Source organism: Bombina bombina, chromosome 1 (genome assembly GCF_027579735.1).
Source record: "Bombina bombina isolate aBomBom1 chromosome 1, aBomBom1.pri, whole genome shotgun sequence".
Classification (NCBI taxonomy): Eukaryota; Metazoa; Chordata; class Amphibia; order Anura; family Bombinatoridae; genus Bombina; species Bombina bombina.
The window spans coordinates 795,386,703-795,530,881 of NC_069499.1; the positions used below are offsets into that span (position 1 = coordinate 795,386,703).

At 39.3% G+C, this 144,179-nt stretch overlaps 1 protein-coding gene and 1 long non-coding RNA gene across 2 annotated transcripts; one reads left to right on the plus strand and one right to left on the minus strand.

Moving 5' to 3' along the window:
- Positions 1-2,900: 2,900 nt before the first annotated feature.
- Positions 2,901-60,152, minus strand: UTP14A (UTP14A small subunit processome component). The gene is made up of 15 exons (XM_053699354.1): positions 60,060-60,152; positions 59,139-59,220; positions 56,092-56,162; positions 55,899-55,963; positions 45,192-45,334; positions 43,922-44,077; positions 42,598-42,717; positions 42,049-42,143; positions 38,393-38,516; positions 38,224-38,301; positions 37,676-38,057; positions 35,732-36,162; positions 26,263-26,456; positions 15,899-15,998; positions 2,901-3,463 (listed from the first exon to the last, which is right to left on the minus strand). Exons 1-15 carry the CDS (start codon positions 60,080-60,082, stop codon positions 3,188-3,190), a joined length of 2,340 nt encoding a protein of 779 aa, XP_053555329.1. The 5' UTR covers positions 60,083-60,152; the 3' UTR covers positions 2,901-3,187.
- Positions 60,153-60,277: 125 nt separating this feature from the next.
- On the plus strand, positions 60,278-98,303 carry LOC128639843 (uncharacterized). Its single transcript, XR_008399266.1, has 2 exons — positions 60,278-60,332; positions 97,925-98,303. It is a non-coding gene; the product is annotated as an uncharacterized LOC128639843 (long non-coding RNA).
- The last annotated feature ends 45,876 nt before the right edge of the window (positions 98,304-144,179 follow it).

A 144,179-nucleotide genomic window follows, 5' to 3' on the forward strand; every position in this document is an offset into this window, starting at 1 on the left:
TGCATGATAAAAGACAATGCAATAGCACTTAGTCTGAACTTCAAATGAGAAGATTTTTTTTTTTCTGACAATTTTAAAAGTTATGTCCGTTTCCACTCCCCCTGTACCATGTGACAGCCATTAGCCAATCACAAATGCATATATGTTTCTTCTGTGAATTATTGCACACGCTCAGTAGGAGATGGTGACTGAAAAAGTTTAAATATAAAAAGACTGCACATTTTGTAAATGGAAGTAAATTGAAAAGTCGTTTAAAATTGCATGCTCTATCTGAATAATGAAAGTTTAATTTTGACTTAAGTGTCCATTTAAGAGGTTTAACAACTTTTTTTCACTACCTCCCCATAGTAATATATCATATAAAAATCCTTAATTAAAAATAAAAAAAGTTTGCCATTAATTAAATAAGGGGTTCCATATCCTTATAGCCGTCATGTGTATGGCCATAGATATAATCACCTAGCAGCAACGAGTAGCTGAAAATTGATATAAGGACTTATATATCCATGTTTCTCTGAGCTTATATTTGCAGGTATCCAAATAAATGGGAGAACTGAATCACAGTTAAAATAAATAGCATTTTGTATATGATTCTTTCTTGGTGCCAAAGCATTATATATATATATATATATATATATATATATATCCTATACTATAAAAGGCCAAGTGTGTTTGTCCGAAGCTGTCATGCGCAGTAAAGACAGCACGCGGACAAACACACTGGCCTAAGTCCCTACCTGTTCTGCCGACTGCGCCGAGCAAAAGTGGGCGTGGCCGAGCGTGAAGGGGGCGGGCCTAACGCGAAGGCCCGTGAAGGGGGCGGAGCCTAGCGTGAAGGCCCGTGAAGAGAGCTCAAACAGCTCAAGAGAGGGTGGAGGGATGTGGGGAGAGCGGGGGAGATGTGGAGTGAGGGGGGGGAGATGTGGAGTGAGGGGGGGAGATGTGCAGTGAGGGGGGAGATGTGGAGAGAGGGGGGAGATGTGGAGAGATGTGGAGTGAGGGGGGAGATGTGGAGTGAGGGGGGAGATGTGGAGAGAGGGGAGAGATGTGGGGAGATGTGGAGAGAGGGGGGAGATGTGGAGTGAGGGAGGGGGAGATGTGGAGAGAGGGGGGAGATGTGGAGAAAGGGGGGAGATGTGGAGAGAGGGGGGAGATGGGGGGAGATGTGGGGAGAGGGGGGAGATGTGGGGAGAGAGAGAGGGGGGAGAGAGAGGGGGAGAAAGAGGGGGGAGAGAGAGAGGGGAAAGAGAGAGGGGGGAGAGGGAGAGAGAGAGACAGAGAGAGAGGGGGGAGAGGGAGAGAGAGAATGAGAGAGAGAGGGGGAGAGAGAGAGAGGGAGAGAGAGAGAAGGGGGGAGGGGAGAGAGAGAGGGGAGAGAGATAGAGAGAGAGGAGAGACACAGAGAGAGGGGAGAGAGAGGGGGGAGAGAGAGAGAGGGGGGGAGAGATAGAGGGGCAAGAGAGAGAGAGAGAGGGGAGAGAGAGAGAGGGGGGGAGAGAGAGGGGGAGAGAGAAAGAGAGGGGGAGAGAGAGAGAGAGGGGGGAGAGAGGGGAGAGGGGGGGGGAGAGAGGGGAGGGAGAGAGAGGTGAGAGAGAGAGGGGAGAGAGAGAGGGGAGAGAGAGAGGGGGAGAGAGAGGGGGGGAGAGAGAGAGAGGGGGGAGAGAGAGAGGGGAGAGAGAGAGGGGAGAGAGAGAGGGGAGAGAGAGAGAGGGGAGAGAGAGAGAGAGGGGAGAGAGAGAGAAAGGGGGGAGAGAGAGAGAGAGAGGGGGGAGAGAGAGAGGGGAGAGAGAGAGAGAGAGGGGGGGGAGATGGAGAGAGAGAGAGGGGTAGAGAGCGCAAAAGAGAGGGGGGAGAGAGAGAAAGCAAAAGAGAGTGGGAGGGAGAGAACGCCAGGGGTGGGACCACTGTACTGCAAAAAATGGCCCGTGTGAACGGGCTTTAGGACTAGTATATATATATATTATTATTATTATTATTATTATTATTTTTTTTTTTTTAATGTCACTTAGTTACTGAGTTTGGCCAAGAGTAGGTGTGAAGGCATTGTTGAAATGGAATGTCACTTATCTGTGAAATGAGAATTCTGTTTAGTTTAAAAATGTATGCATTATACTTTACTTCTACTCCTCAATTGCAAGATGGAAAAAAATGCAAATAATGGTTTTCTTACGATTCTCATTTACTAATTGTGAGGTTTTAAGAACTCTAACAAAACCACCCCCAAAAAAAATTCTGAAATTTCATAAAAAAAAAAAAAGGTTTGGTTCTTTTTTTTTTTAACCAACATTAGTGCCCACATCTGTCAGCACAAAAGGCATGTTACCAGCTGATGTGTAGTTATTACATAATTGTATAAGAAAAGTTAGCTGTACCAAATATGATTTGCAAAGTTAATAAAAGCGTGAATACATTTATAACCTCTAATGAAATTGTAACAAGTTATGTGGTCAATATTTTTGTCTGTGTGTGTGTGGAGGAAGGGAATGCATCATCCCTCAAGAAATGATTATTAAATGTGTTTATATTTACATATATAATGGGCAAACTTTATCAAGAAGGCAGGGGGACAGGTTTGCAAGTAGTTAACCTGTTCGCCTGCAATCGTTTGGTGAAAGTTAATATTGCACAAGATATTTCTGGTGCAATTCCGCCCCTTGATCCGGAGCAACCAATTGCGCTACAGCAGAGAATGTCCATCACCCCGAATAAGTTAGTGACTGATCTCCCCACCTCTAAGGTAAAAGAAGCCATTTCCTAAATACGAGGCAGCAGGCTCCATTATGCAAACCTTCTCGACATTGATGAAAAAAGTGCAAATGCAGCTTAATAGATTTACACATATACATACACAAAAAAATAAGACTTGTAGAGTTAGAAATGGAGCCACTGATGTATATAAATTACACTTAAAAATATATTTTTATGAATCCCGATTAACCAGGGTACATAATGTATATACAGTGATTTCCCATTCTCTATCAAATATCCAAGTTTTAGGTGATCATTATCTTCCACAAAAGTTCTTTGCTGAAAATTACAGTCTTAAACTTGTCTTTTGGCCCTGATGGCAATGGGCCTCACTGTGCACATTTCAGTTTTAAGGATGGTATGTTACAAATCTGTTTGCTATATGCCCCAAGTCTACTGTCCCGGAAAACTTTACAAGCACCTCACTCATTAATAAAACTTATGGTGCCTGCTTTTTCCTCTTCTGTCCTTTGTGAGGATGATGCTTAGACTGAGGTTTTGGCTTGAAGAGTTCAACTTCTGGCTTTTTGGTTGTTGTATTCTTCTGGAAAACCTCTTCGGTTATGGGTTTAATGATGTGGCCTTTTTTAGTAATAAGCCGAGGAGCAGTCATTTTCTGGACAGACCTCTGTGTGTTCCATGTATTACCAATAGGTGCGCGGATGGTGCTCTCAAATTGATTTTTAGTGCAGAATGGAAACGGGAGTTCGTTTACCTACAAAGCAAGCAGCCAGACAATAATCTGAAACATGTTATGTAGCAGGCAGTCTCTTAAAGTCCTAAATATTTTACTTTGCAAGATATACAAATATTCATAATTTATCAGCATTAACTTTAAACAATGAAAAATTAAAGAAATTACCCAACGGCACAAATGAAATACTACATATAAAAAAAAAGGCAAAAAGTTTAAAAATATTTGGTTCAAGTTAAATACACAAGTTATTCACAGCTCAAGCTTCTATTACAGTACAGGTTTCTTTTTGCATTAAAAAATTGTTTTGTGTGAATAAACTAAGAACAAAAAATTATGAAAGGATCTGCTCTCAACTTTATTCGCAAATTGCACATAGTTAAAAGGCATTAAATAGGAAGAGCAGTCATTATAAACGGCATGTATACGGAACACCTCTGCCTACAAAGAGGCACTAGGCATAGTTGTCTGCTACCTCCGCTGCTTTTAAATATTTCGTTAGAAACCCTAGCAATTCTTCTACGACAAAATCTATCTAGGGGGAAAGAAGTTTGTACTCTCTCTATATGCAGATGACCTGTTATTACTCTTAAGCACTTTAAAAAAAATGTCTACAAAGACTGTTTGCTTGATATTCATCTCTTTGGTGCCATTTCTGGCTATAAAGTTAACCTGTCAAAATCAAAACGATTATGGATAGTAAAACCAACGCATTGCACGATTAACCATCCCTTTAGAGAAACCAACCAGATTAACTACCTACGTATAATATTAAGTATAATTTACATTTTCCTAAATTTTTAAGGGAATGTAGGGGAAAATTGGATGAATTTACCAATCTCTCTCAGCCGGGTCATATTAATAAAGTCCATTCTGTTCCCCAAAATATTATACTTGTTACAAAATATCCCAGTATTCTTACAATAATCTTACAAGTTAATAAAATTTGTACGAAGTTCATATGGAAAAGGGCAGAAGCACGCATAGCTCTCTATCTGCTGACGAACCCTAGATTAGCTGCAGGGTTGTCCTTTTCGAAAATAATACCATATAATTTAGTGGCCTTACTTAAAATTGTGGTTGATTGGATTAGGGAGAAGGAAAAGGTCTCATTCTTCCAGTGCAAATCTAATATGATAGCGCCATTTGATTTGAAAGCAATTATCCATTGTCCTAGAAAGCATTTGCCATGTAATGTATCCAATTTACTAACTTTCAGTAATATAGTTCAAGCTATTGGTTTAGCGATCCAATGTACCCCGTATGCCACTGAATTTCTTTCAATTGGAGGTAACCCTAATTTTTCACCTGGCTCTACTAACATAGTATTTAGAGACTGGGCATCCAAGGCTTAAAATGGGTCAAACAATTGATAAGGCCTGATTTGGTACTCTAAACTTTCGCTGATATCTCCCTTAAAGATGGATGAGCTAAGAGGGATTTTTATGCTTACCTCCAGTTGAGGCATTATATTTTAGATTTAAAAAACAAATATAGTCTAGATTAGTCACTGGGGGCTCTTCTGAGTAGAAACAAACTATATCAAGAAGGTATATACACTATTTCCCCTTTCTATGCTATTCTGAATTCTTTCCACACCTCTGTAACAGTTAGAATATTTACAAACTAAATGGATTAAGTATTTTCCAAATATTAGCTCTCAAGATATAGAAGATAGTTTAAAAATTACAGATAAACCTTGAGTCATGCCCAAACATTGATAAATATTGATCAATATTGGTCTAAGACAAACTATGAGATGAATACAGTAGTATTGTTAGACTTTGATATCATCCAACAAAATGTTTTCTTTTTGGTTAAACATACGGGTAGACATAAAAATGATAAATTTAATTAATACAATTATGCTTTTAGCTCGGAAACTAATCCTACGAACATGGAGAGAGCGGCAGGCTCCTAAATTTACTGAGTTTAAAAAAAAAAAAATATTGATTTCCCACATCACACTGAAACAAAATAACTTACAAAACCCTAAGTCATCAATTGGATGTGTTCTTTAAAAAATAGATTGGGGTTATTAAAACTCTTCCAGAGGTAGCACAAAGGCAATTAGTTACGCCGCTTGTTAATTCAGACTATGTCCTACAAAACATATATTGCTTGCCACTTCCCAGATAGCGGGCTCGGATAGAGATTTAGAAAATATTAGTTGCTGATTAGATGGGTGTTTCAGGGTTGTATGAGGTGAGAGAGGGTGGTAGAAGAGTTGTTAAGTATGAGCCTTTTCCCCTTCTTGCTTTTTTTTTTGTTTTTTAGATGTGGTTATAGGTCCTAGTGAGCGTTTATTATTATTATAAAATGGTATAATGTATTATTTGAATGGTACACATATGGCCTGTTTGTACAGATTTGGTACAGAGTTGAGGATTCTTTTTTATGCTTTTGCTCAGATTGTGTTGCAGGCCATATGAATGTATGAATGTGTTAAATGTATCAATTATATTATCATAATATTATAATTATATTATCATAAACCAGGTAAAATTGTATGATCCGAATAGCCCACTTTGAACTGTACAGAATCTACAATATCTCTTTGTTTTTTTATGGCCAAGGATGCTATTAGGTTCTTCAAGTGTTATAATTATGACATAATAGAAAGTGGGCGATATTGTATTATTTGAATTGTATGAAAGACTTATTATGACTTGAACTGTACAGAGTCTATTTTATGTTTTTGTCCTTATTTGTTTTCTTTAGTTTCTATCTTTATATTGATTTTTTGAATGTATATGATGGGATATTTTACTTAAGAAAATAATAAAAACTATAAATTAAAAAAAAAAAAAAAATAGGAACGATCAATCAAAATACAGGGATGCAAGAGAAACAGTCTTACACGTTTCAGCATTCCCTGCCGTAATCATATTTTTCTGTGAACTAATGTTTTCCTCCTCTCCTTGTCTCTCTAGTTATTTGCTTTTTTTAAAAGGAACATTAAAGGGACATTAAACCCAAAAAATTTCTTTCATGGTTTAGAAATAACATGCAATTTTAAACAACTTTCTAATTTACTTCTATTATCTAATTTGCTTAATTTTCTTGATATTCTTTGCTGAAAAGCATATATAGATAGGCTCAGTAGCTGCTGATTGGTCACTGCACATAGATGCCTTGTGTGATTGGCTCACCAATGTGCATTTCTATTTATTCAACAAAGGATATCTAAAGAATAAAGCAAATTAGACAATAGAAGTAAATTTGAATGTTGTTTAAAATTGTATTCTCTTTTTGAATCATTAAAGAAAATGTTTGGGCTTAATGTCCCTTTATACACTAAATAAATGCTAGAAAACAAAGAAAAGACTAGTCTGAGAATAACAAAATGTATGCTTACCTGATAAATTTCTTTAGCATTTCAATTACTAATGGGCTACTCAACTCCTGGCCAGCAGGAGGCGGCAAAGAGCACCCAAGCAAAGCTGTTGAGTGTAACTTCCCTTACCCATAATCCCCAGTCATTCAGCCAAAGGAAAATGGAAAAAGAAGAAACACAAGGGTGAAAAGGTGCCTGAGGTTTACTAAAACAAAACTGCCAAATTATAATTAAAGAGAGGGCTGGGTCGTGGACTCTCCATGCCCGGAAAGAAAGGAATTTATCAGGTAAGCATAAATTTTGTTTTCTTTCCTATGGCATGGAGAGTCCACAACGGCATTCCAATTACTAGTGGGAACCAATACCCAAGCTAGAGGACACGGAATGAATAGGGAGGGAGACCAAGGCAGGAGGACCTAAACAGAAGGCACCACCACTTGAAGAACCTTTCTCCCAAAAGAAGCCATAGCCGAGGCAAAAGTATCAAATTTGTAGAATTTGGAAAAAGTATGCAGAGAGAACCATGTAGCCGCCATGCAAATCTGTTCCACAGAAGCTTCATTTTTGAAAGTCCAAGAAGAGGAGACAGTTCTAGTGGAATAAGCCATAATTCTCTAAGGAGGCTGCTGTCCAGCATTCTCATAAGCAAAATGAATCAAACGTCTCAACGAGAGAGAAAGAGTAGCAGAAGTGGCCTTCTGACCCTTATGTTTTCCAGAGAAAACAAACAGGACAAAAGACTGCCAAAAATCTTTAGAAGCTTGTAAGTAAAACTTTAGAGCGTGCACAACATCCAAGTTATGCAAAAGACGTTCCTTATGAAGGAGGAGGATTAGGACAAAAAGAAGGAACAACAATTTCCTGATTAATGTTTCGATCCGACACCACTTTAGGGAGAATCCCCAATTTAGTACGAAGGTCCGCCTTATCTGCATGAAAGATAAGGTACGGGGAATCACACTGCAGAGCTCAAAGCTCAAACTCTGTGAGCGGAAGAAATAGCAAGGAGAAACAATAACAATTTTATATTAACAACATGCATCAGCTCAAACGGAGTCTGCTGCAAAAAAACTTTAAAAACTAGATTAAGGCTCCAAGGAGGAGCAACAGGTTTAAATACAGGCCTGATTCTGACCAGGGCCTGTACACAAGCTTTTACATCTGGTAAGTCTGCCAGACGTTTGTGCAAAAGAAAAGATAATGCAGAAATCTGACTCTTCAAAGTACTGACTGACAAACCTTTCTCCAGGCCATCCCGAAGTAAATATAAAATAATCACCCGGCTCCAGGAGAAACCCTTAGATTCGCAACAATAAAGATTTTTAAGCCATACTTTATGGTAAATCTTGCGAGTAACAGATTTGCGAGCCTGAAGCATAGTATCAATGACTGCTTCCGAAAAACCACGCCTAGACAGAACTAGGCGTTCAATCTCCAAGCAGTCGGCTTCAGAGAATCCAGATTTGGATGGAGGAAAGGGCCCTGAATTAGAAGGCCCTTCCTCAAAGGTAACCTCCAAGGGGTAAGAGATGACATCCTTACTAGATCCGCGAACCATATCCTGCGAGGCCATGCTGGAGCTATTAGGATTACTGATGCTCTCTCCTGATTGATACAAGCAATGACTCGTGGAAGGAGAGTAAACGTAGGAAACCGATATGTCAGAGAGAACATCCAAGGAACAGCTAGAGCATCTATTAGAACAGCCTGAGGATCTCTTGACCTTGAACTGTACTTTGACGTTTTGATGGGACGCCATCAGAGCCAGCTCCGGAACCCCCCACCTGAGGGTTATCTGAGAGAACACTTCCGGATGGAGAGTCCACTCCCCGGGAGGAAAGGTCTGTCTGCTCAGAAAATCTGCCTCTCAATTGTCAACTCCCGGAATGTGGATGGCAGGTAGGAGACAGTGGTGAGCTTCCGCCCACAGCAGAATGCGAGTCACCTCCTTCATGGCTAAGGAACTCAGAGTTCCTCCATGGTGGTTGATATAAGCGACTGAGGTGATGTTGTCCGACTGGAATCTGATAAACCGGACTAAAGATAATTGAGGCCACGCTGACAGGGCATTGAAGATTACTCTCAACTCCAAGATGTTTATGGGAAAAGAAGACTCACAGGCCATGAGCCTTCAGAGAACCCCAAACAGCTCCCCAGCCTGAAAGGCTGGCGTCCGTAGTCACAATCATCCAGGAAGCAAGTGCCCAGAGAAAGATGGTCCTGTGAAATTCAACACGAGAGAGTTTCTCGTTAGAGGGTCCAGATTTATCCTCTGCGATAAATCTGCATGGTCTCCATTCCATTGACAGAGCATGCAAAGCTGCAGCTGTCACAGATGGAACCAAGCGAAAGGAATGATGTCCATCGAAGTCACCATCAAACCAATCACCTCCATGCATTGAGCCACTGATGGACGCAAAGCAGACTAGAGGAAAAGGCAGGAAGCAAGAAGTTTAGATTTTCTGACCTCTGTCAGGAAAATCTTCATGGACAGGGAATCTAGGATTGTCCCTAGGAAACACACCTTTGTAGATGGAACTAGATAACTCTTTTCCAAATTCATCTTCCACCTGTGAGAACGTAGAAAAAACAACATCTCTGTATGAGATTTTGCTAGTTGAAAAGATGATGCCTGAACCAGGATATCGTCTAGATAAGGTGCCACAGCAATCCCCTAGGATCTGATCACTGCCAACAGTGCTCCCAGAACCTTTGTGAATATTCTGGGAGCTGTGGCAAGACCAAACGGAAGGGCAACAAACTGGAAATGTATGTCCAGAAAGGCAAACCTTAGAAACTGGTAATGATCCCTGTGAATGGGAACGTGTACATAAGCGTCCTTCAGGTCTATTGTCATAAATTGACCTTCCTGGACCAATGGAAGAATGGAATGAATAGTTTCCATCTTGAAGGACGGAACCCTAAGGAATTTATTTAGATACTTTAGATCTAGGATGGGATAAAAAGTTCCCTCCTTTTTGGGAACCACAAATAGATTTGAATACAATCCTAGAACTTGAGGGACTGGTACAATAACTCCCAGGGAGGATAGGTCCTTCACCTAATTTAAGAAGGCCTCTCTCTTTACCTGGTTTGTGGATAATCTTGACAGGCAAAATCTGCCCCTTGGAGGGTAACACTTGAATCATATTTTGTATACCCTGGAATACCATGTCCACCGCCATGGATCTGGGACATTGCTTATCCAAGCCTGCCGAAAAAGAGAAAGTCTGCCCCCCACCTGATCCAAAATCGGATCGGGGGGGGCCTTCATGCGGATTTAGAATCAGCGGAAGGTTTTTTTTGTTTTGTTTTCCCTTGATCCAGGGCTGGCTGGATTTCCAATTGGACCTCGATTGGTCTGGAAGAAGAGGACTTTTGTCCCTTAAAGAAATTAGACGTCTGTCGACCCCTAGGTCTATTCTTCTTGTCCTGAGGAAGGAAAGATCGCTTTCCACCTGTAATCTCAGGAATGATTTCAGCCAGACCAGGTCCAAACAGAGTTTTACCCTTATAAGGTAAAGCCAAAAGCTTGGTCTTGGAGACATCAGTTGACCAGGATTTTAACCAGAGCTCTGCGGGCTAGTACAGTGAAGCTAGTCTAAATATCTGCATGTTGGCATCACAGATAAAGTATTGGCCGGTTTGAGAGCATTGATCATATCTTGGATCTCCTCTACAGTAGTTTCCTCTGCAATAAAACCAGACAAGGCATCACACCAATAAGATGCTGCTCCCGCAACCATGGCAAAACTCGCTTAGGTTGCCACTGTAATCCTTGATGGATGTACATCTTTTTTTAAGCAAGACTCTTGCTTCTTATCTATTGGATCCTTAATAGAGCAACTATCCTCTATAGGAATGGTTGTTCTCTTAGCAGGCGTAGAAATAGCTCCTTCTACTTTAGGAACAGTGCGCCATGAGTCACGAATAGAGTCAGCAACCGGAAAATCTTAAAAAAAGGTGAAGGGAAAAAAGGAACCCCTGGCTTATACCATTCCTGAGCTATAATTTCAGACATATTCCTTGGAACAGGAAAAACCTCCTCAGAAGATGGAGAATCATAAACTCTATCCAATTTAGAAGACTTTGTGGGGTTGACAGCAACCGAAGGTTCAGAGTCGTCCAAAGTAGCTAAAACCTCCTTCAGTAGTAACCAGAAGTGTTCAAGCTTAAATCTAAAATTAACCTCTTCAGATTCTGAAGATTTTTCTGCTAAAGTGTCAGAGTCTGAGATTTCATCTTCAGAAGCTACTGAATTATTTTCCTCAGAAATATTGACTAATGCAGACTTAATGTCAGAAGCCTTACTATCAGGAAAATGTTTAGATTTTCTCTTATGCTTACCCAAGGAAGGGAAAGCGGACAGCGCCGCCAATACTGCAAAAGAAATCTGAGCTGCAAAATCCCCAGGTAAATAAACACCCCTAGGTTGATGAGAGGACACAGAAGGCACAGTATGAGAAACAATTAAGGCTTGGGACGTTTGAGGAGAAAGCTGAGGTATGTCACGCACAGCATTATCCTGAGATACAGTTGGTTTAGAAGGGAGTACCTTTTCCTTACATTTTAAAATTTTAGTTAAACAGGAGGAGCAAAATTGCATAGGCAGAACAATTTGGGCCTATAAACATAGTAAACATTTATCCATAGAGATGGACTGATCCTGTTCTAAGTCCATGGCTATAGTATAACAAGTCCCACTAGCAATGACAAAAACAGAATTTATGTTTACCTGATAAATTTCTTTCTCCTACGGTGTATCCGGTCCACGGCTTCATCCTTACTTGTGGGATATTCTCAATCCCTACAGGAAGTGGCAAAGAGAGCACACAGCAGAGCTGTCCATATAGCTCACCTCAGGCTCCGCCCCCCCCAGTCATTCGACCGACGGTTAGGAAAAAAAGGAGAACCATAGGTTGCAGTGGTGACTGTAGTTTACAAAAATAAATTTAAACCTGACTAAAAAGCCAGGGTGGGCCGTGGACCGGATACACCGTAGGAGAAAGAAATTTATCAGGTAAACATAAACTCTGTTTTCTCCTACATTGGTGTATCCGGTCCACGGCTTCCTTACTTGTGGGAACCAATACCAAAGCTTTAGGACACGGATGAAGGGAGGGAACAAGTCAGGTAACCTAAACGGAAGGCACCACTGCTTGTAAAACCTTTCTCCCAAAAATAGCCTCCGAAGAAGCAAAAGTATCGAATTTGTAAAATTTGGCAAATGTATGAAGTGAAGACCAAGTCGCTGCCTTACAGATCTGTTCAACAGACGCTTCATTCTTGAAAGCCCATGTGGAAGCCACAGCTCTAGTAGAGTGAGATGTAATTCGTTCAGGGGGCTGCCTTCCAGCAGTCTCATAAGCCAACCGGATGATGCTTTTCAGCCAGAAGGACAGAGAGGTCGCAGTCGTCTTTTGACCTCTCCTCTTGCCACAATAGACGACAAACAAGGACGATGTTTGTCTGAAGTCTTTAGTTGCTTTTAGATAGAACTTTAAAGCACGAATTACATCAAGATTGTGCAACAGACGTTCCTTGATAGAAACTGGATTAGGACACAGAGAAGGAACAACTATTTCCTGGTTAATATTCTTATTGGAAACCACTTTTGGAAGAAAACCAGGTTTGGTACGTAAAACGACCTTATCTGCATGGAACACCAGGTAAGGTGAATTACACTGCAAAGCAGACAATTCAGAAACTCTTCTAGCAGAAGAAATAGCTACCAAAAACAAAACTTTCCAAGATAGTAACTTGATATCTATGGAATGTAGAGGTTCAAACGGAACCCCTTGAAGAACTGAAAGAACTAAATTTAGACTCCATGGAGGAGCCGCAGGTCTATAGACAGGCTTGATTCTGACTAAAGCCTGTACAAACGCCTGAACATCTAGCATTGCTGCCAGACGCTTGTGTAACAAAACGGACAGAGCAGATATCTGTCCTTTTAAGGAACTAGCTGACAAACCTTTCTCCAATCCTTCTTGGAGAAACTAACACCACATACTCTTTACCACCCCCGTGGAGATGCTACTAGTTAGAGCGGCAAAGAGAATGACTGGGGGGGCGGAGCCTGAGGGGAGCTATATGGACAGCTCTGCTGTGTGCTCTCTTTGCCACTTCCTGTAGGGATTGAGAATATCCCACAAGTAAGGATGAAGCCGTGGACCGGATACACCAATGTAGGAGAAATATATGACAAATAAAACTATTTTAAATATCAAAATTACTCATCAAGGAGGAATATAAAAATAGGTTGTTTATATTGAAAAAAACTCAGATTGCCTGAGGCTCCTACCAGCCAAGAGAGACACCACATTAGTAAGAGGAAAAAATGGAACTCTTTTGCAGAGATCCTCTCCTAATAAACGATCTGGGTAGATGTTAGAAATAAAGCGGACACAAGAAGCCTCCAGCTGCGTAGCAAAGGTTCACTTATCCTACTCAACGGCTCCTCTCCGATAAACCGGAAGTGCGGGCGTCACGTGAGCACGACCAAATAAACCGCCATTTTCTTCAACAGTGAAAAAAATGCGTGAAAGTGGCTTGCAGTTAAAAAAAAAGGCTTTCCCGTTTTAAATACAGAATCAGATAAGCCCCATCAAGCGCAATAAATAAGAATAAACCTCTAAACATAGAAGCAAATAATGATAGGTTATATAAAAAAGGAAATATGTTAACCCCTTGCATCCCCCTTAGCCAAGAGTCCCTAAGTCTCATACTGTATTTGCCAAATATATTGTCCCAAATATGAATCCTTAATTGATAAGGATTATTATGTCCCAAAAAGGATCTGATGTGGATTAACCTCTTATATGCTGCTGTCCTTCTGCACCTATAAGGCAAAGGCACTTACCTTAGATCCAGCTGCATGATAGATGCTAATCCTTAGGGGTGGCAGGTACTTCACTCCCTGTCATGGACCTGTAGGAAAAGAAAGAACAGAGTAACAAACTCTGGCTTTCTACAAAGGTGTAGCAAAGTGTTAAAAGTGAAGCAAAGACTACCTTGCCATCTTTAAACGGCTGAAAGCCACCACTACTCTTACTAAAGAGATTGGTGTTGACACAGCTAGACCCCAATCCTTGCTTGCAGGGAAAAGTACCCATAAAAAGGATTAAATATCTTCAGACACCAACTTCGCACATCCTCCATTGACAGAGGCAAAGAGAATGACTGGGGATTATGGGTAAGGGAAGTTACACTTAACAGCTTTGCTTGGGTTCTCTTTGCCTACTCCTGATGGCCAGGAGTTGAATATCCCATTAGTAATTAGAATGACGTCATGGACTCTCCATGCCATAGGAAAGAAAACATGTTTATGTATTTTTTTTATAGTTTCATTAGTTGTTTAAATAGTAACAAAATAAGTAACGTTTTAGTGTCTATAAAACAATGGGAGCTGCCATGTTATAACTTAGGTTACCTTCTCTGCTATGGCCAATTAGGGACAGTTATAAATAGGTCATTAGAGTGTGCAGCCAATGGCTGTGTAGAATATAACAATGTTCTGCACTTCCATTTCAAACAGGAACTGAAAAGCTCACAATTTTAGAATTGAATTACAGGAAAAGGGGACAAAATAAATAGTGAAGGTATATTGTAGGGTTTTTTTTTTATTTATATACGACTTATCTTTTTATATTACCATCTCAAAATGTTTGTCCCTTTAAGGTAATTATCAGTTTTGCATCAATAATCATATGAAAATCATTCCAAGCAATATCCGTAGGAATACTAAGAAATTTAGGTGTGGATATTAGTGTGTATATTATAAACATATTTCAAATATTAGATGGAAATTAGAAAGGAATATATGTCTGTTTGTTTAAATACTCATTTAATAAATTAATATTACATTTATTAAACTGAATCAGTGCTAAACCACTTTAAAGGGACTGGCTACTCCAATATTTTTCCTTAACTGCACATGTGCAGACAACAGATGCCTCATTTGATTGTCGCACCAATGTGCATTGCTATTTCTTCAGCAAAGATATCTAAAGAAGGAAGCAAATTAGATAATTTTTTTAAATTTACAATTTTTGTTATTTATATTTATATTCTTATTTTTATTTGTATTGTTATATCTGCACATTTGCTATTGACACTATTTACTGACACAAATTGTTATTTGTCACTACATTTTGACTATTTGCTTTAATTGTTTATTCATAGACGCATTCCTTCTTAGCTTTGTCTGTTACCACTAATAATTCCTATTATTGTAGGAGCCTAACTATCTGTTAGGGAACCCAATGTCATTGTGTTTCCTATTTTTTGTATAGCAACTGCCACCACTGTCACACACATTCCAGTGCTGCTTTGTGCTAGTATTGTTATAGATTTTCGACTTTTATAGATTAACCATGGATCCATGTAGGTTTTAACTAAATTGTATTTTATTGATATTTGTTTTTATCGCACTGTTTTAACGAATTTGTACAATAAATTGTAATTTATTATCTAGATACCTTAGCCTTTTAAGCTGTTTAGCGCTCCCTTCTCTTTATGTTTATATGTGCTTTCTGAAGTTTTCTAGGGGACTTCTTGGTAGTGAGTTTAAGGCTTAGATACTAGCGCTTGGTTCACATATACACTTATCCAACAAATGATATATATTAGTTTCTGATTGGTTAAAGGTACATGAAACCCAATTTTTTTCTTTCAGGATTTAGAAAGAGCACGCACTTTTAAACAACTTTCTAATTTACTTCTGTTATCTATTTTGCGTCATTTTCTTGATATCCTTTGCTGAAAAGCATATCTAGATAGGCTCAGTAGTTGCTGATTGGTGGCTACATATAGATGCCTCATTTGATTGTCTCACCAATGTGCACTGCTATTTCTTCAGCAAAGATATCTAAAGAAGGAAGCAAATTAGATAATAGAAGTAAATTGGAATGTTGTTTAAAATTGTATAATCTGAGTCATGAAAGAAAACTTTTGGGTTTTGTGTCCCTTTAACAATGGTTCTTTTGTTCCAGGGACAGGGAAATACAGTGAAAAGAAAATAAATGTAAAAAACATGTACATTTGACAAAGCAGCATGGTTAATTGCAAATTATCATGCAGCTTTGTGCTTAATGCCCCTTTCAGCCATCTCTACCCACCTGATGGGCAGCCACCATAATGTTCTTCTTCTCATTTATAATGACATTTGGAAGTCGCTGGTCTTTCCTAGGAGGAGCGGGAGGAGCTTTGATAATAAACCTGGAAGAAAGATAGTGAATCTTGTCACATACAGCACATAAAACAACCATGAGCACACAAACATCCAATTGATAGTCAGCTAACTTTTTTCCTAATAACTATTTTTGTTTTCAAAGTGGGAATAAGATAGCGAACAATAGGTGGTTTCATATTTGTTTTTTTAAAGGGCCATAAGTTAAAAAAATTACATGCTCTAATAAGCTGCAGCACATAATTTTAAGACTACTGACCTAACACTACTCTGTGTGCTTAACCACTTAAAAGGGTTTAAAAACGCAGTAGAAGTCCTGCTTAAAAGCCACGGAGCACTGCTAGTCCAGAGCAGAAACCGAGTCTGATCTCGTGGCCGGACTGTTATACGTCAGACATTTGTCCAACTGACATTTGTGTGACGGATAATATTCCGACAGTCAAATGGTCATCAGATAACAGTCCTGCAACGTGATAGATTAGACAGATAGATTAGATAGATGCACAGAGAACCACAAGACGTGCGGGGTGGGACCCATTGTTAGGTTCCCAGAGACGGTTGCGGCGCCCGAGGCTCTAAATAGAACAGAGCACTCTGGACCGTACTCTGCCCTCAGCCAAACTGGGAACATAGTCTCTTGGACATATGTCTGACGGACAAATATCCGTCGGCATTATGTCCGAGAACCGTCTGATCCAATCAGCAACGCCCAAAGCACAACTAAGATGTGCAACAAGTGATGCTTGTTCTATCAGTGCTAGTTTCTGCTTGGGAACAACAGAGCTAAATTATTAATAGATTACTAGTACTGCGCTAGCCAGAAAGATATCACACCCCTCTAAAAGACGCAGCTTCCTCTAGGTAGTGTCAAAAATTAGGAGTAGATACAAAGGGCAAGCAGAGCTCCACAAGTCCCGAATGGCATATCTACTGTGTGTTTAACCCATTTGCTGGTGTTAAACACACAGTAGTGTAGGGTCGATGGCCCTTTAACTACAAGGATAGTATATAAAACAAGGCAAATACAGTGTACTGTAGAATTTTCTCCCCTTTAATATGTTTCTAATTATACATTTTACCTGCTGCAGTGTATTAAATTGTTTACAAATTGTTCCTTTACCTTTATTTTAAAACCTCACTCAATGTATTGTAACTCTATGAGCTATGAGGTTCAGCAAGTAACCCAGTTCTAAACTACCCTTTGCAATATTCCGTAGGGAAAAGCATTGCATTATAAAGCCCTAGTGTCTTAAAAGTATTTGATATTTATTGTATTATCCCCAACTTCACCCCTTGCCTGCCAATGGGAGCTACAAAACAAGACAAAGCAATGTTTTGCAGAATTTTCTCATGCCCAAGGGGGTTAATCATTAGAAATCTTTTGAATATAATAAGACCAAATACAAGTCAACTTCTGAAAGCTCACAGCAACTCTTATAACCTAAAGTGCTTCCAATTTTTCTTTTTTTGCTTACTCTAGCAAAAGAGGCTCATTTTGACTTGAAAAGCTGCTGTCAACACAGCCAGGAACATTTTCAATAATAAAAGCAGACTGTTACCACACGCACAATTTCTAGTCGTAATGAAACAGACTTTATAAGCACTTTAATGTAGAATGGTCTGCAAGGAATTAACCACAAATGTAGGGCTGTTAAATAATAATTAGAAAAGCCAAGCAGCACTTACATTTAAACCAGTGGGAGGAATATGACTTTTTTGAGCATGCAATACTGTAAAACCTTCATTGTACTTGCTCGGCGGGATCAACAACATTTAAGCAAAGGGACTTTGCCTTGCAAACCGTCAGCAGAAGAGCAGTTTCAGTCAGGAAACTACTGAGCAATTTGATTCAAACACAAAGTTCTGGAATGAAGTTGTGCATATTATATGAAAGTAGAATATTTTAGTGTATTTGGGGAAGCACACTCTAAAAATATATTTTAAAGGGGCATTATAATCCATGATAAGTTTTGCCCTAGTGCCCCTTGCATAATATGGAAAAACACAGCTAGAGCCCTAGCACAGAAGCCACAATGCATTGCAGCTCCTAAGCAGGATATGACCTGTGATTGATTACCTGTGTATGCCATTCCTAATTGGCTTACTAGAGGTTTCCTCCTCAGGAACTCCAATATATTGTAGCTCATGAGAAGGACTGTAGCTATGTGCAACTTCTCTGCAAAGGTTAAATGCCTAGTAAGCAACGCTAAAGAAAAAAATGACATGAAATAAGTAATTAAAATATTTTGGGCCAGATTACGAGTGGAGGTTTTCGTGTTCATTTACACGCAGGCTAAATTGTGCTTGTATTACAAGTTGAAAGTTAACGCGATTACTTGAACGCAATTCAAGTTAACGCTCGTCAGGTTAGTGCGCCCTCAGAGCTGTGTTGAACTGTTTCGCGATACAAAAAAAGTGTCACAAAACACATCAAAAATGTTATAAGGGCAAAAAAAAAATGTTATAAGGGCTTAAAGATATGAGGTCTCGGGCGTTAGGAAAAATAAGACAGGCAAAGGGCTTTAACATTGAGATACATACATATTAATACATTTATATATACATCCATAGAGATGTATGTGTGTATATATGTATAAAGTCTTCATTTCAAAGCTTTAAAAATAATGTATTAGGTGTTACTTATGTCAGTTTTGAGAGGGGCCTGGAACCTAACTCCCTCACTTCCCATTGAATTACATTATAAACTGTGTTTCAATTTACAACGGTTTCGATTTACAACCATTCCTCCTGGAACCTAACCCGGTGTAAACTGAGGGCTACCTGTGTGTATGTGTATATATATATATATATATATATATATATATACATATATACACACACATACACACACACACACACACACACACACACATATATACATACATATAAATATATTCATATTTTTATGTCAAAATAGTGCACATGGGAATATGTGATCGGGTTTGTGCACGAGTTTGGTGGGTTTTTTCTACTTTTTTGGTCCATTGACTTCTATGGGGGAATAGGTTAACGCACGTGCAATATTGTAAGTTCAGCAATTGCACGCATCAGGTTAGCACAAGAGCGATAACTTTTTTACTTTCAACTCTTAATACCAGCAAAAACCAGACGAGCGCCAAATTTTTTATTTTTAGTGCAATTAGCTCTCTAGAGACACTAAATAGCGATCAACTCGTAATCCGGCCCTAACTGTTGCATTATAATGTTCCTTATAGATTCTACTGAATAAAACAGTTGTGTAAGTATATAACTTGTAATTGTACAAGGTCTATCATTTGAAAATAATTCTTAGTAAATAGCCTATTGATATTTTCTTATGGTCCAATTAATAACGACATAGGAGGATGTTATTGATGTGCTGTCACAGGAGCGAGCTGCACTTAGTCTTATGGCGCGGTCGGGCCGGGCTGTGACTATACAGCTGGCCCGATGCGCTGAGTAAATATAACAGACCCGCTCAGCAGAGAGCGGGTCTGTGAAACAGCGTTTTTTTTTTAAATTAATAGGGGAAATTATGTTTTATAAATGTTTGGCTAATATAATGTTATATAATTCTGCACTATGTGCAGAATTATAACACATTATTTTTAAGGTTTACTGTCCCTTTAAAGTGATATTAAAGTTGGGCTGTGTGGAATAGGTAGTTGGCTTAAAGGGACACTCAAGTCAAAATTAAACTTTCATGATTCAGATACAGCATGCAATTTTAAACAACGTTCAAATTTACTTCCATTAACAAAATGTGCACAGTCTTTTTATATTTACACTTTTTGAGTCACCAACTCCTACTGAGCATGTGCAAGAATTCACAGCATATACGTATATGCATTTGTGATTGGCTGATGACTGTCACATGTTACAAGGGGAGTGGAAATAGACATAACTTTGCCATTTATTTAACAAAAATCTACTACTCATTTGAAGTTCAGACTAAGTGCTATTGCATTGTCTTCTTTTCATGCATTTGTTGATTATGCAAATCTACAGTGTTGACTGGTCCTTTAAATATTTAACCCCTTAACAACACACGTCGTACAGGGTACGTCAGACACAAACTGGTCTTTAAAGACCAGCGACGTACCCTGTACGACGTTAGGGGTTTCAAGCGGCTGGAAACTATCCAAATCGCTTCCAGACGCTTTCAAGGTATTGCCGTGATCCCTCGATATTGAGGCATCACTGCAATACCTTTTTTGGCACACCGATGCAGAGAGGGCCATTCTGTGGCCCTCTCTGTATCGGCCAGCGATGGTGCCGATCGTTGGTGGGTGGGAGCAGCTGCAGGGAAGCGGGAGGGCGGCCCATCGCTGGTAGGCTTCCGGCCAGCAATGTAAAATGCCTGGCGGGTGTGCACGGAGCGCGCGTGGGAGGTGGGGGCGTGTGCGCGTCATCTGGCCGCAATTGAATTGACATTGAAAATTTGTAAGTGGTTGGAGAGAGTGGTGGGTGTGAGATGGCAGAGGGAAAAATAAATTTGACAACGGGATCGGGGAGGGGGGGTATGGTATGGGGGGGGCAGCTATACTACAGAAAAAGTAAAAAAAAAAAAAAACACCACATTTTATTGCAAAGTGGGTACTGGCAGACAGCTGCCAGTACCCAAAATGGTGGTGCATAGTTAGTGGGGGGATCCTACACATTTGAATATTATAATTTTTTTAAAAAAAAACTAAAAACTTATTTTAGTACTGGCAGACTTTCTGCAAGTACTTAAGATGGCAGGGACAATTTTGGGGTGGGGGAGGGGAAGAGCTGCTTGGGAGGGATCAGGAGGTGGTATGTGCCAGGTGAGAGGCTGATCTCTACACTAAAGCTAAAATTAACCCTTCAAGCTCCCTAATTAACCCCGTCACTGCTGGCATAATACAAGTGTGGTGCGCAGCGGCATTTAGCAGCCTTCTAATTACCAAAAAGCAATGCCAAAGCCATATATATCTGCTATTTCTGAACAAAGGGGATCCCAGAGAAGCATTTTCAACCATTTGTGCCATAATTGCACAAGCTGTAAATAATTTCAGTGAGAAACCCAAAGTTAATGAAAAAGTTAAACAATTTTTTTATTTGATCGCATTTGGCGGTGAAATGGTGGCATGAAATATATCAAAATGGGCCTAGATCAATACTTTGGCTTGTCTACTACACTACCCTAAAGCTAAAATTAATCATACAAGCTCCCTAATTAACCCCTTCACTGCTGGGCCTAATACAAATGTGATGCACAGCGGCATTTAGCGGCCTTCTAATTACCAAAAAGTAATGCCACCGCCATAAATATCTGCTATTTCTAAACAAAGGGGATCCCAGAGAAGCATTTATAACCATTTGTGCCATGATTGCACAAACTGTTTGTAAATAATGTCAGTGAGAAACCTAAAGTTTGTGAAAAAGTGAACGATTTTTTTTATTTGATCGCATTTACAGCTAAACACAAACACTGCAGAAATTTAAAAATAGCCCTGGTCCTTAAGGGAAAGAAACTGAAAATTGCCTTGTCCTTAAGGGGTTAAACATATATACATATATACACAAAAAACAGATAAAAATGGTGCACTTGGTTAATACTAATGCGCTTACATAGGTGCCAGCAGTCCCAAGTGCTTTATTACAAAAAGACACAGGATCAGAAGTGGAGGTCCATTCCCCACTCAACAGCTAAAAAATAAACACACAGATAAAATCACACACATGTATGGTCCAGCAAAGACACGAGAGCTACAAAGAAATTGCCTAACAACAAATACCCCCACATGCTAGCAAGTAAAAGAACCGGCCGGCCTTAAAACAGTAACACCGGTGTATCCAGCGTTACTAATGACAGTGTCCAGTTCAAAACTGTGTACTAGAGAGTTCAGTGAAAACTGTGGTTATCATACCGCCCGGGCACTCAAGCGTCAGGTGACACGCACCGGTACAGCAGTTAACTCCTGAAGTACACGTGTTAAGTTCAGGCAATAACAAACTCCAAATAGATATTGCAGTTGGTAGAGCTCCCACTTATGGCTCAAAGAAACCAGGATCCATTAGAGATGTTAAGTTTGCAAGGCTATGGGGATTGCAAGACTAGAAAAGCCGTTCACTGACCTCTTTTGTAAAGTCCAATTACTAGGTGCTTCCAACACGCCTTCTATAAATGGGACTCCAAACGGTAGGTACAGCGGCGTCTTCACTTGACAAAATTAAAATTTCCCCGCCACCACACTCGAGCAGCTCTCAGCTGTGCTGGACGTAGCAACCACGCCATCAGAGTACCAACATAACGCGTTTAACCCCTCCCACAAAGGGCTGGACATGGGGCTTTGTACGATTCTTTTACTCGTTAGCATGTGGGGGTATTTGTTGTTAGGCAATTTCTTTGTGTAGCTCCAGTGTAATTTCTGGGCCATACATGTGTGTGATTTTATCTGTGTGATTATTTTTCAGCTCTTGAGTGGGGAATGGACCTCCCACTTCTGCTCCTGTGTCTTTTTGTAATAAAGCACTGTTTTCACTGTGTGCAGCCTTGTCTCTATAGAGAGAAAGTGAGATAGATAGATTATATATATATATATATATATATATATAGTTGCTATGTTTATTTTTATTTTTTTTAAAATACAACCCTGAATATTTTAAATTTGTATATTAGTTACAGCTCTTTACCACTCCTTCCTCCACCCCTTTTAGTTTCCATGTTTAGAGAATCTGTGACTCTCCCACCCACTCTCTAGGTAGGCATTCAGGCATGCTCTTGAGATGGGCAGTGGTCTGCATGCGCAATTCTCAGCTATATGCTCCTATATAAACTATGAATCATGAGATTCATTGTTTACAGCTGGAGCGGAGAGCAGTGTAGCGCAAAACTTCGCTATCGTGATCCATCTTTACTTAATGAGCAATTAAATAATTGTAAGTAGATTTTTTTTCCCCAATATGTGCACAATTAAAATATTAAACAATATGAATGGGCACATAGAATTGTTATTTATAGGCACCACAGCGCTATTATTGTGGCCCAGGGAATGATCTTCAGTCTGGTGAATGATTGACGTAATCTGCGATTCCCTTAGGTTACAACTGCGCATGAGATATCCATGAACACAAATAAATGATAACAATGAACGTGCACGGAGTCAGGGATCAGGAGAAAAAAGAAGCGCATACGCAATGGATAAAAGGGGCGTTCTGTGTAGGGAGTTGGCCACCTAAAGGCCAGAAAATCAATTGGCTGGACGAAGAAACGTCACAAAAAAAAGAAAAGGAGCAGAAGAAGATTGGTGCTGGGAGAAAATCATAGAGATTAGCTATAATAAAACTTATTTTGAAATAAAAAAACATGAATGAAAGTGTTCGACTTTGATGGTAAACTTGATCGATATGGAACATATCCATGTAAATTGCATTACTTTAAGGTGGACAATTTTCACCTGTCATCAGCCAATGAGCAAGATACCTAAGATGATCTGTGAAAAATGTACCTATGTAAATGCCCCATGTCATAAAAAACAAACATTCTTATAAAATCTCTGCTTCTCAATATAAGAAAACATTCATAGATAAGGCCACTTTAGGGTCTAAAATATAAAACTAACAAAACCTCATAAAACTCTGAACCAATTTTATTCATAAATAATAGTTTATATGATAAATAATCATAAATCTTGCACAACAAAGGCTATAAATTATAAGATTACATGAAAAAGGAGTAAAAACACTAATTTACAATAAAGTATATATATATATAAACCATAACTTGCTCCCACAGTTGCTTCACAGATTATGAGGAAAACATGGCATGAATTAGGTATGATTTGAAGCTACTATAGAATTACTGAGAAACATATACTGGCCACTTAGTAGACTACATTCTTAAAAGGGACAGAAAATCAAAATTGAAATCTGCATGGGTGTATTTAAATAGAAAGAATTTTGTAATATACTTCCATTAGCAGAAATGCTTCCAGTAAAAGTTAATAGTGGTTTTCAGTGGCATACGAATATATCTGTGCCTTGTGCATTACACACCACTGCCAGCTATCTGAGCAGGCAGATATAAATATAATATTTAGTTATGCATAGTAAAACAACTTTGTAATCTACTTTGAAGAATTATTTTGCCACCTTTTCGCGTAATTTAGCTATGAAAATAATGATTTTTTTCCTATTCTCAGACCTGTAAATGCACTCTGCTGACTTTTAAAGGTTTTCCCTGCTGCATATTTCTTTCCCTAATTGGCTTTAACAGATAACCATAAACCAATTAACTTTATATTTAACTTAAAGGTTCATGAAACCCCAAATTTGTATTCTGTGATTCAGATAGAGCATGAGACTTTAAACAACTATCAAATATACTTCTATTATCAAATTGTCTTTGTTGCAAAGCAGGGAAGTAACCTCAGGAACATGCACCTCAGGAGCACTATACAGGGAGTGCAGAATTATTAGGCAAATGAGTATTTTGACCACATCATCCTCTTTATGCATGTTGTCTTACTCCAAGCTGTATAGGCGCGAAAGCCTACTACCAATTAAGCATATTAGGTGATGTGCATCTCTGTAATGAGAAGGGGTGTGGTCTAATGACATCAACACCCTATATCAGGTGTGCATAATTATTAGGCAACTTCCTTTCCTTTGGCAAAATGGGTCAAAAGAAGGACTTGACAGGCTCAGAAAAGTCAAAAATAGTGAGATATCTTGCAGAGGGATGCAGCACTCTTAAAATTGCAAAGCTTCTGAAGCGTGATCATCGAACAATCAAGCGTTTCATTCAAAATAGTCAACAGGGTCGCAAGAAGCGTGTGGAAAAACCAAGGCGCAAAATAACTGCCCATGAACTGAGAAAAGTCAAGCGTGCAGCTGCCAAGATGCCCCCAGTTTGGCCATATTTCAGAGCTGCAACATCACTGGAGTGCCCAAAATCACAAGGTGTGCAATACTCAGAGACATGGCCAAGGTAAGAAAGGCTGAAAGACGACCACCACTGAACAAGACACACAAGCTGAAACGTCAAGACTGGGCCAAGAAATATCTCAAGACTGATTTTTCTAAGGTTTTATGGACTGATGAAATGAGAGTGAGTCTTGATGGGCCAGATGGATGGGCCCGTGGCTGGATTGGTAAAGGGCAGAGAGCTCCAGTCCGACTCAGACGCCAGCAAGGTGGAGGTGGAGTACTGGTTTGGGCTGGTATCATCAAAGATGAGCTTGTGGGGCCTTTTCGGGTTGAGGATGGAGTCAAGCTCAACTCCCAGTCCTACTGCCAGTTTCTGGAAGACACCTTCTTCAAGCAGTGGTACAGGAAGAAGTCTGCATCCTTCAAGAAAAACATGATTTTCATGCAGGACAATGCTCCATCACACGCGTCCAAGTACTCCACAGCGTGGCTGGCAAGAAAGGGTATAAAAGAAGAAAATCTAATGACATGGCCTCCTTGTTCACCTGATCTGAACCCCATTGAGAACCTGTGGTCCATCATCAAATGTGAGATTTACAAGGAGGGAAAACAGTACACCTCTCTGAACAGTGTCTGGGAGGCTGTGGTTGCTGCTGCACGCAATGTTGATGGTGAACAGATCAAAACACTGACAGAATCGATGGATGGCAGGCTTTTGAGTGTCCTTGCAAAGAAAGGTAGCTATATTGGTCACTGATTTGTTTTTGTTTTGTTTTTGAATGTCAGAAATGTATATTTGTGAATGTTGAGATGTTATATTGGTTTCACTGGTAAAAATAAATAATTGAAATGGGTATATATTTGTTTTTTGTTAAGTTGCCTAATAATTATGCACAGTAATAGTCACCTGCACACACAGATATCCCCCTAAAATAGCTATAACTAAAAACAAACTAAAAACTACTTCCAAAACTATTCAGCTTTGATATTAATTAGTTTTTTGGGTTCATTGAGAACATGGTTGTTGTTCAATAATAAAATTAATCCTCAAAAATACAACTTGCCTAATAATTCTGCACTCCCTGTATGTCAGCAGATTTGCAAGAGCACTAGATAGCAGCACTATTATCTATCATGTACTGCTTCAGATACTTATCTACGTATCTCTTCAACAAAGATCAGCATGGGAACAAAGCAAAATGTAATAATTGAAGTAAATTGGAAACTTTAAAAATAGTAACTGTCGGAATCACAAAATAAAATTTTTGTGTTTCATATCCCTTTAATGGTTGGTGTCTAAAAGGTTTTAGCACTAAGTAGGCAGCTTTTTGCATAAAAAGCAATCTCCATATTATATACCAATCCACAAAGCAATATGATAAAACTGAACCACTTAGGATCTATTTCTGCACTACTTACTTTCTACGTTTCTTCTTGCTGACTTTAAGATTAGTTCCACCCCACTCTCCCCAACCAGGCAGCACTAGATTGATGTCCTTCGGTTTCCCAGCATCTTCAGCACTACGCTTCTCTGTCAGGAAGTCCCTGATGACATCATCTCCAGCAAATGCTTCGTGAATAATCATCTTCTGATCAACATCACCGTCCTCCTCCTGCATTAGGGAACAACAAGAAATAAATACCAAAATCTACAACATGAGCAGCACTTCTCATTAAAAAATAGAATTTGACAAAAGATAAAAACCATAGGCCATCAAAGTCTGCCCAAATTTCCAATAAAATGTAAGCTTCATTAGTACGTAGGATAGGATCCTTAAAGGGACATTCTATACTAGAATTTTTATTGTTTTAAAAGATAGATAATTCCTTTATTACCCATTCGCCAGTTTTGCACAACCAACATGGTTATATTAATGCACTTTTTACCTCTGTCATTACCTTGTATCTAAGCCTCTGCAGACTGTCAAACTTCCAATAGTTTGCTTAAGTGACGAGCAACTGCAGATTGCAAAACACGCTGTTGAAAGCTGGAAACCAACCAATTAGGTAAGTATCAGGGCCAACCGCTCTGGATACGTCACTGCCGACACGTGTTTTACCCCCCACGTGAATACAGCATCATTGGGGCTTCCTCAGGGCAAAACGTTTCGGTTGGTTTTCAGCTTTCAACTGTGTGTTTTGAAATCTGCAGTTGCTCGTCACTTAAGCGAACTATTGGAAGTTTGCCATTGAGGATGAATACTTTCAATGCTAACCGGAAATACTATGGATATCTCCTCTATGGAAAATACGTTTTCAGAGCAAGGCTGCAGTGAAGGTGGTAACTATCATATACACCTTTTCACAGAGGAATCCAGTTTGTTATATGAACTGTTCTTTGTTCACATGATGCTGGACTGTTTTGTCCTCACTTATTATGGACATGTTTGTTGCGGATTATGAAATATGCAACTGTATTAATCTAAACTGAACCAAACCCTTACTGGTAGCGCCCGATTTAATTGGGGGTGTACATAGATCCGATGTCTGCATTATATTATATTTCATGAAGATGTGGACTATTGATTTATAGTGGTGTCCTCTGAAACAGGTGTTGTACACACCCCTCATCATGGCACGCTTACCATTGTCTAAACACATGTATAATAGCACATATAACTATATGTCCACAACAGCATAGATCCTCAAGGATCACCAAGGTAGCCTATTTTATTCGCCTGCGTAGCGAAGCTACCCTCTGGTGGAGGTGTTGCTACTTCGTTATTATGTATGCATTGATCAACATTGTATTTCATATGTTTATACTTAGGATATGGTGAGAGCTTGAAGGAGTTTTTATGTTAAGCATAGATCCTCAAGGATCACTAAGGTGGCCATTTTTCGCTTAGGCTGCGAAGCCACCCTCTAGTGAAGGTGTTGCTTTATTTAGCTTTCACCTTTTTGCTAATTTCTATCTTCTTTTTTAGGTAATCTGAACACCTGTATCTTGTGATGTCTATACTATTTAGCTATGGTTCATTTGTCTACATTGTATTTAGAGATTTGACCTCATGATGTATATTCTTGATTAGATAGGCACTGCAGTCACCACCTATATGTTTATGGTGTGACGACACATCCTTTGTCTAATAATTAAAAACAGTGTGCTGAAATCCCTGTCTTGTATGTAGTAACTAATTGAGTTCGTACATTCTCTTCCTTATTTGTAGTCTAAACATATCAACTTAAAGGATCTGCACACTATCCCCTTAATAGGGTGCAATATACCCATCATAACTTTGCTTGGGTTTGTATTAGTATATCTCCCTTAAAAATAAAAAAAGTAAATTTATGCTTACCTGATAAATGTATTTCTTTTTCGATGCGATGAGTCCACGGATTTCATTCTTACTTGTGGGATTACGCCTCCTGGTCAGCAGGAGGAGGAAAAGAGCACCACAGCAGAGCTGTATAAATAGCTCCTCCCTTCCCTCCCAACCCAGTCATTCGACCAAAGTTAGGAAGAGAAAGGAAAAGCCAAGGTGCAGAGGGGTCTGAAGTTTAACAAAAAATATAATAACCTGTCTCATCAAACAGGGTGGGCCGTGGACTCATCGTATCAAAAAAGAAATACATTTATCAGGCAAGCATAAATTTGCTTTTCTTTTTCAAGATACGATGAGTCCACGGATTTCATCCTTACTTGTGGGATACAATACCAAAGCTATAGTACACGGATGAAACGGGAGGGACAAGATAGGGAACCTAAACAAAAGGCACCGCAGCTTGAAAAACTATATTCTCAAAAACAGCCTCAGTTGAGGCAAAAGTATCAAAGTTGTAAAATATGGAAAAAATGTAAAGAGACGACCAAGTCGCAGCCTTGCAAATCTGTGCAACAGAAGCATCATTTTTGAATGTCCATGAGGAAGGCACAGCCCTAACGGAAAAAGCTGCAATCCATTCAGGAGGCTGCTGTTCAGCAGTCTCATATGCAAAGCGGATGATACTCTTCTGCCAAAAAGAAAGAGAGGTAGCTGTAGCTATCTGACCCCTACGAGTTCCGGAAAAAACAACAAACAATTTAAATGAATGGCGAAAATCCTTAGTCGCCCATAAGTAGAACTTCAAAGCACGGACCACGTCCAAAGTATGCAATAGACACTCCTTCTCAGAAGAAGGATTGGGACACAAGAAAGGAACAACAGTTTCCTAATTAATTTCCTCCACAGAAATAACCTTAGGAACAAAACCAAGTATAGGTCATAACAAGACCTTAGCCAAAGAAAAATAAGGCAAGGCAAATTTATATGATAATGCCGAAAACGCAAACACTTCTTTGAGCAGAAGAAAAAACAAAAAATAAAGCTTTCCAAGATAAACTTAATATCAATGGAATGCATAGGTAATTCAAATTCAAACTCCACGGAGGTGCAATTGGAGAAAACACAGGCCGGACTCTAACCATAGCCTGACAAAAAGAATGAACATCTGGGACAGCTGCCAAACACTGTTGTACCAAAGTAGAAAAAACAGAGATCTGACCCTATAGGGAACTCTCTGAAAAAAAGCCTTTAAGGAAAAACAAAATCCTGGGAATCCTGTCTTTCCTCCCTGAGGAACCCTGGATTCACACCAGAAAATGCCCCATCTTATGGAAAATCATTCAAATGACAGGCTTACACGCCTGAATTAAGGTAACTATGACCAAATGAACAGGATCAAGCGTCCAATCTCCAAGCAAATAGCCAGAGTTCCCTCCGCAACAGTAGTATCCAAGAATGTAGAGACACATTCACCAGATCGGAATACCAAATCCTGCGAAACCACGCAGAAGCGAGGAGAAGCACTGATGACTCCTCTAATTTGACCCAGCAAAGAAGCACAAATGGGGGAAATAGACATGCTAGACCGAAGGACTAAAGAGCTGCCAGGGCAGTTATCAGCTCGGACCGGTGGACCCGAACCGAGACCTGCATCCCAAAAGCCAGGCAGTCTGACAAGATGCCATGAGATCCAACTCTGTCCGACCCCAGAAGAAAATCAGGATGGAGAAAACTCCCGTATGGAGTTCCCACTCACCCGGATGAAATTCTGGCCATTCAGAAAATCCGCTTCCCAAAAATCCACCCCAGGGATAAGGAACACTGACAGATAGCGAGAAAGAAACTGGGCCGAAACAAACTGGGGCCAGACCAGAAGAGCCTCTAAGCTCGCTTACAGTAGCATGAAGTCTATAAAAAGAACAGACTCCACATGAGTCCACACACTGCAAAATCACATACCCTGAGATAAGGGGACCTGAGAAGACAAGTTTACATAAGCTACTTTACATTGTCCAAGTATGCTAAACTGCATAGGACTGAATGGAACTAACCAATGAAAATTTAAGTGACACAAGACGCTGCACAGATTAGTGATATATATAAGGATAAAAGGTTGAGTGGACCTCACCGGGGAATGAAGCCTCAGGTTGTTACAGAGCTCAGCCATAGTGCCTTAACATGCTGAGCCAACTGTCCGGTTAATGTCCATTGTCAACGCCACCAGTCCGAATACCTCTACACACTGGGTCACAGAAGGCCGAGAGGTGGACTGAGGGACTAGACCAGAATTACCCTGAGTTCCTGACCTCGGTCAGAAAAATCCTCAGTGACATGGAATTCAGCATGATTCCCAAGAGAGCAACCCTTGTGCTTTGGACCAAGGAACACCTTCCTCCACCCGTGAGCTCACGAGAGGTAGAACACCACGTTCGTGCAAAACTTGCTTGCTGTAAAGATGACCCCTGAACTAGTGACATTAGCCAGATAGGGCGCCATTGCCAAGCCCCGTAACTGAAGCACCGCTAACAGCGATCCCCGAGTCTCCGAAAAAACTTGGGACCAAGGCAAGCCCGAAAGGAAACACGAACAGGAAGTGTTTACCCAAAAAAAGGTAAACCCCAGAACTTGAGACGAGTCTCATGAACGTCACCATGAGAGTACTTGACCCTTTCACAGGTGATATAAGCCGACCTTCAAAGACCAAGGCCTTACAAAATGGTCAGAAAAATTCCCATTGGTTAGGAACAACAATCCAACTGGTAACCCTATACCCAATACCAGAATTAGGACTGGGTCAACCACTCCCAGGTCTGAGAGGACTTCCTACGCAGTGTAAGAACTTCCCTCCCTATGTCTTAGCCTCAGACAATTATGAAAGCAGAAACTGCCCCTGAGAGGAAAACATTTGAGTTCAAAACTAAACATGAGCGAAAACGGAAAATCAACCCCTACAAGATCCATCCCGGACAGGGGCATGTCCCCCATGCCGTCTATGATTCAACAGCAGGGTATGTGTTCACCAAAATCCTAGTCTTAGAACACGTATCCGTAAAACAAGGCTCCAACCAAAAGGTTCCCAGAACTGGAACAGAGCCACCTATGCTCCCCGCTAGAGAACTGGAAGGAAGAAATTGAAAGAAAGGAATTAGTCAATTGAAAACTGTATCCAGTCTTGGATTTGATCCAGAAAATCTACTGACTAATAGCCTTAGACAACGTATCAAACCAAAACGTGACGGTAGCAAAATACACAGTAGGTTGCCATGGTGAGTGTCCAAAGGACTATCTTATAAGGGTATAGAAGTTCTCGTAGTGACCCTAAACATCGTTTGAGTGCATATTCAAGGAGCAGTAGTTGGATTCAAACCACAAACTTTCTGCAAGGTAGATCAGCTAGCCATTATGCTACCAATGCTGGGTCTAAGGAAGGACGTCCAGCCTCTTAGCCGATACGTCTATCTTGTAAATATAGGGAATGCCTAAGGTACCAATTCCATCTGAAACTGAGATTCTCAGGAACGTGGAGAAACCTTTCAGAATAGCAGTGCCTCGAATATGCTTTTATCATATGCAAAAAAATAAAATGCATCATAACCCCTAGTGTAGTGGGAAGGGAAACGCAGGGCACTGCATGTGGTCATACAATTGTTAGGAGAATTTTGTGGTCATTTTAACATACTCCCAAACTGCCAGCGCCGTAGAGAGTAGTTCAACAAGAAAAAATAAATCTTTAACAAAGTTTTCACATAGGAACTATACTGTTTCTTTGAAAAATAACCCAATTCCTGTGTGTGATTGATTCATCCTTAGTCACAAAAGATGAACTAACAGGCAAACAGCTAAAATTAATTTGGCTTTTTTTTTTTTTTTTTTAAATAGCCATTGTGATGTACATAAATCAACCATGTCATGTGTCCACAATTCCATATTTAACCTTGTGCTTGCAAGGTAGTTTAGCTAACCATTATTGCAAGGAACCGCAGAGCACCGCATGGGAGCCAGAAAACATACTGTATGTGTGCACTTATAAGTACAATACATTCAACAGCAGAAAGGCATCAAGGAAAAATGTTACTGTCTCTTAACAGGAAGAGAACGTTATTATATATATATATATATACTACTGTCCCTTTAAAAATAAAACTGAAAGAATTTATCTTCTTGTTTGCAAAAGGGAAATACTGCAGCACCCAAGTAACAGAGCAACTACTGACATTCTATATAAGAAAATGTACACGTAGAGCGTCATGTTATAACAACATGACCTAAGTCCACAACAAAAACAGGAGTGTTTATATAAAATGTGCGATACTGTTTCTTGTCACCAGCCATATGTCGCACATGCCGGAAGAGAAATAACAGATCTCAAAAAGGAACACTGCTATATTTTGTGCGCCGATTTTACTTGCGCAAATAAAAGTCCTCCACTCCCTACTATATGGCTCAATTATCAATCAGGAGGAAGAAGAGACCTCGGCGCCCTTTACTTTGGCGCCTTTATGAACGCCGCCCCTCGTGGGCGTTTTGTCAACTATCTCCCTGTCGCCCTAGTTATTGTAAAGGCACCGGGAGCGTGCAAATAAAATCTGAGCAGCCTGCTGCCTAAGAACAGCCTAATCGGTCATAATACACATCGATGTTACTGTCTAGTATGATATGTCTATCTTGCGAAAACCCCGCCCATCATGGGCGTTAACTACCATCTCCCGGTCGCCATGACAGATTAACCCAGAAAGCGCCGGGAGGGAAAAACCACACACACACACAGATTGTTCCTCATTAAGCCCCCTGGAAAGGATAGCCAGTAGCCATGGTCGACAAGTTAATGACCAATGCTAGACACGTTTGTCACGTAGTGAGCTTAAAATATGCCCCATTACTGAAATAAGACGCCATGTGAGGAGTCCCCTACTGTGAAATGAGACATAGTCCCCCAGAAATGCGGCCCAGTCTGTTAAAGCTGTCAGGGAGAAAAGCTCTTTACTGACAGAGCCCCCGAGTCCCCTAGATGTACATAAGTGCAGAAAAACCTTTCTGAGGTAAAGAAGTCCCTGAGGAACTTTAGCAGAGAAATAAAGGCTGCACTTACCTCATATGCTGTCTGACAGCAGGACAGCCTCAACAGGGTTCAGAGGTCCATTGAGGCTGTAGTCCTGCAAAAGATGAAGCCTGAGTTAAATGCAGCTTAGGCCATCACAGAAAGGGCAGCATCACAGTATGGGAGGCGCAGTGAGAATTATGTCCCACAAGTTCCCATTGCTTTAAAGCCACCAAATGCTTCTCTTTTTACTGAAGAGACTGATCTGGTCTAGGCTACACCCTGGAACAAAGTAGCACACTGTGGCACTACTTTAAAAATAATAAACACTTGATTGAAGAATCTAAAACTAACACCTCACTTTGCCTCTTCCTATCACTAACACAGGCAAAGAGAATGACTGGGTTGGGAGGGAAGGGAGGAGCTATTTATACAGCTCTGCTGTGGTGCTCTTTGCCTCCTCCTGCTGACCAGGAGGCGTAATCCCACAAGGATGAAATCCGTGGACTCATTGTATCTTGAAAAAGAAATACTTTTTATTTATTATCTGTTGACTTGCATTTAATACTGTGTTGTGCCAACTCTTAAATAACTCCACGGGCGTGAGCACAATGTTATCTATATGAGCCACGTGAACTAGCAGTCTCCTGTTGTGAAAAGCTAATAAAAAAGCATGTTATAAGAGGCTGTCTGTAGTGGCTTAGAAACAGGCAGAAATTTAGAGGTTTAAATGTTATAAAGTAAATTAAGATAACAAATGTTGGTTGTGCAAAGCTGGGGAATGGGTAGTAAAGGCGTTATCTATTTTATTTTTATTTTTTTTAAACAATAACAATTTTAGTGTTGACTGTCCCATTAAGCTAATCCCAGGCATTCTTAAAGTCTCCATAGTGCTTGTCTTTACTACCTCTAATGGAAGTTCATTCCTTGACTCAACCACCCATTAATCCTAAACATACTAGCCTTCAACATAAGATTGTGACCCCTCGTTCTGACATTTCTTTTTCTGTGAAAAATATGTTCAGCTTCAGTTTTATTAAGACCATTAATAAACTTAAAGGTTTCATATCACCTCTCCCCATTCTCAAACCTAAACACACACACACATATATATATATATATATATATATATATATATATATATATATATATATATATATTTAAAAGAGACAGTGTACTGTAAAATTGGTTTCCCCTTGATGTACTTCCAATCACTTGTTATACCAGAAACACAGTATAAAATGTATGAGAAATGGCTCCCTTTCGGTTTATTTTTGTATATGAAATAGTTTTTGTTCTTTGACACCACAAACCATAAAAATTGGCTGAGCTAGCAGGGACATTAGATCTCCTTATTTAATTTCTTTACACTCAAAATGTTTCCTTATCTTACATCTGTCTGTGTAACAAAGCACAACACTTGAAAGATTAACATTTGAAAATTAACATTATTACTTATCACCCACTTCGAGAACACCCACTTCGAGAGTAATTTCTTCTGCTGGCTATGTTTACATAGCTTTTTTATAGCCAATGTTTAAAAGGGAAGTCTAGTTAAAATTAAACTTTCATGATTCAGATAAGGGAATGCAATTTTAAATAACTTTACATTTTACTTTTATCCTCAAATTTGCTTCGTTCTCTTGGTATTCTTTGATAAAAGCTAAACCTAGGTTGGCTCATATGCTAGTTTCTCAGTGCATTTTGAAAGTGTTTTACAGCTAGACAGCACTAGTTTGTGTGTGCAATATTAGATAACATTGTGCTCACTCCTGTGGTGTTATTTATGAGTCAGCACTGATTGGCTAAAATGCATGTCTGTCAAAAGAACTGAAATAAGGGGGCCGTCTGCAAAAGCTTGGATACAAGATAATCACAGAGGTAAAAAGTGTAATAATATAAAGGTGTTGGTTATGCAAAACTGGGGAATGGGTAATAAAGGGATTATCTATCTTTTTAAACATTAAAAATTGTGGAGTAGACCGTCCCTTTAAGTATTGACATTTTCAGTATAGGTGGGGATACCACAAGATAAAGCAGCTTTTTCAAATGCCAAAATCAAAGAAAAAGGAGCTATTTGTAAATAATGTAATACACTCAGCAGGTAAAATGGATAATTGCAAACACATTAAAGGGGAGACAAATTAACAGTGCACTCTCTTCAAGTCATCAAGCCTTTGTTCTATTTTTTTAGACGACGTTGCAGTTTTATATCCCCCTTTAAGCAGCATCCAGTTCATTTATATCCTTCTGGAAATATGGCCTCCAGAACTGTACACAAAACTCAAGATGAGGCCTAATTTAATGGCCAATGCTAGTGAACTGTAACGTGGCATTAGATGGAGCACAGACGAGAACCCAGCCAAAGTAAGACATTTCCAAACTGTATGAAATTGTAGTTTTAATTTGCTGATTTTACTGGTGAAACCATATTAGTACATACAAAGTTTATGGGAAATTTACATTTTATTTGTTTTTAAATAGATATTTTTTGGAATTGTTTATTTCATTATTATTGAGAAATTAGGTAACTATTTTTATAAGCTGTTAATTTCAAACTAATTCTCTCTATATATTTTCTTACCTCCTCTTCCTCCACAGTGGTGGGAAGCAAAGGTATTTTGATCCTCTGAGCTTTTACAGGAAGAACCTCACTGTTGTCAATAAGCTTTGGTTTCCCAGCCTGCTCTGACTTGTTAGGTTGTGTTGCTTCTTTTGGTGCCTTCTTTTTACAGGATTGCACCTTCTGTTGAATGGGTTCATCTTCCCATTCTTCTCCTCCAAGAGCACTGACTTCTTCAAGAGTCTGTTTCCTTTCCAGACGCTCAGTTAGCAACGGATCTTCTTCCCCTTCTTCGTTTTCAGATTCAGACGATTCATCATCTCCCCTCTGTGGGCTAGCTGTGCTTTTGGTTTCTTTATTCTGTTCTAAAAGTCTCTGGAAAAGGTGGTTGAACTGAGATACCTGATCCTCTCCAATATCGGCCTCTGCATCACAGAGCTTTTCCGAAGTCACTAAAAGCAGACATATCAATAAAATATGTTTACACCTTTATATTAGAATGACTACCTTAGAAGAACAATTATAGTAAAATCGACCCTGAAAATATGTGCGTTTATTCCTCACCAAGAAGTATAAACATAGGTAAAAGTACTGCTCTAGAAAACTGAAGGTCCCAAATGGAAACTACCACTGAACAAGTCAGCATTTCAAGTTGCACAGCTGAGTTTAAATGGTTTGGTCACAATACAAGGAATGTAAAAACAAATTAGAGTTTAAGTTATTATTAAAGGGAAGACGCTAAGCAAAAATAGTAAAACGTAAAAACTTACAAAAGAGTAGCAAACAAAAGTTAAAATGGCCAGTCTACTTGAAAATGTTTATAGTTTAAAAAGATAAATAACCCCTTTATTACCCATTTCGCATTACCAACACGATTATATTAATACAGTTTTCACCTCAGATTACCTTGTATCTAAGCCTTTGCAGACTGCCCCCTTATCTCAGTGCTTTTAACAGACATGTATTTTAGCCAATCAGTGCTGACTCCAATAACTCCCCAGGAGTGAGCACAATGTTACCTATATGGCACACATGAACTAGCAGTGTTTGTGAAAAACTGTAAAAATGCACAGAGATAAGCGGCGGCCTTCATGGCCCAGAAATTTGCATATTAGACTACCTAGGTTTAGTTTTAAACAAAAAATACCAAGAGAAGAAAGCTAATTTAAGTGAACTGGAAAATTGTTTAAACTTGCATGCCCTATCTGAATCATTTAAGTTAAATTTTGACTTGACTGTCCCTTTAAGCAAAAGCAGTTTATAATTTAAACTAAAAGTAGCAGAAAATCCATATAGGGTACCACAGTATTCATTCTCATTGGATGATAGGGACAAACCCCCACAAACGCTATAGAGATTATATATTAAAGGGACACTGTACCCAAAAATTTCTTTTGATGATTCAGATTGAGCATGAAATTTTAAGCAACTTTCTAATTTACTCCTATTATCAAATTTTCTTCATTCTCTTTGAATCTTTATTTAAAATGCAAGAATGTAAGTTTAGATGCCGGCCCATTTTTGGTGAATAACCTGGGTTGTCCTTGCTGATTGGTGGATAAACTCATCCACCAATAAAAAAAATGCTGTCCAGGGTACTGAACCCAAAAAAAGCATAGATGCCTTCTTTTTCAAATAAAGATAGCAAGAGAACAAAGAAAAATTAATAGGAGTAAATTAGAAAGTTTCTTAAAATTGCATGCTCTTTCTGAATTAAAAAACAAAATTTGTGGGTTCAGTGTCCCTTTAAAGTTATAGAATTATTAGAATTATATAAAAAGATTACAAGCACATTATTTTACTAGATTACATACAAAGTGAGCATTGCATTATTATTTGTACTTTATATTTAATTGCCGTTTTTTGTTTAATTGTTTTACTACGCGACTGGTTAGAAATTCTCAAAGTATGAGATTTTTGGACACTACAGCTTACTTTGTATAACATTTGTTGACCACTACTCACTTGGTTTATTGGAGTCTTCTACTTCTTCTGCTTTTCTCAGTCTTCTTTTTTCCTCAAACTCTTGAAGCAAAACCTCTTCTTCTTCTTCTGATAGATCCTCCTCAGAATCAATTTTCACATCTTGCTCATCAGGATTATCTGTGATTAACTGAGAAGGTTGTGTGTCTGTAACAGCGGCTTCGTTCCCAGAATCCTTTGCTTCACTGCTCAGCTTTCCAGTCATCCATGGGTTTGGACCTTCAAGATTCATTTGGGCATCATTAACAAAGGCAGGAATTATTTCATCTTCTGCATCTTCGTTGTCTTCACTGCTGGACACAATCTCAATCTTTCTAGTAAGCTCCTTGTTCTGCTCTAGTTGCTCTTGCATTGCTTTGCGTGCCTAGAAGAGGAGAAAAAAGATATTAGTGAATTATGTTAATCCATTCTAAGTGCTGGACATATTATCCACCCAAATTCCAAAATTAACAATTATTATTAAAATTACATAGGTTGTAATTATTTTGTGAAAAGATTTTTTTTCCCCCACTGGAGAATCTTCCACTTACACTTTCATCGTATTTTGCCATTATGGCTTTGGACTTCGCCCATTTGCCTTTGTTCTGATGCTTTAGGGTCATTCTCTCCTGTTAAACAAAGAAATGTGATTGATTTTCAGAAGAAAAGCCCAATGTTGAGTCAGTACAAATGGGTGTCTGATTGTATAGTCACAGTCACCTCCATACGGGATCTCTCCAGTTTCTGTAATTCCTCTAGAGCAGCTTCTGGATTTGTTTTTTTCAATTCTTCAAATGCCTTCAGAGCTGCTTTTTGTTTGCTTTTTTTAAGTAGTCTGTGGTACCTATAAAAACAGAAAGTAATCTAAGATTAACAGTTATTTCACACTGTATACATAATGCTGTGGACAAGTCAAGTGAAAGGGACATTAAAATTAAAATAATAATTCTCAAAAACATATTTAACTATATGCAGTAAAATAAAAAAAAACAAATGTAATAGACTTACTTTCTTTATTTTGCCTATGATTCCAGTAATTTAACTGTTTTTGCATGTGTGTTAGATAGGAAAAAGAGCCATTTTTATTTATCGTTTTTAGGGCTGCAACAACTAATCGGTAAGATTGATCATAAAAATAGTTGTCAAAGAATCGCATTATCAATTAGGTGGTCAGCGATTAGTTGGTTAATTGCACAGCACCAGCTGCTTCAATCCGATGAACTCCTGCACATGGTATTGTACAAACATTTTTTTTTTTTTTTTTTTTTTTTCTATCCGATTAATCGGATGATTTTTGTCTGATTAATCGGATAGAAAAAAAGATTAAAAAAATAAATACATTCAATTTTTTTGCACAATCTTAGTTGCAGTAGATCATCAGATTAAAGCAGCTGGTGCTGTGCAACTGACCAACTAATCGCTGACCACCTAATTGATAATGAGATTTGTTGACAACTATTTTTATGATTAAACTTACCGATTAGTTGTTGCAGCCCTAATCGTTTTACTTGTCCCCATTTTATTGCGCTTCGCAGATATTGCCCTTTTTACAAATTGAAGTTTTGGAGCTCCTTTTGTGCAGGGTCACATGAGTGTGCCTGCAGTTAATCATTAACAAGCATCAGTCTTAAATGAATATACAAGTGAAAAAAAAAGAAAAACAATCAAATGTATTAGAGCATTTTATTATTGCACTGTTACTTGTATATAACGATGTGCTTAACCCCGGCAAAGGGATTAAACACATAGTTAAAGTAGACACCAGAGCAGCAATGCACTACTGGGAGCTAGCAATCACCAGGTAACTCCCAGTATTATAGGATATCTGCATATTCTTTTTTTTTTTTTCTCTAAAGATGGCATGATCTATCTGAATCATTACTCTACTATTACGTGTGGACAGGTGTACTTGGAAATGTGTTCACTTGTATATTGATAAATGGATGCAGTGTGTAGTTGTGAGTCCTTATAAACTTTCAGCCACACTGGCCTTTAACCAGTGAAATGGGCATTTTGAATGCTACAGATGACCAGGCACCAGAGCTAGCATACAAAATGACCCATGGAGTTGAAGCAACAGGAAAACAAACAAAACAAAAAAAAAGATAATCACCCAGATTGTTGCCTTCTTTTGACAAAAATGCAAGATCACAAGGGGACTAGGACTATGTAGCACATAAAAGCCATGTGAGCTTTAAAGCAGCTTGTTGTCTGGTACCTAAATTATTGCTCTCACAGTGTAAAAACGCTTCCGTTGCAGGAGAAACAGATGTGAACATCCTGATGTGGAGCCCCAAAATCAAAATGAGCCACCCTGTTAACCATGCTGGTTGGGAAATGCAAACAGGAGCCGTCTCTGCCACAAGAAATGTCAGTAGTGGAATTATGGGGGACGCCCCCGCAGTCCACCTCTTATATCACTGTCTGGCTGTGAATAGTTAAAAAACACGTACTGTTTATTTTTTAATGTGTGCCATATAGATGGTAAGTAAAAGGAATTAACTATCTTTGAAAACAATAACATTTTTGGTGTGGACTGTCCCTTTAAATATAGGAGAAAGCCTAATTTTGTAGTAATTCTCTGGAATAAAAAATATCATTACAGTATTAGAAAAGTTTTGTAAATCAGGATAAGTGTAGGGAGAATTTAGGTAGAATTCATGCTTCTGGGTTCGCTTCCTGTGGACAGGTAGGGACAAAACATTAAAAAAAAAAAAAAAAAAAAAAAAATAAAAATGCACAAATTGCTTTACCAAATTTAACATCATGTTGTAGTCTGGGCAATGAGCTCAATGACCTATCAAAAAAATATTTAACTTATATCCCAAAATGTACACTTTACATTGTACTAGCCTACCAAATGCAGGCATTTTATTAGATTCTGTATACTAGACCACAAAATATATATATTTATTTTTTATTATTATTATTTTATTTTTTTTAAAACGTAAAAGCAAACACTTTAGGAAAGTCTTTACCAGGTATCTGATATTGACAAGTGCTTATCTTTTAGCCTAAACATTGACTATGTGACCTATTTTTAATATATTAACAATAAAAAGATGGATGTTTAAGACTTGTGAGTGCTATCCTTTAAAGTGAAGGTAAAACTTTGATGAATGAAAGCCCGGTTTTTAAAAATACTATTAAAACAGGAGCACTTTCATTCATCAAAGTTTACAAAGCAGCCGTTCTGTTTAAAAAAAAAAACAAAAAAAAAACCTTACCTTTGTTTTTTTCACAGCCAGAGCAGCTTCCCCCACCCGGAGATCCTCTCTTCCCACGTCAGCAATGACTAATCCAGCTTCCTCCAATCACGGCTTTCCCCCCAGGGGAGTCATTGCCTGAGGCCATGCCTTGATTGGAGGAAGCCGGATTAGTTATTGCCGACGTGTGAAGAGAGGATATACACATACACAAAGCATATAAAACATGAAAATGGACTGCAATATCAAACCAGAATGGGTGCACCTCATACGACCCTACAAAACGCACAGCCATGGGTGTTCACTCAGACAGCCGCACAGCTTTTAGGGGACTCAGGCAGTTAACCCCAAACAAGCCTGGGTGCAAAGTCCATAGGGTAAATTACAAAACAAAATAAAAGAACAACACATAGTCTGGCACTTTCTTGCAAGCACAAAGCTAGAATAAAAGCATTATAGTTAGTTACAGCATTTGGCCAACTGGTGATAGGCCAATGACCACGTGAAGGTCTCAGGTAGGATGTTCAGGGTCCTGTATTCATGGAATACATGCTTCTCTAGGGTCAGTGAAAAACTACAACCTTACAGAAAAACAAGGCAATAATAAGCGTACATTACATTTTTTGCACTATGGATAATTAAAGGGATATGAAACCCATAAATATTTTTTTTTTAAAGTTTCCAATCTATGCCTATTATCAAATTTGCTTAATTCCTATGGTATTCTTTGTTAAAGAGATACCTAGGTAGGTGTCTGGAGCAACACATGGCAGAAAACAGTGCTGCCATTTAGTGCTCTTGCAAAACTGCTATCATATAGTTCCCCAGGCACGTACATGCTACTGATCTTACATCCATGCTTTTAAACAAAAGGTTCCATAGGAACAAAGAAAATTTGATAATAGAAGTAAAATTAATAAGTTGTTTAAAATTGCATGTTCTGTCTAAATCCTAAAAAAAATTTTACCCTTAAACTTTTCATGGAAAATGACATTTTAGTGTCCCTTTAACTACACAGCGTACAGAAGTAAGGTGAGTGGCTTATCTCTCTAGCTTAGTAAATGATTCCTTTTTAGTTCATTGAAAGGATACAAGTATAATTTAAAATAGGATCATTTTACACTGATAACATTAGTATATACTGCAAAAAACAAAAAGAACTCTGCTTACTTTTTGCTTTTAATTTTCTTTTCACGTCTTGCTTTCGACTCATAAAAAGACTGCAGGACTCTTGCTTTCTGCAGCTCTGCTCGACGAAGCTTTGCCTAAGCGAAACAAGAAATCTTTAACAGAACTCTGACACCACAGTAAAATATACAGACTTAGCTTGCTATATCCCAACAAACAGTAATAACCACGTAATATTAGAGGGCCACAGGGCAATGAATTTAACAATAACTAGAATACTAGCAATATGAAAACCCTTACAGAAACATAGCACACTTTTTTTTAAATAAAACACCAAAGTAATCCATTAACATAATAACAATTAATACTGTTAATTAAGAAGTATATACATTTAGTATTATAGAGAGTGTGACAAAAAAAATAGTAACAGGTACATTAAACAAGTCTTGCTTCTGTGTATAAAACTCTACTTTGTCCCACAGTTCCAAGGAAGGCCAAAAAGCAAAATCTGTAAGACAGGTTTTCAAAATGCTGCAAACTGCCTATGCTATTAATTTGCAGCATTTGCTTTTTGGGGTACTAAGCACTCACCTCTTCTACACTCATGGCTTTCAAAGCTGCCTCTTCCACAGGAGTCAGTAATGGGTTGGTTATTGGTTGTTTGTTCTTATGAAGGATATTAAATACTTCCAGCTCAAGAGGTGTGCGTGCCTAGCAGAGAATACATATACAAATCTGTTGAACATTAAATGGTTTACATGGGGCATTTAGCGTGTTAACGAACCATTAAACACAGCAGAATTGCATGTTGAACAAATGCATAATAATAAGACAATGAAAAAACAGTCTGAATTTCAAATGAGTAGTGGATGTTCTTCTTAGTACAATTTTCCTTCCTCCCAGCATCATGTGACAGCCATCAGCCAATCACAAAATGCACATACGTATTTAATGTGAACCCTTGAAAATGCTCAGTAGGGACTGGTGCCTAAAAGTGTGCATATAAAAAAGATTATGCACATTTTGATCAAGTAAGTGTATTGGAAAGTTGTTTACAATTGTGAGCTCTACCTGAATCACAAAATCATTTTTTTGCCTTTAGTGCTTCTTTAAAGGGACATGAAACCCAATTTCTTTCTTTCACAATTTAGAAAGAGCATGCAATATTAAACAACTTTCTAATTTACTTCTATTATCTAATTTACTTCATTCTCTTGAGATACTTTGCTGAAAAGCATATCTAGATAGGCTCAGTAGCTGCTGATTGGTGGCTGCACAGAGATGCCTCGTGTGATTGGCTCACCCATGTACATTGCTATTTCTTCAACAAAGGATATCTAAAGAATTAAGCAACTTAGATCATAGAAGTAAATTGAAATGTTTAAAATTGTCTTATCTACCAGAATCATGAAATACATTTTTGGGGTTTAATGTCCCTTTAAATCAACACACCCATGATGTCATGTGTCCTTTAAAGGGACATTGTAGTTAACTTTCATTAACAGCATGATCCATTGTATCCTTGTTGTTTGCAGAGTCAAGCTACTCTAAATAAGGCAAGTGATGGGTGGAGTTTGGCCATTTAAAAACAATCACAGCAAACAAGATGTCTTTTTTTTACTAAAAAAAACAAAAAACACAACTTTAGACTTGGCTGATATGTTTTTACTATAGCAGAAAAACAAAATTTGTCATCTTGTAATTTACGTGTTTGTTGTCCTAATAAAATTAATTTGGGGGATGCAGAAAGCACATTTTTTGAGAGATGAATTACAGGAAACTGGGGGAAAAATAAATAATGTATAATCCCTATTTTTTTACATTGTAAAATATGTATGGGGAATTTATGAGTTAAAACATACCACACACAAAGTATGCTGACAACAATATTGCAGAGACATAAAGAGTCGCTTACGTTCCATCCTGTTACCACCTCTTCAATGGAAGCAGGTTTCTGCTCCTCTTCATTAATAGGAAACACCTGCTGTTTTGCTTTACGGTTCTGCTTCACAATATGGTCCCACTTGGATACTTCCTCAGAGGTCTTTTCATAAGCTACCACTCTTTGTATCTGTAATTAAAAAACATAATCAACAGGCTGGCTTATGGTATTCTGACAAAATATGCTATACATGATAGCTCCCTTAGTATGTGTCAAACCCATGACCTACAGAGTACTGTATAGCAATCATTAGTGGAAACAAAAAAAACTATTTCTGTTGTCTTTATTTCCTTGAATGTAAAACAATGAAGTCTTATCATCCCCATCACTTATAAAATGGGAACAGCAGAATGTTGTTGTCCTGGAGGGACTGTTTTCCTAGGAGTGATGCGGAAACCCCATTTTTAAAAGTTGATCACCAGGCTCCCTTCTGTATGGGTAATAATCACCATACTGTGGATGACAACGCAGCACAATACAGGGGTCTTCAGGGGCAGAGGCCCTTCTCATTGTATGTGGGGAGACCACAGCTAACCCTTACACACCTTAGAATGAGAAACTCTGCTTCATCAAATGAAGGGTCCCATATGCCTATAAAATGCAGGTGATTGGTTCACTGGTCTTATCCTTATCTGGCAATTTAGGAGAGGTATAATAACGTATCCCCTAAACATTGGCTGGTTATTAATCTGGAGTGGCATAAGAGCACAGCTACTTAAAAGCCATAATAGTAAAAAAATAATATGCTCTAATTTGTTAGAGCATGTGATTTTAAGACTATTGACCCTACACTAGTGTGTGTGGGTTAAATACACAGTATTAGTGCTGCACAGTACCCGCAAAGCACTGCTGGCCCTGAGCGGAAACCACCACTCATCCAGTCAGCAGCTCTAGTCGCACATTGCGTTACACACGCAGTAGTGTAGGGTCAATCGTCTTAAAATGACATGCTCTAATTAATTAAACCATATAATTTTTTACTATTATGACCTATTAAGCAGGGTTTAAAATGTGTAATATAGGAAGGATTTCCTTTTAAAAAAAAAATGCTTAAATCGGGGGTCCCTTGTAGCTCTAGATACAGGGGAAGAATGGCAAGAAAATTGAATTTGTTTACAAATTAAGTTGTTCTAATAGTAGTGTGTTCTTTTTACATTATATGTCTTCATTGATTATTAAGTTTTCACTGGTACAAATAATTTTCTCTGGAAATGATATTATTATCCAAATGTAACCCACTTACTCTCTGAGTCTCTTCTTTGCTAAGAGGTAGTTCTTCACTCTTTGTCTGATTGACTTTGTTCAGTTGTCTCTTTACATGGGCAAGTGAGCTGGCTTTCTGTATTGGATCAATGAGATCAGAAAGACTTATCTTCTCTCCAATGCCTGAAAAACACCACATATGTAAATGCTTCAGATTAATGCATATGAGGGAAACTAAGCTTTAAAAAAAAAAAAAGTCAGATGTAAGAAAGAGCACTTTAAAATGTTAAAAATAGTATTGAATGAAAACAATGTTAAATGAAAGGAAAATGTAAAATTAAAAAAAAAAAATCAAAAAGCAAAAAAAAAAAAAAAAAAAAAAAGTTAAAAATATTCTTTAAAAATGCAACATTAAGAAATAAACAAAAAAAGCTCACAATATAGATATACAATATCGTGACAGAGGTGCGCACACAGATATAATCTATAGTGGTTTAAAATTAGGCCAATATAAATGGCCTAATTTTATATAAATAAGCACACAATATCCACTCAAAGTCAGGGTAATTAAACATCATAAGATTGGATGTTCATAATCCACGGTAACAGGTTGCACTCTCCGATAGAATGGAATAATGAAAGTAATGTCCTGGAAGACAAAAATGAAGAGGCGTCTAAAGGTGCTATATCATTGAGTGTAAGGATTCACAAAAAATCGATACGTAGGGTACTCACAAAGGTGGTGCACAAACTGTGCAGTATAGGCTCGGCTGACTCGCGCTCCACGCCAAAGATTCAGGAACACAGTAGACGCCCACCGCTGACGTCACAATTTGCATCACTTGATTTCCATATGTTTTTAACCTTTTAAATAAATCTTTAATTACATGACCTTGCTCTGCACCGTTTTCACTTTTGGGATTATTTGGCCTTTGATACATCAAGTAAGAGCAAGGTCATATAAGATCGAGGTACAATTACCCAGCAAGAGGCTTTCCACTTTACACTTGACTGGAAATCAAGTGACGCAAATCATGACGTCAGTGGTGGACATGTGCGGTGTTTCTGAATCTTTGGCGTGGAGCGCGAGTCAGCCGAGCAACTCAGAATTCTCAGCCTGCCTATACTGCACAGTTTGTGCACCACCTTTGTACCCTACGTATCGATTTTTTGTGAATCCTTACACGCAATAATATTGCACCATTAGGCGCCTCTTCATTTTTTCTTCCAGGAAATTGTTTTCAACATTAACCCCTTAAGGACAAGGCCATTTTTCAATTTCTTTCCCTTAAGGACCAAGGCTATTTTTACATTTCTGCGGTGTTTGTGTTTAGCTTCAATTTCCCTCTTACTCATTTACTGTACACACACATATTATATACCGTTTTTCTCGCCATTAAATGGACTTTCTAAAGACACCATTATTTTCATCATATTTTACAATTTACCATAAAAAAAAAATTATAAAATATGATGAAAAAATGGAAAAAACAGAATTTATGCTTACCTGATAAATTGCTTTCTCTTGCGGTGTATCCAGTCCATGGATTCATCCTTTACTTGTGGGATATTCTCATTCCCTACAGGAAGTAGCAAGCTGTCCATATAGCTCCTCCACTAGCTCCCCCCCCCAGTCATTCGACCAAAGGTTAGGAAGAAAAAGGAGAAACCATAGGGTGCAGTGGTGACTGTAGTTTAAACAAAAACATTTTTTACCTGACTTAAATGCCAGGGCGGGCCGTGGACTGGATACACCGCAAGAGAAAGTAATTTATTAGGTAAACATAAATTCTGTTTTCACTTGCAAGGTGTATCCAGTCCACGGATTCATCCTTTACTTGTGGGATACCAATACCAAAGCTTTAGGACACGGATGAAGGGAGGGAACAAGACAGGTACCTTAAACGGAAGGCACCACTGCTTGCAAAACCTTTCTCCCAAAAATAGCCTCCGAAGAAGCAAAAGTATTGAATTTGTAAAATTTGGCAAAAATATGCAGTGAAGACCAAGTTGCTGCCTTACAAATCTGTTCAACAAAAGCCTCATTTTTGAAAGCCCATGTGGAAGCCACTGCTCTGGTAGAATGAGCAGTAATTCTTTCAGGAGGCTGCTGGTCAGCAGTCTCATAGGCCAAACGGATGATGCTTTTCAGCCAAAAGGAAAGAGAGGTAGCAGTCGCTTTCTGACCTCTCCTCTTACCAGAATAGATAACAAACAAGAAAGATGTTTGTCTGAAATCCTTAGTTGCTTGTAAATAGAACTTTAAAGCACGAACTACATCAAGATTGTGTAATAGACGTTCCTTCTTCGAAGATGGATTAAGGAACAACTATTTCCTGGTTAATATTCTTGTTAGAAACAACTTTAGGAAGAAAACCAGGCTTGGTACGCAAAACTACCTTATCTGCGTGGAACACCAGGTAAGGTGAATCACACTATAAGGCAGATAATTCTGAAACTCTTCGAGCAGAAGAGATAGCTACCAAAAACAAAACTTTCCAAGATAACAACTAAATGTCTATGGAATGTAAAGGTTCAAACGGAATCCCTTGTAGAACTGAAAGAACTAGATTCAAACTCCATGGCGGAGCCACAGGTTTATACACAGGCTTGATTCTGACTAAAGCCTGAGCAAACGCTTGAACGTCTGGTACCTCTGCCAGACGCTTGTGTAACAGGATAGACAAAGCAGATATTTGTCCTTTTAAGGAACTAGCTGACAATCCTTTCTCCAGTCCTTCTTGGAGAAAGGACAATATCCTGGGAATCCTAATCTTACTCCATGAGTAACCCTTGGATTCACACCAACAAAGATATTTCCGCCATATCTTATGGTAGATTTTCCTGGTGACAGGCTTTCTAGCCTGAATCAGAGTATCTATAACTGACTCAGAGAACCCACGCTTTGATAGAATTAAGCGTTCAATCTACAAGCAGTCAGACGTAGAGAAACTAAATTTGGATGCTTGAACGGACCCTGTATTAGAAGATTCTGCCTCATTGGCAGTGTCCATGGTGGGACAGATGACATGTCCACTAGGTCTGCATACCAAGTCCTGCGTGGCCACGCAGGCGCTATCAGAATCACCGAAGCCTTCTCCTGCTTGATTCTGGCAACCAGACGCGGGAGGAGAGGAAACGGTGGAAAAACATAAGCCAGATTGAAGGACCAAGGCGCTGCTAGAGCATCTATCAATTCAGCCTGGGGTTCCCGGGACCTGGACCCGTAGAGAGGAAGTTTGGTGTTCTGACGGGACGCCATCAGATCCAACTCTGGGGTGCCCCATAGCTGAGTCAGCTGGGCAAATACCTCCGGGTGGAGTTCGCACTCCCCCGGATGAAAAGTCTGACGACTTAGAAAATCCACCTCCCAGTTGTCTACTCCTGGGATGTGAATTGCTGAGAGATGGCAGGAGTGATCCTCCGCCCACCTGATATTTTGGTTACTTCCGTCATCGCTAGGGAACTCTTTCTTCCCCCCTGATGATTGACGTAAGCTACAGTCGTGATGTTGTCCGACTGAAATCTGATGAATTTGGCCGCCGCTAGTTGAGGTGTATCCGAGCAAAAGGGACTATGTCCATTGCCGCAACCATTAGTCCGATTGTCTCCATGCACTGAGCCACAGATGGCCGAGGAATGGAATAAAGAGCTCGGCAAGTAGTTAAGAGTTTTAGCTTTCTGACGTCCGTCAGAAATATTTTCATTTCTACCGAGTCTATCAGGGTTCCTAGGAATGGAACTCTTGTGAGGGGGGAGAGAGAACTCTTTGATGTTCACCTTCCACCCGTGAGACCTCAGAAAGGCCAATACAATCTCCGTGTGAGACTTGGTTCTTTGGAAAGTTGACGCCTGAATTAAGATGTCGTCTAGGTAAGGCGCCACTGCTATGCCCTGCGGTCTTAGAACCGCCAGGAGGGACCCTAGCACCTTTGTGAAAATTCTGGGAGCAGTGGCCAACCCGAAAGGAAGAGCCACAAACTGAAAATGCTTGTCCAGAAAGGTGAACCTGAGAAACTGGTGATGATCTTTGTGGATAGGAATGTGCAGATACGCATCCTTTAGATCCACGGTAGTCATATATTGACCCTCCTGGATCATTGGTAAGATTGTCCGAATGGTCTCCATCTTGAAAGATGGGACTCTGAGGAATTTCTTTAGAATTTTGAGATCCAGGATTGGTCTTAAAGTTCCTTCTTTTTTGGGAACCACAAACAGGTTTGAGTAAAACCCCAGTCCTTGTTCTGCAATTGGAACTGGGTGGATCACTGCCATTGTATGTAGATCTACACAGCGTAAAAACGCCTCTTTCTTTGTCTGATCTGTAGACAGACGAGAAATGTGGAACCTTCCCCTTGGAGGAGAGTCCTTGAATTCTAGAAGGTATCCCTGGGCTACAATCTCTAATGCCCAAGGATCGTGTACATCTCTTGTCCAGGCCTGAGTGCAGAGAGAGAGTCTGCCCCCTACTAGATCCGGTCCCGGATCGGGGGCTACCCCTTCATGCTGTCTTGGTGGCAGCTGCAGGCTTTTTGGCCTGTTTACCCTTTGTTCTTTGTTTTAAGGCTTTGTCCTGAGGGAGAGCATGGCCTTTTCCCCCCAGTGATATCTGAAATAATCTCTTTCAATTCAGGCCCGAATAGGGTCTTCCCTTTGAAAGGAATGTTCAAAAGCTTGGATTTAGACAACACATCGGCCGACCAGGACTTTAGCCATAGCGCCCTGCGCGCCAAAATGGTGAAACCTGAAATTTTTGCCGCTAACTTAGCCATTTGGAAAGCGGCATCAGTGATAAAAGAATTAGCTAGCTTTAGAGCCTTAATTCTATCCATAATTTCCTCATATGAGGTCTCCGTCTGAAGCGAGTCTTCCAGCGCCTCAAACCAGAAAGCAGCTGCAGTAGTTACAGGAATAATGCAGGCAATAGGTTGGAGAAGAAAACCTTGTTGAACAAAAATTTTCTTAAGTAAACCCTCTAATTCTTTATCCATAGGGTCTTTAAAATCACAACTGTCTTCAATTGGTATGGTTGTGCGTTTAGCTAGTGTAGAAACAGCCCCCTCCACCTTAGGGACCGTCTGCCACGAGTCCCGCATGGGGTCAGATATGGGGAACATTTTCTTAAAAACAGGAGGGGGGACAAAAGGGACACCTGGCCTATCCCACTCCCTAGTAACGATATCCGCAATCCTCTTAGGGACCGGAAACGCATCCGTGTAAACAGGGACCTCTAGGTACTTGTCCATTTTACACAATTTCTCTGGGATCACCAAAGGGTCACAGTCATCCAGAGTAGCTAATACCTCCCTAAGTAAAACACAGAGATTTGGGGGAATATAGCTTCTTTTAGGCCCTCAAACATCAGCAGGACCCTCCATGTGAAACAGCATGAACTTATCTGCAATTCTAAGTGCGCATCTGAGGCGTGAAATTAGGCCCCTCCCACTCTACTCTGGAGCTGTGAGGCCTAGTAAATCACTCCTGACTAAAAAAAAAAACAGCCATGTGGTAATAACCCCAGAAAAAAACCCAAAAGGGCTTTCAAAGTGTCTTGCAAAAACGATTTTTCCTTAGCCAAACAATCGATTGCCCTGAATAAGTGTCAACCAGTATATTAGCCCTATTATGTAAGCATTCAATTGCTTACTAAGTCTGTGAACATAGCTTACCCTCCCCTCATGGGGATAGTGTCAGTCTCTTCTAGCATTATCTCAGTCTTGTCTAGAAATAAATGACTGAACATACCTTATTGCAGATCACCCTGCAAACTGTTCCCCCCAACTGAAGTTTTCTGGTACTCCTCAGTCCTGTGTGCGAACAGCAGTGGATTTCAGTTACAACATGCTAAAATCATTTTCCTCTAAGCAGAAATCTTCATCACTTTTCTGCTAGAGAGTAAATAGTACGAACCGGTACCATTTATAATAACAAACTTTTGATTGAAGATAATAAAACTACAATTCTAACACCACATTCACTTTACACTCCCGAGAGAGACCCTAGTGCTTAGAGCCAGCAAAGAGAATGACTGGGGGGTGGAGCTAGAGGGGGAGCTATATGGACAGCTTGCTACTTCCTGTAGGGAATGAGAATATCCCACAAGTAAAGGATGAATCCGTGGACTGGATACACCTTGCAAGAGAAAGAGACACGTTTTCTAACTTTGACCCCCAAAATCTGTTGCACATCTACAACCACCAAAAAACACTCATGCTAAACAGTTTCTAAATTTTGTCCTGAGTTTAGAAATACCCAATATTTACATGTTCTTTGCTTTTTTTGTAAGTTATAGGGCAATAAGTACAAATAGCACTTTGCTATTTCCAAACCATTTTTTTTTTCAAAATAAGCGATAGTTATATTGGAACACTGATATCTGTCTGGAATCCCTGAATATCCCTTGACATGTATATTTTTGTTTTAGTAGACAACCCAAAGTATTGATCTAGGCCCATTTTGGTCTATTTCATGCCACCATTTCACCACCAAATGCGATCAAATAAATAAAATTGTTCACTTTTTCACAAATATCAGGTTTCTCACTGAAATTGTTTACAAACAACTTGTGCAATTATGGCACAAATGGTTGTAAATGCTTCTCTGGGATCCCCTTTGTTTAGAAATAGCAGACATATATGGCTTTGGCGTTGCTTTTTGGTAATTAGAAGGCCGCTAAATGCTGCTGTGCACCACATTTGTATTAGGCCCAGCAGTGAAGGGGTTAATTAGGTAGCTTGTATGGAGCTTGTAGGGTTAATTTTAGCTTTAGGGTAGTGTAGTAGGCAACCCAAAGTATTGATCTAGGCCAACTTTGATATATTTCATGCCACCATTTCACCGCCGAATGCGATCAAATAAAAAAAATTGTTCCCTTTTTCACTAACTTTGGGTTTCTCACTGGAATTATTTACAAACAGCTTGTGCAATTATGGCACAAATGGTTGTAAATGCTTCTCTGGGATCCCCTTTGCTCAGAAATAGCAGACATATATGGCTTTGGCATTGCTTTTTGGTAATTAGAAGGCCGCTAAATGCTGCTGCGCACCAAACTTGTATTATGCCCAGCAGAGACAGGGTTAATTAGGTAGCTTGTAGGGAGCTTGAAGGGTTAATTTTAGCTTTAGTGTAGAAATCAGCCTCCCACCTGACACATCCCACCCCCTGATCCCTCCCAAACAGCTCTCTTCCCTTCCCCACCCCACAATTTTCCCCGCCATCTTAAGTACTGGCAGAAAGTCTGCCAGTACTAAAATAAAAGTTTTAATTTGTTTTTTTTATTATTTAAAAAAAATAATAATCATATTCTGCTGTGTAGGATCCCCCCCTTAGCCCCTAACCTGCCTGATCCCCCCCAAAGAGCTCTCTAACCCTCCCCCCACTAACTATTAGTCACCATTTTGGGTACTGGCAGCTGTCTGCCAGTACCCACTTTGCAAAATAACTTTTTTTTTTTTTTTTTTTTTTTTTAAACCTAACATTTTCTGTAGTGTAGCTGCCCCCCTCCATACCCTACACCCTCACCCTCCCAGATCACTCCTTGATCACCCCTCCTCTGTACCCACCACCCTCTTCCAGCAAAAAAAAATTCACATCACAATTGCCTTAGATCGCGATCGCGCGCACGCGCCCCTCACCTCCAGCGCGCGCTCCTGCGCGCACCCGGCATAGTAAACAGCCGGAAGGAAGTTCCCCAGTGATGGGCCACCCACTCACCTCCCTGCAATGGCTCCCACCCACCAACGATCGGCACCATCACTGGCCGATGCAGAGAGGGCCACAGAGTGGCTCTCTCTGCATCGGTGTGCCTAAAAAGGTATTGCAGTGATGACTCAATATTGAGGCATCACTACAATACCTTGAAAGCGTCTGGAAGCGATCAGGATCGCTTCCAGACGCTTGAAACCCTTAACGACGTACAGGGTACGTCGCTGGTCTTTAAAGACCAGCTTGTGTAAGACGTACCCTGTACGACATGCGTCGTTAAGGGGTTAAGAAACTAACAAACAAAAAATGTGGTATATATATAAAAAAAAAAAAATTATACTGTAATCAAAAATTCTAATAGTGTAATCTATACTAAAAACACGCATGTAATAAAAAATCCTTTTGTTTTTAAAAAGGGATAGTCTACACTAAAATGTGTTACTGTTTAAAAAGATAATGCCTTTACTACCCATTCCCCAGCTTTGCACAACCAATATTGATAGCTTAATATAATGTATAACATTTAAACCTTTTAAATTTCTGCCTGTTTCTAAGCCACTATATAGATAACATTGTGCTCATGCCCGGGGAGCTATTTAAGAGTCAGCACAACACAGCACTTATTGGCTAAAATGCAAGTCAATAGATAATAAAAAGTCATGTGTCAGAAGATGCTTAGATACAAGGTCATGCAAAACTGGGGAATGGGTAATAAAGGGATTATCTATCTTTTAAAACAATAAAAATGCTGGTGTAGACTGTCCCTTTAAATTAATAAAGACAGTCAATCTGAAGTTAAAACATACAATTTCTTCCAGCACTTGTGTGTATTTGAAAACAGATGGCGATTCAAGGGCCTAACATTGTATTACCATAATGTGATTAAAAAAATATGTAATTTCCCCATCAGGATTAATAATACAGTACAAAAATATCACTGTAATAATAATCAAATTATAACCATCGTATGAAACAGATGGAAATTGGACCTCGAGACTATTTGTACAGAAGGTGACAGGTTTCCTTGACTTCACTTGCAAAAGAAAAAAGGGGGTACTAATGGCACTACTCAAAGTACACAGTTAGGAATGTCAGTGTTAATGGCTATTGTCTGTTTATCAGTCTTTTTGTACAAAACTACAGACACTTTATATATGCAGACTGGGGTTCTGTGTACTGGTTAGAACAAGCTAAAGAGAATCAGTACTCAACTGATACTGTTGTACACCTGTGCAGCACTCACTTTCCTAATAGGCCATTTAATTAGAGAGCAATATTCAGGTCGGAGTTACACTATATTACAATTTAATATAGTGTATTGACACGCTGCAGATGTTTGTGCGTGGTCATAGCTCTACATAGTTAATTTTTCGGCTAAATCTAATGGCAGTACACATAATTGCTTAGCCAAAACTTATTTAATGGTTGACACGCTGCAGATATAGGCACGTGTAGATAGCACCTGAGAATTAACTCCTCGGCTAAAAATAACAAAGCAGCTAAGCACATTTATAAATGTGTAGGGTATAAAGGATTTAAACGGTGATAGATATAACACCACACGTTGATTAAAGTAACCTGAAATTATTATTTGTCAGCAAAACATTCCAAGCTGACTTTACTTAAACCACGATAATAGTGAAATCAGAAATCCCCCTACTATATTATAGTGATTATACAAGTGTAACAAGTCTGCTTTATGCAATAATAATATATTATAACGTTTTCCTCATAGGATAAAAACAAACAACATTAAGCAAATGGGCCACACAGCACCTTCCATTATATATGTAGGAGGGGAGAATCAATGCGATTATTAGTACCTAGTATACCGTATATAGGTGCCAATATTATCAGGCCTAGACCAACTCAGTATGGAATCCAGGTTTTCTTAGTAAGATTAATACAATTTAATTTCAAGTGTGGTATATATCATTGTCAACCGTGAACACTCTCCTAAGGACATTGTTTCTAATTATTTGCATAACTAAAGACCATGGATTAATACAGACATCCTAGGCCTAGATTGATTTACAAATACATGATAGTATCCTACCCACAATACAAGTGCTAATATATTCGCAGCCAGATAAGTTCCTTTGCGTTTTTAAATTCATGTGTGTGTTTTGTTTAGATGTTAAATATCCTAATAAAGGTTAAATTTTAATATAGTGCAACTCCGACCTGAATATTGCTCTCTAATGGCCCATTAGGAAAGTGAGTGCTGCACAGGTGTACACCAGTATCAGTTGAGTACTGATTTTCTTTAGCTTGTTCCTTGATTTAACTAGATACATGTTTCATGAAAACGTTTCTATGATTACTAGATGTCCACTGAACCCAATTACTAAATGTAAGCATCCCATGTCCACCTAATCTAAGTAAATATACACACAAAAAAGTGTATCACGTTCTAATGATATTAAATCCACATGTTGAGAGCTCTTCAAAAATATATTAGTCAGTACATATTTCACAAACAGAATACATGACCATAAAAAGTCTTGTCCTTTGTTAATGAAGATTGTGTCATGTTAAAACCATATCCCTCCTAGCAAATGAGAATTAAAGGGACAGTCAACAACAGAATTTTTGTTGTTTTAAAAGATAGATAATCTCTGTATTACCCATTCCCCAGTTTTGCATAACCAACACTGTTATATTAATATCCTTTTTACCTCTGTGATTAACCTATATCTAAGCATCTTGTGAAAGCCCCCTGGTCACATGACATTTTATTTAGTGCAGTGTCTGCCACAATCCACGGGAGTGATCACAATGTTTTCTATATGGTTTACATGAACTAGCTCTCCCCTGTTGTGAAAAGCAAAAAAAAAATGCATGTGATAAAAGGCAGTCTTCAAGGGCTTAGAAATTATCATATGAGCCTTCCTAGGTTTAGCTTTCAACTAAGAATACCAAAAGAACAAAGCAAAATTTGTGCTAAAAGTAAATTGGAAAGTTGTTTAAAATTACATGCCCTATTTGAAACATGAAAGTTTTTTTGGACTTGACTGTCCCTTTAAAACACAGTAAGGTTAACCTTCAGCACTGATGCCAAATTCCGACACTTGTAGACCGGCCTCTGTGCGCTCAGTCAGCCTCCTCCTAAAAAAATAAATAAAAAAAATATTAAAAATGACCCCCAAATAGTTGTACACAGTAGAAGCAACAAACTTTAACAAAACAAAGGGTCAAGAAAAAAAAAGTGTTCCGTTTTTATGACATAGACTGACCTTTTCTTGCCATCCAGAGATGAGATGGCATCAAGCAGCCTCCGGTGCTTTCTCTCAATATCGCTGTCTTCCTATAGGTTAAATGAATGAAGCAGTCAGATCACTGAAGATTGTATTATTATAACTGCTAGATGATGTGATGTAGAATATAAACATTAAAGGGGTATAAAAGTGCAATAAGAAAAGTCTCTGTGTTAGCGATCATTATCTTTTTATACTGTTGCTTTTATATTGTGAAGTTCTTAAACACTGTAAAAGGAGTTAAATACATACAGTCAGGTCCAGAGCAGCATTTCTCCAGCAATCCTAAGATGAACACAAAAGGTGAGCCACTCACAGGCAGCATGTGTGTGTTGTGTAGCCTCATCCACCATGTACAGCAGCTTTGATCATGTGCTCCAGAGCGGAATTTAATTATGCATTTAACTACTCTGCATGGTTGTGCATTTTTATGTTCCCTTTCTCCAAAGAATTAATGTGGCATTTATCTTATACTCCCACTCTATACTGACTTAATGTCCCTATAATATACACATATTTGGAAAGAAAGAGGGAGGAAATTAGAAGAGAATGTTAAAGTGATGGTAAATGCTAATTGATTCCATTATGCTATCTATTTTTATTACTTACATTTACATATAATAAATTTGTATGATTGGATACCATACTAATTGTCACAAGAAGAAAAATAGGCTGCTGAGGTGCTCAGGACATAAACTACATATTATAAAATGTACAGGTAGTTTACAAAATGCAGAGAAAGGCTTATACATTTTAATGCAAAAACTATCAATTACAAAAATATGCTCCCTAAGTTTACCATCACTTTAAAGGGATAACGTTGATTATGCTCAACAGAAATCATTGCAATATGTATTGTTCACCATTTTAAAAAGGATTTTACCTTTTATTTATTTTTTAGAACACATTTGTGATGGCTCCACAGCTCTACAAGGGAGCTTGTGTCCCTGCAGGAAATCATATCTAGCTTGATATCATTATTATTGGTTATTTGTAGAGCGCCAACAGATTCTGCAGCGCTATAAACATAGGCGGTATACAAGGTAAAATATATAGGGATCAAATGGGTAGAGGGCCCTGCCAAGAGTCACACTGTTGTAGTCAGCTCTTACAGGACCACTCAATACAGTATAATTGCATAATTAACATGTGCACAATAAAAAGACAATGCAGTAGCACCTACTCTGAATTTGATATAAGCAGTAAAAAATTTTTACTGACAAATGTATTTTTTCTCACATTTTCCACCCCCCCTGTATCATGTGACAGACATCAACCAATCACAGACTAGTATACGTATACCCTGTGAGCTTGTGCACATTCTCAGTAGGATCTTGTTCCCCAGAAAGTGTGAATATAAAAAGATGTGCAAAATTTGATAATCGAAGTAAATTGGAAAGTGTCTTAAAACTGCCTAATCTTTCTGAATCATAAATGTTTTATTTTGACTTGAGTGTCCCTTTAAGAAGGTGATCTTCAAACAGTTGGGCTCTTCGGCTTACATGCTAGAGGGGTTCAAGAGGAACTGGTATAAGGAAAGGTTAGTGTAGATTGTATCCATCCCTAAACAGTATATCATAAATCTTCTAGCGCAGTGCTTGACAAATTTGTTTAAAATCTAGGAGCTAGACATTTTTCTTGAACCTTTGCAAAATTATTTAGTGTCATAACACCAAAACACACTCTGTGAAGGCTGTTTAATGTAAGCGGGCAGGCCCCAGTGCTAGTAATGTTGTAGCCGAGTCTGAAGTGGTGGCTATGGCGGTAATTATTAACTCAGTTAAAGTGACATTAAACCCAAAAAATTTCTTTCATGATTCAGACAGAGAATACAATTTTAAACAAAATTCAATTTACTTCTGTTATCTAATTTGCTTCAATATTTAGATATCCTTTGTTAAAGAAATAGCAATGCGCATGGGTGAGCCAATCACATGAGGCAAATATGTGCAGCCACCAATCAGAATCTACTGAGCCTATCTAGATATGCTTTTCAGGAAGGAATATCAAGAGAATGAAGCAAATAAGATAAAAGAAGTATATTAGAAAGTTTTTTAAAATTGTATTCTCTATCTGAATCATGAAAGGAGAGTCTACTGTACTGTTGTTGCTTTGTATGCACGTGGTGAGAAATATTTATCTTGGCTTCTGGATACCCCATGCACATTTTATCCTTTCTCTGCTCGCTGCTCAGTTAAATCTGCTAGCACAGCACTGAAAGTTGTGTGTGTATGCATTATTGTATATAAAACTCGTTTGAGATCCTGCAGTCTTTACAGTAGGGCTGCATAGCACGGACACTGACAACTGTCATGCAGACTGGCATAAACCAGCCACACCGGGCTACATTTTTGGTGCAGCTGGCAGCATCAAGCACCAGCAGGGGGGGGGGGGGGTCTTGGGGGCTCCAGAACAGTGCGCCAGGGCTTAATTTGAAAGCGATTGTAAAGTTTAATGAATTATTGCCCAGTATCAAAAAAAAACAAAAACTTAAAAACAGGGGCACTTTAACTCATTAAACTTTACAAAGACGCTTCAGTTTTAAAACATTTTACACTGAGCTATGGTAAACATACTGCCGTTCCTCCATCCGCATCTCCTTTATTTAGCAGAGCAATGACAAACCCGGCTTCCTCCAATCGTTGCGTGCCCCATGAGCAAGACACCAGATGGGGCACGCAACAATTGGAGGAAGCCGGTTTTGTCATTGCTCGGCTAAAGAAAGGAGTAGATGCCGGAAGAGGATCGGCAGTGGCTGCAATGAGAAATTCTCATTTTGCAAGAAAACTAGTAAGTTGTTTGCAGTTTTTTTCACAGTCTGTTTTTTTATGTGTACTTTGATTCAACATATTTGTTTTTACTAAAGAAGTACTGTTTCATATCCCTTTAAGAATAAGCAGGAGAATGACCAGGAAATTAGGTGCAATTAATCATTGGTTCAAAAATGAACAAGCAGCATTTCAGGAAAAAGGAGTATGGAGATCACAATTGTAAAGAGAGAAATAGTGGATGGATAATGAATTTACCTCATCCTCACTTGCGCTCACAGGATACTCTGTGACAAACAGATCATCTTCTTCTTTCTCTGCATCTAATGTAAGGACATCACTGTTGAACAAAATCAGAATCAAATCACATTAGTAATTGAAATTAGGACATTTCAAATTTACTATAGATTGTCAGTCTGTACACTCCTTGTGTCATCCAGTATATGATTTTATTTTTTTTAAGCATAACTCTAGGTTAGCAAACAAATGGTGATTGTGTTTAATTTTGTACTATTTATACTATAGTTAATTACAGAACAACCGTGCACCTAATCAAATCAGCATTTATCATTCCGCTTAGTTAATACTGTCCATCCGACAGTCAGCGCACTCTGTTGTTTCTGTACTATGTGTACTTGCTGTCTGAACTATTAGGAGTATGCACTAGAGTTATAGGTTGACCACTTACAAATAGTGGACAACAAGCAGATGACAACAGCATGCAAGTTCACTATTATAATTCAGATAAAATCAAATGGCTATCTATTTGCCCTTATCAGACCAGAGACACAATTGAATATAGCCATTCATATGCCTTTATGGAACCTTAGATCAGACCTGAAGCTCTAAATCCCATATACAGAGCCTTAGGTCTGTTGTGTGTCCACATCATACCAAAGGCTCTGAAACCTCTGTCAGCAAAATGCCATCATCAGAACTCACATCAACCACAGAAAGTAAATTGTTCAGCTTTCACAGCGTATGTTCGGTAAAATATTGGGCAGCTATACTTCAGTCGATACCCTCTATGGTTATAGGTCTTCAGTCAGCTCTCTTTACCTCTATATACACCTTGTGAATCTATATGTTTTGGTCAGTCTGCTGTCAGTCCATATTCTGTGCCAGTCTGTTTAAACTCGTTCCCTCTCAGTCTGTACTCTGTCTCATATACACACTCACCCTCCATTCTTTGCCGGACCCATTCTATCGCCTCAGTTTCTCACAGCTCTCACCCACACGTGGAAGAAACAGATGCCGCAAAGCTACAACTCCTACAGCAATTTGCCAATAATACGTCCGCCGCAGAACGTAACTTTCCAGTAGTTAGCTTTGCGTACGGCAGCCGTATATACCCAAAAGTATAAAGTAGCGCAGTCTTTAGTTCTCTCCTAACCACCAGAGGGCGCATGAGGAATGTGAAATTACGAAGTGTGATCACTGCAATAACGTGAGGTCGGATTTTTTTAAAACTATTATTTTAAAAAAAGAATGGGAGTTTGGTAGGAAAATCTGACAGAACGCCTGTGCTATATTATTAGCTTTATTTGTGTTCCACAATTTATCTATTTTAATTTACAGTGTCTTTGTATTTTGGGGGACACAGAGTAGTCTGGCAATCTACTAGCACCTTTTGCATTAGTTTATTACAGTGGAGAAGGGTTGTGCAGCTCAAATTTCGAAAATTGCCAGGTTGTTGCTAATGATAGGAAACAGCTCAACCTGACCAGCTTTAAAAAACAGTTCAGTTTGCACAGATATGCATATTTAATGATGTTGCATAAAGTGTGTATAAACTAAAAAAAATACACTAAACAATTATTTGTATTGTACCCTTTACTAGCCCATACTTTATAGGGTACACAAAAAAAGCAATGATTACCACTATCACAGATACATTATCGATTTGATCATTGTGTATTTTGGCCTAGGAAAACAAGGCACTTGCCTAGGGCAACAGATTTTTTTGGGGTGCAGCACTTTTTGAGTCTCACCTCACACACCATAAAACAAACACACCTGTGATTAGAGTGGGACGTGACTGAATGGGGGTGTGGCCTATAGCCATTATAGTCTAGGTCGCAGTTACTAAGTCTGATGTGTTGTGCAGTCTCTATATGTTATGATATAACCCTGATATCAAGGGTTAATACCAGATGAAAGATGCCCTGAATACGGGATCAGCATCACACAAACCCAGTTAATTCCCCCCAAACACGAGACCAAGCTCCGTCTTGAGGGTAAAACAGAATCTACTTTATTGAGGGCTATATGGCTGGTATTTATGCTGGTCTCCCACCTGGTGGACACTCCCCTAGGGGACCAGATGGGAGATTGGAAGAGTATAGTACATTAGATAGAGGGAAGACGCCCTTTTACGGGATACAATAGAATTACATTACGTAATCAAATAGTCAATCAAACACAAGAAAACAATGGATTCCTTCCTGGCACCTGGCAGTCTGGAGGTAGTTAAACAAGGTGAACGCTTATCACCTAAACCTAATTACAGTAAACAATAGCTGATGCCAGGAAACCTGTATCAGAAAATACAGTTACTCAAAACTGAACAAGGAGAGAGTTAACCCCTTTAGTACTGTTGGATTCACACCCTGTACCTATAATGGGCACATAATGCCCGAATCCATAATCCGTAGGGAGGTTGACAGAGGGGTCTGTCACACGGCTCCCTCCTGGTGGGACACTCCGGCAGACCCGGCTTGACCCTTTGGCGGGTCAACTTGGGGATGACCAGACTAGGAGGTGGTAGGAATGTCAGTTTGCCGGGACAATCCATCTGCATTCCCATTATGAGAGAGAATTCCTGTCCGTATAAATAAGGGTTCAACTTCAGTTGAAGTGCTTCAGTGCCCAGACCAGGGCTAAACAATCCTTCAAGTTTTTGTTTTCAGAGACGCTTCTTTCCAGTTGGAGACAAATCTCATCGGCTTCTTTACAAGTTTTTTGTACCTGCTCTTTATCCACAAGCCCTTCATACTGATGTAGGGTGCCCTTGAGTTGCTGCATCTCACTATGAGCCAGCGCCAGCTTCTCATCCAGTGTCGCTAAGTTTGTCTTTAATGTTTCATGTTCCACTCTGAAGCTGGTGTTTTCTGCGGTCTGTCTGTGCAGCTTGTCTAGCAGAGATTCCCGTTCTAAACGCGCTTTTTCCTCTGCGCTCCTCTTCTCTCCCGCTAGCACCATTAAGTGATTGTTTAACTTGACCATTTCATCCTCTACTTGACTCTTCTCCATCAGCGCGTTGTAACGGGACTTCCACGTATCAATAGCGGATAGAGATTTACTGAGCTCAGCGTCCTGGGGCTTAGCAGCAGGTGGGTCGGTCTCGGCGGCACGGATCTGGGCACGGGTAGTCACAGGGTTAACATCGGCGGGACCCATGGGAGCGTAGGCAGAAACAAGGGGGGCCAAGTTATTTCCAAGGAGAACATCAGCTGGTAAGTCCTTCATGACCCCCACATTCACATGTCTATCCCCCACTCCCCAATCCAAATGTACCCGGGCAACAGGTAGGCGGAACACAGCGCCCCCTGCTACCCTCACAGCCACAGTGTCTCCGGTGTGCTGGTTCTCAGACACCAAGTTCTTTTGGAGCAAGGTCATAGTAGCACCAGTATCCCATAGACCACTGACCTCCTTCCCATTCACTTTAACCAGTTGCCAGTGCTGTTGCCGGTTATCCCAGTGGGCAGCTTCCATGGGGTCTGCTTGATGTAGGATGCCCCAGCATTCTTCTTCCTCTACACAGTGGGCAGCAGGCTGAGGGTTACATGGGTTTCCACCAGCGGCTCTTCTCCAGGACTGTGCTTGGTTCGCTGTGTTTAGGGGACACTCTGGTCTTTTGTGCCCTAGTTGCTTACATCCGAAGCACCGAATGGGCTGTGAATAGTCCCGTGAGTTGAACCGGGCTGCCTGAGGATAGTTCGTGGCTGGAGGCGGTGTGGTAGAGCGGGGCGCCGGGGGTTGGTAACTGGTAGCTGCTGGGGTGACTGTGGGTCTGTACTCCACTCTGGCAGGTATCTTAGTGGTAGCAGTGTCCAGTTTGCGGGCATCCGTATACTCATCTGCCAGGCGAGCAGCTTCATGCAGGTTGGAGGGTTTACGGACCCGAACCCACTCTCTAACTCCTGCGGATAACTTGTCGAAGCAATGTTCCAACAGGAATAGCTGCAGCACCTCTTCTCCAGATACGGCTTGGCACCCCGCCATCCAGTGAGCTGCTGTGCGGTGCACCCTACATGCCCACTCGATGTAGGAATCTCCAGCTAGTTTAACAGTGTCTCTGAACCGTCTCCTGTATGCCTCCGGTGTTATTGCATACCTGGAGAGCAGAGCCTCTTTTAGAGCATTATAATCCCCGACTTCTTCATCTGGAATGGCCCAAAAAGCCTCGCTGGCCTGGCCGGATAATTTTCCGGATAATATCGTGACCCAGTCCTCTGCGGGTACCTTGTGTAGGGCACATTGCCTCTCAAAATCCGCAAGGTACCCATCAATCTCTCCTTCTGTTTCCATGAAGTTTTTAAAACTGCAAAATGTACTTTTCTCTTTTCCACTGGGGTTGCTGTGACTTGGGCTGCTGCAGCGCCGCTTTGGCGAAGTAGGTTGGTCTCCACAGCTGCTATGACCCGGTCGATAATTTCGGCAGTCGGGTTGGGGCCATAATGTGCCAGTCTTATTTTAACCGCCCGGTCAAAGCTTGCTTCTTCGGGAGTTCTGTCTGATATACTGGGCTCATTGGTTCCTTCGGTCCCTGGTACTCTGTCCATCTCGGTCATTATTGTAATAATCTCCCTCTTCCTGAGGTTACTGGCCAGTCGGCCCGTTGTTCTAGCAGGTCTTTAAGGGTGGCTCTTTTCAGTCTTTCATACGGTATTCCCATTAGGTCCGGATGTGTAGTTGCTCTTCTGGGCGATAAGGACCATCCCGTCGCTTGCCACCAATTGTTATGGTATAACCCTGATATCGAGGGTTAATACCAGATGAAAGATGCCCTGAATACGGGATTAGCAATACACGAACCCAGTTAATTCCCCCCAAACACGAGACCAAGCTCCGTCTTGAGGGTAAAACAGAATCTACTTTATTGAGGGCTATATGCCTGGTATTTATGCTGGTCTCCCACCTGGTGGACACTCCCCTAGGGGACCAGATGGGAGATTGGAAGAGTATAGTACATTAGATAGAGGGAAGACGCCCTTTTACGGGATACAATAGAATTACATTACGTAATCAAATAGACAATCAAACACAAGAAAACAATGGATTCCTTCCTGGCACCTGGCAGTCTGGAGGTGATTAAACAAGGTGAATGCTTATCACCTAAACCTAATTACAGTAAACAATAGCTGATGCCACGAAACCTGTATCAGAAAATACAGTTACTCAAAACTGAACAAGGAGAGAGTTAACCCCTTTAGTACTGTTGGATTCACACCCTGTACCTATAATGGGCACAGGGTGACTTAACATAATACCCGAATCCATAATCCATAGGGAGGTTGACAGAGGGGTCTGTCACAGTATACGTCTATGCTCTGTATTAAAATGGCGTTGTACCTTCTATCCTGCCTGTGTCCTGCATCTCATGACATGGTGTCAGCAGTACTTGCCTGCGCTTCTGTTTCCTGATTAATGGCGATGTTGAAGTTTACCCCACCTGAGCCTTTTGATTTCTATCAGCCTGCAGCTTGGCCCACATGGCGTCAACGATTTCAGTTAATTCTCTTTTATACTCTATGGGGAATGATGTGGAGCCGGTGTTTAATGCCTTTACATTCCAAGAAGGGGAAGAGCTTGACTTTGAAATAGTCATGAACAAACTCAGTGCTGACTTTGTACCCAAACGTAATGTGATTCATAAAAGGGCCTGTTTCCATAAATGCGCTCAGCGTGTGGGAGAATCTGTGGAGTCATTTGTGTGCAGCCTGTATGAACTATTCTGTGAGTTTGGTGTTGCTAAAGAAGAGCAAATCAGAGACAGAATAGTTATAGGAATTGCAGATGCTGAGGTCTCTCTGACGCTACAGTTGGAGGCTGAATTGACGTTAGATGGGGCTATTAGGATGGCCCGCAAGAGTGAACTGGTGAAAAAGCAAAGTGCTGACATAAGGTCTGAGAGTATTGTGGATGAAGTGCATCAGTTCAGAAGAGCTGCAGGTGAAAGGCACAGTGTAAGCGGTAGACCAAGTGCAACAGATAGGCCCAGAAGTGGATAGGTGCAGCAGGCTCACTGCACGCGGTGTAACCATACCCATGATCAGAATGTCATATGCACCGCTAAAGATACAAGATGTAGAAAGTGTAACCGGATGGGCTTTTTTGAAGTGGTGTGTAAAACTGAGTCCATTAAGGAGATGCAGGTGGATAGTGACCAGGAGGCTCAAGATGTGTCCTTTGTAGGGTCTGTTGTTAAACAATTTGGTTCAGATGAAGATTGGCGGGTTACCCTTACTGTAATGGGAGCCAAGTTTGCCTTCTAGATTGACACAGGAGCAGACATCACTGTTATGTCCCTTGCAGTATTCATAAAACTGCCTCAACAGCCTCAGCTGGCGAAAGTTACAACGAAAGTTCATAGTCCTGGTGGCTGCATTGATTGTGCAGGGAAATTTCTTGCCAGCTGCAAGTACAAACAGAGAAAATTCACCATGTGGGTACATGTTATTTTATTATTATTATTATTATTATTATCAGGTATTTGTAGAGCGCCAACAGGTTCCACAGCGCTATGAACATGGGTGGTATATAAAAAAAAAAAAAAGAGAAAGGGCAACTACAGCAGTATGGGGGCCTGGGATCAGAACCGACATTGCAAGCCACGTGTCAAAATGTGCCTTTTGCTGGGAATGCCGGCCTACTCAGAAGAGAGCCCTTAATTTTTACCTGCTGCCTACAGGCCTGTGACAGAAGATAGCCACAGATTTGTGTGAACTCCATGGGAAGAAGTACCTGGTTGTGACCGACTACTATTCCAGGTATTTGGAGATTGCAACCCTGAATGAGACCACCAGCCTGGCTGTTATCACTCGTCTCAAAAGCTTGTTCGCCCAGTGGGGCATACCGATGGAGCTAGTGAGTGCAGTTTGCTTCCATGGACTTCAGATCTTTCAGCAGTGAATTTGATTTCATCCATTCTACGTCAAGTCTGCATTACCCGCAGGCCAATGGAATGGCCGAAATGGCAGTTTAAACAACCAAGTTCATTCTGAAGTAATTTGATCTGTACCTAGCCCTCTTGGCCTATAGGGCGACTCACATCTAAGCCATGGGTTTTTGAATGTGGGTCAAAATGTCAGAGTTAAATTGGATGATGAGAAGAAATGGAAGATGCCTGCTACCGTAATAGGACACTCTCCAGAACCAAGGTCTTATGTAGTCCTTACTGAAGGAGGGACAGTCACACTTTGAAATAGAAGACATCTTCAGCCAGTACCTGATAGTTTGGGAATGGATGCCTCAGAGCCACAGCCAGTGGGATCCCCTGTTTTAAGAGGGGTAACTTCCCCTCAGCAAGACCACAGCGGGGATACTTCTTTGCTTCCAGCAGACCCTCAATTACCTTCTTCAGTATTAGAGGATAGTTAATATAAAATGGCATCAAGTGGAAGAGTGGTGAAACTTCCAGCCTATTACTGGGATTAGCGCTGTAGTTAGAGCAGTGACCAGAAGAATAGGCAGAATAATCCCATGGTCACTGTGGACTAGGGTAGACTACCCCGATGTCCAAGACAGGATTGTATTTCTTGTTGTTCATATATATTCTCTTATAACTTGTTATTTGTTGTACTCTACAAAAATGTATGCTTTATCCTTTGAAAAAGGGGAAGATGTGATGGGAGTGGGATGTCCCTGGATGGGGGCGTGGCCTAAAGCCATTATTGTCTAGGTCGCAGTTACTAAGTCTGATGTGTTGTGAGTTTTTGATGCATTGTGGGTGGAACTATGGCATTCACTCTATCTGATGAGGTTTGGGAGGCAGAGTTAAATGAATCTTTGACACAAAGTAATAACACTGAAATAAGAAGTACAGATGAAGAATGCTTTAATGTGTGTACTGCATTTAAAAAGTACAGACAATGTCTAAATAGACAACTCAAAATTAGAGCAGAGAACAACTACGTGAAAAATAAAATTGTTCCAAGTGGTCTAAGACTGTTCCTAGATCCAGGAGCTAGAAATGAGGAAGATGAAGAAGGGGACTCCTTTGTTGAGGAATGGAATGGTAAACTGTCAGCTGTCTCCAAAGATTTAATGGAAATGATGGTGACTAGAAATGACAAGAGATTGGAGAAAGTTAAAATCGAGGTAGATTTAGCTTTCGCAAATGTAAACAAATTTGAAAAAGATCCGAACTTTAATAAACCAAATGAGGAAGCTAAGAATAGCATTGCTAGATTGCAGGCAGATATAAACGCCATCTGGTTACCCTTTAAGAGATGGAGGAGGAGGGGAGTCAGAGGAAAAATACAACAAAATATTATGTCTACCAGAGAAAGACGGTATCTAATGAGACAGACGAGAGGGAGGAGAGAGTATAACAACCAAGAGAGGCAAGTAGAGAGAGGGAGACCCAGGAGAGGAAGATACAGGGACTTTTAAGTACCCATGATAAAGATGAACTACAGGTTGTAAACCTGTAAAATTTTCCCTTAAACTTAGCACATATCAAACTCCTAAAAAAAAGGTTTGTAATTTAGTCCAGTAGCAAAAATAAATAAGTTTGAATTAATAAAAGATCGTAATCTTTTAATAGTTCTCTCACAGACTCTAAATAGAGGTGAGCTGAAAGATAAAACCCTAGCTACAGTAGATCAGGAAAGTTTAAATTCTCTCCTAGATGAAGGCAATGAAAGTCAGGGTCAGACTGAAGATTTTCTAACTAAGACAGACTTTAGACCTAAATCTAACTAAATGCCCTCCCTAGCAACTATACCAGCTGTTAACTATTTTGTTAAACTAGTTGAAGAAGATTCTTGAAACACTACCTGAAAATCTAATAATTAATGATAGTCTCAGCCCCCCCTGAAAGAAGGGCCCTTCAGGATCTCATGTTGTCCCCTAACATCATAATCAAACCTGCGGACAAAGGCGGGAATCTCGTGATCATGGATGAGACCATGTACACTAAAGAAGTTAAACGTTAACTTGGTGACAGGAGCCAATATGAGAAACTGAAAATAAACCCTATCAAAGAAATGCAATATACCTTATTTAGGATATTGCATGATGTGAAGTTAAAAGGACTCATCTCACAGAAGGAATTAACGTGCATGTACTCTGAGTATCCAATCATTCCCATGTTCTATGTTATACCCAAATTACATAAAAACATGAAATGCTCCCCAGGATGCCCCATAGTGTCGGGGATAGGCAGCATTACAGAAGGCATAGGAAACTATGTGGACCATTTTTTAAGAAACTTTCTCTTGACTATCCCATCATATGTGAAAGACACTGCTGACCTTCTTAGAAAATTAAATGGTATTAGCGTAAAGACGAATACTCTTCTTGTGCCCTTAGATGGATGGTCCACTTCAAGGTCTAAAATAATTTGCTAATGCTCTAAATAATGACAAAAATACTTTTCTGACATGTGAATATGAGAAAAGTCTACCATTCCTGGATGTTTTGATCAGCAAAGAAGAAAACAACATTGTTACCGAGAATTATAGAAAACATTCTATTTTGTATTCGTATGTTGTACGCAACTAGTAGTCATCCAGATCATCTAAAGAAGAGAATTCCATATGGCCAATTTCTTAGGCTAAAAAGAAATTGCTCATCAAAAGCAAAATATGACAAACATGCTGCTTTGGTTAAAACACGTTTTTTAGATCGGGGATATTGAAACAATTGTATAAACAATGCAATGACAAAAGTGGAAAAATTGCAAAGAGATGACATTTTGTATAAAATAAATGAAAGTTCCCCTACCACTGATAAGATAAGATTTATCTATATCTTCAATTGCCAATGGAATGCCATTTGAACAATTATGCAAAGACATTGGCATCTTTTGACATTTGAGGATAAAATAAAAGAGAAGGTAGGGCCATATCCACAAATGGTGGCATGAAAATCCCCAAATTTAAAAGATAAACTGGTGAGAAGCATGTACAATAAAAGTCCATCTATGGCTGACTAGCTTAGAAAGGACAGAGATGTAAATGGTAATTACCCTTGTGGCCAATGTGTGTACTGCCCCTTTATGGAAAAATCCAAGAATGTCTCTGCAGGGAGAGTGAGGGAATATGATGTACAATATTTCTTCAACTGTAATTCCATAGGGGTTGTTTATTTATTACATTGTTCCTGCCCAAAATTATATGTGGGAAAAACAAAAAGAATTCTGAAAGAAAGAATTCAGGAACATAGAGATGATATTTTGTGCAGCAGAGATACAAGTGTTTTGTGAGACATTTTGCTACACACCATGAATCAAATGCATTTTCCCTTAAAATAATGGCTATAGATAAAGGCATTACAAACGGTAGAGGGGGCAATAATGATGTGGTTGTGCTACAAAAAGAAACTCGCTGGATTTTTACCTCGAAAACAAAATATCCAAGAGGTTTAAACGACAAACTAGAGTTTGCTTCCTTTTTGTAACAAAATTATGGTAACAATTTATAACTTTATAAGCAATATTCTCTGTATGGTTTATCCCCTGAAAAACAAAAACAAATCTGAATTCTTTAATCTTTAACTTTATTTCATCTGCATTGAATATCCGTTAGGTAGAGAGAATGCTGATATCAAGTGCACATATTTTCGTATGTCACATTGTGTTTTATAGATTAACTAACGTTTTGTAATTATGTATATACAAATGTAATGTGATTGATGATGTCACAAAAGTAGGAGGGACATATAGGTATAAATAAGAGCACCTGTATAGCATTTTCACTAGCCCTGACGAAGCCCCTGTATGTTGGAGCAAATGGGGAAGAAACGTGAGTTGGCAAGCTCCTTTTAACCAGCTTTTCTGCACTCTTTGCTACCCAGCATTTATTTCGCAAAGCTAATATTCATAAGCTATCCAACCTACTACTATTCCACAGAATGGCAAAGGTTTAAATGCTACTTGACACCTGAGTGGCTTAATCAATTATCAAGGAAAGAAAGAAATTATGGCTAACACCTCATTTTTGCAGCACAAGTAGTAATCATCTCTAACAGATACCAATCTCAGGAGGAGAAAAGTGACACAAGAAGGATCGCATCTACCTGGGAGATCAGATTTGAAAAAGCGTACAGGCAGCTAAGGACAACCTCAGGATTGGGGTCCTTCAGGCAAACAGCTGTCTCTTACCTCAGGAAGTGTGCAACCCGACGTGGGTAAGCGGTGTCGGATAAGGACACCTGTGGGTACAGCTATCCTGTTGAAGCTCTGGTAAGAACACCAAGAAAAACTTGTGCATCGCAATTTGGAGACGGATGGAAGTGGAACCCGGTCTTTGTTTCTATCTGTATTTAACTTGTACAGCTAACTTCCTTGAAAGTACATAGAATTTCAGACTTTGCTGACACACATTGTTGCAAACCATTCCTGGAAATTGGGAACTGTTACATAGTAATTTTTTTCTTAAAGTTACCCCTGAATATGCTAAGTTTATTATACTATTTGGTTTTGAATCTACAAGCTTATGAATTCCTTTGTTCCAATCCCTGCAATTGTTGAAAACTTGGCGGTTTCGCTATGTTATTATGCAGGTTGGATGTTTGTGCACACTTTTTGTAAATTACTGAGCATGCTTTATTACTTGATGTGCTATAAGCAGACTGAGTTTTTTGATACAAACTACTAGTCTTTATTTTGCTGGCCAGCTAATTGTGCAGGGAACTTTTTATGTGTTGTATGGATATGTGCATATGATTTCCACACATAATGCATCTTGCTAAATAAATACATTTTTATAAAGGATTTTCCAAAGTCTTATGGTGTCTTCATTTTTCTATTTTTAAGTATATTACATTTTGAGGGTCTGCACCACTCTTAATAATAATAATAATAATAATAATAATAAACTCTGATTTGAGTATTATAGTGTTGAATCTGATAAGATAAAGTCTTTATCTCTCTCCTTAGTACATTAAATATATATATATAAAACTGCATCTAGTTTTTTGCTTTGCTCAGTAAATAATATTAAAAAAACATTGGTTTCTGATTGACGTGGGGGAATGCTTGCAACTAAAAGGCAAGGGGCATCCACCAGAGTGTGAAGCAAAAGCTCTGGCTGGGTAACTGAGAATGGAGGCAACAGGCATTTTCGCAGATCCTCTCTCGGCAGGATATTTGCCAAGTGCTGATTGGCTGTTACATGCCGGTGAAGGAGTTCCTAAATCTCACAATAACACGCCCAGTGTATGCATTCTTACACATGGAAGCTGAAATTCCCCCATCTCCAGTATCTTTTTTGCCTCCACCTGGGGGGTTCAAGGAGGCGAAGTGCTGGTCAAATATACTGCCGAGTGGGATATGAGAAAATATTATATTTATATAAAGTATTTCTATAAAGTAATCATGTCACCTCTCAAGTGCCTTTTGTCTAGAGAAAACAGACCCAGTTTGGCTAACCTCTTCTCATACCATAAATTCTCCATTGCCCTTATTTATTTTGTGGCCCTTCTCTTAACTTTTTCTAAGTCTGCAATGTATTTTTTTGAGATTGGTCCCAAGAACTACACTCCATACTCAAGGTGAGGTCTGACCAGGGATTTGTATAGTGACAGAATTATGCTTTCCTCCCTTGCATCAATGACTCTTAATACATGCTAGTATCTTATTAGCCTTAGAAACCGCTGCCCTGCATTGTGTACCTATCTTTAGCTTGTTATTTATAAGTTCTCCCAAATCCATTTCCTCCTCTGTTTTAGTCTAGTCCTATTTAAATAATAGATTGCCTGCTTATTTTTACTTCCAAAATGTAGAACCTTGTATTTTCCAGTATAAATCTAATTTTCCATTTACCTTCCCATTCTTCTAATCTTTGTAGATCGCCTTGTAAAGAAGTTTCATCCGGCACTGACCTATGACCTTACACAACATTGTATCATCTGCAAAAATAGAGATGTTGCTATTTACTCCAAGTCATTAATAAAAATATTAAAAAGAACAGAGCCCAGTACTCAGTGGTGGCTGGTGACTTTTGAAGATGGTGGGGCACTAACCCCGCCCCTCAGATGGCTCCGCTAATTTAAATGTGTATGTATGTATGTATGTGTGTGTGTATATATATATATATATATATATATATATATATACAGGGAGTGCAGAATTATTAGGCAAATGAGTATTTTGACCACATCATCCTCTTTATGCATGCTGTCTTACTCCAAGCTGTATAGGCTTGAAAGCCTACTACCAATTAAGCATATTAGGTGATGTGCATCTCTGTAATGAGAAGGGGTGTGGTCTAATGACATCAACACCCTATATCAGGTGTGCATAATTATTAGGCAACTTCCTTTCCTTTGGCAAAATGGGTCAAAAGAAGGACTTGACAGGCTCAGAAATGTCAAAAATAGTGAGATATCTTGCAGAGGGATGCAGCACCCTTAAAATTGCAAAGCTTCTGAAGCGTGATCATCGAACAATCAAGCGTTTCATTCAAAATAGTCAACAGGGTCGCAAGAAGCGTGTGGAAAAACCAAGGCGCAAAATAACTGCCCATGAACTGAGAAAAGTCAAGCGTGCAGCTGCCAAGATGCCACTTGCCACCAGTTTGGCCATATTTCAGAGCTGCAACATCACTGGAGTGCCCAAAAGCACAAGGTGTGCAATACTCAGAGACATGGCCAAGGTAAGAAAGGCTGAAAGACGACCACCACTGAACAAGACACACAAGCTGAAACATCAAGACTGGGCCAAGAAATATCTCAAGACTGATTTTTCTAAGGTTTTATGGACTGATGAAATGAGAGTGAGTCTTGATGGGCCAGATGGATGGGCCCGTGGCTGGATTGGTAAAGGGCAGAGAGCTCCAGTCTGACTCAGACGCCAGCAAGGTGGAGGGGGAGTACTGGTTTGGGCTGGTATCATCAAAGATGAGCTTGTGGGGCCTTTTCGGGTTGAGGATGGAGTCAAGCTCAACTCCCAGTCCTACTGCCAGTTTCTGGAAGACACCTTCAAGCAGTGGTACAGGAAGAAGTCTGCATCCTTCAAGAAAAACATGATTTTCATGCAGGACAATGCTCCATCACACGCGTCCAAGTACTCCACAGCGTGGCTGGCAAGAAAGAGTATAAAAGAAGAAAATCTAATGACATGGCCTCCTTGTTCACCTGATCTGAACCCCATTGAGAACCTGTGGTCCATCATCAAATGTGAGATTTACAAGGAGGGAAAACAGTACACCTCTCTGAACAGTGTCTGGGAGGCTGTGGTTGCTGCTGCACGCAATGTTGATGGTGAACAGATCAAAACACTGACAGAATCCATGGATGGCAGGCGTTTGAGTGTCCTGCAAAGAAAGGTGGCTATATTGGTTACTGATTTGTTTTTGTTTTGTTTTTGAATGTCAGAAATGTATATTTGTGAATGTTGAGATGTTATATTGGTTTCACTGGTAAAAATAAATAATTGAAATGGGTATATATGTGTTTTTTGTTAAGTTGCCTAATAATTATGCACAGTAATAGTCACCTGCACACACAGATATCCCCCTAAAATAGCTATAACTAAAAACAAACTAAAAACTACTTCCAAAACTATTCAGCTTTGATATTAATGAGTTTTTTGGGTTCATTGAGAACATGGTTGTTGTTCAATAATAAAATTAATCCTCAAAAATACAACTTGCCTAATAATTCTGCACTCCCTGTATTGTTCATGTTAACACATCCTTATGTACAAGGTGAGGGTAGTGTGTGATGTGTATCACTGTGTGTTGTTATAGACTGTGTGTGAGGTATGTACATAACTAACCTGTGTATAGTGAGAGACAAGAGCTTTACATACACCCTGCAGTTACACTATACTGTATGACTCACATATTTACACACAATTATTACCTGACATTTGCTCCTATAAGTTATGAGCAAATTTAAGTTTGCTCATAACTTGTAGGAGCAAAATGGGTTGAATAAACTGTGCAACTTTGTAAACTGCAGAGAGGGAGGCTGAAAGCTCTTGCCCAGGCTGATATATCAGAGAAATTGCAAGCTGATAACATAAATCATGTAATTTAGGCTAGCAATGCCCTGGTTCCCCTTACCTCTGTTCTATGTTTTCACTCCCTTCAGTCTGTGTTTCAGGCTGCTAACTCTTTGTCAAGCACTCTACTCGTCTTTCTCGTCTGCTAACAAATTGAGCTCCTCTCAGCTGAAACGACTAGCCCTCAGTGCGTTTTCGTGCCGATGAGGGGGAGGAGCCTCGTCAACCGTCGGCACATGACCTGAGTGATGATGACATCTGCATTTCACTCGCACAGGCTGAACTGTGCTATTAGGGAAGTATAGGGGCTGGGTTGGAGCGCCGCCTGCAGGCTCTTATGAATAAAGTGCAGAGGGGTCTAGACTCTACCACACGTGCAGTTAAAAAAAAAAAAAAGGATTTTATTTTTTTTAACCTTTTTTTGGGTAAGTAAATATAAATTTTCCAATAGGGGGGCTATTGGAAAAATTATATTTTATTCAGCCAAAAAAAAAAAAAATTCTCTGGGGGTTTCATGTGCGCCTATATAGGAGCCTCCACTGTCAGTATTGATCCCTGGGGGACTTTGATTACCTTTGTCAAATCTACGTTACCTTCTATTGATTTTAATTGCAAGCTGCTTCTCTTCCCTGAAACAACACCTTATTTTCTGTGGATCAAACTTAAATGTAAGTCATCACCACTTTATATATCAACAAACTTCAAATTATGCCATGTAGCCTTATCATAGGGTTAGGTAGCCATGTCCTTGAGGATGAACAAGTATGGCATGAGATAACTGGTAAATAGAAAGGGAAATAATTAATTACATGTAGCCCTAAAGGGTCAGAGCATCAGGAAGTGGTGAGAGCAAAATACCTATATCAGACAACCAATTGTCTAATGACAGCTATGAACTCTTTAAATCTTGCTGAGTCGTTAACTATGACAGGGCACCTGTCTCAATTCTATTCTATTAAACTTAAAGGGGCAAATCACAAGGTAAAAAAAAAGTACTATACAGAACTGGGTCTCTGGTAGACTTCTACATTGTGAATCCCACAGTTCCAAAAAAAAAATAAAAAAAAAATGAAGCAAACAAGAATAGTTGTGTTCAGGATTAGGTCCTTGCAAACTGCTACTGTGAGGACAAAGTAACCAGCAGAATGAGAAATATTGTGCAGGATGCCACACCTCCTCTTTCCCTTAGTGGGGAATTTACAGCACAGTACTGTGACCTTTTCTATGTGTGCAGGGTAGTGTCCTGGTGCCTAAGAACTATATTTCCCAGCATGCTTGGGTTTTTAGTCTCAACTCTAACAGAAGAACAGGTGGCATAAAATAATGGGCACCAGTTCAAGGCACTATGGTGATATGTATGTTGGGTGCAACATCAGGGCTCATATTCCCAGATGGCAGGGATGCCCTGGCACGTCGGTTTATTTATCCCTGTGAACTAGATTAAAGGGACAGTCTAGTCAAAATTTAAACTTTCATGGGGGCGTGGCTTCACTGCAGCCATGTTAGGTCGCACAATACTGGAGCTCTGCAAAATTGTTGACTAATCTCTTATTTATTTCACTCACAAAACAGCTTTCTAACTCAATATTGCTCATCTATGCCGAGAAATTGGAATAGTACAAGAAGAGATCGTTATTTGCATGAAATACTAAGCAGAAATCTCCAACTGGACTTACTACACTTATATGCAGAGGCCTAACATCATATCTCCTTTTCGACATCTCACCCCCCCCCCCCGGCTAGCTAGATAGCCGGGTTATGCTACTATACTTGGCGGGACTAGTATATGAAGCAATTCTAGCTAAACTTCTTGACCATTGAAACGTAAGTTGGGCCGAGCTCATAACCGCTACTGAGGATGGAATTAACGGCTACCGCCATACTACATCTGCTTACTCGCAAAATGGATGCACAGTTCGACTCACTTACTAAGCTCCTACGAGGCGCCACCTCTGATAGTGAGACCGATTTCCTGTCTGCAGGTATAGCACAGCCGACCGACATAGAGAGTGCAGCGTGTATGCTCAATACACCGGGTGACTCAGAGGGGCCAGAAACCCAGACGGAAGACACTACTGCTAGACTACAGACGGCTACACTGTCTGAACCGCTCCCCTTGCAGGATACCTACTATCTCTCACCTCAGATTGTGACTCGAAACCCTAGGCCTCTGGTGCGATGGCTGGTAGCTGAGGAATCTAAGCACTTCGGAGGTATAATGTTAATGGAAGACTTAGATAGATCACACCTAGTGGCCTCCACACACCGGATGAAACTGTCAGATGATGGCTGCCCCCGGAGACCTCTCATTCTCCCACATTACATAGGGGCCTTTGTCTCCTTATTGATCAGATATATGAGAGAGAATCAGCGTTCCTGAATATCACCATAGCCGACTAGCTTGCGGCATAGGGTAAATTTACCCTTTTTTTTTTCTTTTATTCACTGAACTGCCCCTAGAACTTACAGGATAACCCCAGAATCTACGAATGCATATATGGGCTGGAGGACTACCATTGACTGCTCCCCACCTGCAGCCTGCATATCTATGGGAACAATTCCCCTAAGTGTCTCTTCTACATGAGAGGCTCTCTTTGTTCTATAAGACGTACATGGAACTGCTGTTGATATACTAAATGACGGTTTATATGTTAACCTGAAACGCATGTATGAAAATGTATCTCTCAACAACCCCTAGTATTAATAGATAGCATAGTTCTCCTTTTGGGTATAACAGAGCCAAATTTATGGGCATGTTTTTGCTCTGCTTGGAAATAACTTCATTTATTCAGTTTTTGTAGTTATTTATGCCCCTCAATTACATATTATTTGCCCTAGTCCAGATCGAAGACTCTATTAGATCCCACTGCAGTTCAGGGTATAAAATCCATGTGTATATACCTAACTCTAGTATTAGCCGGAAACTGTTAATTTATTTGCCACCTTCATCTCTATAAGCTTTAAGCAATGAAACATTTCTGTATATATGATTTTGGGGAGAGAAACTTCACTTTCACACTTTTATACTTATGGACCCCATGTATGACCTAAACCCTCAGCACGCCCCATAGGATAGCTGAATGAGAACTTTATTCCCCCTCCTGAGACTTATAGTGAACCAGTTGACAAACCTTAATACAGAGAGAGGATATAATTATATATTTGCCAGCTAACCTAGAAGGTCTCTGTAGACAATACTCTATATATAGTTAAGACAGATTTGCAGGTCAGAATTACTCTATTATTTTACAAGGCTACCACAGTTCCCCGGGACAGCCATTGTTCTATGCCCATATTCCCATATGAGGGCGATTTCAACCTATTTCAACCCCCCCCTTCCTCAGTGGTGGACCAGATGGGTGACACCTTCGCCCACCCTATACCCACTTAGTTTAACGGCTCAAAAGCACTTACAAGTTTAGCACACTAACTTTATCCCGCCCCCCCCCCTTTTTCTCATTTCCTTTCTTCTTTTTTCTCGCATTTCGAGCGGCTTTTGCCCGCTGAACTTTTCCTCTCTTTTACCTGTCTTTTCTACACATTATAGGAATAAAAAGAGAAACCACTAGTGTAACTTGGGGCCCCTGGGACCACATGAATATCAAGGACTTTTGGAGTCTGCATTATTATCATTCTATATTTATCATTCATGTTGGGCTGGTGATGATTTCACTCGCTCTAAAAAGCGTAATGCATATTTGTATAATTTTGTGTATAAAATGATAACAGCTGTCCTAAGTTACATACTACATGTTACATACCTAAGTCTATAGATATATAGATCCCTGCGTGGATCGATACGTTGCTTTTGTTTGACTTTGACTCTAACTTTCTCAATAAAAACTTGTTTAAAAAAAAAAAAAAAAGATAAATTCAAAATTTAAACTTTCATGATTCAGATAGGGCATGTAATTTTAAGCAACTTTACCATTTTCTTTTATCATCAAATTTGCTTTGGTTTTTTTGGTATTATTTGTTGAGAGCTAAACCTAGATAGGCACATATACTAATTTCTAAGCTCAAACACAAATAGAAGCAGTCTGCCAGGAATGAACAACAGCTCAAATAGCTTGTTCTATGGCCCGGTTGCCACCTGGGAGTAGCTTCTTTTTGACGAGGCCCACAATAAACCGAAACGTACGTCTGGGGTTTTGCTGTTTCTCTCGTTCAGAGTGGAATTGCCTGGTATTTCGGGACTGGACTGCACTATTAAATCAGGATCAGACTGATATACTACAGGAAAGTTCTTCTCTGTGTGAAGCAAAAAGAGGCTGCTTCTTGGGTGGTAACTAGCCAAAGAACAAGCTGTTATGCTATTGTTCGTTCCCAGGTTGAGCGGTTCTCTGTTTTTATTTATACTTATTTCTAAGCCCTTGAAGGCCGCCTCTTATCTCAGTGCATTTTGACAGTTTTTTACAGCTAGACAGAGCAAGTTCATGTATGCCATATAGATAGGCTTACCATACGTCCCGGTTTGATCGGGATTGTCCCTGTTTGGAGGTGCTGTCCCTGTTGTACATTCTGTCCCGGCCATGGCAAAGGGAACTTAGCGTTTGCGCTAAGCAGTGCCTTTCTTTGCCCACCCTCACAGCTCATCATGCTTCAGACCGGTGTAGTGTCATAGAATCCAACGATTTGTGCTTCATAATTTGGCGCTTCCAAGGAGGAAGCATTGCGCTGCTGCACACTGACACAAGTTAAAAATATATTGCACATATATTATCTTGCAGATTGGTACGTTTATATCTTTCTACATATGAATGATATCCATATATTAATGATTAAATAATATATTAGGAGTGAGACCCAAGAATTGTGCATTTAAAATGAATTATCCCAGTCAATTCCCATTAGATTGTCATCAACGCCTTATAACCTCATATGAATGGGATCATTTGTGTGTCACTGTCCTTTTGTACATAGTTTCTAACTAGGAATGCCTATGTATGTGTATGGTCCTGCCTTGTCCTCTGTCTATGGGATCAGTTGATGACATGAAAGGATATTCTGTTTATTAGTACACATAGAATGTGATCTGATAATGATAAGGGAATCCTACCTGTACTAACATCTAGCTGTGCATGTGATCTGATAAGGGAATCTTATCTGTACTTTTATCTAGCTGTGCATGTTATCTGATAAGTGAATCATAATTATTTCTGATAGCATCTAACGGTGATATACACACACACCTGACCACACCCCCACTGGCAGTGCACCAGGTGGTCCCAGTTTCCCCTCTAAAAATTATGGTGAGCCTTCATAAAGATAACATTGTGCTCACTCCCGTGGAGTTAATTATGAGCCATCCCTATTTGTTTAAAATGCAAGTCTGTCAAAAGAACTGAAATAAAGGGGCAGTATGCATAGGCTTAGATACAAGGTAATCATAAAGGTAAAAAGTATATTAATATAACTGTGTTGGTTATGCAAAACTAGCATCTATGTGTGTATGAGATCTGTTAATTTGAACATTAGTTCCGGTCGGCAATTGCCACACCCCCTTGATCATGCCCCCTGACCACACCACCACTGGCAGTGTGCCAGGTGGTCCCAGTTTCACCTCTAAAAATTATATGGTAAGCCTACATATAGATAACATTGTGCTTACTCATGTGGAGTTTATTTATAAATCAGCACTGATTGGTTAAAATGCAAGTCTGTCAAAAGAACTGAAATAAGGGGGCAGTATGCATAGGCTTAGATACAAGGTAATAACAAAGGTAAAACGTATATTAATATAACTGTGTTGGTTATACAAAACTGGGGAATGGGTAATAAATGGATTATCTATCTTTTTAAACAATAGAAATTCTTGGGTAGACTGTCCCTTTAAAGTATGAAGCATTCAAATCTAAAGTAATCTGGGGAATTAAAAAAATCAGCCAATAGAAATGCAAGCGCATTCCTATATAAGGGTGAACCTTGTATTCAATCTTCAGTTTGCTGCGGTGACAGCATGAAGAAGGATTGGGTGGATGATAAGAAGAGGACTACCCAAGAAGATCAATCAGCGGCGCCAGGGTACCGCTGCTGCCCTCAAAGGATCTGGGTTCAAGATGGTGAATCTAAACTTTGGGGTTTAGAGTTATTTTTTTATTTTTTTTATATAAGCAAAGTTCTGCTCTGAGATTGCCATTGTTTGTCAGTAGATTTATGCACAGACTCGCACTATGCAGAATACCCGGCTTACTTGAGGGGGGGGGGGTTTGCAAGCATAATCACAGTCATGCCTCCCTAGGCCTCAACATTCCAGATTGGATCAGCAGTGAAGATTCACAAGAAAATTATATTGATCAAATCGGGGATGCACAATGAGAAAATCTTGATAAGAGCTGAGATTTGTTTCCTCAATAGTAAAATCGATAGCTGGTTTTCTCAGCGTCAGGCATGGTTTGTTGGCTTAGGACTCACTTGCAAGGCAGAGAGACACTTTGGAATGCAAATGGACCTTTTTAACTGGTGATGGCGTTAAAGTTGTAACTAGCTGCTGCAGATGCTGTGACATGGAAACTGCTTGTAAGACCTGAGAGCTGCTGCCAAGCCCACCTTTAATCATGTCAATGGCTGCTGAAAGTTGCTGCCACCCCCCCCCCCCTTTGAAGATGTCACCGGCTCATGCAGTGCACACACCATGTGACAAATTCTGGACAATCCAGGACACCTAAGCTGAAATCTGTCTACCCAATTGCACTTTCAAAAATGTAGGATGGACTTCCCAAGTTTGGGACTGTCACTAAAAAAGCAGGGGCTTCTGATCACCTTACCATTAGCAACACAAAGTATTACTCTTACCTGCAACTGGATCATCCCAGACCTCCCTGTGTGAATTCTAAGTATCTAGTTCTGTAGTTATGTGCATATTTTAAATGTGATTGCTGGGCCTAAAAGTGAAAGAAAAATCTCATATGGCTCTGGTTAGACATCCTCAGGCTATGAAATATAATTTGTTTGCAGACATAGGGAACCCAGCAAGAGTTTCATGTTAAATTAATGATTCTGAAATTATTTTTTCTTACCTTTTTATTGACAATATATACTATTTATTTTATGATTAAGAGAATTTTGTTTTCTACTGTTCTTTTATTTTTCAATTGAGAGCAATGTTAATTTAATCTGCGTGAGCTACCAATGTTATAACTGTAAATTCCACTAGATGGCGAACTTATCATAATATTAGGTTATTAGCTCTCATTCTATCATCTTTTATAAAAAAAAAAAAAAAAAATTGTGTTGTAGATGAATAAAAGACAAAAAAATGAATTACCTGCTGCGGATTTATATTCCTATCTTATTTTTTTACTTATTTATTGTATTTAGAACAGGGATTGGCAACCAACTTCGATCTAACAGTCACATTTTTCAGTCACTACCTCCTAAAGCGTCTGTTTAACTTCTGTATTGAACCTGCTGCAACAATATTAAAATCCAATATGATATGTGCGTGATAAATGAAGTGGGTGACTAGTAACTGACAGTTTGTTCAAGTAAATGAAAGTGTTAAATCAATGTATAATATTATTTTGCAGCTTATTTGCTGATTATATTTCATGAGTAAGGTGGCCACCTGGCTGGGATTTACCCGGACAGTTAGGATTTTAGGGTTGCCAGGTGTCCAGTAGTTAACTGGACAGTGCAGTATTTTAGCAGGCTATCCAGTACAATCTTCACAAAAATGCTTCTAATTACAAGTGTTACTGGGAGCCAAAAAGGTAAAATGATTGATTTGTGTGTTACTGGCTCCCAAGGAGTAAAATGACTGCTTAGTTGTAAAAAAATATACATTGTGTGTTCAAGATTTGAGGCTAAGATAGAGCTTTTGGGGGAATATTGTGTGACCCCCATCCACCTCTGTGCCAAGTCACTGACTGATTTCCAGTATTTTTATGTAGGACAGCTGGCAACCATATCGGTTTTCCATTTGTGTGTCTGGTTTTGAAGCTGAGTCAGGCCCGGATATGCAAATGTCTGAGTTTGGGGGAAACAGCCAAAAGAAGTTGACATTGTGCATTTGCAACATACTGCACATGCCTACAGTTATTTCTCTCTTGCGTGTGTCTTTGTATGGGAGTGTGTCTGAGTGTAACTGTATTTGTGTTTGTTAGTGTCCTTCTGTGTGTGTGAAACTGTGTTTGAGAGTGTTGTGTCTTGGTGTGTGTGTCTTTGTGTGTGTGTGTGAGATAATGAGCATTTGTGAGAGAGTGTGAATATCTATGTGCGAGTTTGTGTTTATGTGCTATTACACATTGTGTGTACTCTGCAAAAAATGTTGAAAAAATTATAGTTGAAAAATGTCATGTTCTAATTTGAGTATGTAATTTTAAAACTAGTGACCTTGTTATACTATGTATTTAACACACAGTTAAAGTAACGCTCGAGAGGCGCAGGGCACTCCTGATTCTGAGTGAAAACTGCCCTTTAATAATTATTATTCTTTATTTATAAAGTGCCAACAGATTCCGCAGCACTTCCCATGGGTACAAAGATAAAAGTACAACAGAAAAACAATACAGTAAAAGACGACATTTTACAGACAAATACAGAGGGAATTGATGGCCCTATTCTAGTGGAAACTTACAATCTAGATGGGTAGGAGGATGGGAAACAGGAGGTGGGGACTGCAAAGGTGAGAATGATATAAGTGAGGAGATAGATGAGAGCAAACGTTAGGTAAGTGGAATTAATTTGTTACTGAATCGGGTGATAAGCTTCCCTGAACCAAAAGGTCTTTAGGGAGCGTTTAAAGGAGGACAGGTTAGGGGAAAGTCTGACAGCTCGAGAAAGTGCGTTCCAGAGGGTTGGTTCCGCACGAGAGAAGTCATGTAGTCTAGTATGGGAGGAGGTGATGGTAGAGGACACAAGGAGCAGGTCGTTGTTGGATCTTAGGGGGTGGGCTGGAGTATATTTGTTGATGAGTGAGGACAGGTAGGGTGGGGCAGCATTGGTGAGGGCTTTGTAGGTCAGGGTGAGAATTTTGAATTTGACTCTGCTGTGAATGAGGAGCCAGTGAAGGGACTCACAGAGAGATGCAGCAGAAGCAAAGTGTCGGGAGAGGGGGATTAGCCTGGCAGATGCATTTAGGATGGATTGAAGGGAAGAGAGGCGGGAGAGAGGCAGGCCAATTAGTAGGTTATTACAGTAGTCAAGTTGGAAATTACCAGTGAGTGGATTAGCTGTTTAGGAGCTTCAGCGCTCAGAAACGCTCAGAAATTTTGGAGATATTGCGTAGGTGGTTGCGGCAGGATGAAGAGAGCAATTGGATGTGGGTAATGAAGAACAGATTTGAATCAAGTGTGACTCCAAGGCACCGGACTTAGGGTGATGGGGAGATAGTGGTGCCGCCAACAGTGATAGAAAAATTAGAAACTGAAGTAGAGTTAGAGGGGGGGATTAGAAGTAGTTCGGTCTTGGACATGTTAATTTTTAGGTGGTGAGAGGCCATCCAGGAGGAAATGCCAGATAAGCAGTCACTGAAGTGAGAGTTGACACAAGGAGAGAGTGCAGGGGTGGATAGGTAGATCTGGGTAACATCACCATAGTGGTGATAGTTGAAGCCATAGCTGTTGAAGTTTACCCAGTGAAGAAGTGTAAACAGAGAAGAGTAGAGGACCCAGAACAGAGCATTGAGGAACTCCAACAGACAGAGGCAATAGATAGGAGGAGTCACCAGCAAAAGAGACTGAGAAGGATCTGTTAGAGAGATAAGAGTGAATCCAGGAGAGGGCAGTGTCACAGAACCCAAGAGAGCTGAGAGTCCGTAGGAGGATAGGATAGTCAACAGTGTCAAAGGCAGCAGAGAGGTCAAGTAAGATGAGTATAGAGCAGTAGCCATTGTTTTTAGCAGAAAGGAGATTATTAGTAACCTTGGTAAGGGCTGTCTCAGTTGAGTGTGCGTGACGGAAGCTAGATTGCAGGGGGTCGAGCAATGAGTTGGTGGACAGGAAGTGGGTTAGGCGATCGAAAACTAGTTTTTCAAAGATTTTTTAAGCTAGCAGGAGCAGTGATATGGAGCGGTAGTTTGCAGGAGAGTTAGGGTCAAGGGAGAGTTTTTTGAGGATGGGGTGACCTTTGCATGTTTGAAGGAGGCAGGTAATGAACCTGTAGAAAGGGATAGGCTGAATATGTGAGTAAGAGCTGGAGTGAGGGTGGGAGACAGAGAAAGTATTAGATGTGAAGGAATAGAGTCAAGTGGGCAGATAGTGAGGTGGGAGGAAGACAATAGTGAACCCACTTCACTCTCAGTGGTTGAAAGGAAGGAGCAAAGAGTGGTAGAGGGTGTGAGTGGGAGCGAAGTTGGAAGATTGCAGGCTTGTGTTGGGATGTTGCTTCAGATGGTAAGTGTTTTATTGAAAAAGTAGTCATACAGGTCTTGAGCACTGAATGCAGATGAAGGGGGTGATGCAGGTGGGTAGAGGAGAGGGAGAAGAGTCTTTTTGTCATGATCCAGCCTAGAATTGAACCTGGGACCTGTCTCTATTTCTGCTGCTGTTCTTCCCAGCCTGTTGTTTTACCACTTTGCCACCAGATGGCTTGATCACAGGCTAAGAATATTGGCTTTTATGTTTGCTGCAACTTTGGCTCTCTGGCTCCACCTGCTTACCAGCTGAAACAAATTATATAATCAGCAGCCTGCTATATTTGGGAGGTTTGTTTGCAGTTCTGGGCCTTGACATTGAGTGTTATACTCTGACAGACCCTCTGGTCCTGTTTCCTGAGTGAAAACAGATTTGTTGGATTTCCTGGTGCCTGATTTCTGCTTCATTTACAGAATGTCAAGGCCCCACATCGGAGCTTGCAGAGGTGATCCATTCTTTGACTGAAGTGCCTGAGAGAATTTTGTCTGTGGACTCTCATCTACTACAACTTAACCAAATTCTAAAATCCCTTCCGGATGCATTGAAGTCACTTATCCAAGATTTCACTGCAGGATTCCAGACTTTACAGGATAGCCTGAAAGACTTTATCAATAAAAAAATTTCTGAGTTGGGCACTCCTACTCCTGTGTCCACTACCCCAAAGACTGTATCCTTACCAATCCAAAGGAGGATATCAACCCCTCTTACCACTCATGAAATGGCAAGAAGGAGAACTAATGGCTTATGTTTCTATTGTGGAGCTACTGGGCATGTAATATCCTTTTGTCCAGTGAGACCCCCTAAGAAGTCTGTTCCTGGGTCTCCACCTCTAAATCCTGATTCATCAAATGGACAGGCTACAGAGAGGAAGTCAAACTTTAATCCCACTTCGGATTCCTCTGGAGATGAGCTCTGCATGGGTTCTATTTTACATCCCCTATTTGATCAGCCTAGGACTGCACCTTCAATAGACTCTGATTTCTGTGAAGTACTAACATGTCATCCACAGAATCCTAGTACTACGAACCCAGAGATTTGCCTACCAAATGCAGCTACATTCTCATCTTTGTGCATTTCAGAAGAAATGTCTAACTATTCAACCATTGAAGATGATACTGATTCTGACATTGAAGGGACGGTACTTCAAACTGCTGTTCGGTCAAAAGGTCCCTTACCTTCTGTTCATCAGACCCACCTCTTCAGAACCTACAAGCCTAGAACTGCGCAGAAACCAAAGATCAGTCCTGTTGGGGGCCTCTATACTAATTCCAGTCCACAGAATCCTCTTCTGGAGAACCCTTCAAAAAAGATAATACACCCTGATTGTACTTATGCCTCTGATGGTACGCTAGTACGCATTAAAGATCTGGAGCTATACGAGAATGCTAAGCCTGCCCAGAGGTCATCCTTGAGGAGGGGGTACTGTCATGATCCAGCCTAGAATTGAACCTGGGACCTATCTCTATTTCTGCTGCTGTCCTTCCCAGTCTGTTGTTTTACCACTTTGCCACCAGATGGCTTGATCACAGGCTAAGAATATTGGGTTTTCTGTTTGCTGCAACTTTGGCTCTCTGGCTCCACCTGCTTACCAGCTGAAACAAATCATATAATCAGCAGCCTGCTATATTTGGGAGGTTTGTTTGCAGTTCTGGGCCTTGACATTGAGTGTTAAACTCTGACAGACCCTCTGGTCCTGTTTCCTGAGTGAATACAGATTTGTTGGATTTCCTGGTGCCTGATTTCTGCTTCATTTACAGACTGCTCTTCTTGATTTTCCCTTGGCACTGTGTTCCATTTCTGGACTGATTTCCTGGCAATTGATCTTGGCTAATTCTCTATTTCCTAAGGACTGACTCAGGTACTTTTGCTTGCTTGTTACCTGTTACTACAGAGTTCCAGTTTGCAGTCTATGCAAGTTTCCTGTTTGTTACTACAGTGTTCCAGTCTACAGCATATGCAAGTATCCTGCTTGTTATTACAAAGAACTGCATTCCTGCCTGTTACTACAGAGTTCCAGTCTACAGCTTGAAGTTCCAGTCTATAACATATAGATCCAGTCTACCGCATATGTAAATATCCTGCCTGTTATTACAAAGATATGCATTCCTGTCTGTTGCTACAGAGTTCCAGTCTACAGCATATGCAAGTATCCTGCCTGTTATTACAAAGATCTGCATTCCTGTCTGTTGCTACAGAGTTCCAGTCTATAGCATATGCAAGTACCCTGCCTGTTATTACATAGAGCTGCATTCCTGCCTGTTACTACAGAGTTCCAGTCTACAGCATATGCAAGTATCTGCCTGTTATTACAAAGAACTGCATTCCTGCCTGTTACTACAGAGTTTCAGTCTACACCATATGGTTCCAGTTTACAGCATATGCAAGTATCCTGCCTTTTATTACAAAGATCTGCATTCCTAATGGTACTACAGAGTTCCAGTCTACAGCGTATAGACTTTGCCTTATATAATTTGCATATCTCTGCATTGCTAATTATCCTATCAATAAAACCATCACCTTTATTTCCTAAAACCTTGTACCTGTTTAATTATGCCAAAAAGGAAAGACTCACGCAGACAAAACACAACTTTAACCCCAGAACCTGACACCTCTGCACAACAGCTCCCAACTCCTGAACCTGCTCCCTTGCAGAGTATGACACTTTTAGGGTTTGAGGAGTGAGTGGATATAAGAGAAGAATAGTAGGTTTGCTTAGCTAAGTAAAGGGCAGAGGTGTAAGAATAAAGAATTAACTTATAGTGGATGAAATCAGGTTCAGAGCGGGATTTCCTCCAGGCATGTTAAGCAGTGCGGAAGCATTTTTGAAGGTGGCGTGTTTGCTGTGAGTGCCAGGGCTGGAGCTGATGACGTGGGGCTTTGCGAAGTTGGGGAGGAGTGAGAGTGTCAAGTGCAGGGGAGAGAGTATTGTTATAGTGTGTTTTAGCAAGGTCAGGGCAGGATATTGTGGAAGTGTGGGGGAGACATTTTTGAATAAGGTTGGGAAGTTGGAGAGGATCCACAGTGTGCAGATTTCTATGTGTGTTGGGGCAAGGTGTAGAAGTAGGTTTAGCCTGTATATTAAGATTAAAGTTGAGCAGATGGTGGGCTGAGATGGGAAATGGGCGACAGGCAGCATCAGAGAGAGAGCAAAGATAGGAGAATACAAGATAAATAGAGTGTCCATCACAGCGGGAAGGGAATAGGGTGGATTGTGAGAGGCCAAAGTCTCTCACATGGCCTAGGTGTGTGGCTAAAGTGGAGACCAGAAAGACAAGAAGAGCAGCGATCCTCTAAAAAAGCACTTCTTTATTTAAGAAAATCAGGAAACCTCAGATGCTGAAAACACCAATAGGTAGGAATGTCAGACAAGGCACCAATCCGTCTTACGCATTTCGGATACTCCTGACTTAGTCATAGACATTATTGGCTATTTCTTACCCTGCCTTATATATTTTATATATTTTATTATTACATACCATTGGTTAAAGGCTGACATACCTTCCTGGAAAACTAAACTTGGAAAACTCCCCCTGAGCAACATGCTATTTACATAATATCTAATTTAGCTATGTTCACATACCATCAATACTGACTTATGAAAAATATAACTGATCTCCCTATACAGTATATTCGATTCATATCATGATAACTATGCATAGTTAATACATATATACATTTCATTTTACATGACATCCGGGAACAAATGATACAGTGGCATAACATCCTGCACCATGTTATGCCACTGTATCAGGGGGAGGTTTCCAAGTTTAGTTTTCCAGGAAGTTGTGTCAGCCTTTAACCAATGGTATATGATTATAGAATATATAAGGCAGGGTAAGAGCTAGCCAAGGCAAGAGTAGCCAAAACACGTAAGACTGATTGGTGCCTTGTCTGACATTCCTACCTATTAGTGTTTCCAGCATATGATGTTTTCTGATTTTGTTAAATAAAGAAGTGCTTTTTAGAGGATTACTGTTCTTCTGGTCTTTCTGTTGTGCAAATAATATTATACAGCTTGAACCTCGGCACTTGAATTTGGCAGCCGCACTGCAATTGAAACGAATCAAGCTCACACCCGATTGGACGACGGGGTGAGCGTGTGACGTCTGCCGCTTGTGTTGGAGTATGACGGCATTGACTATGGAGCAGGTGAACTGATCGTGCTCTCGGCAACTAGGAGAGTGGACAGGGACAGAGGAGACCGAAGGAGCGGGACCCAGACCACACACAGAGGTACAGTGATGGCATCATTCTGGTGAGAGATCCGCAGTCCTTTTTCAAGTTTTCTTGGACTGTTCCATTTCCTACTTGTAGAGCGTTCTTCTTCTTTGAACACTGAGGGGGCATATAAATATCACCTGTGACTTGCTCATTGGCACACTGCTTTTTGGTTTAGCAGTACTAGCCTTGAGTTGTGAGAGGAAGTGACTGTATATATTGCTTGCTAAAGTGGAGACCACCATGTGTGAGAGCAGGAATGGAAGCAGCGTCAGAGGAAGATAGCCAGGTTTCAGTAATTGCTAAAAGGTTAAAAGCATTAGAAACAAACAGGTCGTGAACAGTTGTAAGTTTGTTACAGACACAGCGAGCGTTCCAGAGGGCACAAGAAAAGAGAGGGGATAAGCGCTGTTTGTTAATGGAGATTAGATTGTTAGTATTGCGTGACCTTGAGTTGCATTATGTTTACCATAAAGGGCTACATTACAAGTGGATCCCAAAAAATATTTTTGCTATTGTTCCTTAATATTGCTAGAGTGAAATCAATAGAAATTTAAATTTTGCGCTCATATTCAAAGTGGAGACTATTTTTTATTAACGATCAAAAGTCTATGGCACTCTACAATCTGTATGCTGGATAGTGCAGGTGCACTGAATCCCTCATATATATATATCCTTATAGGGGAGCTGAAAAACTTGTGTCGGCTATCGTTAGAACTCTAACCTGATTGTGTGCTGGTTTTGTATTGAAATGTACTTTACGTTTTTAAAACACTGCACACATTTATACATGCATATGTATACACACACATACATACATGCATACGTATACACGCACATATACATGCATCCATATGTATACACACACATACATACATGCATGCATATGTATACACACACATGCATACATATGTACACGTACATATACATACATCCATATGTATACACACACATGCATACATACATGCATATGTATACACACACACATGCATACATATGTACACGTACATATACATGTATCCATATGTATACACACACATGCATACATACATACATGCATATGTATATACACACATGCATACATATGTACACGTACATATACATGCATCCATATGTATACACACACATACATGCATATGTATACACACACATACATACCTACATACATACATTAATGCATATGTACACACAAACATATATGTATACAAACACATACATACAGTGGGTATTGGAAAGAATCACCCCTTGAAAATAATCACATTTTGTTGCTTTGCAGCCTAAAATAAAGACAGACACAGTTTTTGTTTATCCAGTTGTTATTACTCAGTGCAACTTATAACATCCAAGTGAAAGATATAACACCAACATGTCAGACAAAAATAAAGACAATTCAAAAACAGAATCACTGAGTTGGAAAAAGGATCACCCCCTTGTGCCAGTATTTTGTTGAACCACCTTTTGCTTAAATTACAGCCTTTAGTCTGTTGGGATATATCTGTAATAACTTTGCACATCTAGACTGTGCAATATTTGCCCACTCTTCTTTGCAGAACTGCTCCAGTTCCATTACATTTTATGGTGACTGTGGACTGCAGTCTTCAAGTCATGCCACAGATTTTCAATGGGGTTTGAGTCTAGGCTCTGACTAGGCCATGCAAGGACATTCACCTTTTTCTCCTTTAACCACTGTGTGGTCATTTTTGCTGTGTGCTTTGGGTCATTGGCATGTTGGAAGGTAAACCTCCTTCCCATTGACAACTTCCTGGCAGAGGGCAGCAGATTTTCCTAAGAATTTGACGGTATTTTGCCCCATCCATTATTCCTTCTTTCCTGACAAGTGCTCCAGTGCCTGCTGCAGAGAAACACCCCCATAACAGGATATTACCACCTCCATTCTTTACTGAAGGTATGGTGTTATTTGGATGGTGAGCTGTATTGTATTTCTCTTGTAAGGTGTATCCAGTCCACGGATGATCCATTACTTGTGGGATATTCTCCATCCCAACAGGAAGCTGCAAGAGGATCACCCACAGCAGAGCTGTCTATATAGCTCCTCCCCTAACTGCCACCTACCCGTCATTCTCTTGCAGCTCTCGACAAGATAGGAAGTAGCTAGAGAGATGTGGTGAATTTATGTAGTTTATCTTCAATCAAAAGTTTATTATTTTCAAATGGTACCGGAGTTGTACTGTTTTAGCCTCAGGCAGAAAGTTGAAGAAGAGTCTGCCTGTGGTTTTTGATGATCTTAGCAGGTTGTAACTAAGATCCATTGCTGTTCTCACACATAACTGAAGAGATGAGGTAACTTCAGCTGGGGGAATGGCGTGCAGGGTCTCCTGCTATGAGGTATGTGCAGTTTAAAATTTTCTAGAGAAATGAATATGCTAGAAAATGCTGTTAATACCGGATTTATTTAAGGTAAGCCTGATTACAGTGATTTAATAACGACTAGTATCATGCTTGCTGTAAAATGTAATATTCTTATTACTTTTTCACATTACTGAAAATAAGATAACGTTTGGTGGAAGTGTTTAAACGTTTTTTTCTACATATTGGTGATAAAACTTTATTGGGGCCCAGTTTTTTCCACATGGCTGGCTAGATTTTGCCTAGGGATAGTTTTTTATGGCTCTCTCACTGTGAGTACAGGTTGGGAGGGGCCTAATTTCAGGCCTAAATCGTGCAGTAGTTTTTGCAGCTTGAGACTTCCAGCTTCCCTAGGAGTCCCCTGAACACTTAGGACCTCTACAAAGGGTTTTTGTGCCTTCAAAAGTCGTTGTATGGGCAGGTAGGATCACAGCAGAGCTGTGGCAGTTTGTTGTGACTGTTAAAAAACGTTTATCATTTTTTTGATCCGGTTTTGAAACTAAGGGGTTAATCATCCATTTGCAAGTGGGTGCAATGCTCTGTTAGTCTATTATACACACTGTAAAAATTTCGTAAGATTTACTGCTTTTTATCACTGTTTTTCAATTTCTATTTTTTGCTTGTTTACATTTATCAAAGTGTTTTCCAAGCTTGCTGGTCTCATTGCTAGTCTGTTTAAACATGTCTGACATAGAGGAAACTCCTTGTTCATTATGTTTAGAAGCCATTGTGGAACCCCCTCTTAGAATGTGTACCAAATGTACTGATTTTACTTTAAGTTATAAAGATCATATTCTGTCTTTAAAAGATTTATCACCAGAGGAAATTGACAAGGGGAAGTTATGCCGACTAACTCGCCCCACGTGTCAGAACCTTTGTATTCCGCTCAAGGGACTCCCGCTCAAGTGGCGCCAAGTACATCTAGCGCGCCCATGGCGTTTACTTTACAAGACATGGCGGCAGTTATGGATCATACCCTTACAGCGGTATTGTCCAAACTACCAGGGTTACAAGGAAAGCGAGACAGCTCTGGGACTAGAAAAAATACAGAGCTCTGACGCTTTAGTAGCTATGTCTGATATCCCCTCACAATATGCAGAAGCTGAGGCAGGAGAGCTTCTATCTGTGGGTGATTTTTCTGACTCAGGGAAGATGCTTCAACCTGATTCTGATATGTCTACTTTTAAATTTAAGCTTGAACACCTCCGTGTGTTGCTCAGGGAGGTTTTAGCTACTCTGGATGACTGTGACACCATTATAGTGCCAGAGAAATTGTGTAGATTGGATAAATACTATGCAGTGCCTGTTTACACTTGACGTTTTTCCAATACCTAAAAGGTTTTCAGAAATTATTACTAAGGAATGGGATAGACCAGGTGTACCGTTCTCTCCCCCTCCTATTTTTAAGAAAATGTTTCCAATAGATGCCGCTACACAGGACTTATGGCAAACGGTCCCTAAGGTGGAGGGAGCAGTTTCTACCCTAGCTAAGGGTACAACTATTCCCGTCGAGGACAGTTGTGCTTTCCTAGATCCAATGGATAAAAAGTTAGAGGGTTACCTTAAGAAAATGTTTATTCAACAAGGTTTTATTCTCCAGCCTCTTGCATGCATTGCCCTGGTCACTGCTACTGCGGCCTTCTGGTTTAAGTCTCTGGAAGAGGCCTTACAGGTAGAAACTCCATTGGATGATATACTTGACAAGCTTAAAGCGCTTAAGCTAGCCAATTCATTTGTTTCTGACGCCGTTGTTCATTTAACCAAACTAACGGCTAAGAACTCAGGTTTTGCTATACAGGCGCGTAGGGCGCTATGGCTTAAATCCTGGTCAGCTGACGTTACTTCAAAGTCTAAGCTTCTCAACATTCCCTTCAAGAGGCAGACCCTATTCGGGCCTGGACTGAAGGAGATCATTTCTGATATTACTGGAGGAAAAGGTCATGCCCTTCCTCAGGATAGGTCTAATAAATTAAGGACCAAACAAACTAATTTTCGTGCCTTTCGAAACTTTAAGACGAGCGCGGCATCAACTCCCTCTAATGCAAAACAAGAGGGACATTTTGCCCAGTCCAAGCCGGTCTGGAGACCTAACCAGGCCTGGAACAAAGGTAAGCAGGCCAAGAAGCCTGCTGCTGCCTCTAAGACAGCATGAAAGATCAGCCCCCGATCCGGTAACGGATCTAGTAGGGGGCAGACTTTCTCTCTTCGCCCAGGCTTGGGCAAGAGATGTCCAGGATCCCTGGGCGTTGGAAATTGTGTCCCAGGGATATCTTCTGGACTTCAAAGCTTCTTCCCCAAAAGGAAGATTTCACCTCTCACAATTATCTGCAGACCAGATAAAGAGAGAGGCATTCTTACATTGTGTTCAAGACCTCCTAGTTATGGGAGTGATCCACCCAGTTCCAAAGGAGGAACAGGGGCAAGGCTTCTATTCAAATCTCTTTGTGGTTCCCAAGAAAGAGGGAACCTTCAGACCAATCTTAGATCTCAAGATCCTAAACAAATTTCTCAGGGTCCCATCTTTCAAGATGGAGACTATTCAAACCGTCCTACCTATGATCCAGGAGGGTCAATACATGACTACCGTGGACTTAAAGGATGCTTATCTTCACATTCCGATACACAAAGATCATCATCGGTTTCTCAGGTTCGCCTTCCTAGACAGGCATTACCAGTTTGTGGCTCTTCCCTTTGGGTTAGCTACGGCACCAAGAATCTTTACAAAGGTTCTGGGGGTCACTTCTGGCGGTCCTAAGGCCGCGGGGCATAGCAGTAGCCCCTTACTTAGACGACGTTCTGATACAGGCGTCGAATTTCCAAATTGCCAAGTCCCATACGGACATTGTTCTGGCATTCCTGAGGTCTCATGGGTGGAAAGTGAATGAAAAGAAGAGTTTTCTATCCCCTCTTACAAGAGTTTCCTTCCTGGGAACTCTGATAGATTCTGTAGAAATGAAGATTTACCTGACAGAGGCCAGGTTGTCAAAACCTCTAAATTCCTGCCGTGTTCTTTATTCTACTTCTCGCCCTTCAGTGGCTCAGTGTATGGAAGTAATCGGCTTAATGGTAGTGGCAATGGACATAGTGCCGTTTGCCCGCCTACATCTCAGACCGCTGCAACTCTGCATGCTCAGTCAGTGGAATGGGGATTACACGGATTAGTCCCCTCTACTAAATCTGGATCAAGAGACCAGGGATTCTCTTCTCTGGTGGCTATCTCGGGTCCATCTGTCCAAAGGTATGACCTTCCGCAGGCCAGATTGGACAATAGTAACAACAGATGCCAGCCTTCTGGGCTGGGGTGCAGTCTGGAACTCCCTGAAGGCTCAGGGATCGTGGACTCAGGAGGAAGCACTCCTTCCGATAAACATTCTGGAACTAAGAGCGATATTCAATGCTCTTCAGGCTTGCTTGTCAGGTTCATCAGATTTCAGTCGGACAACATCACGACTGTAGCTTACATCAACCATCAAGGGGGAACAAGGAATTCCCTAGCAACATTAGAGGTTTCAAAGATAATCGATGGGCAGAGATTCACTCTTGCCATCTATCAGCTATCCATATCCCAGGAGTAGAGAACTGGGAGGCGGATTTTCTAAGTTGACAGACTTTTCATCCGGGGGAGTGGGAGCTCCATCCGGAGGTATTTGCACAGTTGATTCAACTTTGGGGCAAACCAGAACTGGATCTCATAGCGTCTCGTCAGAATGCCAAGCTTCCTTGTTACGGTTCCAGGTTCAGGGATACCAAGGCAGCACTGATAGATGCTCTAGCAGTGCCTTGGTCCTTCAACCTGGCTTATGTGTTTCCACTGTTTCCTCTGCTCCCTCGTCTGATTGCCAAGATCAAACAGGAGAGAGCTTCGGTTATTTTGATAGCACCTGCGTGGCCTCGCAGGACTTGGTATGCAGATCTGGTGGACATGTCATCCTCTCCACCATGGACTCTGCCTCTGAGACAGGACCTTCTACTTCAGGGTCCTTTCGACCATCCAAATCTAATTTTTCTGCGTCTGACTGCTTGGAGATTGAACGCTTGATTTTATCAAAGCGTGGTTTCTCCGAGTCGGTCATTCATACCTTAATACAGGCGTGAAAGCCTGTCACCAGGAAAATCTATCATAAGATATGGTCTAAATATCTTCATTGGTGTGAATCCAAGGGTTGCTCATGGAGTAAAGTCTGGATTCCTAGGATATTATCTTTTCTCCAAGAAGGATTGGAGAAGGGTTTATCAGCTAGTTCCTTAAAGGGACAGATTTCTGCTCTGTTTATTCTTTTGCACAAACGTCTGGCTGAGGTTCCAGATGTTCAGGGGTTTTGTCAGGCTCTGGTTAGAATCAAGCCTGTTTTTAAACCTGTTTCTCCGCCATGGAGTTTAAATTTAGTTCTTAAAGTTCTTCAAGGGGTTCCGTTTGAACCTTTGCATTCCATAGATATTAAGCTCTTATCTTGGAAAGTTCTGTTTTTAGTAGCTATTTCCTCGGCTCGAAGAGTTTCGGAGTTATCTGCTTTACAATGTAATTCCCCTTATCTCATTTTCCATGCAGATAAGGTAGTGTTATGTACCAAACCTGGTTTTCTGCCTAAGGTGGTATCTAATAAAAATATCAATCAGGAGATTGTTGTTCCGTCACTGTGTCCTAATCCTTCTTCAAAGAAGGAACGTCTATTACACAATCTTGACGTGGTTCGCGCTTTAAAGTTTTATTTACAAGGTACTTAAGATTTTCGTCAAACATCTGCATTGTTTGTTGTCTACTCTGGACAGAGGAGAGGCCAAAAGGCTTTGGCAACTTCTCTATCTTTTTGGCTAAGAAGTATAATCCACTTAGCTTATGAGACTGCTGGCCAGCAGCCTCCTGAAATAATTACAGCTCATTCTACTAGAGCGGTAGCTTCCACATGGGCTTTTAAGAATGAGGCTTCTGTTGAACAGATTTGTAAGGCGGCGACTTGGTCTTCGCTTCATACTTTTTCTAAATTCTATAAATTTGATACTTTTGCTTCTTCGGAGGCTATTTTTGGGAGAAAGGTCTTACAGGCAGTGGTGCCTTCCATTTAAGCGCCTGCCTTGTCCCTCCCTTCATCCGTGTCCTATAGCTTTGGAATTGGTATCCCACAAGTAATGGATGATCCGTGGACTGGATACACCTTACAAGAGAAAACAAAATTTATGCTAACCTGATAAATTTATTTCTCTTGTGGTGTATCCAGTCCACGGCCCGCCCTGTCATTTTAAGGCAGGTGTTTTTTATTTTTAAACTACAGTCACCACTGCACCCTATAGTTTCTCCTTTCTCTTGCTTGTCTTCGGTCGAATGACTGGTAGGTTGCAGTTAGGGGAGGAGCTATATAGACAGCTCTGCTGTGGGTGATCCTCTTGCAGCTTCCTGTTGGGAAGGAGAATATCCCACAAGTAATGGATGATCCATGGACTGGATACACCACAAGAGAAATAAATTTATCAGGTAAGCATAAATTTTGTTTTCCTCCAGACATATCGTTACGATGTTGAGGCCAAATAATTCAATTTTAGTCTCATCTGACCATAACACCTTTTTCCATGTGGCCTCAGAATCTCCTAGGTGTGTTATGGCAAAGGTCAGTTGTGACTGCATGTGACCTGTCTTTAGGAGTGGCTTTTTTCTTGGAACCCTCCCATACAAGCCACATTTGTGGAGAATTTGTGATATTGTTGTCACATGCACACAATGACCACTCTTTATCATAAATCCCTGCAACTGCTTCAGAGTTGCTGTGGGCCTCTTGGTAGCCTCTTTGACCAGTTTCCCACTGGCTCTTTCATCCAGTTTGGAGCGACGTCCTGATCCAGAGAGGATCTGTGTTGTACCAAATACCAAAATATATACCAGAGATCTTTTGACAGGGCCTTGCCACCATATGTGATTATTTGCTTCAGTTGCACTACCAGGGACTGAGATGCTCCAGGAAAGCTCTTTTCATGCTGAGCTAATCAATATGCCCACAGCTGATCACAGTTGATGGTCAAATGGCTTTGTGCGTGCCGTTGAGAAGGTGATTAACTACACCTGATTAAGTTTACAAGTAATTTTAGGAGGAGGTGATCCTTTTTCCAACTCAGTGATTCTGCATTTGAATTGTCTTTATTTTTGTCTGACATGTTGGTGCTATATTTCTCACTTGGATGTTATAAGTTGCACTGAGTAAATACAACTGAATAAACAAAAACAGTCCCTGTCTTTATTTCAGGCTGCAAAGCAACAAAATGTGATTATTTTCAAGGGGGGGTTGATTCTTTTCAATACCCACTGTACATACATGCATATGTACACACATAAATACATGCATATATATATATATATATATATATATATATATATACAAACACATACATACAGTACACATATATACACATATATATACTGTATACACACACACACACATGCATATGTACATACATACATACATACATGCATATATATATATATATATATATAAACACATACATACATGCATATGTACACACACATACATACAGTACACATATATACACATACATATACTGTATACACACACACATGCATATGTACACACACATACATATATACACCTACACACTTGAGCCTTTCACTATTCAGTTTTTAATAAAAAAACATTAAAATACATTTAATCTGTATTAGTATAAGTGAAATACTTTACCCAGCTGCTTGTGAGCTGTGAGTTTTGCCAGTAGTATGGGATGTGTATTCTTTTCAGTCCACCTCCATATTTTTTGTGTGTCTAGGAAAAATTAGAAATGGCTGTGTTACCCTTGTTAGCATTTAAAGGGACATGCAACCAAACATTTTTATTTTATGATTCAGATATAGCATGTGATTTTAAATAACTTCCCAATTTACATCTATTTTAATTTGCTTCTTGTTGTATCCTTTTGTTGTATAGGCAGCTATGCACTACTGGGAACTTGTAGAACACATCTGGTGAACCAATGACAAGAGGCATTTGTGTGCAGCCACCAATCAGCGGCTAGTTTCCAGTAATCTGAAATGCAGAAGAACAAAGACGGGCGCCTCCTAGTGCAGACAGCTGACAAATGCCCCTCCCTTTCAAGAGTAAGAAGGAGATGTATACTCACAAAAATATCAGCACAGAATGTGCTGAAAACTACATGCTGACATCTCTGTGTCTCAGCTAATTGAACTCTGGTCTCTGTTCCACCACAAAGGTTTACCAAAGTTTCCGTCTGGGTCAGATGAAGGCTCCAGATGTATTGTAAGCCAATTAGTTTAATTAAAACATTAAAAACATATGTACACAATTAGCTCAGTTTCCTCAGATGCCTAACAAGTGAACAAAGGACTGTGTCACTAAAAATTTATTTTGTTAATGCTTTTTTTGCTACAAGCAGGAAAACCACTATTTAATAACGATCCTGCATTGTCCCTCTTAGTTAACTGATTTCTGTGACAACCAACTAGAATGTAAGTTTCATTCTTGTTCTTGACCAATCCTGACACCATTAGGGTACGGTGTATTAACAGGATACTTGATCCCATCATCACTCTATTACAACATGTCCTGCTGCTCCTGTGCTGCATTTGTCCACTTGGTCTTCTGCCCCCGTATGCTGTTTCTTTAACTTGTTCAAATGTACTTTATACAACCATGTCCCAGGGTTCATGTGCTGCCATTGGTGCCTGGATTGCCCATCTGTCCACTTGCTGCTGCTGTGCCAATTTGTGGGAAAAAAAACTGTATACCACCATGTCCTGTAACTCATTTTCTTTACTGGGTGCCCAGACTACCCCCTGCTATCCTACCCACATATCCTGCTGCTGCTCCAACGTGTGAACATGTACTCTATTCCACCATGTCCTGCTACCTTGGGTTCCCGTCTGCCCATTTGAACCACAGCTTGTGACTTTTTCAGATAACACTCTACTTCTGTGTCCTCTCCTCTGTCCATGGTGTTGGTTACTTTTTGAACTTTTGTTGTCATCTTCCACCATTCCAATTTCTCTTCTGCCCTGTATGCCCTGCTCTGGGGTCCAACTGCCCCTGTGTTGCTTTGAAGATGTTCCCCATAAGAAATAATGTAGAACAAATTAAGTTAACAGATGATAAATATAGCCGAATCATGACCAGGTGAACCAATGTCGGAGAGAGATGGGAAGGTGATATATACTGTACAATAGAGTGTACAAAAAAAAGAATTTAAAAATAATAAAAATGGAATTTTGAAACAGAATTACACAGTAAAAAAAGTTTATTATTTCATTGCATTAAAAATCATAACAAAATTGTTTAAATTGTTTAGCAAAAATCCTATTTAAAGGGAATACCAAAATTTTTCTTTCATGCTTCAAATAGAGCGTACAATTTTAAACCATTTTTTTTAAATTTTTATTCATCCAAGTGGGCCGGCATAACATTGCAATAGAAGCATTACTATATGCAGTAATTTAACCCTTTCACAGGTGGAGACAAAACAAAAAAGGTGCACATATAAGTTTTTAAAGGCAAAGATTAAATATATGGCATTTGATTAGTTAAGGAGCAGGGAAAAAAAATCAGAATAAAACTACACGTGGAAAAATGCTGTTTGGTATTTATAATACTAAATCCAAATCATAATACTTTCCTTATTGTAAAATGAGTTTCCATGCCTCTACTAGTGGCCTGAAATGGGCATTCCATTGGTGTAGCTGAAATTTCTCCAGGTGTGGCATATTCTCTAAACATGTCACTCTTTCAGATCTGGCTGGGTATTTTTCCACATTAAAAGGTGTGAGATTCTGTCAAAATACTCATAACCCATATTTCCCTCATAGAAAAACACATAAATAGGAAAACATAGGCGATTGTAAGATAACACTGAAGCAGAGTAACCTTGGAGGCATCTCACAAATCACAGGGACAGACCCTTTTTTAGATAAATCCTTGAGGGCAGCCCCTGCGAGTGTCAGCGTGGGTTTTCACTTCTGATCCAGTAAAGCTTTGATCATTCGGCCCAGAGAGAAACAGAGTGATTGATTGTGTATATTTGTATTTTTGACTTTTAAATATTAACATTGAGACAATAATACAACTAAAAGAGCATAGAGGCAAACCCTCAATAACTGCTTGTTTATGTTTTATGGAAAAGATAGATACCAAATCAGTTTTATTTTCTAGGTCTTGATCTCTCTCTTCTTTACATGCTGTTTCACAAAGCTGCAGTCATTAGCAGTTCTGTGTGTTCCTGTATATCACACAGGATCATTTAGTCAGTTTACTGACACAGAGTATAATTTCCCAGAATGCCTTATGATTACAGTCTGTGTCATCAATTCCAGAATTACCATCCGCTCTTCTTCAGAAGACTCAAAACAAATTATATTTACAAACTTTCACTTTTCTGGGTAATTTAGCATTTTTGTGAGCCGTCCAATGTTACTTTTAATAAAATCTGCATTACTTGAGACTTTTATTAAAGGTCAGACTGTATTGTTTTATGAAATAACACATTTTTGTTTTTTTCAGTGATATTTGTAATTTGATTTAATAAATTCCTGTGTTGAAGCAATTTCTTAAATTAATCAATTTTTCCCTGGTCCCTCAAACTAGGAACTTTTAAAAATAAAAAAATGTTTTTCTTGTCTGAGACTTCTGCCTCACCACAAAAATACAACTCTTTCAGTCCTTATAAGCCAATTACTTAAACCAGAGCTTTCCAAACTTTTCATGTCGGTGACACACTTTTTAGACCTACATCATTTCGCGACACAGTAATTCAGTTGTACTGGCAAACAGGAGGTTAAACTAACTTGTTTTAAGAGATAAGAACACATACATAAATTATATAAAAAAGAAATGTATTTACAAGTAACAGTACAACAGTAACAGTGCAAGAATTAAAAAAAAAGTTTAATAGCACCAATAGTTACTTACTTACTATTTTAATGGGATGAACACAGTTTCTGAATATTTGGTGGAAAATTAGACACTCGCATTTTTAAGCTTCTCCTTCCTATCCATATATCAAGAGCAGGAACAGCAATGCACTACTGGGAGCTAGCTGCAAAAAAACCCCACTGACTTCAGCTCATCGTTTAAGCTGCCACCCTCAGAGCTCGGTGAGTCCGATTGACTACTGCCCACGCTGCAAACACACTGCTGTCGCACTCACTGACTACACATGCAGCCACGATCCGATTGAGGAGACTACACATGCAGTCAGGTGCCAATGTGCCATTAAAGCCGCCAATGGGAATAGTTTCAGTTCCCACTGAGCTGCGCCAATAGGTTAAGATGATCTGTGACCCCCTAGGTATCAATCACGTGTCAACAATGTGATATGCGTAGCAGGCAGGTGGAAAATCAGAAAACAAAAAAAAACATTTAAAAAAATTAAAATTTAAAAAAATTTGTGCTGAAGCAGGGACACACCTACACACTGCTGCCGACACACTAGTGTGTCCCGACACACAGTTTGGAAAGCACTGACTTAAACACTGGAACACACATTTTCATAAAAAAAATTTTTATAATAATTATATCATCATTTTCCTAGTGTGCCATTCACACTATACCAGTATACTGGTCAGGTAAATATAATCTCAAACACTGATGTTTTGCATAACACATATAAAACGTTAAAATTCTTTCTTTATTATGAAAATAAGATGATCTGAATATTCAAAAATATTTGATCAACAGAATGTTAATATTTTACTCTCTCTCAATTTGACAAAACAGCTTTGTCATTAATGTAAAATGTTGATCACTATTAGGGGCGTATTTTGTCCTTGGCCAACTAGGATTGTGCCTAATTTAGCAGGCTTTGGGAGGTAGTAGATTTTGAGGGGTAGTTCTATGGCATGATGTCACAGCTCTTCCTTTCACAAACAGCACTCAGACAATTCATATTTCTCCTTCTCTTCTACCTTCCCCTCTCTACAACACACATGAAATCTATTCCTATCTCACATCCCTCAGCCAGCCATGCTTCACTGATTCTAAACATAAACACTTGCATAAGACACATTCTCATCTCCTTTTGGTCACCATATTTCTTCTTCTTGCAGCTGGGGATGCCTCACCTAACCCAGGTCCACCCTCTGCTTCCCTCAATTCCCTATCCCAAATGACACCTCATACACCTTGCCCACTTAACACTCTAACCCTCATTAACTGCACCTCTGTTAGTTAGGGTGACCATGTATCCCGGATTGCCTGGGGCAGTCCCGCATTTTAAAGGTCTGTCCCGGGTATCTTCATTCTGTGTCCCGGAAGTAAAAGAAACAAACTGAGAGCCAGCACTGACACTGACAGCAGTGACGTCAGACACAGCCCCGTGGATCTAGGGATTGACTGAGACTCTAGGGCGGCAGCGCAGCAGATTGTCAGATTGAGGAGAGTCTAGACAACATCGTCCCAGGGGGCAGGGGTGGGCCAGGGCCAGCCTCCAGATCAGAGGCACTGCCAGTAAGTTATGAGGGAGGGAAGCGGGAATATGAATGTTTGTTATTTTTGGTATATCTCCGCCCCCTCTTTTTCTGCCGCTATGTAGTTGAGACTTGAGTAGTGCCTGCTCCTTAATCATTGGCGTCTGCTATTGGAGCTGTGCTTATTTGGGATAACTTTGCCGTGTTCCGGAATAGCAGTGCATGCTGAAGGACCTTTTTTTGCTCCCATGAACTGAATAAATAGGGATATTTTTGTAAAGCAACCTGGTCAATAGAGGTAAAGTATGAGGGAAGACTGGGCAGTGAGATCGTGGGGCATAGCGTGAGCGGCTGGAGGGGGTGTGTGCTTTATTTAAAATGCACAGGTAACTTTTTCTCTTGTTTTAAGACTTAGACACATTTTTCCTTTGCTGCAGCCAATTAAGATTGGGGTTTGTGCTCAGATTGTGTTTTTCTCTTTCTTGCTTTGCAAAGTGATCAGATATCTAACAAATGACCTGTAACCTGTTACTTGATTGACAATAGTACACAATAGTATCAAAATCACCTGCTGGGGGGGCGGTAGTGTCCCTGAATGGCAGCTTGGAAATGTGGTCACACTACTGTTAGTACACCCCAATTCTCTTGTGCCCTTTGGAATGCACGCTCTGTATGCAATAAGCTTACATCTATTCACAACCTATTTATTTCACATTAGCCCTCACTGAATCTTGACTTTCCTCCTCTAACACAACTGCTGTAGCCTCTCTGTCCTATGGTGGCCTGCACTTCAGTCACCCTCCCTGGTCAGGAGACAAACAAGGAGGGGGAGTAGGAATTCTCCTGTCTCCACACGGTACCTTTCACTGCATTCCTTCACCCCCCTCTCTTTCCTTCTCATCTTTTGAAGTTCATGCTATCCGCCTGTTTAGTAAGGGCTCTTGGCACATATTTGTCCTTGGCTTGCTGTTGTGTGTAATGTATGAGAGAAATTAGCTAAAATTGATGGGGTTGGAGGAGGCAAATTTGCAAGTGCCTAGGGCAGCATAAAAACAAATTACACCACTGGTCACAATAATTACACTGGTGATTTATGCATATCACTGTAACTAGAGCAGTGCATCAATTTAATTTGAATCATTCTGCCAGTCAGATTGGTATGCGTATATGTATGGATTCTATTTTTGTGATTGCAATATTTTTCCCACACTAATACAAACAAATATTAAAGGGGTATGAAAGTTAAAATATAACTTTCATGATTTATGAATTTTTAAATTCACTTTTGCTATCAAATTTATTTTGTTGCCTTGACATATTTTGTTGAAAAGCATATGTACATATCTTAAGCAGCAGCAATGCACTACAGGGAGCTAGCTGGTGATTGGTGGCCACACACATTTGTTTCTTGTCATTGGCTCACCAGATATAGTGCATTGCTACTCAGGAGCTGGTACCTATGTGTTAAACCTTATGTGGAATCAAACACATATATATGTAAACAATGGTGCAATAATAAAACCTCAGGAAGTAATTTGACTTTTTTTTTTTAAACATCCACTCAAAACACAGGATGTCTTTTGATGATTTGAATTTTTATATATATATATATATATATATATATATATATATATATATATATATATATATATATATATATATATATATATATATTTGACCATAATTTGCTTCTCAGTCACAATCACATTTTTTTCCCCCTGTCAATTCACATATCAGGTTTGACATGCCAGTCTAATTTCTTCCTCCTGTAATCAATTCTGTTTTCGTAATTGTTCCTCAAATTATGCGTTTATTTAAGAATCTAAAATAAGTAATTGGTTCTATACCGCCCTGCCTGCAGTAATAAGTTAGGTGTGAATTTCCTGTACTGTGACTTTTATGTAATGTAAACAACCACACACAACTGAATGTCAACCCTTGTGATATCTAATGCTTATAGACTGCTTTAAAGATTATGCAATAACATCTGACTTAAAGGGATATGAAAGTTATGCATTAAATTAATTTAAAGGGACTTTTTCCCTTTAAAAGGAGATTAAACACCTCTTACTTTTGTGTCACATGTGTGCTTGTTTAAAGGGACACTCAAGTCAAAATTAAACTTTCATTATTTAGCTAGAGCATGCAATTTTAAACAACTTTCCTATTTACTTCCATTAAAAAAAAGTGCACAGTCTTTTTATATTTAAACTATTTGAGTCACCAGCTCCTACTGAGCTTGTGCAAGAAGAAGCATGTATGCATTTGTGATTGGCTGATGGTTGTCACATGGTACGTGTATGCATTTGTGATTGGCTGATGGCTGTCACATGGTGCAGGGGGAGTGGAAATAGACATAACTTTTAAAATTATCAGAAAAAAAAATCTTTTATTCAGACTAAGTGCTATTGCATTGTCTTGTTATCTTGCATTTGTTGATTATGCAAACCTACTTTCTAGACAGGCCAAATAGCAATTCAATAACCTGCAAATGTTACAAATCAAATGGCTGCTTAATACAATTTTCAGCATTTTGACAACCTAGGTTGCAGAGTTTTGCTATTTGACCCCTTAGGGAGCATGAAGCAAGCTAGATAGATAGATAGATATCCTGACCAGTTAATGACCACATATAATTGTGCACTGCTATGAGCTGAAATTTTTAAACTATGGGCTCAATTTATGAGCGAATCATGTACGCTGGACATTGCTGCAGGCAGACAGCATACGCTGTCCGTATTTATAATTGCACAAGCATTTCACCAGAAATGCTTGTGGAATGCTGCCCCCTTCTTAAAATGGCCGCTAGCATCATCCCAATTGGATTGGATTAGAATTAATTTAATCCGCCACCTTTTAGGTGTTGGAGAGGTTAAGGAGCAGCGGTCGCTTTCACTTCAGTTGAGTTTGAAACGATGGGGCTCCGAGGAGCATCCCATTCGCTGCTTGATAAATGGAGCCCTTAGCCTCAGACACTGGCAAACTGCTTAAGGCAAGCTTAATTGTAAAGTTTAATGACTTAAAGTGCCCATATTTTAAGAGTATTTTTAAATACTGGGCTTTATCACTTTAAGGAATGTGAATTTCAGGCAAAAACATACTCAAAAGACTCAAAAGACCAGAGCATTTTTAGCATTTTTGCTATCACTCCATTTAAACCATCAAAACTTTATATATTTGGTTTTCTCACTGCAATTGTTTACATATCGCATATGCAGTCATAACATAAATGGTTGAAAATGCTTCTCTGGAATCCCCTTTGCTTAGAAATAGCAGACATGCATGGCTTTGCCATTTCCTTTTGTTAATTAGAAGGCCGCTAATTGCAGCTGAGCACCACACTTCTGAAATTCCCGGCAGCGAAGGGATTAATTAGCTTGTAAGGTTAATTTTATTTGGGCTGTAGAGATTACCCTCCCACCACCTGATCCCTCCCAAACAGCTCTCTTACCTCCCTCACCCCCCACTGGTCACCACCATCTTCTGCCAATCTAAATTTTTGGGGCGTTTTTTATTTTTATTTTCTGCAGTGTAGGATCCCACTTACCCTCCCACCTTCCTGATCCCTCCAAACAACTATCTAACCTTCCTAACCCTAACTACTATCTGCAATCTTAGGTAATGGTACCCAGTTCATATAAAGTTACACATTTTCTATAGGTAGTGGATCCCTCCTTCCCTCTCTCTCTCCCTCACTCTCACTATCTAAACCTTTTTCTGTAGTGTAGTAGTTCCATCCCCACTCCGCCCCCTCCATCCCCATCCTGCCTTTCTCCAGTGATGGACTGAACACCACCAAAATACGGCACCACCGCAAACCGATGCATAGAGGGGCACATAGTGTGATTTTCTGCCCTGCTATTTCTGCACTGCCAAGCTTCTAAGCTTCTTTTTTTTAAAAACTTTCCTTTTTGTTACTGTAAACTTACTGCTGATCCTCCGCCCGCATGTCCTTCAGTATTTAGCATATGGATGATGATCCAACTTCCTCCAATCTTTGTGTGCCTCACGAGCTGGACGCCAAAGGGGGCACACAACAATTGGAGGAAGCTGGATTCGTCATCTATCTGCTCAATGCTGAAGGAGATGTGGGCGGAGGAACGGCTGTAAGTTTAGCGTAACAAAAAGGTTAGTTTTTTCTAAAAAGAAAAGAGATTGTAAAGTTTAATTACTTAAACTGTCAATGTTTTAAGAGTATTTTTAAATACTGGGATTTAAGTCATTAAACTTTCACTTTAAGGGGTTAACATTGGAATAACCCATATAGCCATCATTTGCACACTTTATCCATCACTAATTTTTCTCAGCAGAAGAGATTAAGCAAGGGAAACACAACATGATACCCATTACCTTATAGAAACTAAAACATTACACTTATATCTTTAGGGCTAGGTTACAAGTGAGACGCAATGTGCCAACCGTGATCTCAGAGCTATGGTTAACTATTTTCCAAAACTAAAAAGTTGCACAAAACACATAAAAAAAAAAAAAACATTACAAATTAGTCTTCCACTCATAAACTATTAACCTCTAAACCGCCATCCCCCCACATTGCAAACTATCTAAATAAACTATTAACCTCTAAACCGCCATCCCCCCACATTGCAAACTATCTAAATAAACTATTAACCCCTAAATCGCCATCCCCACATCGCAAACACTAAACTTCGCTATTAACCCCTAAACCCCCAACCTAACTCCCCTAACCTAACCCAAATGAAAATACCCCTAAATTTGTTGATGGCGGCGGTGCTTCATCTTCATCTCGGCGGCATTCCATCTTCATCCTGGAGGTGGTCTATCTTCATCCATCTTCTCCCTGGCGGTCCATCTTCTTTTCTTCATCCCTGTAGCTGCAGTGATGGCAGCAGTGATGGCGCGACATTGGTCCTCCTCTTCAGAGCACTAACATGGGGCTCCTCTTCATACGGTCCCACACTGAATAGTGAATGTGAGGTACCCCTTGCATTCCTATTGGCGGATTTGAATCTTCAAATTCAAATCAGCCAATAGAATGAAAGGAAAAAGCTAGTTAGGATTTTTTTTTTTAGTAAAATTAGATGTGTTTTTTTTTTTTCTTTCAATTTATTTTATTGGTAGTCCATTTGGGGTACAGAAAGCAAAAACGATATAAATGCAAATGTTCACATATTTGGGGAATAAATACATTGCGAATAAGTACCCCCCATGAAAAATAGAATATCACAATAAGATTAAAACTACTTAAATTGAACATACGCTCCCAAAAAAAAACGAACCGTAATTCCAAAATGAAATCATGGCAAAAGACATGATGTCCAAATAGTTATCTTTAAGAGTAAATCCTCCTTTTTTACATAATATTCCTTTTGAGAACAAGTAACTTTCTATCATCCCCGAATGGGTACCTTTTCCTACATAAACTTGAGGGAAGGGAGGGGGAAAAGGAAAAAAAAAAAAAGGGAAGTGAAAGAGATACTCTATAATGATAATTATGATTATAATAAAGGTTCCCAATCAGCCTTCTCCCAGTCTATATTATTTTCCAAATATAGCAACTACTTAAGCCTTGGTTGAACAGTTGCCTTCTAATAACCCTTCATCCTATTCAGAGACATAATCTTTATACTAAAATAAATTTACTTCAACTTGTCCTCCTCTCATGCAGGGAAAGAAAAAGCTTAGTAAATCTGTGGTAGTTAATTTCCCAATATAGCATTTAAGACATTTTCCGTAGATCTGAGAGGATATATAATTTTCTTTTGAACTTCAATTGTTTGAGAGGGAATAAATATTTCCCATTTTTTTAAAAAATCTAGTAACTTCTTTGACTTTATCTTGATCTATCAGACATTGCTCCATCCTCATTTGTTTTAATATCTGCTTATTTAGTTCGGCTATGGATGGTGGTTTTTTTCTAAATCCAGGTTTTCAGCAACAGAAACCTGGCTACTCCAATCACTGTTTCAATAAATATTTTATCTTTGATTCTATCCTCTAAGGAAAATAAGAAAAACACTAAGTCGCGGTGTATAATTCTCTCTACTTTAAGTATTCTGGAAAGCCAATAGCTTGTTTTATTCCGATATTGTCTAACTATTGTGCATCCCCAGAAATAATGGAGAATATCAGCACCACTGCTACCACATTTAACACATTTATCTTTGACTTTACTGTTCCATCTTGCCATTATTGAAGGTGTCAAATATGTTTGATTTAATATATTAATATGTACTTCTCTATAATTAGTAGAGATAAATATCTTGTTTGTTTTACTGATGCTGTTCTGAATATCTTCCTCACTACATTCCGTTAACCCCTTTATATGCCATTTTTTAACAATTGTTTGCATATTTAATTGACCCTCTTGAAGTGCTAAATCTTTATACCATTTTTTGATGGAAAAATCTCCCATCTTACATAATTCAAATTTAAAAATTAGAAATAACAAAGAGGGCGCCACATAGCGTGATATTGTGGATTAAAAGCCAAAATAGGTGAATAATGTAAAGGCTTACCAGAGGTAATGGCACCGTATGATAACCGGTGCTGACAGGCAGGCTAACACTTTCAGTGGCTAGCACACTGGGTGGTCTCCGGCAAGCTGTTCACAGGTGATGTTCAGCGTTTCTTTGATTGGCGTCTGTGCGGCTGAAACCTGAGACGCTGCGGTAGAGCAGATACTTTGATGCCTTATCCAGGAAGGCTCAAAGGGAGAACCAAGGCAAAAAACAAATGGACAACTTCCGTATATTTAAAATCAGTAAATTTTAATCCATAAAAACTGCTACGCGTTTCTAGACCATAAACCGGTCTTTTCTTCAGGCATACAAACAATGGGTATCCATTGTTTGTATGCCTGAAGAAAAGACCGGTTTATGGTCTAGAAACGCGTAGCAGTTTTTATGGATTAAAATTTACTGATTTTAAATATACGGAAGTTGTCCATTTGTTTTTTGCCTTGGTTCTCCCTTTGAGCCTTCCTGGATAAGGCATCAAAGTATCTGCTCTACCGCAGCGTCTCAGGTTTCAGCCGCACAGACGCCAATCAAAGAAACGCTGAACATCACCTGTGAACAGCTTGCCGGAGACCACCCAGTGTGCTAGCCACTGAAAGTGTTAGCCTGCCTGTCAGCACCGGTTATCATACGATGCCATTACCTCTGGTAAGCCTTTACATTATTCACCTATTTTGGCTTTTAATCCACAATATCACGCTATGTGGCGCCCTCTTTGTTATTTCTAATTTACAGACACCTTCTACCCGAAGTCCAGAGGAGCCTCGCCGCCAGCACATTTCTATTGTTTCAGAAGACACAGCACCATTTCTTCATATGGACTAATATGGTTTGTCCATAGACATTAATCATTTTGACTATCTGTTATTAACATACATTTTTTGTCAGCGCACCCCGCTCACGGTTCCCCTAGGGGTTCCTATTTTTGGTTCATATAATTCAAATTTAGCCATGATTGTGGGTCATCTCCACTCCTTCCTCTGAAATTGTAACAACTTATTAACTAGATTCCTTAGTTGCAGATAGGCATAGAAATCCTTACTAGGTAAATCAAATTCACATCTTACTGCTTCAAAAGTTTAAATCTGTGGTATATCCATAATAAAGTTTATCATTTGATTAATATATATCAGTCCCTTCCTTTTCCACCTATGGAACACCGCTGATTTTAATGCCTCAGGAAATGGGGGGTATCCTACTATTGTTAATTGATTGGACACTGCATACTCTACTTTAATTTTTTTTGCAGTATTGTTGCCAAACTTTAATAACACCCATGATTGAACTGAGGTTTTTAATATCCTTTGGCATAGCTTTTCCTTGTGTATGCAGTAGCGCTTTTAATGAGAACGGTTTCACTATCTCCTCTTCTAAAGATTTAGCTGTGTAATATTCTTTATCTATCAGCCATTTGGCTGCTATTTTAATCAGACACATTATATTGTAGTTACCTAAATCTGGAAGTGCAAATCCTCCATATTTTAAGTGATATTCTCCTCCTTTTTTCCCCCCATATGAATTCTGTCATCTTTTAATTGAATATTTTGATATCTGCTTTCTTTATAAGAAGAGGAAGATTCTGCAGTTTATATAATATTTTTGGAAATACGATCATCTTTATTAAGCCAATTTTCCCTGATAAAGCCAGAGGTAAATGTTTCCAAACAGTAAGCTGATCATATATATTTTGAAGGATTGGCTTAAAATTCAAATCATACCAGAGATTTGAATTCTTGCTTAGAGTAATACCTAGATACCTGATTTGATCTACAACTTTAAACGGGCATTCCCTAATAGAATCCCCTGCCTATTTAGCCATAACAATTATGTTTTATTAATGCTTACTCTGTAACCCAAAAAAGAGCTGTATATTTCTATAATTTCCATTAATCTAGGAATATTCTGCTTAGTATTTCTTAGAAATATTAGTACGTCGACTGTGTATAGTAATATTTTTTCCTCAATGCTTTTACACAAAACCCCTTGCAAATCCTGTCGTATTTTAATAGCTAATGACTCAATAGATAAATTAAACAGGAGGGGTAAGAGTGGGCAGCCTTGCCTAGTGCCTCTTTCCAATTTTATTTCTGTAGATTCCATCTCATTCACTGAAATCGAGGATAGGGGATTATTGTAGATTGCTTTGATGTAATTCAGAAAGGATCCCGAAAAGCCAAACTTAGTTAATGAGGTGAACAGGTGATCCCATTGCATGGCATCAAATGCTTTTTCTGCATCTATTGCTATTAGCGCTGCGTCATAATTTGATTCGTTGAATCTCTCAGATTGATTCCTGAAGTATTCAATGATAATGCAAGCTTTACGTATGTTTACGACAGAATTTTGGCCATTCATGAAACCCACCTGATTGGGATGAATAATTTTACCTAGAATTTGTTTTAATCTTTCAGCTACTATTGATGCTAAAATCTTATAATCTGCGTTTAGCAGGGAAATTGGTCTATATGATTCTAGCCTTTTGGGATCTCTTCCTTTCTTATGTATCATAATTGTAACTGCCCTTATCTATATAATAATAATTAAATAACTTAGATATGGTACAATTTCTTTATTTAATATTTTATAAAACTCGACTGGCAATTGATCTGGCCCTGGGGCTTTGTTCAATTTGATCTTATCAATAATTGCCTCTACTTCCTCTTCTGTGATTAGTTGATTAATGCAATCAATTTCTTCTGGTGCTAATCTTGGGGTATCTATACTTTCCCAGAAGAGCTCCTTATTAGACCTATCTATCCCACATGCACTATAAAATTCTCGTAACAGTTGATAAACAACTAATATTATTTAAAAATACATTGACATACACCTAGATTTAGAGTTTTGCGTTAGAAGGGGTGCGTTAGCTACGCATGTTTTTTTTCCCCCGCACCTTTTAAACAACGCTGGTATTTAGAGTTCTCTGAAGGGCTGCATTAGGCTCCAAAAAGGGAGCGTAGAGCATAATTTACCGCCACTTCAACTCTAAATACCAGCGTTGCTTACGGACGCGGCCAGCTTCAAAAACAATGGGGCAGTTTGAGATGAAAAAAACCTAACACCTGCAAAAAAGCAGCGTTCAGCTCCTAACGCAGCCCCATTGTTTCCTATGGGGAAACACTTCCTAAGTCTGCACCTAACACTCTAACATGAACCCCGAGTCTAAACACCCCTAACCTTACACTTATTAACCCCTAATCTGCCACCCCCGCTATCGCTGACCCCTGCATTTTATTATTAACCCCTAATCTGCCGACCACACACCGCCGCAACCTACATTATCCCTATGTACCCCTAATCTGCTGCCCCTAACATCGCCGACACCTACATAATATTTATTAACCCCTAATCTGCCCCCCCCCAACGTCGCCGCTTCCTAACTACACTTATTAACCCCTAATCTGCCGACCGGACCTCGCCGCCACTATAATAAATGTATTAACCCCTAAACCACCTCACTCCCACCTCAAAAACCCTATAATAAATAGTATTAACCCCTAATCTGGCCTCCCTAACATCGCCGCCACCTAACTTCAAGTATTAACCCCTAATCTGCCGACCGGACCTCGCCGCTACTCTAATAAATGTATTAACCCCTAAAGCCAAGTCTAACCCTAACCCTAACACCCCCCTAAGTTAAATATAATTTAAATCTAACTAAATAAAATAAATCTTATTAAATTAATGAATCCTATTTAAAGCTAAATACTTACCTGTAAAATAATTTACAGATGAAGACTTCGGACCCTCTTCTGGACGGATCGGTGATACCCGGCGTGGTGAAGATAAGGTAGGGAGATCTTCAGGGGCTTAGTGTTAGGTTTTTTAAGGGGGGTTTGGGTTAGATTAGGGGTATGTGGGTGGTGGGTTGTAATGTTGGGGGGGGTGTATGTTTTTTTTTAAATGCAAAAGAGCTGTTTACTTTGGGGCATGCCCTGCAAAAGGCCCTTTTAAGGGCTGGTAAGGTAAAAGAGCTGTTAACTTTTTATTTTAGAATAGGGCAGGGCATTTTTTTTATTTTGGGGGGCTTTGTTATTTTTTTAGGGGGCTTAAAGTAGATGTAATTAGTTTAAAATTCTTGTAATCTTTTTTTATTTTTTGTAATTTAGTGTTTTTTTTTGTAATTTAGTTTAGTTGATTTAAATGTAGATAATTGTAGATAGTTTAGTTAATTAATTTATTGATAGTGTAGTGTTAGGTTTAATTGTAATTTAGGTTAGGATTTATTTTACAGGTAATTTTGTAATTATTTTAACTAGGTAGCTATTAAATAGTTATTAACTATTTAATAGCTATTGTACCTAGTTAAAATAAATACAAAGTTGCCTGTAAAATAAATATAAATCCTAAAATAGCTACAATATAATTATTTGTTATATTGTAACTATATTAGGGTTTATTTTACAGGTAAGTATTTAGCTTTAAATAGGATTAATTTAGTTAATAATATTTAATTTATTTCATTAGATAAAAATTATATTTAACTTAGGGGGCTGTTAGTGTTAGGGTTAGACTTAGCTTTAGGGGTTAATACATTTATTAGAGTAGCAGCGAGGTCCGGTCGGCAGATTAGGGGTTAATAAGTGTAGGTAAGGTAGCGGCGACGTTGGGGGGGCAGATTAGGGGTTAATAAATATTATGTAGGTGTCAGCGATGTTAGTGGCAGCATATTAGGGGTACATAGGGATGATGTAGGTTGCGGCGGTGTGCGGTCGGCAGATTAGGGGTTAAATTTTTTTTATTAGAGTGGCTGCGATGTGGGGGGACCTCGGTTTAGGGGTACATAGGTAGTTTATGGGTGTTAGTGTACTTTAGAGCACAGTAGTTAAGAGCTTTATGAACCGGCGTTAGCCCATGAAGCTCTTAACTCCTGACTTTTTTCTGCGGCTGGAGTTTTGTCGTTAGAGTTCTAACGCTCACTTCAGCCAAGACTCTAAATACCGGCGTTAGGAAGATCCCATTGAAAAGATAGGATACGCAATTGACGTAAGGGGATCTGCGGTATGGAAAAGTCGCAGCTGGAAAGTGAGCGTTAGACCCTTTCCTGACTGACTCTAAATACCAGCGGGTGGCCAAAACCAGCGTTAGGACCCCTTAACGCTGGTTTTGACGGCTAACGCAGAACTCTAAATCTAGGCGATATTTTTTTCAGCCCAATCTTTGCATTGAATACATCATTATTTATTTTATTTCTTTACTATTTAAAGTGAATGTAAATTTTGATGCTAAAATGGCCGGTTTTTAAAAATTCGATTAAAAACAGGGGCACTTTAATTCATCAAAATTTACATTTAACTTGTGTTGTGAAAAAAAAACTTACCTTTTAATCTTGACAGCTGCTCCAGCTTCCTCCGCCCGTCGCAAAGCCTCTTCCTGGGTCTAAAATGAGGAATCAGGCTTCCTCCAATCACGGTGTTGAATCAGTGATTGGAGGATAGCCTATCCATCATTTCTGACATCAGAAATGGCTTGCGACGACCAGAGGAAGCTGTAGCTGCTGTGAAGATTAAAAGGTAAATTTTTTTCACAACAGGAGGAAAATGTAAATTTTGATGAATTAAAGTGCCCCTGTTTTTAATCAATTTTTTAAAAAACCAGGCACTTTAGCATCAAAATTTACATTCACTTTAATGCCTCTAACACATTTGCTTACATACATTGTTTAAATGTTTCTTTTTTTTTCGATTTTAACTTTTTTTATTGAGAAAAGTTTTGTTACATTTTTCACAAGGCAATTGGTACAGTGATACTTTACTGTATAACATCCAGCATTGAATAACCTGTTTACAACATTTTTTTTTTTCCCCCTCTTACATCCATAAATGGTACAGGGACATTTAGTTTCCTCACATTACATCCAATATATACTTTATACAATCTTTCATCCAGCTTACTACCTCTACAGAGTGGACCACTATACTCTTGTTAATATGAATTAGTTCAGTACTATTCTCATTTTTTATTTTTTTTTAATTATGCTAATCTTGGTTGTTTCTCTAAATAGGTTACTAAAAAAAAAAGAAAAGTCTTAATAGCACATCCTTTTTCTTGATGTGTTTGGCTATTAAATATCTCCTACACTATAACAAAAAAAAAAAAACGCCCTCCAGCTCCCCCTGAGTTGTTCCTCTTGAATATATATAGAATTTTCAAATGGTTTAATAATAATTTGTTGTATTGCAGGATCTAACGATCTTATATATAACTCCCATTTAGTCATAAATTTTGCTATTTGTTTTTCCGACTGACTATCTGTATCAAATTGCTCGTAAGTCATTTGCTGTTGTATTCGCCTTAAGAAAATCTTTATACTTATGTTCTTTTTGGAATTCCATTCACATAGTATCATATTCCTAACAATTAGAATTATGGTATTTAATAAACGAGTGCATGACCCGTATACTACCCCTTTTGCTAGGAAGAGAACTTCCTTCGGAGTGATGTCGACGTTAATTTTACATTTTTTTTCAACCAATAAGTTATTTTTAGCCAAAAAGTGTTCATTTTGGGGCAAGAATACATACAATGTATTATATCTGCTCTTTCATATCTACATCTCTTACAAAAACTATTTTGGGAGTTACCCCACTTAGCTAACACATAAGGGGTTAGGTAAACATGATGTAGTATTTTAGCTTGTGACTCTCTCCAGCTAGATAGTAAAGTGTCTTTTTTTGTTCTATTTATACTTCCTCTTAAATCCTCCTTAGTTATTTCAAGCTCTGGTAAAATTCTCAGCCATTTATTGATTGATTCATATATGTATTTTATCCTAATTTGATTATTAAGTTTGTTATACAATGCTGAACAACTAATGTTCCCTTGTGAGAATGTATTCATTATGGGAGTCAAATTATGCCAGTTGTCCTTCGTGTAAATAAACCTTCCTAATGAGTTACAGTAGTGTCTCAACTGAAGATATATGAAAAATTGTAAATTCTCCCAACCATACGTATCTTTTAAGTAGTTGAAGTCCCAAATACATTTCTTCTGGTTATCAATTATCTGATGTAAATAGGTAAAACCTCTTTCCTGCCAACGTTGACATACTTCAGCATTAATCATTACCTCAGGATTCCCTATTAACGGTAAGAAATTTGAAAAATGAAAATCTATTTTAAGAATCCTGCATATTTTTTGCCAAGCTATTATAAGGTTCGTTATGTTATCCAATTTTTTCACCCTATCTGGCAACCTATTGTAATCTATATGTATTAAAGAATTTAGACTATAAGGTTTTACTATGTTTTCTTCTAATTCTACGTCTATGAACCTGTTATTATTAGAGATCCAAGCTAGTACTATTTTAACCAAGAACACTTGGTTATATAATTTTAGGTCAGGTAGCCCCATTCCACCCCAATCATTTGCGATGGACAATTTGGAATATGATATTCTAGCTTTTTTATTTTTCCAACATAGTTGAGTTACTGCCTTCTTAATGCAAGCTAGATCCTTATTTTTAATTTTTAGTGGTAGATTTTGCATTAAATATAAAATTTTAGGTGTTGTAATCATCTTAAACATATTAATTTTCCCCGCAAGGGTTATAGGTAAGTGTGACCATCTCTTAACTTCCTCTATGATTTTAGCAAATAAAGGATCATAGTTTAATTTGTACCAGTCGCCTGGTGTTATAGAGAAATTTATTCCCAAATACTTTATGTATGAATCTGCTACTGTAAACTTAGGGTTTCTAACCGAGCCCTTCTGTTTTAATAACCAAAGAATCTCAGATTCTTGTATATTAACTCTGTACCCCGAGAATGACCCAAATGTTTCTATCATTTCCGTTATTAATGGGATCTGTTTTTTAGAATTTCTTACAAATAATAGCATATCATCCGCATATGCTGCTACTTTTATTTCAATGTCCCCAATCCTTATACCTTGAATTGTTCCTCTAATTTGTGTCATTAATGGTTCAAGAGCCAAATCAAATAATATTGGTGAGAGGGGACATCCCTGTCGGGTACCTCTGAACAATTCTATATATTCTGATTGTTGGCCATTTATACAAAAAGCAGTTTTTGGGGAAAAATATAAGTTCTTGATACATTCCAAAATATTGCCTTTAAATCCAAACATTCCCAGTGTATGGAAAAGATGATCCCATTCTACCGAGTCAAAGGCTTTATGTGCATCCAAAGTTAATAACAATAGATCCTCTCCTTTTTTAATAAGCTTATCCTTGTTGGCCCATACGTATGAGATAACATTTGTAACTCTTCTAATATTATAGAAAGATGATCTACCATTAATGAATCCTGATTGATCTGAATGTATTAAAGTCGGGATCACTTTTTGTAGCCTGTCAGCTAAAATGCTTGCCAATATCTTTAAATCTGAGTTTAATAATGAAATTGGTCTGTAAGAGGCCAAATCTTGATGATCTTTCCCTGGTTTAAGTAAAAATATAGTAGTAGAGTCCATAAACCTGTCTGTTCTTGATTCCTGAAGGTGAGAAAATACATAGTTATAAACCCTTTGCAAAATTGGTGCTATTTCTGTATTCATTAATCTATAGAACTCGTTTGGGAGATCATCCGGGCCACTAGCTTTATTTACCGATAGAAATTTGATCTTCCCAACTATTTCCTCCAACTCTATCGGGCGATTCAACCCTTCTAATTGGTTTATAGAAACTTGAGGTACTCTCACTTTCTCCCAAAACTTCCTTTTTTTCCCCCAAATTTATTCCCTGTGTTCTATATATATCTGAATAATACTCTTTAAAAGCTTTTAATATTCCTTCTTGGGAAGATATATTAATATCATCTTTTTTAATATTAGCTATAACTGTTTTTTTCTTGTTTATTTTATTTAGACCAGCCAGATATCTGCCAGACTTGTTACCAAATCTTTGAAATCTACTTTTACCCCTAATGTCCTCCTGCGTAGACCTTTGCATTAAAAATAGGTTCCGTTGCTTATTTGCCAGTATATATTTATTCCAATTCTCTATGGAGGTATCTCTTAGATATTGATTGTATGCGTTATTTAAGGTATTTAATAACTGTAACTCACGTTTACCTAATTTCTTTTTCTTATAGGCCATAAATGTGAACATCTCTGATTTTAAGACTGCTTTTGCAGTTTCCCAATATAGTAATGGTTTCACTATATGTTGGCTGTTAGTGTTCTCAAATTCCTTTAGCTTGTTCTTTAAAAAATTGAGAAATTCTGTATTTTCTGCCAGATATTTGGGAAAGAAAAAATTATTCCTTTTCTTAATTCGGGATCCATATACTAGGCCTATCGGAGCATGATCTGAGAGGGTTATAGGGTATATGGTTGTATCTGTAATTATTGGTATTAAATTTTTTGAGACCAATAGCAGGTCTATCCTTGAATATGACTTATGTGTTTTTGAAATACACGTATATTCCCGAACTCCCGGGTTCCTATATCTCCATAGATCACATACTCCTATATTGGCAAATAAATCTTTAAAAATCTTAGTCTCTCTTCGAGAATTTCTACCTACCTTCTTATTATTCCCGGACTGAAATCTATCTACTGGCATTCTAGGAACCATATTAAAGTCCCCTCCCAAGATTATTTTTGTGTCTAAGTATTTCATTAATTTACACTGAAGTTCATCCCAGAATTTTTTGTTATACTCATTAGGCCCATAAACGTTACAGATTGTGAAGATTTCAAAATTAATTTCTATTTTGATAATAACTATACGTTCGTTGTCTTCTATATTTTTTTCCAAAATTATATAGTTTAGATTTTTATTAATGAGTATAGCTACCCCCTTTCTTCCTTGCTTTGCAGTCAGTTGCTATAATTTCACCTATCCAATTACACTTTAATTTCATATTTTCCGTCTCCTTTAAATGGGTCTCCTGGATTAAGGCAATATCTGTACCTACTATTTTCAGATATTTTATTATAGCCTTCCTCTTGATAGGGGATGTTATCCCACCAACGTTCCATGAAATTATTTTAATTTTTTCCATTACTTTGCTGTGTAGCTGTTAAGTGTATATTCATGTAGTAATGGAGTACAGGTATATTTTAAATCTAGAGCTAGGAGGGGACGCAAGGTAGGGGGGAGGGAGAAGAGAAAAAAAAAAAAAAAAAACCTAACCGGAAAATAAGCAAATTTGCAATCAACACTTGTTTCCCTTTAAATTTAAAATTTATACTCATATTTACACTCATACAATATATAACCAAGATTTTCAAAACCCCTAGGTTCTTATATTTATTCCAACTCATTACTTTATCTTTAAACCATTTTAAAAAACTGCTTAACTTCTTCTGGGTCTTCAAAGACCTTTACACCTTCTTCACCTATATATTTCAATTTTGCTGGGTATATAACCACTGCTTTATGCCCTGCTGCTATTAGGTTTGTACACAAGGGGGTCCTTTTTTTTCTCTTGTTCAATGTTTCCATAGAGTAGTCACTGAACATTAACAACTTTTCCCTTGAAATTCCAAGCTACCTTTCTTCCTGTATAAGTTCATCATTTTAACCTTATCTTGAAAATCTAGGAATTTAGCAATTACTGCTCTAGGTTTTTGTTCGATGGAGTTCTGTCTTATTGCTCCTATTCTGTGAACTCTTTCTATCCTTAATGGTAATTCTTTCTCTTCAACCCCTAGTATCCTGGGTAGCTGTATTGACATGAATTCCTGTAGACTTTTATCAATTCCCCCTTCTTGTAGGCTTATGATTCTTACGTTATTCCTGCGTGCTCTATTTTCTAGATCTTCAATTTTTGCACATAACTCCAAAATCTGACTACTACTCTTATTCTGTATCTGTTCTAATCTGCTTTGATTGTCTTCTAGCTCAGATATTCTTTCTTCGGCTTCCTGCATTCTCCGTGAAAAACTTTTGAAATCCTCTGCTAGTTTAGAAACTTCAGACTGAATTTTATCAAAGCGTGGCATAAACATCTCTGAGAGTTTCCTAACCACCCAGTCTCCTTCCCCTGATAGAGAACCCTCTTCACCTCCTCCATCTAAGGAGGTTTCACCCTGTGACTTCCTAGTGACATTCTGTTTTTTCTCTTGTGTTTTTTGTCTTTTAGACATTGTGTTGCTCTGTGTATTAGTGATATATTTATCCATATATACAACCAAGTTAATATAACAAATAGCAAATAAACAAGTATTTTAGTTTCCCTTTTGTGTCTATAAGGTGTGTATCTGATTTCAGATCTTTTTTGTGTGTTACTTATCCCTATTCAGGGGATATTTCTTAGTGAGAAAAAAAGAAGAAAAGAAGAAAAAAAGAAAAAAAGCAAAACAAACAAACAAACCTAAAAATATAATAAAATATTTTCAACGTGTATCTTCAAAATACAAAGGTGTACCACAAACCAATGTGATTACCACTGTGATTACTCTGAGAAAGGGTATCTCCCCCTGGGGAAGCCAGCTATATTAAAAAAGTGGTTGGAGCTAACCTTGTCTTGTTTAGGGGTTAGGCTTAGTGAGGATATGCACCTTTATAGCTGGAATTTAGTTAAGGCTATAGGGTTGTGACTATAATTTCTACTAATGAAAGTGAGCACCTCTGTATTCCGTGTTTTTTTAATTATCTCTGTAGTCTATGTCAATAAGAATAACCACCTTTATATTCAGTATTGATGTTACATTTACAGATTTATACCTGTACCCTGTGCGCATACAAATGAACACCTTTGTATATGATATCTCTATGCAGTTATATCTATAACATAAACTATCTAAGGATACCACCTTTATATTCTATATTATAACTGCTGCTATAAAATATATTCTAGGTCTCTAAGAATGTGTTTTTAGTATAATTTACTGCACAGGTATCCAAAAGATGCTTAGCTTGTAGGGCTGCAAATATATATACAGGAATAGACAGTTTTGTCATTTAACACTTAATGACTTGCTACACAGCCCTTATGCTTAATATGTCTACTCATATCAAACTCCAATACTGCCAGTTTTGAATGGGTTCCTGGACTCTCATTATATATATTTCAGCAAAGTTCTATTTGTGACTAGAGTCCGTTTTCAAATGTTTAGACCGTAAGTCTTTTTAATTAAGCTTTCTTGTTGTACACAGTCCCATCTTTTCAAATAAATACAGAAATACAGAATAGTCCTCCTGTTTTGGAGTGTGGGCTCCTATTTTCATATGGCTTCTGTAACACTTATGTCCTGTTATCTCCACAGATATATGTGTTTTTTCCCAGCTTCTCAGCTCTTATATAATCTAGACCAGTGTATGAACAGGAGATATGCTTCACACTACGTTCTTCAATTAACACCAAAATCTAGTTATATAGCCCTCTCCAAGAGCAATGTCCCTTGTGTTATAAAGCAAGTTCAGTTATTTAGACTGTCTTAAAACTCCAAAACATAAACTCTCAACATAAATCCTTTTATCACCGCTGGGCCTCAGCTATTGTTTTTTTAACCCTTTGTGGCTATTGCTGCTTCTATCGTTTCCCATCCTATGGGTTTTAGCAACATATGTTTGCCCAGGGACTGATATAAGTGCAAGAGCGGGGTCTTATCCCAGACGCTCTGTGTTACCTCTATTTTAATGTCTCTTAGTTCAGTTACTGTTCCTTTTAAGAAACCAGCCGCTATACATAATCTTGCACCAAAACCTTTTTCAAAACAAGAACCGCTTATAGCAGTGAGCATATACTTGCGTAAAGAAATCCAGGAGTCTCTTCCCAGCCTTTGGGTCTGACTTGATCTTTTGTTCTAGCTTCCACTCCGAGTGTTAAGCTGTTATCTCCTCCTTTAGGTTTCTGCTGGGCCGATTTGCTCCCCCAGTTGTATCTGTTTCTCCACGCTGTAGTGTTTGTTTGCGTTGCGGTTACTTGTTTGATGTACACGCCGCTGTAGATTTACACCCGCTGATGCGTCACACGTGTTCCTAACGGCTAGTAGTGATGTGCCATATAGTAGAAAAGGGGGTGTCTGGGCAAATAGACACTGTAGCCTGATATGTAGAGTTCCAACTGCTTAATACTGCTCTCCCTTTCCCGGGTGCAGTTTTTCAGGCCCGCTAAACTTGTGGTCAAGAATCTAGCAGTTTACTGGGATCTTCCAGGACGCTCACGCTGAGCGATGCACCAGCGCCTCCATTAGCTGGCTCCTCCTACCGGAACTCCACCACTTACGAAAGTTTAAATGTTTCAAATCATTGTTTAACAATACATTGCAGCCCTCCTTAAAACAATGTATCATTTATGTGACCTGTCAATCAGTTACAGAGCTACAATGTATTGTTTGTGTCACACTAAACAGCACAATTGACTGTAAAACACTATTGTTGAAATATATGTAACAGTACAACATTGAGTTGTATGCATGATGAGTGTTCTTAGAATGGTCAAGGAGTGTTGTTAGTATGCATGATGATTGTTAGAATGGTCAATGAATGTTGTTAGTATGCATGATGTATGTTAGAATGCTTGATGAGTGTTGTTAGTATGCATGATGTATGTTAGAATGCTTGATGAGTGTTGTTAGTATGCATGATTTATGTTAGAATGCTTGATGAGTGTTGTTAGTATGCATGATGTATGTTAGAATGCTTGATGAGTGTTGTTAGTATGCATGATGTATGTTAGAATGCTTGATGAGTGTTGTTAGTATGCATGATGTATGTTAGAATGCTTGATGAGTGTTGTTAGTATGCATGATGTATGTTAGAATGCTTGATGAGTGTTGTTAGTATGCATGATTTATGTTAGAATGCTTGATGAGTGTTGTTAGTATGCATGATGTATGTTAGAATGCTTGATGAGTGTTGTTAGTATGCATGATGTATGTTAGAATGCTTGATGAGTGTTGTTAGTATGCATGATTTATGTTAGAATGCTTGATGAGTGTTGTTAGTATGCATGATGTATGTTAGAATGCTTGATGAGTGTTGTTAGTATGCATGATGTATGTTAGAATGCTTGATGAGTGTTGTTAGTATGCATGATGTATGTTAGAATGCTTGATGAGTGTTGTTAGTATGCATGATGTATGTTAGAATGCTTGATGAGTGTTGTTAGTATGCATGATTTATGTTAGAATGCTTGATGAGTGTTGTTAGTATGCATGATTTATGTTAGAATGCTTGATGAGTGTTGTTAGTATGCATGATGTATGTTAGAATGCTTGATGAGTGTTGTTAGTATGCATGATGTATGTTAGAATGCTTGATGAGTGTTGTTAGTATGCATGATGTATGTTAGAATGCTTGATGAGTGTTGTTAGTATGCATGATTTATGTTAGAATGCTTGATGAGTGTTGTTAGTATGCATGATTTATGTTAGAATGCTTGATGAGTGTTGTTAGTATGCATGATGTATGTTAGAATGCTTGATGAGTGTTGTTAGTATGCATGATGTATGTTAGAATGCTTGATGAGTGTTGTTAGTATGCATGATGTATGTTAGAATGCTTGATGAGTGTTGTTAGTATGCATGATGTATGTTAGAATGCTTGATGAGTGTTGTTAGTATGCATGATGTATGTTAGAATGCTTGATGAGTGTTGTTAGTATGCATGATGTATGTTAGAATGCTTGATGAGTGTTGTTAGTATGCATGATTTATGTTAGAATGCTTGATGAGTGTTGTTAGTATGCATGATGTATGTTAGAATGCTTGATGAGTGTTGTTAGTATGCATGATGATTGTTGCAAACAAATTGATCATTACTTGACTAATATGTTATTCTATATTAACAAAACAGAAATGTCTTGCAATTGCAAGGTGTTAAAGTTTCCAATGACTTGTTACACCAGTTGCATAGTTTACAAATATATGGTACAATTTCTTTTAGGTTCATTTTTGTATAAGAAATAGTTGTTGAAACCACAGTCCAATAAAATTAGCTCAGCTTGTATGGAGAAGAGATCTCATTATCTTATCTGTTTAATTACATACACAAACTCCTCCTTACCTTATTGTATGTCTCATTGTTTACTTAAAGGGACAGTCAAGTAAAAATAAACTTTCATGATTTAAATAGGGCATGTAATTTTAAACAATTTTCAAAGTTACCTTTATAACCAAATTTCTTTTGGTATTCTAAGTTGAAAACTAAACCTAGGAGGTTCATATGCTAATTTCTTAGACTTTGAAAGTCGCCTCTAATCTGAAAGAATTCTGACAGTTTTTCACCACTAGAGGACGTTAATTCATGTGTTTCATACAGATAACATTGATCCCACGCACGTGAAGCTCCTATGAGTGAGCATTGATTGGCTAAAATGCAAGTTTTTTTAAAAAAAAACTGAAATAAGGGGGCAATTTGCAAAGGCATAGATACAAGGTAATTACAGAGGTAACTGTGTTGGTTATGCAAAACTGGGGAATGGGTAATAAAGGGATTATCTGCCTTTTTAAACAACAAAAATTCTGGTGTTGACTGTCCCTTTAAAGAACAATACTTAGATAGAACAATGGAAAATTAAATGTGTATACCTCTCTGTCACACACCCCCCCCAATGGGGGCATGATTTCATCTATACCTTCTTGTTTACATAGTTTTTTTTTATAATCAGTACTTAGAGTACTGACATTTTTAGTATAAGTGGGGATACAGCAGGCAAAAGCAGATCTTTCAAATGGCAATATAAAGCAAATTAGCTATTTTAAAACATATTAATACATTCCTGCAGACAAAATAGTTCAGTGGGAACACATTAAAGCAGAGAGAAAAAATAGCAGTACTATCCCTTTAATGCCTCTGTGCTTGAGGAAAATGGGTAACCTAACCAGCTGTATATCTGGACATATTACGCAAATAAATCATAATAAACTGTTGTTTAGTAAATCTTAAAATTTGATAACAAGCAGGAACCAATGAAAGTACAAACATCTTGTGTGGGAGGGGTTTCTTGACTGATTTTCAACCTGTTCATTCATAGACACTAGTGAGGCTGATGAGCTAACCTCGTTGTAAAGTGGGAGATCATGTTTGAAATTCATTGAGCATCTGTTCAGCTATATTGGTCAGATTGGTCAGTGGGTTTTCTTGCCATGACTATCTATTTGCATTAAAGAGCAGTCTAGTCCAAAATAATCTTTCATGATTCAGATAGAGAATGTAATTTTAAATAATTTTCCAACTTACATTTATCACCAATTTTACTTTGTTCTCTTGGTATTCTTAGTTGAAAGCTAAACCTAGGAGGCTCAAATACTAATTTCTAAGCCCTTGAAGGCCGCCTCTTCTCTCAGGGCATTTTGACAGTTTTTCACCACTAGAGGGTGTTAGTTCATGTGTGTCATATAGATAACACTGTGATCACGCACATGGAGTTCAGGTGAGCCAGCTCTGATTGGCTTAAATGGATGTCTATCAAAAGAACTGAAATAAAGGGGCAGTTTGCAGAGGCTTAGATACAAGGTAATCACAGAGGTAAAAAGTGTATTTATATAACTGTGCAAAACTAGGGAATGGGTAATAAAGGGATTGTCTATCTTTTTAAACAATACAAATTCTGTGGTAGACTATCCCTTTTAAGTACCCAATATATGAATCTCATAAATTAAATTTCAGGAACACACTTAAAATATGGTTAATATTACATTTTTCAATGCATAAAATAATATTAATCTTGCTGGATAAATTGTTAGGTGTCTTTGAGATCTGACAAGGTTGTCTTAATATTATTTTTTTTAATTTGCTTTTTTGAAATTTTCTTTTATGCTTTGTCAGAGTAGACTGTTTTATCAAGGGTGAGTTTTTCTTTGTTAAGTGTTAAATCACTTTAAAAGGACATTATACACTAGATTTTTCTTTGCATAAATGTTTTGTAGATGACCTATTTATATAGCCCATACAGGTTTTTGTTAAAACAAAAAAAAGTCTAGTTTTGCTTATTTTTAAATAACATTGCTCTGATTTTCAGACTCCTAACCAAGCCAAAAGTTGAATTGGAGGACTTGTGTCTAGTTCACTGGGTTTCAAACCTGTCTTCAGGCCTCACATTTTGAGAATATCTGAACTAGAGTGCAGGTGAAATAATCAGCTGATTAGTAAATGTGGTTATTTTACCTGCTCTCACCCAAGGTAATCCTGAAAATCTGGCCTGTTGGGGAGGCCTGAGAACAGGTTTGAAAACCAGTGATCTAGTTTTATCCTAATTGTTTCCTTATAATGACTCTCTTTGTTAACTGCCCTTTCCTCCATCAGTCTTCTTTTTCACACCTCACTTATTCTGATCCTGATTTCTCTCCTCTGTCACATTCATATTATGAAGCAAAGGATCAGATGATGAATTATCTTTTTTTTACGGTATAGTATACCCATCTATGTACTACTAAATAATAATCATTTAGTTTGACAGATCTCTTCAATCCATATGTTATCTGGTAGACCCTATTCACTAACATTTTAGAGCAACCTAGGGCTCGATCCAATATGCAGCGTTGCCCGCAAAAGCCGCAAATCAGTATCCAATATACAGTGCAAGGACTTACGTGGCGAAAATTGAGAATTCTTACTCCATTTTTACCTCCCCATAAAAGGCAGCCGTAGCAAGCCTTGCCCTGAGTATGGGAGCACTGTAACTCCCGAAAATGCCTGCAAAAATAAACTATCTACCTGTCAACCGCAATCCCCCACCGCAATAATTAATAAAGTCTATTAACCCCTATATCCGCCATCAAACCCACACCGCAAGTAATAACTCAATTAACCCCTAAAACCGCCAACCCCAACATCGCAAACTACCTATTAAAACTATTAACCCTTAATCCGCCATTAACCCACAACGCAATAAACCTATCCAAGTATTAACCCCTAAACCGCCATAGCCCACAACACAATAAACCTAACCCCCTAACCTAACCCTCCCTAACCTAACCCCCCCTAAATGAACCAAAATAAACTAATTTACAAAATACTAAAGTTACTCTTAAATTAAAAAAACTAACACTACTTTAAAAAAACAAATAAACTAAGTATAAGTTAAAGGGGCAGTCTAATCAAAATTCTGGAGTAGACTGTCCCTTTAAGCTAGAATTACAGAAAATAAAAAAAATCTAATATTACAGAAAATAAAGGCCTAGATTTAGAGTTCGGCGGTAAAAGGGCTGTTAACGCTCCGCGGGCTTTTTTCTGGCCGCACCATAAATTTAACTCTGGTATCGAGAGTTAAAACAAATGCTGCGTTAGGCTCCAAAAAAGGAGCGTAGGGCATTTTTACCGCAAATGCAACTCTCGATACCAGAGTTGCTTACGGACGCGGCCAGCCTCAAAAACGTGCTCGTGCACGATTCCCCCATAGGAAACAATGGGACTGTTTGAGCTGAAAAAAAAACTAACACCTGCAAAAAAGCAGCGTTCAGCTCCTAACGCAGCCCCATTGTTTCCTATGGGGAAACACTTCCTACGTCTGCACCTAACACTCTAACATGTACCCCGAGTCTAAGCACCCCTAACCTTACACTTATTAACCCCTAATCTGCCACTCCCGCTATCGCTGACCCCTGCATATTATTATTAACCCCTAATCTTCCGCTCCGTAAACCGCCGCAACCTACGTTATCCCTATGTACCCCTAATCTGCTGCCCTAACATCGCCGACCCCTATATTACATTTATTAACCCCTAATCTGCCCCCCACAACATCGCCGCCAGCTACTTACAATAATTAACCCCTAATCTTCCGACCGCAAAGCGCCGCCACCTACGTTATCCCTATGTACCCCTAATCTGCTGCCCCTAACACCGCCGACCCCTATATTATATTTATTAACCCCTAATCTGCCCCCCTCAACGTCGCCGACACCTACCTACACTTATTAACCCCTAATCTGCCGAGCGGACCTGAGCGCTACTATAATAAAGTTATTAACCCCGAATCCGCCTCACTAACCCTATCATAAATAGTATTAACCCCTAATCTGCCCTCCCTAACATCGCCGACACCTACCTTCAATTATTAACCCCTAATCTGACGACCGGAGCTCACCGCTATTCTAATAAATGTATTAACCCCTAAAGCTAAGTCTAACCCTAACACTAACACCCCCCTAACTTAAATATAATTTTAATCTAACGAAATAAATTAACTCTTATTAAATAAATTAATCCTATTTAAAGCTAAATACTTACCTGTAAAATAAACCCTAATATAGCTACAATATAAATTATAATTATATTATAGCTATTTTAGGATTAATATTTATTTTACAGGCAACTTGGTATTTATTTTAACTAGGTACAATAGCTATTAAATAGTTAAGAACTATTTAATAGTTACCTAGTTAAAATAATAACAAATTTACCTGTAAAATAAATCCTAACCTAAGATATAATTAAACTTAACACTACCCTATCAATAAAATAATTAAATAAACTACCTACAATTACCTACAATTAACCTAACACTACACTATCAATAAATTAAATAAACACAATTGCTACAAATAAATACAATTAAATAAACTAGCTAAAGTACAAAAAATAAAAAAGAACTAAGTTACAGAAAATAATAAAATATTTACAAACATAAGAATAATATTACAACAATTTTAAACTAATTACACCTACTCTAAGCCCCCTAATAAAATAACAAAGCCCCCCAAAATAATAAATTCCCTACCCTATTCTAAATTAAAAAAGTTACAAGCTCTTTTACCTTACCAGCCCTGAACAGGGCCCTTTGCGGGGCATGCCCCAAGAAGTTCAGCTCTTTTGCCTGTAAAAAAAAACATACAATACCCCCCCCCCAACATTACAACCCACCACCCACATACCCCTAATCTAACCCAAACCCCCCTTAAATAAACCTAACACTAATCCCCTGAAGATCTTCCTACCTTGTCTTCACCATCCAGGTATCACCGATCCGTCCTGGCTCCAAGATCTTCATCCAACCCAAGCGGGGGTTGGCGATCCATAATCCGGTGCTGAAGAGGTCCAGAAGAGGCTCCAAAGTCTTCATCCTATCCGGCAAGAAGAGGACATCCGGACCGGCAACCATCTTGATCCAAGCGGCATCTTCTATCTTCATCCGATGACGACCGGCTCCATCCTGAAGACCTCCACCGCGGACCCATCTTCTTCCGGCGACGTCCAACTGCAGAATGACGGTTCCTTTAAGGGACGTCATCCAAGATGGCGTCCCTCGAATTCCGATTGGCTGATAGGATTCTATCAGCCAATCGGAATTAAGGTAGGAATATTCTGATTGGCTGATGGAATCAGCCAATCAGAATCAAGTTCAATCCGATTGGCTGATCCAATCAGCCAATCAGATTGAGCTCGCATTCTATTGGCTGTTCCGATCAGCCAATAGAATGCGAGCTCAATCTGATTGGCTGATTGGATCAGCCAATCGGATTGAACTTGATTCTGATTGGCTGATTCCATCAGCCAATCAGAATATTCCTACCTTAATTCCGATTGGCTGATAGAATCCTATCAGCCAATCGGAATTCGAGGGACGCCATCTTGGATGACGTCCCTTAAAGGAACCGTCATTCTGCAGTTGGACGTCGCCGGAAGAAGATGGGTCCGCGGTGGAGGTCTTCAGGATGGAGCCGGTCGTCATCGGATGAAGATAGAAGATGCCGCTTGGATCAAGATGGTTGCCGGTCCGGATGTCCTCTTCTTGCCGGATAGGATGAAGACTTTGGAGCCTCTTCTGGACCTCTTCAGCACCGGATTATGGATCGCCAACCCCCGCTTGGGTTGGATGAAGATCTTGGAGCCAGGACGGATCGGTGATACCTGGATGGTGAAGACAAGGTAGGAAGATCTTCAGGGGATTAGTGTTAGGTTTATTTAAGGGGGGTTTGGGTTAGATTAGGGGTATGTGGGTGGTGGGTTGTAATGTTGGGGGGGGGGTATTGTATGTTTTTTTTTACAGGCAAAAGAGCTGAACTTCTTGGGGCATGCCCCGCAAAGGGCCCTGTTCAGGGCTGGTAAGGTAAAAGAGCTTGTAACTTTTTTAATTTAGAATAGGGTAGGGAATTTATTATTTTGGGGGGCTTTGTTATTTTATTAGGGGGCTTAGAGTAGGTGTAATTAGTTTAAAATTGTTGTAATATTATTCTTATGTTTGTAAATATTTTATTATTTTCTGTAACTTAGTTCTTTTTTATTTTTTGTACTTTAGCTAGTTTATTTAATTGTATTTATTTGTAGCAATTGTGTTTATTTAATTTATTGATAGTGTAGTGTTAGGTTAATTGTAGGTAATTGTAGGTAGTTTAATTATTTTATTGATAGGGTAGTGTTAGGTTTAATTATATCTTAGGTTAGGATTTATTTTACAGGTAAATTTGTTATTATTTTAACTAGGTAACTATTAAATAGTTCTTAACTATTTAATAGCTATTGTACCTAGTTAAAATAAATACCAAGTTGCCTGTAAAATAAATATTAATCCTAAAATAGCTATAATATAATTATAATTTATATTGTAGCTATATTAGGGTTTATTTTACAGGTAAGTATTTAGCTTTAAATAGGATTAATTTATTTAATAAGAGTTAATTTATTTCGTTAGATTAAAATTATATTTAAGTTAGGGGGGTGTTAGTGTTAGGGTTAGACTTAGCTTTAGGGGTTAATACATTTATTAGAATAGCGGTGAGCTCCGGTCGTCAGATTAGGGGTTAATAATTGAAGGTAGGTGTCGGCGATGTTAGGGAGGGCAGATTAGGGGTTAATACTATTTATGATAGGGTTAGTGAGGCGGATTCGGGGTTAATAACTTTATTATAGTAGCGCTCAGGTCCGCTCGGCAGATTAGGGGTTAATAAGTGTAGGTAGGTGTCGGCGACGTTGAGGGGGGCAGATTAGGGGTTAATAAATATAATATAGGGGTCGGCGGTGTTAGGGGCAGCAGATTAGGGGTACATAGGGATAACGTAGGTGGCGGCGCTTTGCGGTCGGAAGATTAGGGGTTAATTATTGTAAGTAGCTGGCGGCGATGTTGTGGGGGGCAGATTAGGGGTTAATAAATGTAATATAGGGGTCGGCGGGGTTAGGGGCAGCAGATTAGGGGTACATAAGTATAACGTAGGTGGCGGTCGGAAGATTAGGGGTTAAAATTTTTAATCGAGTGGCGGCGATGTGGGGGGAGCTCGGTTTAGGGGTACATAGGTAGTTTATGGGTGTTAGTGTACTTTAGGGTACAGTAGTTAAGAGCTTTATAAACCGGCGTTAGCCAGAAAGCTCTTAACTCCTGCTTTTTTCAGGCGGCTGGAATCTTGTCGTTAGAGCTCTAACGCTCACTGCAGAAACGACTCTAAATACCAGCATTAGAAAGATCCCATTGAAAAGATAGGCTACGCAAATGGCGTAGGGGGATCTGCGGTATGGAAAAGTCGCGGCTGCAAAGTGAGCGTTAGACCCTTTAATCACTGACTCCAAATACCAGCGGGCGGCCAAAACCAGCGTTAGGAGCCTCTAACGCTGGTTTTGACGGCTACCGCCGAACTCTAAATCTAGGCCAAAGAAAATTACAAAAAAATTTTTTTCCAAAAAATACACAAAGCCCCCCCTAACAGTAAAACCCCCCACCCACCAAACCCCCCACAAAAAATAGCCTAACACTAAAAACCCTAAACTACCCATTGCCATGAAAAGGGCATTTGTTGGGCATTGCCCTTAAAAGGGCATTCAGTTCTTTTTCTGCCCACCCTATCTAAATAAAATAAACCCCCACAAAAACCCCTTAAAAAACCCTAAGTCTAACCCCCAAGTGGTCCTCACCTGTCCTGAAGACCGGCAGAGAAGGTCCTGTTCCAGGCGGTAAAGCCTTCTTCCAAGCGGCGACCTCTTCTTTCTTCTTCCAGGAACCAGCCGGCGCGGAGCGGAAGGTGGAGTTGAAGACCGATGACTGCGGAGCTGAAGACCGGCTACTCTGGAACTGAAGACCGGCGAGCCTGGAAGTGAAGACCAGCGACCGCGGAGCCATGGAGCATGGAGGATCCTCTTCATATGATCTCCGCTGTACACTGAATAGGAATTCAAGATACGCAATTAAAAATGGCGTCCCTTGAATTCCTATTGGCTGATTTGAGTCTTCAAATTCAAATCAGCCAATCGTATGACAGCTACTGAAATTCTATTGGCTGTTCAAATCAGCCAATAGGATAAGAGCTACTGAAATTATATTGGCTATTCAAATCAGCCAATAGAATTTCATTAGCTCTTATCCTATTGGCTGATTTGAACAGCCAATAGGATTTCAGTAGCTCTCATCCGATTGGCTGATTTAAATTTGAAGGCTCAAATCAGCCAATAGGAATTAAAGGGACGCCATTTTTAATTGCGTACCTTGAATTCCTATTCAGTGTATGGTGGAGATCGTATGAAGAGGATCCTCTATGTTCCATGGTTCCGCGGTCGCCGGTCTTCACTGCCAGGCTCGCCGGTCTTCAGTTCCAGAGTCGCTGGTCTTCAGCTCTGCGGTCATCGGTCTTCAACTTCGCCCTCCGCTCTGCGCCGGCTGGTTCCTGGAAGAAGAAACAAGAGGTCGCCGCTTGGAAGAAGACTTCACCGCCTGGAATAGGACCTTCTCCGCCGGTCTTCAGGACAGGTGAAGACCACTTGGGGGTTAGACTTAGGGTGTTTTAAGTTTTTTTTTGGGGGGGGTTATTTTATTTAGATAGGGTGGGCAGAAAAAGAGCTGAATGCTCTTTTAAGGGCAATGCCCAACAAATGCCCTTTTCAGGGCAATGGGTAGTTTAGGGTTTTTAGTGTTAGGTTATTTGTTGGAGGGGTGTGGTGGGTGGGGGGTTTTACTGTTAGGGGGGGCTTTGTGTATTTTTTGGAAAAAGAGCTGATTATCTTGGGGCAATGCCCTGCAAAAAGCCCTTTTAAGGGCTACTGGTAGTTTATTAGATTAGGGGGTGTTTTTATTTTGGGGGATTTTTTATTTTCATAGGGATTAGGTATACTTTTTTTAAAATTTGGTAATTTTCTTTATTATTTTCTGTAATCTTAGATTTTTTTATTTTCTGTAATTCTAGTTTAAAGGGACAATCTACTCCAGAATTTGGATTAAACTGCCCCTTTAATTTATACTTAGTTTATTTGTGTTTTTAAAGTAGTGTTATTTTTTTTTTTTTTAATTTAGGAGTAACTTTAGTATTTTGTAAATTAGGTAATTTTGGTTCATTTAGAGGGTGTTAGGTTAGGGGGGTTAGGTAAGGGGTTAGGTTTATTGCGTTGTGGGCTATGGCAGTTTAGGGGTTAATACTTGGATAGGTTTATTGCGTTGTGGGCTATGGCGGTTTAGGGCTTAATACTTTAATAGGTTTATTGCATTGTGGGCTATGGCGGATTAAGGGTTAATAGTTTTAATAGGTAGTTTGCGATGTTGGGGTTGGCGGTTTTAGGGGTTAATTGAGTTATTACTTGCGGTGTGGGTTTGATGGCGGATATAGGGGTTAATAGTTTAAATAGGCATATTGCTTTGTGGGGGGTTGTCGATCTAGTGGTTAATATATTTATTATTAGTAGTGAGAGGAGGGATTGCGGATATAGGGGGCTTTACGTGTCGGGCTTATTTTTGGGAGGCGTGTTAGACTTTTACGGGAGATTTGTTATTTTCTTTACTTTCCTTAGGCGCCGGCAGTTTCTAAAGTGCCGTAAGTCACTGGAGACTCCAGAAATGTGTATTTGCGCACATTTCTGAACATCGCCAGTTTATCCGACTTACGCCACTTAGGAACTTCCGGCGCCGTATATGTAATACCCCGATATGCGAGGTGAAATTACGGGCGGCGTGGGTTTCTGCGCTTATGCTGAAACTTGCGCCGTATATTGGATCGGGCCCCTAATGTTGAATTGATTTGGCTCCATAGGACAACAAAATAATGAGAGACATTTTGTATGTAGATTTATCTGCGTTTGAAATAGCTCTAGTGGATTTTTCTAGGCCCTAGTTTATTATTATTATTACTATTACTATTATTATTATTATTATTATTATTAAGAAGAAGAAGAATTGAATAAGAATATTAATAAGACTAAGAACACTAAGAATATATATCCTAACTATACTATTTAATAATAATTTAATAATACTACAACTAATAATAAGAATAGGATTTTAATATTTAAGACATACATCAATGAACAATACATTAGTACACAGGTTAGATGGTTTTCTTATCAGGGGTATATTTTGCATTTATTCCTAGTGGCAACATTTTTTTTTGGGGGGGGGTATTTTTGCTGTTCCTACATTCTGTGTGAATGTACTGCTCTCTGTCTGCTAGATAGGGGGCATCACTGTTCCTTGTGTAAATATAGGAAAAGGTTAATTAACACTCTCTGTCTGACTGTCAGGTGTTAATTGTTCTTTTTTGTGTCACTGAGAAAAAATTGTTAATCAAGACTCTCTATTTATGACTTACTGCCCAAAACACAAAACACAGTTATTGTTTTTATTTATTTTGTTTTGGCTGAAATAAGAAAATCACTACTCTCTTAGTCTACCAAGAAGGGGTTAACCACTGCTCACTGTATGTGTCAGGGATAGGGTAATCTATAGTTTATATGTGGTTGTAAGAAAAGAGATAAAAAGCCAGTTTTTTGGTGTCATTGTGATGTTGCTAGGGGGGGTTCTGCATATGTTACGTACCCCATATTTATTTCTTGTAAGTATATATATATATATATATATATATATATATATATATATATATATATATATATATATATAAAAAGGCAAACGTTTAATAGCTCTGTTGAATAGGTCTATTACTTGCAAGTTTATATATTCTCACAAAACATTTTTCTTTGTAATGCTATAATGTTTTAATATTAGACTGCACATCAATCATCATGCCTATAGTTCTAACAAGTTCAAAAGGTGTGGGGTAAAGCTTCCACTAATCCCAAGTCCATATTACAAGGATTGAAATCTTACTTTTAGACTAAATATATATCCTTGCAAAGCATCACACTGTAGAATATAACATTCAATATTAATATGAGCAATCGTCACAGACAGAAAATTCACATATATGCAGAAACACACTTCCCCAAAGTGATTAGTGCAATGATCCATACGTGCACATTATTGCAGTAAGAAAGAAAACAGCAGCCTTCCGGATGTACTTACATCCATCAGGTCCTTTTGAAACTGGGTGACGACTTAGTTAGGCTCCCTTCCCGAATCACTTCAAGTCTCCACCTGCACTTGTATCCGTGATTAGTTCCGCCTCTCTTGTCGTTCGTTACTCCCCAGTTTGTTAGCAACACTTGCCTGATTTCTCCAAGGTTCTTGAGTGAAACTGTCGAATACAGTCCGACCCCCCTGCAGGTGCCTGTTGATAATTGTGCTCTCTGTGTGGCCCCAATTTTAAATTTACAAAAGAAAAGTAGAAGCACCGAGTAAAGATAAAAAATACTTTATTGGAAAATATGTATTAAAACAGGGTCCAGTGACCCCCGGGGTTAAAACTGAGCAGATTTAAGGAAAAGAAATGCTGGCTGACATGTTTTGGCTGAAACGCCATACTCCAAGCAACATGTAAAACATTTTACATTGTATCCAATTAAAAACATTTCCCTATGTTCCCATTGGTCAAGAGGTACACACCTTCCATTCGTCAGACCTATCGGGAGGCTGATAGTGTGTAAAGCCCCTCCCTGACTACGCTGTTCAATTCAGAACACTAGAAATGTGACAGTATCAATTATTACCTATGTAAAAGCTCACTATTTGCTGCTTTTAATATTAATAATAGCAGCAAGATGATAGCAACCTAAACGGTATTTAACCGTATGTTAACTGCCTCATATTTATAAATGCATACTTAGTTTGATACGCTAACCTAGCTAATTAGAGCCTATCATGAATGTGCAGTGTACTGGTTGCTACATCTGCATAGATGTGCTAAGGAGCTATGTCCTAGGGATCTACTTCACAAAAGTTTTCCTATTGTATACAAAAAGTTCTTAGATAAGGACTATACGTTACTTGAAGCTGAACTAAATGTGGATATAGTTATTAAAGTTATTAAACTGCGTAAAGGGGGTAATACTGTATAAAGGTAAGTATTTCTCACCATAGTGGACAATGACAGAGGAGTGTCTTGTCCCTCATTTCTGGGCAGTATATATATATATAGTTGGAATCTTTATTTATACCTCTTATTATTTACATTGCAAATTATTCTAAACCCCTAACACACAGTTGGAAAAATGCATATCTATAGGATACAGACCGAATGTACTCCTACGGTTGCAAATAGTTAGGGACCTTATAGAAATTGGTGACATTATCAAAAATTGTAAGGAAAAAAACAATTTAACAGAAGCATATTATCACCAAAAATTAATAAGGTCAAATTCAGAGTTTAGGCCTCCCGGTATCCTAGTTTTTAATTTGAATATCCAGAACACCTCTCTCTCTGCCAACCTTCTGGCCCTGTTTTCCACCTGTTTTACAGGGAGAACTCTCTCAATGATATTCCACTTAAAATTGCTTACATCTCTGTTGTGGAATTGAGAGAAGTGTTTAATCAATGGTGTAGTAAGGGTGCCAGACCTTATGTCAGCAAGATGTTCCTTGATTCTGACCCATGCTTCCCTTGTGCTAAGACCTACATACTGAAGTCCGCACTGGGTACAGGAGATCACATAGACTATGTACGTTGAACGACAGTTCAAACAGAACTTGAACAGGAACCTTTCACCTGTAGCCAGGGAATTAAAACCATCACCTAGTTGTGCCTTAGCACATGCTACACACGTCAAATAGTTACAATGGTACATCCCATTTAATCTAAGCGAAGAGGAAGTGTCCCCAATTTTAGTTTTCAATCTTGTGGGAGCTACCATATTACCCACTGTTCTACCCCATCTTATAAGCAAACTTTATTCTATTCATCACCGTATTCTGCAGCCCATCATCAGCTAATAGAAGTGGAAAATGTCTCCTCACTATGTTGCATATGTTGAATAGTAGAGTTTTTAGGGAGCGCTTGAAGCTGTTAAAACTAGGGGAGAGTCTTGTGGAGCGAGGCAGGGAGTTCCACAAGATGAGGGCCAGTCCTGTAAATGGGAATGTGAGGAGAGGAGGAGATCCTGAGCTGATCGAAGGGGACGGGAGAGAGAGTATCTGGAGACAAATTCTGAAATGTAGGGGGGATGTCAGAGTGAGGATATTGTGTTTAATCCTAGAGGCAAGAGGAAGCCAGTGAAGGTATTGGCAGAGAGGTGCAGCAGATGAAGAGTGACGAGTAAGGAAGATGAGCCTGGCAGAGGCATTCATAATGGATTGTAAAGGAGCTATGCGGCAGCTAGGTAAACCAGAGAGGACGGAGTTGCAGTAGTCGAGGCGAGAAAGGATGAGAGAGTGGATTAAAATCTTAGTTGTATCTTGTGTAAGGAAATGTCTAATTTTAGAGATGTTTTTAAGGTGGAAGCGGCAGGCTTTAGCCAAGGACTGAATGTAAGGAAAGAAGGAAAGATCTGAGTCAAGTGTGACCCTAAGACATCGGGCATGCGGGGTAGGAGTAATGATGAAATTATCAACAGTTATAGACATTTTGGGGATGGAGACATTGGAAGAAGGGGAAAAATAAGGAGTTCAGATTTGGAGAGATTTAGCTTAAAGGGACAGTAAACCTTAAAAAAAATGTTATATAATTCTGCACATAGTGCAAAATTATATAACATTACATTAGCCAAACGTTTTAAATCATAATATTGCCTTTTTATTTTTAAAAAATATCGCAGTTTTACAGACCTGCTCTCTGGGCTCTGCTGAGCGGGTCTGTTGTTTTTACTGAGCGCATCGGGCCAGCTGTATAGTCACAGCCCGGCCCGACCGCGCCATTAGACACAATGCAGCTCGCTCCCGCTGTCAGACAGAGCAGGAGCGAGCTGCATTGTGTCTAATGGCGCGGTCGGGCCGGGCTGTGACTATACAGCTGGCCCGATGTGCTCAGTAAAAACAACAGACCCGCTCAGCAGAGCCCAGAGAGCGGGTCTGTAAAACGGCGATATTTTTTAAAAATAAAAAGGCAATATTATGATTTAAAACGTTTGGCTAATGTAATGTTATATAATTTTGCACTATGTGCAGAATTATATAACATTTTTTTTAAGGTTTACTGACCCTTTAAGGTAGTGAGAGGACATCCAAGATGAGATATGAGAAAGACAGTTAGTGACACGTGTTAGTAAGGAAGGAGGTAGGTCTGGTGCAGAGAGGTAGATTTGGGTGCCATCGGCATACAAATTATATTGAAACCATGGGACTTTATTAAGGAACCTAATGATCACGTGTAGATTGAAAAGAGAAGTGGACCGAGGACAGAGCCATGAGGTACCCCAACAGAAAGTGGTAATGGGCTAGAGGATGCTCCGGATAAGGCTACACTAAATGTACGGTTAGTCAGATAGGAAGAGAACCACAAGAGAGCTGTGTCGCAGATGCCAAAGGATTGGAGGGTTTGGAGCAGAAGAGGGTGGTCAACAGTGTCAAACGCTGCAGACAGGTCAAGGAGGATATGCAGAGAGAAGTGGCCTTTGGATTTTGCTGTAAGTAGGTCATTGGTAACCTTGACAATTGCTGTCTCTGTAGAGTGATGGGGACGAAATCCAGATTGTAGTGGGTCAAGAGGAGAGTTTAGTGTAAGGAAATGGGATAGACGTGCGTATACTAGCTTTTCGAAGGAGCTTTGAGGCAAGAGGGAGTAGGGAAATAGGGCGGTAGTTGGATGGGGAGGTTGGATCGAAGGAAGGTTTTTTTGAGGATAGGTGTGACCAGTGCATGTTTTAGAGATGAGGGAAATATACTAGTGCTGAGGGAGAGGTTGAAAATGTGTGTGAGTATGGGGGTGAGGGTAGAAGTGAGCTTTTACATAGGTAATAATTGATACTGTCACATTTCTAATGTTCTGAATTGAACAGCTTAGTCAGGGAGGGACTTTACACACTATCAGCCTCCCGATAGGTCATATGAATGGAAGGTGTGTACCTCTTGACCAATGAGAACATAGGGAAATGGTTTTAATTGGATACAATGTAAAATGTTTTACATGTGGCTTGGATTATGGCGTTTTAGCTGAAACATGTCAGCCAGCATTTCTTTTCCTTAAATCTGCTCAGCTTTAACCCCGGAAGTCACTGGACCCTGTGTTAATACATATTTTCCAATAAAGTATTTTTTACCTGTTCTTTACTCAGTGCTCCTACTTTTCTTTTGTCAATTTCGTATAGTTCTAACAACATTAGATGACGGAGTGAATAGAGTTTGAGAGGGAAGGTAATACCTAGACTGGAAAAATAGCAGCAGATTCTTGTTGTAACGTATTTGGAAATGGTGGATGAATTTAAAGGGACAACATTGCAGAGTGTTGCACTAAGTTGTAAAAAGTCCAGAAGTTTTTAGACAATGGGGGGTAGTTATCAAGCCGTCTACTTTACCTGCCTTCGCCGGTCCAATACGCCTGCCTAAGCTCGCCTACCTTCGCCGCCGCGGACCTGCAAAATTTCGCCTAAGTTATCAATAAAGCTGTCAAAAAGCCGTGCACCAATTACGGGGCGATGAGCAGCGGACTGTGAGAGTTATCACTCATCCGATCTCGCTGCTCTTCGGCTTTTTGACAGCTTTATTGATACCCCTGTCACTAAGCACCCACACTAACTACACTGTTCTACCCCCTATACCGGCGCCCCCGGAGCCCCCCGCAACTCAATAAAGTTATTAACCCCTAAACCACCGCTCCTAGACCCCCACGCAACTCTTATAAATGTATTAACCCCTAAACCACTGCTCCCGGACACCGCCACCACCTACATTATACCTAGTAACCCCTATCCTGCCCCCCCTATACCGGCGCCACCTATAATAAAGTTATTAACCCCTATCCTGCCGATCCCGGACCTCGCCGCAACTAAATAGTTTAACCCCTAAACCGCCGCTCCCGGACCCCGCCGCAACCTATATTAAACTTATTAACCCCTAATCTGCCTCCCCTACACCGTCACCACCTATAATACATTTATTAACCCCTATCCTTCCCCCCTACACCGCCGCCACTGTAATAAAATTATTAACCCCTAAACCTAAGTATAACACTAACCCTAACACCCCCCTAACTTAAATATTAATTAAATAAATCTAAATAATATTTCTCTTATTAACTAAATTAATCCTATTTAAAACTAAATACTTACCTTTAAAATAAACCCTAATATAGCTACAATATAAATAATAATTATATTGTAGCTATTTTAGGATTTATTTTTATTTTACAGGCATCTTTCAATTTATTTTAACTAGGTACAATAGCTATTAAATAGTTATTAACTATTTAATAGCTACCTAGCTAAAATAAAGAGAAATTTACCTGTAAAATAAAAACTAACCTAAGTTACAATTACACCTAACACTACACTATACTTAATAAATTATTCCTATTTAAAACTAAATACTTACCTGTAAAATAAACCCTAAGATAGCTACAATATAATTAATAATTACATTGTAGCTATTTTAGGATTTATATTTATTTTACAGGTAACTTTGTATTTATTTTAGCTAGTTAGAATAGTTATTAAATAGTTATTAACTATTTAATAACTACCTAGCTAAAAGAAATACAAAATTACCTGTAAATCCTTATTTAATTAATATTTAAGTTAGGGGGGTGTTAGGGTTAGTGTTAGACTTAGCTTTAGGGGTTAATCATTTTATTACAGTGGCGGCGGTGTAGGGGGGGCAGGATAGGGGTTAATAAATTTATTATAGGTGGCGACGGTGTAGGGGGGGCAGGATAGGGGTTAATAAATTTATTATAGGTGGCGAAGGTGTAGGGGGGGCAGATTAGGGTTTAATAAATTTAATATAGGTTGCGGCGTAGTCCAGAAGCGGCGGTTTAGGGGTTAAACTATTTATTTAGTTGCGGCGAGGTCCGGGATCTGCAGGATAGGGGTTAATAACTTTATTGTAGGTGGCGACGGTATAGGGGGGGCAGGATAGGGGTTAATAGGTATAATGTAGGTGGCAGCTGGGTCCGGGAGCGGCGGTTTAGGGGTTAACATATTTATTATAGTGGCGGTGAGCTCCGGGAGCGGCGGTTTAGGGGTTAACATATTTACAGTATTATAGTGGCGGTGGGCTCCGTGAGCGGCGGTTTAGGGGGTAATAACTTTATTTAGTTGCAGCGATGTAGGGGGGACAGATTAGGGGTGTTTAGACTCGGGGTACATGTTAGGGTGTTAGGTGTAGACAGCTCCCATAGGAATCAATGGGATGTCTGGCAGCAGCGAACATGAACTTTCGCTATGGTCAGACTCCCATTGATTCCTATGGGATCCACCGCCTCCAGGGCGGCGGTTTGAAAACCAGGTACGCTGGGCCGGAAAAGTGCCGAGTGTACCTGCTAGTTTTTTGATAACTAGCAAAAGTAGTCAGATTGTGCCGAACTTGTGTGCGGAACATCTGGAGTGACGTAAGAATCGATCTGTGTCGGACTGAGTCCGGCGGATCGAAGATTACGTCACAAAATTCTACTTTTGCCGGTATCTAGGGCTTGATAACTAAGGCGAATCAGCCTCGCCACAAATATGCTGCAGATTTCCAGCGTATTTGAGGTCGATTTCTTGATAACTAGGGGCCATAGAGTTCATTCAGTGGACCTTCCCTAAAACTTCAGCCTAGACTTCAGTCAAACTTGGCCTAGGTCCTGCTCCCTTCCCCATCACATACATTTTTAGAATCATAGACATGTGATAATTTTAATGACTATGAGTAACATACATATAGCTGTGTTTTTTAAGTGCTGACTTCCACCAGCAAGACACAATTATGTTACCCCCTTGGCTGCTTACAATATGCACAAAGCAATGCTTTAACCTCTTTGAACAAGCAACACATTGTGGTGATTTTTCGTTCTATGCCTTCCAGTAACATACACAACTCTGTTATTTAAAGGGACAGTAAAGTCAAAATTAAACTTAAATGAACTTGATAGAGCATGCAATTTACTTCTTTTTACCAATTCTGCTTATTTATCTTGGTATCATTCATTAAAGATAAATCTTATTGCTCTGATGATTGAAAGTCCTGTGATGCTGCAATATATTCCAATGAGATCTGCCGCAATGTCGAGCAAGCCAGCAAAATATTCCAGGTTGCCAACATCATTGTTAACAGGCAGCATTGCAGAGAGGCTTTTTACAATACATCTCAATGGGTGGCAATGCTGGCGATATATTCTACCAGCATCGCCACTGACATTGGCAATGTAAAGTAAAGGATCCCTTTATAATATATAGCACCGAGCCTAATAAATATACCAAAAAAAAACACTACCAAAAATAAAAAAACAACAATTATTCCTATGCTAAAACTAAATTCCTCTTAAAAAAAAACCTCTTAAAAAACCTTAACTAACAATTGGCCTGATTAGGGGATTTTGTAGGGTATTGCCCTAAAGTGATTTAGCTCTTTTACATTTAAAAAACAAAACTAAAAAAAACAACCCTAAAAAAATCCCTATCCTAAAACAAAAAGGTTGCCCTGATAAGGGCATTTGAAACGGCATTGCTTTGAAAAAAAAAAAAAAACTATTTTCTAGTTTGCTTTTGTATTTGGGACCATGAAGTAATAAAGGTCTGTTTTACTGCATTTGCTGGGCTGGAGTGAACTTTTCTTCATTTACTTGCATTGAGGGGTTGGCTGACCCTTTGCTCTGTGCCTTCCTTTCATCGCTGTTCCCTGCTCTGCTTGTATTCTGCTTATTCTTAGCTTCTTATGTTCTTATCTTTGGATCTTCCATCCCCGATGTCCTCTTCATGTGGTCACCACCGTGAAGTTTGAATGCAAGGTACCACCTTTATATAGGGGTACCCTTGCATTCCTATTGGCTGATTTGAATTTGGTTTTAAAAATCAGCGGATAGGAATGCAAGGGGGAATGCAAGGGTACCCCTATATAAAGGGGGTACCACGCATTCAAACTTCAGAAAAAGTATACTGCATTTTGATTGGGATACATCGCCAGTAGTGCGATTTATTCCAGTCTCTGAAGTTTAGGTTATGTGTAGGGTTTCAGCCATGTTTACCTCACCACTTTTTCAGTGGTGTAACTTTACAGTGTGAGGCAGATAGTCTAGGTTTAGTGACAGGTTACACAGGCATTATTTGAAGTGTCTCTACACAGAAACCATTTTTGGTTCCAGTAAGCACACTTTCTATGCTGTATAGGAACACTTCAAATATGCCCCCGCCCCATCCGCCCACTGAAACTGCTGGAAATTGGCGATATCGGCAGAAATGAGCAGAAGCTGCAATCCCCAATATTTCCAATGGGAGACACATATTTTGAATATTGGGGCCTAAGTGAGCTCAGAAAGTTTTTCTAGCTATTGGGCAGTAGAGTTTGCAAAATTTTCATAGCAATGTTATATATAGATACAAACACTTCTGCCATAGACTACTATAGACATGTGCACGCTCTTGAGATTCTATCAGCCTACCCAGCTTTACTCTTCACAAAAGATATCAAGAGAACAAAGTACATTTAATAGAAGTAAAATTGAAAGTTGTTTAAAATGACATGCTCTACCTGAATCATGAAAGTTTAATTTTGACTTTACTGTCCCTTTAACCACTTTGTGCCACTAAGGTAGGTCATTAAATGTACTCATTTGGATGCCAGAAACACACACACAAATACTGATTCATATTAGTGACATTACCCACTTTGGTTGCCAGTAATACAATATTTATGTAGATAGTGGTAGTGCTTACCAGTTCTTCAGCTAATAGTCTTTCTAAGACACGTTTACAAGCTGTCCAAGTAAACTAAATGTCTATGTGGCCCCTCGATGAAAAGGTTGGACCCGCTTGTTTTAAAGTAGTTGAAGCTTTATCCTCGAAGGCTGTAGACAGACCAGGTTTTAACGATTATTAATTGTTACTGGCCTTTTCCAGCCCTTGGGGCTGATCAGAATCAACAGTCATTTAGGTGTGAATGTGTGTAATGAAGGTAGATAGGTGTAATATTGCAGTGCATCTCAGCTGTGTTTTTCTTGTGTTAGTAGTAATTTCACTTGTGCTTTTCTTGTGTTAGTAGTAATCTCACTTGTGCTTTTCCTGTGTTAGTAGTAATCTCACTTGTGCTTTTCCTGTGTTAGTAGTAATCTTACTTGTGCTTTTCTTGTGTTAGTAGTTATCTCAATTGGGTTTTTCTTGTCTTAGTAGTAATCTTACTTGTGCTTTTCTTGTGTTAGTAGTAATTTAACTTGTGCTTTTCTTGTGTTAGTAGTAATCTCACTTGTGTTTTTCCTGTGTTAGTAGTAATCTTACTT

What these genes read in the sequence shown, in the direction of transcription:
- UTP14A (XM_053699354.1), bottom strand. Translation starts at nt 60,082, where the DNA reads ATGGGTCCGGCAAAGAATGGAGG. An exon ending in GCAAAGAAGAGACTCAGAGA is followed by an intron (nt 44,078 to 45,191) that starts GTAAGTGGGTTA and finishes TTTTAATTACAG; the next exon opens with ATACAAAGAGTGGTAGCTTA. An exon ending in AGAAGACTCCAATAAACCAA is followed by an intron (nt 36,163 to 37,675) that starts GTGAGTAGTGGT and finishes GTCTGCTTTTAG; the next exon opens with TGACTTCGGAAAAGCTCTGT.